The sequence below is a fragment of the Salmo salar genome, chromosome 06 (genome assembly GCF_965601325.2).
Source record: "Salmo salar chromosome 06, fSalSal1, whole genome shotgun sequence".
NCBI lineage: Eukaryota > Metazoa > Chordata > Actinopteri > Salmoniformes > Salmonidae > Salmo > Salmo salar.
In genome coordinates, this window is record NC_138296.1 from 38,692,134 (window position 1) to 38,801,582 (window position 109,449).

A 109,449-nucleotide genomic window follows, 5' to 3' on the forward strand; every position below is an offset into this window, starting at 1 on the left:
TAAAAATAAGGGGCTAGAAGCGTCTTATATGGTGAGCTACCGAGTGCTAGGACAGGCAAACCCCATACTATTGTGGACGACTTAATTCTTCCTTCTGCCGTGTATATGGCTGAAGGAAGAACAGATGTTTTGAAACAATTACTGCTTCGCATACAAGCTAGTGAATTCTTTGTGTTACAGCTGGATGAGTCAACAGTCGTGGCGGGCCTGGCACAGCTCCTGGTATATGTCCATTACGTTTATGGTGGGTCAATTAAGGAAGACATCCTCTTCTGCAAACCACTGGAAACCAGGACAACAGGAGAGGATATTTTTAAAGTACTGGACAGCTTTGTGACAGCAAATGGACTTTGGTGGTCAAGATGTGTTGGTATCTGTACTGATGGCACAAAAGCCATGACAGGGATACATAGTGGTGTGGTAACGCGCATGCAAGCTGTTGCTCCTGACGCCACTTGGGTACACTGCAGCATCCACCGAGAGGCTCTTGCTGCCAAGGGAATGCCTGACAGCTTGAAAGACGTTTTGGACACTACAGTGAAAATCGTTCACTTTGTTAAAGCAAGGCCTCTGAACTCCCGTGTATTTTCTGCATTATGCAATGATATGGGCAGCGACCATGTAACGCTTTTACAACATACAGAAGTGCGCTGGTTATCAAGGAGCAAAGAATTGACACGTTTTTTTTTTTTAATTGAGAGACGAGCTTAAAGTGTTCTTTACTGACCATCATTTTCACTTGTCGGACCGCTTGCATGATGACGAGTTTCTCACACGACTGGCCTATCTGGGTGATGTTTTTTCTCACCTAAATGATCTGAATCTAGGATTACAGAGACTCTCCGCAACTATATTCAATGTGCGGGACAAAATTGAGGCTATGATTAATAAGTTGGAGCTCTTCTCTGTCTGCATTAACAAGGACAACACACAGGTCTTTCAATCATTGTATGATTTATTTGTGTGCAAATGAACTCAAGCTTACGGACAATGTCAAATGTGATATAGCGAAGCACCTGAGTGAGCTGGGTGCGCAATTACACAGGTACTTTCCTGAAAGCCGCGCTGCTTCTTGACACACTGCTCGCTTAACCCGGAAGCCAGCCACACCAATGTGTCGGAGGAAACACCGTACAGTTGGCAACCGAAGTCAGCGTGCATGTGTCCAGCCTGCCACAAGGAGTCACTAGAACGCAATGGAAAAAGGACATCCCGGCCGGCCAAACCCTCCCCTAACCTGGACGATACTGGCCATTTGTGCACCGCCTCATGGGTCTCCTGGTCGCGGCCCAGCTGCAACACAGCCTGGGATTGAACCCGTGTCTGTAGTGACGCCTTAGACCACTGCGCCACTCGGGAGGCCCAAAACAAACTTAGCGATACCAAAAACAATTTAGTCCAATCAATATTGCAAAATATCATGTGGCTGTCCATGGTACTGATTTCTGTCTCTGTGAGTGTGCGCACGGCAAAGTAAAACAAAAAATGTTGACTAGTTGAATGCCAATACCATCCTCCTCTCTTTCTGTTAAAGGAATTTTATTTCTTGATAATAATAATCAATAATCAATTCGCCTTGACTAATGCCCAAGGTTTGTAAGACAATGGGTTAAATAATTAGGCAAGGACTCAGCTTTCTGCAAAAGGTTTCTGTAGCTTTATTCATGAGAACGTTCTGAGGTCAGGATAACAAAACAGTCATTATATAGTTCTTGCTTACTTACGCACATGCATTTACACACAAACTGTTGGTGACCTGCATCCCCCATTCCCACACTTTATCACTACCTAGCTCAGCCTGTTCCTTTCCCTCAAGGTTAGGAACCCTTTGAAGTTTTACTCCCTTTACCATCTGTCCCCTGCTCTCTATACTAATTGCAAACACACATTTCTTTCCCTCTCCAGTGGTTCCTGGACTTTCTGGAACTAATCAGACCAATCGATCACTACATTGATCATTACATTGATTATTCATTAACAATGCTGTATGACTAATAATAGATCATGCTTTATTGATTCATTTACCTTTATTAGATAATTCTCTTATCACTTTCATGTTGGCAAAAACGCTCTATGGCTTTGTCATACATTACACAATTGCTGCACCAGGACAACCCACAGTTGAGCTCAGCTCAAGCTGATTGGCTAATTATTATTTATTCTTTTATCAAGGGAGGCCAAATGTTGCTGGCATCAATCAATCAAATGCTATGGCGGCAACACGTTATACTCTTTTGGTGCAGACAGCATCAGATACATGGGCTACACATACTGAGACAGGGGCGCTGTTTCCCTCGCTTGGATGCTTTTTCCGGTGAGATTCAGACACTTGTGAATTGACGGAAATGTATGAAAACACAGAGAGACGAAAGATAAAATATTTTATAATTGCTATTTTTTTATTGGTCAGATATTTGGGGAAGCCTGGTTTTCCTTTGGCATCCATGAATACACAGCACTGGCCACTCTACAACAACCAGAAGGAAGGACACAGTGATGAGCCAAGGCTGTGTCTGTAAAAACCACTCATAGTGGTCCTTCACAGACATGCTACGTGGATGTAAGGAACATAATATATTTTATTTTTTTAGAAGACACAGGTAGGATTTCCATCATAATGGCACACTACTTCTGTGAAAAAGGAAATAAAACATGAATATCTGCTAAATAATTTGTATCAGTACAGTATGTTGTTACTAAAGGGACAATACATTTTGTTTGATTTAACTTCTTTCCACTTGACCTATTCCCATACATATTTAGGAACAACGTGGATTTTCTATGGAGTTCTATGTTCACAGCATTTATTATCGGATAACACAAAGCCATGTTCATCAGTTTCCAGATGGCTTTAGTCTCATCAATTAACTGACATCAATTAATGTATATTCTGTTGTCGGTTTTTCATCAAGTTATTGTGGATCTCATCGTGAGCATGGTTGAAGTTATTCTCACTCAATCTGGAATGATTTAAGAGTTTGCACTGCATACTGAGGGTGAAATGAAGGGCCTTTGTGATATGATTAAAACTCATGTTGGATACATGGCTCAATAATCCTTTAGAACTATAGTTTACAGTGATGGTTATTGTGTTCAAATATGTTTTTTATAAGTATTATGTTCATACATTTATTTATTTGTATTTATTTCACCTTTATTTAACCAGGTAGGCCAGTTGAGAACAAGTTCTCATTTACAACTGCGACCTGGCCAAGATAAAGCAAAGCAGTGCGACAAAAACAACAGAGTTACAAACACACGTACAGTCAATAATACAATAGAAAAATCTATGTACAGTGTGTACAAATGTAGAAGATTAGGGAGGTAAGGCAATAAATAGGCCATAGAGGCGAAATAATTACAATGTAGCATTTACACTGGAGTGATAGATGTGCAGATGATGATGTGCAACTAGATATACTGGGGTGCAAAAGAGCAAAAACATAAATAACAATATGGGGATGAGGTAGTTGGGTGTGCTATTTACAGATTGGCTGTGTGTAACGTTTGTCGTCAACATGAGACCAAAATGCAAGCGGGATGTGGATACTCATCTTTAATGATCAAGAATAACGGTTCCGGCCTACTGCCCTCCAGACTGTAGGCAGACTCATTGGGTTCCAGGTCGTAGACAGACTCACTCCGTTTTGGATCGTGGGCAGACTCTTTCAGTTCCAGGTCGTAGGCATACTACTTCCAGTCAATGCTGTAGGCAGACTCATTTAGTTCATAGTTAATTATATTCAATTCTGGATCGTAAACAGTCTTACTCCGTTGTGGATCATGGGCAGACTCCCTCGGTTCCGGGTCGCAGGCAGACTCCCTCGGTTCCGGGTCGCAGGCAGACTCCCTCGGTTCCGGGTCGCAGGCAGACTCCCTCGGTTCCGGGTCGCAGGCAGACTCCCTCGGTTCCGGGTCGCAGGCAGACTCCCTCGGTTCCGGACTAGACACTGGTGCCGGATACTCTGGACTAGACACTGGTGCCGGATACTCTGGACTGCACACTGGATGCATGGGGCTGGTAGAGGAGGTACCAGGCTGGATACACGCACCCCAGGACTAGTGCGAGGAGTGGGAACAGGCTGAATAGGACTAGGCTGACTAATGGGAAGCTTGGTCCCGGTTGCTGGTACTGGTCGTGCCAGACTGGAGGTACTCACTTCCGGGTTAGCACTCAAGGCGGGAACCGGAAAGACTGGGCCATGGAGGCGCACAGGTGGCCTTGACCGCACCGCCTGCACAACCCGTCCTGGCTGGATGGAACTAGCAGCCCTGTACGAGCGGGATGCTGGTACAGGGCGAACTGGGCTGTGCAGGGGCCTGATGGTTGCCGTACGTAGAGCGGGAGTAGGGTAGCCTGGTCCTAGGAGGCGTACCGGCGACCAGACGCGCTGCGCAGGCATCCTCCTACCAGGCTGGATGCCCACTCTAGCACAGCATCTGCGAGGGGCTGGAATAGCGCGCAGCAGACTGTGCGTGCGTATGGGCGAGATAGTGCGCACCTCAGCAAAACACGGCGCCCTCCACTCCATACGCTCCTCCATATACTCACGGGTAGCTGGCTTATGGCTCTTCCTTGGCCTAGCCAAACTACCCGTGTGCCCCCCAAAAAAACATTCTTGGGGGTGCCTCTCCGGCTTCCTCGCCAGTCGTGTACCCCGGTAGCGTTCTCGGTCCTCCCCAGCCTTCTTCCACGGGCCCTCTCTGGCCAGAATCTGTTCCCAAGTCCACTTCTCGCGATTGTCCATGTCAAAATCCATTTTCTCAGCATAGTCCATATACTCAGCGTTCCTCTTCTCCTTCTTCCGCTGCTTGGTCTTGTTTTGGTGGGTTGTTCTGTAACGTTTGTCGTCAACATGAGACCAAAATGCAAGCGGGATGTGGATACTCATCTTTAATGATCAAGAATAACGCAAACACAGAAAACAATAAACAAGAACGACTCACGACAGGCTATACATACAAAATAATAGCAGTGATAGCACAACAACCCACAAACCCAAGTGAAAAACACACACCTAATATATGACTCCCAATCAGAAACAACAATAACCAGCTGTCCCTGATCGGGAGCCACACAGACCAACATAGAAACATACAACCCAGAACAAACATACAGACATCTTCTGCCACTTCCTGACCAAAATACTACACAACTACACCCTCTGCTGGTCAGGACGTGACACTGTGTACAGGTACAGTGATCTGTACAGGTACAGTAAGCTTCTCTGACAGCAGATGCTTAAAGTTAGAGGGAGATATAAGTCTCCAGCTTCAGTGATTTTTGCAATTCGTTCCAGTCATTGGCAGCAGAGAACTGGAAGGAAAGTCGGCCAAAGGAAGTGTTGGCTTTGGGGATGACCAGTGAAATATACCTGCTGGAGCGCGTGCTATGGGGTGGGTGTTGCTATGGTGACCAGTGAGCTGAGATAAGACGGGGCTTTACCTAGCAAAGACTTATAGATGACCTGGAGCCAGTGAGTTTGGCGACGAATAAGTAACGAGGGCCAGCCAACGAGAGCATGCAGGTCGCAGTGGTGGGTAGTATATGGGGCTTTTGTGACAAAACGGATGGCACTGTGATAGACTACATCCAGTTTGCTGAGGAGTGTTGGAGGCTATTTTGTAAATTACATCGCCGAAGTCAAGGATCGGCAGGATAGTCATTGTATACATGTGAGTATACATACATTTTTAAACAAGGAAATGTGATGACCCTCCCACTCTGTCTGCCAAATGTTCTCTTTGCTCTTGTTTTCCTTAATAGGATGTCGGTGGGCGGAGCCGGGAGGGTCACCAGCGAAATGGGACACGCCTGGGCTCGGGTGTGTCCCAGGATAAATGCACCTCTTCCCCGTTCATTGAGGATACTCTCAATGCAGACTGATAGATTTTGGTTGTGGCATTTTTGTGGCTGTTTTTGTTTGTTTGCGTTGGCACCTTTCAACACCCCTCATTATCACATGTATGCACGCAACCACTCAGTTACACTACTGATTACTGACTACACACACACACACACACACACCATTGCTAATTGTATTTAGTTTACTTTACTTTAGTTAATAAATGTATTTTGTTATTCCTTATCTCCACGTCGTCTCCCTTTTTGTTACGGGCTTTGAGCCAGTTCGTATTAAGTGGGGGCTAGTCCAGGATCATAAGGTTGGTTCCTAGACATTTTGGCGTATAGTGTAACAGTGTAGGTTCCGTCCCTTTCTTCGCCCCAACCTGGGCTCGAACCAGGGACCCTTGCACACAACAACTGACACCCCACGAAGCATCGTTACCCATCGCGCCACAAAAGCCACGGCCCTTGCAACGCAAGGGGAAACCCTACTTCAAGTCTCAGAGCGAGTGACGTCACTGATTGAAACGCTATTAGCGCGCACCACCGCTAACTAACTAGCCATCTCACATCGGTTACACTAGCACTTTGTTTCATTTTGAAGGACTAATACTAGTGTCATTTGGCTTACTAGTATGTGTGTTGTGTTTGGGAGAAAACATGGAGTTAACGTTAAACTCTGTAGGTGCTTTGTTTGCATCTTTTGTTATAACTTGTTTGAGTTGTAATGTTTGGTGCCCAGTACTGGTTGCCTTTGTTTGTTTTGGTTGGTAAACTTGCCACTGCGGTGGATAGTTCGTTGTGTGCTGCGTTGGAGAAAGTACGTTGGTTAGTTTCCAGGCCCCTGCCCAGTCTGGAGACTCTTGCTCTACTTGCTGTTGGGACATCGGTCTGAGGAGGTGAGTACAATTGGCTGTGTTCCTCAGTGGGAGATTTGGGTAGGGTAGTGACACTAGCTACCTGGAGCTATAGTCTTTTTTACTCTGTTAGGCTTAGCGACGTGTTTCACATAGGAATACGTTGGGCATGGTTATTTTGTTATTTTTGTGTGGTGTCTGTGGACTGAGCAGTTGTCTCCGGGGCACATCTGTGGCTTGGGGGAATCTGCCAGCGTGCTGGGTGGTTTATTTCCTTGCCAGCGGGCTACAGTGCGTGATTACCCACTGCAAATCCGCATGAAGACTAGGGTTGAGTTACTGTAGATTTTGGGGAAGCTCCATATATCTAATTTCTCTTCTGTGGTGCCCAGTGTGGTTGTCATTTCTCTGGTTGTGGTCTGGTGTGCTCAGCAGAGGGGAAGAGCGAGATTTTGTTTTTGTATTTTCTTGTGAATATGGCATCTTAGACAAGTTCATTCGCTTTCCATCGGAGGAACTGTTAGAATTATGTACTAAAAAACAGCTGTTGAATGTCGTGCCCCGGACACATTTGATATTGTTGGGAACTTACGGTTGTTGCCTCAGTTTAAGGAAAAGGACCCTGAGACATTATTTTCGTTGTTTGAGCGTGTTGCTGACGCTAGGAGTTGGCCTGATTCTGACCGCACTTTAATGTTGCAGTGTGCGCTGACTGGTAAAGCGCAGGAAGCATATTCAGCTCTTAGTGTAGCCGACAGTGTCAGTTATGATAAGGTTAAAACGGCTGTTACAGATTTACGAATTGGTTCCTGAGGCTTACCGCCAACGATTTAGAACTTTAAAAAGGGATGATAAGCAGACTCATGTTGAGTTTGCACGAGAATTATCTTCACAGTTTAATCGCTGGTGTTTCGCCTCTGCAGTTATGACTTTCCAATGGCTGTGTCATCTGATTATGTTAGGGCAATTTAAGGACACAATCCCAGATCGTATAGCCATGTACATTAACGAACGAGAAGTAAAGACTGTCGCTGAAGCTGCGGTTTTGGCGGACGAGTATGTTTTGACTCACAAGTGTCTTTGCAGAGCCCCGTATTCGGAGTGAGTGGGGGCGTTCGGGGAGATTTGGGCCTCGTTCACCGAGTTACTTTGGTTCACGGGAAGAGTTTTATTCAACTAGGGTTGAGCCTGACTCCCGTGGTAAAGCTGACTTTGGTCAAAAGTGTCACTACTGTCAAGGTTCAGGTCATTGGAAAAACGAATGTCCGGTTCTCAGGGCTAGGGGTAAATTCAGTACGTGTGCTTACGTTGAATCTAAGCCTACGGTGTTAGCTGTGCCTGTTCCACATCAGTTCACTCCAGACACATTTTCTCATGCCCAGGGGCATGTGAAAGTCCATATTGACCCAGACTATTTACCTTTCATTACGGAGGGTTTTGTGTCTGTTAGGAAGTAAGAACCTAGTGCCAGTGAAGATCCTGAGACACAGGTGCCTCTGAATCGTTTGTGTTGGAGTCTGTTACCCTTCTCTGCTGAGACTGATTTGGGGAATAGTGTTCTAATTAGGGGAACAGGTTTGAACACTGTCAGTTCCATTGCATAAATTGATGTTGGATTGTGGACTGGTGAAAGGTGAGGTTGTTGTGGGGGTGCGTCCTTCGTTGCCTATTGAGGGTATCGATGTTATCCTTGGGAATAACTTGGCTGGTGAGCGTGTATGGCCTGTCGTGTTTCCATCTCTAGTGGTTTCCACTAAGCCGTCATTTGTAGGGATTCCTGATGAGTGCGCAGAGTTCCCCTGAGGTGTTCTCTGCGTGTGCAGTGACGCGTTCTATGAGCCATGGCGACCTGGTCACTGCGGCGGCTAACGAGAATACCACAAAGTCGTCTGTCACTACTTTCCCTGTTATCCCATTATCTGTATCCCGCTCCGATCTAATCATTGCGCAACGGACTGACCCCACATTAGAAGAGTTGCGTGACCAAATTGTGCCTGTGGAACAGTTGGGAGATGTCACCCATGGCTATTTTCTCCAAGAGGATGTCCTGATGAGAAAGTGGGTGTCTCATGGTAGTTGTTTTCTGAGCGAGGCGATTAGTCAGGTTGTTTTACCAGTTAATAATCCAAGATGGCGTAGCAGTGCAGACGTGGTTTGTTGTCTTCTCGTTTACTTTTTGTATTTTTCATATTTTTTGTATATATTCCAATTTATTTTTCAATCTTTTTCCATTTTTAAATTAAATATACCTTCCGGTAACCCGCCTCACTCAATGTGACACGGATCCACTATTCTTTTAGACCCTATAGCCAAAACTTTCATCAGAAGGTGGCCAGCTAATTAGCTAAGTTACTAGCCATTTAGTCATTGTTAGCCACTGCTAGTTTTTTTTAGCCTGGATAATACCTGCCAGCCTCTGACTTTTTTTCTCCACTACAACGCCAGATTCCTGCTGACTATTGACCATCACAGCTAGCTAGCTATCTTCAACTGAGTGACCCAGCCCTGAAGCTAGCACTGAGCCAGGCGCATCTCCCGGCTAGCAAACAAAATTCCCACAACTACAATACCTCTTTCGCCATCTGGCCCGGTCAATTCGTCGATATGGCGCCCCGCCGTACCACCACGACTGGTCCGTAGACCTAATTCCATCAGCTGTGCCTTCAAATCAAACCAAATCAACTGTATTTATAGAGCCCTTCTTACATCAGCTGATATCTCAAAGTGCTGTACAGAAACCCAGTCTAAACCCCCAAACAGCAAGCAATGCAGGTGTAGAAGCACGGTGGCTATGAAAAACTCCCTAGAAAGGCCAAAACCTAGGAAGAAACCTAGAGAGGAACCAGGCTACGAGGGGTGGCCAGTCCTCTTCTGGCTGTGCCGGGTGGAGATTATAACAGAACATGGGCAAGATGTTCAAATGTTCATAAATGACCAGCATGGTCAAATAATAATAATCACAGTAGTTGTCGAGGGTGCAACAAGTCAGCACCTCAAGAGTAAATGTCAGTTGGCTTTTCATAGCCGATCATTGAGAGTATCTCTACCGCTCCTGCTGTCTCTAGAGAGTTGAAACCAGTAGGTCTGGGACAGGTAGCACGTCTGGTGAACAGGTCATTGTTCCATAGCCGCAGGCAGAACAGTTGAAACTGGAGCAGCAGCGTTGCCAGGTGGTCTGGGGACAGCAAGGAGTCATCATGCCAGGTAGTCCTGAGGCATGGTCCTAGGGCTCAGGTCCTCCGAGAGAGAATTAGAGAGAGCATACTTAAATTCACACAGGACACCGGATAAGACTGGAGAAATACTCCAGATACAACAAACTGACCCTAGCCCCCCGACACATAAACTACTGCAGCATAAATACTGGAGGCTGAGACAGGAGGGGTCAGGAGACACTGTGGCCCCATCCGATGATGCCCCCGGACAGGGCCAAACAGGCAGGATATAACCCCACCCACTTTGCCAAAGCACAGCCTCCACACCACTAGAGGGATATCTTCAACCACCAACTTACCATCCTGAGACAAGGCCGAGTATAGCCCACAAAGATCTCCGCCACGGCACAACCCAAGGGGGGGGCGCCAACCCAGACAGGAAGACCAGGTTAGTGACTCAACCCACTCAAATGAAGCACCCCTCCTAGGGACGGCATGGAAGAACACCAATAAGCGAGTGACTCAGCCCCTGTAATAGGGTTAGAGGCAGAGAATCCCAGTGGAGAGAGGGGAACCGGCCAGGCAGAGACAGCAAGGGCGGTTTGTTGCTCCAGAGCCTTTCCGTTCACCTTCACTCCTGGGCCAGACTACACTCAATCATAGGACCTACTGAAGAGATGAGTCTTCAGTAAAGACTTAAAGGTTGAGACCGAGTCGGCGTCTCTCACATGGGTAGGCAGACCATTCCATAAAAATGGAGCTCTATAGGAGAAGGCCCTGCCTCCAGCTGTTTGCTTAGGAATTCTAGGGACAATTAGGAGGCCTGCGTCTTGTGACCGTAGCGTACGTGTAGGTATGTACGGCAGGACCAAATCAGAAAGATGGGTAGGAGCAAGCCCATGTAATGCTTTGTAGTTTAGCAGTAAAACCTTGAAATCAGCCCTTGCCTTAACAGGAAGCTAATGTAGGGAGGCTAGCACTGGAGTAATATGATACATTTTTTTGGTTCTAGTCAGGATTCTAGCAGCCGTATTTAGCACTAACTGAAGTTTATTTAGTGCTTTATCCGGGTAGCCAGAAAGTAGAGCATTGCAGTAGTCCAACATAGAAGTAACAAAAACATGGATTAATCTTTCTGCATCATTTTTGGCCGTGTCTCCCGCATGCTAGAGTAGTAACGACTATCTAGCTGCTTCCCTGTTTCATCTATTGCTGTACACTGGACCCTATGATCACTTGGCTACATAGCTGATGCCTGCTGGACTGTTCATTTATCACGGTACTCCACTTTGTTTACCTTTGTTTATCTGTCGGCCCTAGCCCTGAACTCAGGCTCTGTGTGTAGTTAACCGACCCTCTCTGCCCATTCATCGCCATTTTACCTGTTGTTGACTTAGCTGATAAGCTGTTGTCTTACCCGTTGCTCCTCGCGTGGATTTGTCATTTACCTTGCAGGTGGATGCTAGTCATGTGGGGGCAGGTGCAGTTTTGCTGCAAGCAGATGTCTGGGGTTGAGAGGCCTGTTAGTTTATTTTCCAGAAAGTTTAACCATTATCAGTTGAACTACTCAGTCATGTAAAAAGAAGCGCTAGCACTCATATGGGCGCTACAACACTTTGAGGTCTATGTCGGGTCGGGAGTAGATAACCCTCTCACCTTTGAGGTCCATGATGTGTCCTAATCAGAGGATAATGAGATGGTGATTATTTTTACAAGCATTCCATCTCGATGTGCGGCACATCCGGGGGACTGATAATGTCATTGTTGACCCGCACTCTCGTGCGCCCTGTTCCTGAATGTCCACGTGACTGACCACTGTTATTTTGTCTGGTATTGTCCTGTCGCTCCTGTCTGTTCCCTTCTGGTCTCGTTTTCTTTCCTCTTAAAGGTTGCTTCCTGTTCGCAAAGGTTGCTGAGGTCTGGGGAGGACGAGGTTGGTTGGGGCAAGTGGACGCCAAGGCTGGATCAATTTGTTGTGTGACTGATATGGTGTTCCGGGGTCTTTGTTGGTCCCCGGATTTATGGGGGAGGGGGAAGGAGTGACGACCCTCCCACTCTGTCTGCCGAATTCTCTCTCTTTGCTCTTGTTTTCCTTAATAGGATGTCGGTGGGCGGAGCCGGGAGGGGTCGTCAGCGAAATGGGACACACCTGGGCTCGGGCTCCATTTGGCATGTATTTTAGTTTTGATTTTAAGTTTGTTTGGTAAATTCGCTAAGAAGAGATATGACTATTTACACAGACAAGCACATAGGCATTTAAAACCATAAAATCTTAAATAAGACACTTGACAGAGAATTGTTACAGGGTAACTAAGGATGAATGCCCCAGGGAGAATTGGACATGTGGAAAATGAAAGGGGGCAATCCTACAAGAGAAGAGCTGACATAAGGATAATTTGTTTAGATATGCAGCAATATTGATACATGGCTTGAGCCATGTATAAATAGGGGGAGTATGGTAGAGCAGGCGATAGAACAGGTTAGGATAATTACTTAAACAAAACAAAAAAAATCGTACAATATCCATTCCAACATTTGGAAATGGACTTAGTGAACTATTCCGAATTGAGGGGAAGAAGGGGTGTTTAACAATAAGTATAGCAAATGGGTAGAAGCGTTCCCAACATACTTGGTGGACATGATTATGGTAGCTAGAATATTAGGTCAAGATATTATCCCTAGAGTTGGTTTACTAGGATCTATCTCTTTAAAGGATGGATGACATTTTAGCTAATCAGGTAGAGCCTATAGAATGCCAGAGTTAGAGATACCAGAACAGGTAGACATAGAAGTTGAAGTAATACTAACAGAACACATGAGAAGACTGTTAACCAAACCCGTATGTCCAAGAATGTGTCCAACAGGTGAATTACAGGAGAAGGTGATTCACTCAATCCAACCAGGAGACTGGGTGTGGATCCAGTCCCTGAGGAGAAAAGACGGGAAGCAGCCCCGTTGGGAAGGCCCATACCAGGTTCTGTTAAACCATTGCCTTTGCCATAAGAAAAGCTGAGAGAGTCACTTGGGTCCACGTTATCCACTGCAAGAAGGTATGTACACATATGAGCACTGCTGATCACACAGAGTTAGGAGAAGAACCGAGTACCAACAGGGTCCGGGGGTTACCTCCTTAACCTCTATGGGCTAGGTGGGACGCTAGCGTGCCACCCGTGGTGCACTCCATCAACAGCAGGTGCATTTCAAGAGCGGCAAATTTGAATCCAAATAAATGTCAAAATTCAAATTTTTCAAACATACAACTATTTTACACCCTTTGAAAGATAAACATCTCCTTAATCTAACCACGTTTTACGATTTCAAAAAGGTTTTACGGCGAAAGCATAAATTTAGAGTATGTTAGGACAGTACATTTACAAGAGTTGTGTGTAATGTTTTGTCAAGTCAAAGACAGGGTCACCAAAACCATAAAACCAGCTAAAATGATGCACTAACCTTTTACAATCTCCATCAGATGACACTCCTAGGACATTATGTTAGAACTAAAAATGCATGCATTGTCTATCAAGTTCATATTTATATCCTAAAACAGCGTTTTACTATGGCATTGATGTTGAGGAAATCGTTTCCCTCCAATAACCGGCAGTCAAGTCAGCGTCACAAATTAAATAATTAAAATTAGAAAACATTGGTAAAATATTATATTGTCATTTAAAGAATTATAGATTTACATCTCTTGAACGCAATCAACTTGCCAGATTTAAAAATAACCTTACTGGGAAATCACACTTTGCAATAATCTGAGCACTGCGCCCAGAAAAATACGCGTTGCGATACAGACTAGACGTCATGTTGGGGAGATCTAAAATACTATGTAAATAATCCATTACCTTTGATTCTCTTCATCAGATGTCACTTCCAGGTATCACAGGTCCATAACGAATGTAGTTTTGTTCAAAAAAGCTCATCATTTATGTCCAAAAATCTCCGTCTTGTTAGCACATGATCTAAGCCAGCCGGACTTCTCGTCATGAACGAGGGGAAAAAATATATTTACGTTCGTTCAAACATGTCAAACGTTGTATAGCATAAATCATTAGGGCCTTTTTTAACCAGAACATGAATAATATTCAAGGTGGACGAATGCATACTCTTTTATAACGTATTGGAACGAGGGTACCCAACATGAACTCGCGCGCCAGGTGTCTAATGGGACATCATCGTTCCATGGCTCTTGTTCGGTCAGATCTCCCTCCAGAAGACTCAAAACACTTTGTAAAGGCTGGTGACATCTAGTGGAAGCAATAGGAAGTGCCAAAATATTCCTCAGCCCCTGTGTTTTTCAATGGGATAGGTTTAAAGGTAATACAACACATCAGGTATCCACTTCCTGTCAGAAAATGTCTCAGGGTTTTGCCTGCCAAATGAGTTCTGTTATACACAGACACCATTCAAACAGTTTTAGAAACTTTAGAGTGTTTTCTATCCATATATAATAAGTATATGCATATTCTAGTTACTGGGTAGGATTAGTAACCAGATTAAATCGGGTACATTTTTTTTGTCCAGAATTGCAAATGCTGCCCCCTAGCCCTAACAGGTTAACGAAGATTCCCTATCCTGACCGTTCATCACTGTGTGTGCTCCTAGAGGTGTGAGTATGGGGTGGTACCTAGCAGATCGACTAAGGGCAGGAGAGGGTTGGCGGTTTTTTGGAAGAGTAGAGACTCTGAGCTGCATCATAGTCTAATCTTTCTGATACATTCAGATCCACCACCTTCCGGTTCTAATCATACGACACCATTGTCATTTATAAGAATGAAAAGTATATAATACACTGATGAGTGACGTACAGAATGAGGAATCAAAAAAGATCAGGATGTAGGTTTAAGGTAAACATTAAACAATTTCCTGGGGAAGCAGACAACTGTACAGGAATTGGGGTTGGCCAGATTGAAGTACTCAGCCAACCCACCTCGGTTCACCTTAACTCCTGATGAGTACCAGTGTTATAGATACAAGAATGGCACCGAGAACTTAGATGATTTTAATGGCTGCAAGTAATCGTTAATGTGACTGACTTAGGTTTGAAAGATGAATAGAAATGTTTTAACCTCACAGCACCTATAACTGATGAAGGGTGGGCTAGTACCAGCAAAGGACGCATACGACAGAAATTACCACAAAGGGTGGTTAGGAACTTGCGCCCTGGGGTTATAGGTCCAACTAGTTCGAATTAGTCATCAGAGGCCAGTTATAGGAGGCTAAAGTAGGCACAGGAGGAGTGTTGAGACTTCTAGCTCACTCAGGAAAAAACAATATATATATATATAAGAGAAGCAAATGGGTCTGATGTGTTCAATTAAATGGGGAACGAGTGATTTCTTTAAGTTTCTTAGATGCTCAGATATGTTACGTTATGTGCGCATGCGCAGCTTCACTAGAGACTTAAATTACAGCACCTGGTAATCACTTGACCGCAGACAATCATCAGGAGCACACAGCCCGTTGGTATGTAACTGCAAACTACTCAGTCTAGCATTAATGTTTAAGTCACATATGTTTGTGCACTGAACGTTTACCTCACTGTGTTGGTGTTAGTTGGCCGGGAGTAACTTGTAGCTCGCTGGGTGCGGTAGCTCAGCGACCCAGATGCTATATAGCATTAGGCTATTATTATCAGCCATTTGCATTGTGCTGATTGTTCAGAGCACTCTGCTGGTTTCTGGTGGCGGTGGTGATAGGGGTGGTTTGGTTCGGTGATCCATGGTGGAGTGCCGCATTATGTTGCGTTTGTGCATGTGTAAATCCTTTGGACGAGGCATGTGGTGGCATGGGTTCTGTGTCCTGTGACAGCGTCCATAACAACCTGTGACGGCAGAGTCACTGTGCGCATGCTCCTCTGGCGCTGGGCATTCTGAGTGATGTAGTCGGTGCTGTTTTAAGCCAGATTTGCCACATCTTTGATGGTGTTGCAGGCTTATTTGATTTTCATTATTTACATTATTATATTACTTGAATAATATACTATATCTTAATAATATATTGTCATTATTTATTTGTTGTATTTCAGGTTTATGACCTGTGGTCATTTGATTTAAAATAAAATGAAGGACAAAACACGAGTCATGACATTGTGTGCTTCCTGGTGAGCCTTTTCGAAGGGCTAAATAACGAAAAATCCGAACAGTCATAAACCACGGTTCTCCTTTACATGGATAATGCAAGGGCTAGAACATTCGTCACGAGACTAACTTCTGATAAGCAAACAGTCCACCCATAACGCTGTCTGCTCATCTGTTGACTTACTAGGCAAATCATTAATGAGTGAAAGCCAAGAAGAGGATATAGTCTACAGTTAAAGGACTACTTAAAACCCAGTTGGAAGAAAACACTTGAGCTTGAGTTAGACGCTAGAAAACTTTGCAAGATGGCAGCATCAGAGGAGGAGCTGGAGAGGCTAAAACATAAGCGGTCAGCAGCCCAGACTGCGTTCACTAGAAGAGCAAATTACCTCACCTCCAGAGCTAGTGCACTGGGGGAAAGTGAAATGAGAAGTGAGTGGAGGAACTTTAAAGTGGATCACTCCAGAGTCAGAGATGCAGGGTTTGAGTATGCCACGGTCCTGAGAGAAGTGGACGATGATGAAGCCAAAAATAAGGCGGAGAACATTGACGGAAAAACAGCAGAATGTGACTGTAAGTTTGATGAAACTGAACAAATCATCCTGATCAGCTTCTGGACAAGGTTCGCTGAGGCGGAAATTACCACCCTCACTGAAGAGGCTGGATCAGCCATGGACCAGGCCGAGGACACCGATCACCACCATATGACCAGGAGGGAATGTGAATTGATTCATAGGAACCTGGAACGGGAGGTCAACAACTTTGAACGAGGATTGGATGAGTGGAAAGATTTGATCCCTCGGTCCAAGGCAGAGTCAAAGGACCAGATCCGGAAGTTGAAGAAAAGGTGTGAAAAACTGTGGGATGAGTGGGCATGGAAAGGCGGTTCTCAATCCGACGAAGAGAAACTGGGAAAAGTGAAAATTGTGGAGCAGGAGGAGCCAGTTGGGACTTACTACAGGCCCCAGATCAGCCTAGAACGTGCACGCTTGCTGGTAATATGAGGGATTACTACTGCCGGAAAGCTGAATGGGAGGACTTGCAACGTCTGGGAAACCCTCATGGATTGGAAAATGTGAGAAAATTCCATCTCTTGTGAAGCCTAGATGAAAAAGTCAAGAGGGACCTCGTATTGTCCAGCTGTGGATCCGCCAACGACGCACATGTGGAGACAACGAGCACGGAGGTAGGCTGTTCGCCTGCAAGGTCTTCAAGAAGCTCAATCTGACAGGCAAGAAGGCTCAGCTTAGGCGAGCAGGAGCATGCTTTAACCTGTTAGGGCTAGGGGGCAGTATTGACACGCCCGGATAAAAAACGTACCCGATTTAATCTGGTTACTACTCCTGCCCAGTAACTAGAATATGCATATAATTATTGGCTTTGGATAGAAAACACCCTAAAGTTTCTAAAACTGTTTGAATGGTGTCTGTGAGTATAACAGAACTCATATGGCAGGCAAAAACCTGAGAGGATTCTATATGGGAAGTGGCCTGTCTGACAAGTTGTTGTTCATCTGGGCTCTTTTTATTGAAGACTGAGGATCTTTGCTCTAACGTGACACTTCCTACGGCTCCCATAGGCTCCCAGAGCCCGGGAAAAAGCTGAACAATATCGAGGCAGCCTCTGGCTGAAACACATTATCGCTTTTGGCAAGTGGCCGATCAGAGTACTATGGGCTTAGGCGCGTGCACGAGACGACCCCGTGCTTTATTTTCTTTCGTCTGTTTACCTAAAACGCAGATTCCCGGTCGGAATATTATCGCTTTTTTACGAGAATAATGGCATAAAAATGGATTTTACACAGCGGTTGACATGCTTCGAAGTACGGTAATGGAATATTTCGAATTTTTTTGTCACGAAGTGCGCCATGCTCGTAACCCTTATTTACCCTTTCGGATAGTGTCTTGAACGCACGAACAAAACGCCGCTATTTGGATATAACTATGGATTATTTTGAACCAAACCAACATTCGTTATTGAAGTAGAAGTCCTGGGAGTGCATTCTGACGAAGAACACCAAAGGTAATAACATTTTTCTTATAGTAAATCTGACTTTAGTGAGTGCTAAACTTGCTGGGTGTCTAAATAGCTAGCTCTGTGATGGCGGGCTATCTACTCAGAATATTGCAAAATGTGCTTTCACCGAAAAGCTATTTTAAAATCGGACATATCGAGTGCATAGAGGAGTTCTGTATCTATAATTCTTAAAATAATTATGCTTTTTGTGAACGTTTATTGTGAGTAATTTAGTAAATTCACCGGAAGTTTGCTAGTTCTGAACGTCACATGCTAATGTAAAAAGCTGGTTTTTGATATAAATATGAACTTGATTGAACAAAACATGCATGTATTGTATAACATAATGTCCTAGGTGTGTCATCTGATGAAGATCAAAGGTTAGTGCTGCATTTAGCTGTCTTCTGGGTTTTTGTGACATATGCTAGCTTGAAAAATGGGTGTCTGATTATTTCTGGCTGGGTACTCTGCTGACATAATCTAATGTTTTGCTTTCGTTGTAAAGCCTTTTTGAAATCGGACAGTGTGGTTAGATTAACGAGAGTCTTGTCTTTAAAATGGTGTAAAATAGTCATATGTTTGAGAAATTGAAGTAATAGCATTTCTAAGGTATTTGAATAACGCGCCACAGGATTCCACTGGCTGTTACGTAGGTGGGACGATTTCGTCCTGCCGGCCCTAGAGAGGTTAAGTGCTTGCGCCTTCATGGTGACGATGGCGGCTGCACACAAAAGTATCTATGCTCAAAGGATGACTGTCAGAAAGAGGGCTCTTCAGACCACAATTACTTGCTCTGTCCAAAGTCACAGATCAAGAAGAAAGAGGAAAAGAGCGGAGAGCAGAGCGATGCAAAATTGGGGGAAAGGGGGCTTGGACTAACCAACAAACAGGAGGAGCTCCTTGCCAAACTTTCTCCAGAGCTGCAAGCAGAGTTCAAAGAAGCCTTTTCAAATAAGATCACGACAGAAGTGTGTGCTAGCATTGGTTGTGAGCCAAAAGAGTGCCCTGTCATAATGATGCTGTTGGATGTGATGACAAACTCTGGCCAGCTAGTCGGTACGTTGATTGATCTCGCTTCAGATACTAATTATATCTCAAATAAAGCAGCAGAGCGTCTCAAGCTAAATGGTGAGAACATTAAGTTGATTGTCCAAGGTGTTGGAGGGATGGAGAAAACCATTACTACCATGAAGTATACCCTGAGGCTGAGAGTAAAAACTCCCAGAGGTACAATAGCAGAGCACAAACTCCTCTGTTACGGCTTGGAAGATGTTGCAAAGGTGAACCAAGCTGTCACGCCACAGCAACTGCAGAAGTTCTTTCCAAATGTTCAACTCAAGGACTTGGTCCGGCCCGAAAAGATCGACCTGTTGATTAGCCACAGGGAGGGTCGCCTGGTCCCACAGCCAGTCAGAGTAGTTGAGACCTCGTCCTCTGGGATGGTCCCCTTGGGAAGACTGTTGGTGACCTCTTTGAAGTGATAGACCTAGCAGTGCACAGGTCTGAAACACATTTCGCTAGGTCAATGAGAACAGCTTCAAGGGCGTACAAAGAGATTCTCGTGAAGACGGGAGGACCCAGTGGAGTTTCGGTGGAAGAAGACGCAATCCTCCGAAACACTGCAACTACCAACAAAGAAGTTTTTGAATGGTTCAAGTGGGACAGTATTAGCACCGCCTGTGATCCTCAGTGTGGTGGCTGCAGATGCGGTAGGTGCCCCCCTGGAGGCAAGGAAATGACCCTAGGAGAGGAAAAAGATTGAGAACATAAAGGAATGTCTCACCTACGTGCAAGCTGACAAGCACAGCGAATCCCCTCACTGGAACGCAGCTTACCCGTGGAAAGGAGACCCCACAACGCTGCCTGACTATCGACGTGCAGTAGAAGCGACCTTTTTAAACACTGAGAAACGACTGGAGAGGGAGCCGGAATGGAAGGCTGCGTACAGAGAGCAAATCCATGATATGGTCTCAAGAGGGGCTGCCGTTAAAGGCACCCAGGAGGAAATCGATAGCGGGAAGGGACCTAAGTGGTATATCAGTCATTTAGTTGCTCCTAATCCTCACTCAACCACTACCCCTGTAAGAATTGTCTGGAACAGTAGCCAAGAATTCATGGGAATAAGTTTAAATGACCTACTGTACAAGGGTCCTCATGTCCTAAATCAGATAAGGGGCGTGCTTCTGAGATTCAGGACTGGGTTGTACGCCGCCCTGGGCGATGTGAAAAAAAATGTACAACTCTGTCTGGCTAGAAAACAAAGAAGTACACCTCCATGGTTTCCTCTGGAGAGACAATCCTGAGGAGGTGATCGAAGTCTTTGCTGTCGTCAGGGTCAACATTGGCGATAAACCTGCTGGTTGTATTGCCCAGGTGGCAATGAGAGAAACAGCCAACCTGCCCCAGTTTGCAGCCATGGTTGAGGAGCGCAGAGTTGTGGTAGAAGATAGTTATGTGGATGACATCTTGACGTCCCACAATGACTTGCAGATACTGGAGAAAATCACCAAAGGAGTGGAAAAGATCTTAAAGGCTGGAGGCTTCTCCCTTAAGCCATGGGTCTTATCAGGCCAAAGTGGGAGGTCCGCAACCACAAATGATGCCAGTATCAGTAAGACAACTGTGAGTGTGCCCAAAACGCTGGTGTTACCCAACCAGATGCGGGACGAAGAGAGCAAAGCACTTGGAGTCGGCTATGAACCAGAGACCGACAAACTTTGTGTGATGACCTCTGTAAATTTCTCAAAGAAGAGAGGAAAGATGAGAACAGGAGTCAATTTGCGCGAAGAGGAAGTCAGAGGTAAAACTCCAAACCCATTGACCCGTCGGATGCTGCTAAGCCAGATCACTGGATTCTATGACCCCATTGGTCTTGCCACACCCGCAAAGCAGAAAGGGGTTATGCTTGTGAGAGAAGCTTACCAAGAAGCGAGTATAAGCAGTCCAGTTAAGGACACTTGGGATGACCCACTCACCAAAACTACGGGAGGCTTCCATAAGACTCCTCGAAGAATGTGAGACTTGCCCAGATCACGTTCGAAAGAAGCCTCACACCAACTGGAGCCATAGGCCATCCAATGGGAGTCACGTTTTCAGATGGGAGTGAGGCTTCCTACGGCGTGGTGCTCTATCTCCGTTGGGAGATGCAGAATGGGGTCGTAGTGAGGCTGGTTGAGTCAAAAGCAAAGCTTACCCCTCTCAACCAGAAAGGAGACGTGATTAAGGCAGAGGTATGTGGTGCTGTCTTTTCGATCCGCCTGAGAAAATACCTTGTAAAGCACTGTCACATCAAGGTCGCACGCTGGGTCCACTTCGTGGATAGCCAAACAATCCTGGGAGCAATTCACAAGGATAGCTATGGCTACCAAACTTTCTTTGCTAACCGCATCGGAGAGATCCAGAAGGCTGGACCAGTGGAGGTGGATTGAGGGCAACCTGAACATAGCAGACATTGTCACAAGGGGAGCAACTCCTGAGGAACTCGATGAAGGGTCAGAGTGGCAACAAGGCCCAGAGTTCCTGAGTTGGCCTGAGGCTGAGTGGCCTGTGAAGACGGCGAGTGCGATAGTGACCAGCGTGGCTGATGACGTTAAAAGGTTGCAGAGAAGAGCGTTCTCAGCTGTAGTCACCAGGCAGAAACATTCTCAGGCCGCAGCAATACTGATGTTGGGGCAGACTTGCAAGACTCCGCACCGCGACCGCAGATGAAAGACCAAGGTCCAACTCCAGCAGTAGAGAGGCCAAGGAGGAAGCCCTGGGGTGTAGCTCTAGTGCGCCTTGTCGGGCCCGAACGATTCAGTAGCTTGTCTAAATTGTGTGGAACAATCGCCTGGGTTCGAAGAGCGGCAGAATCCTGGCTGAGGACAAGCTACCAAGCCTCGAGCTCAGCAAACTTCGAGGTGAGGGGGCCCAGGCTGTCTGTGGGAGAGAGAACAGCAACTTTCCAAGACCTAGCCCTTGCAGCCCAAGACGGCGTGAACTTTCAGGATACGACCTTAAACAGCCTTGTTGTGATGAAAGATAACAACAATGGACTCTTACTTTGTGGTGGTAGAGTCCAGTCTTGGAATGAAGACGGAACCGCTGTACCTTTAATCCCGTTCCGGTCGTGGCTGGGGGCCTTGCTTGCGAGGGAAGCTCACGAAGCGAATCATGAAGGGGTGGCTGCCACACTGCTGCACACTAAAAGAAAGGCCTGGGTCGTGCAAGGTCGGAGGACAGTGAAGAAGGTGGTCAACAGGTGCATCACTTGCAAGAAGCAAAGAGCCCGGCTGTGCCAGCAAGTGATGAGCGCTCTTCCACAGGAACGTACCAGTAGAGCGAACCCATTCGAGTATACTACACTAGACCTCTTTGGACCCTTTGAAGTGAGGGACGCTGTTAAGAAAAGAACCAAGAAAAAGTTCTGGGGAGTCGTGTATTGCTGCATGACTTCCAGAGCCGTCCATGCTGATCTCATCGACGACCAGTCTTCTGAGAACTTTCTTCAGGCCTACTCCCGGTTCACTGCTCTGAGGGGGCATCCAATAAAGCTATGGTCAGACGGAGGCACAAACTTCTTGGGAGCCAGGCCTGCTCTGAGAGAGCTACACAGTCACCTGGCCTGTTTGCAGAAGGCATCCGTTGAAGACAAGGCTGCCAGAAATAGCACAGAGTGGCAATGGGACTTTCATCCTGCAGACTCGCCACACTGGAATGGAGCAGCAGAGGCAGCTGTCAAGCTCCTTAAAAGAGCTCAACCTCTTACATCTAGACGTTCCGCTAGCGGAACACCTGCTCCGATATCCAATGATGGGCGTGGCGCGAAATACAAACTCCTCTAAAATCCGAAAACTTCAATTTTTCAAACATATGACTATTTTACAGCATTTTAAAGACTCTCGTTAATCTAACCACACTGTCTGATTTCAAAAAGGCTTTACAGCGAAAGCAAAACATTAGATTATGTCAGCAGAGTACCCAGCCAGAAATAATCAGACACCCATTTTTCAAGCTAGCATATAATGTCACAAAAAAACAAAACCACAGCTAAATGCAGCACTAACCTTTGATGATCTTCATCAGATGACAACCCTAGGACATTATGTTATACAATGCATGCATGTTTTGTTCAATCAAGTTCATATTTATATCAAAAACCAGCTTTTTTACATTAGCATGTGACGTTCAGAACTAGCATACCCCCCGCAAACATCCGGTGAATTTACTAAATTACTCACGATAAACGTTCACAAAAACATAACAATTATTTTAAGAATTATAGATACAGAACTCCTCTATGCACTCGATATGTCCGATTTTAATAGCTTTTCGGTGAAAGCACATTTTGCAATATTCTCAGTAGATAGCCCAGCCATCACGGCTAGCCATTTAGACACCGACCAAGTTTAGCCCTGACCAAACTCCGATTTACTATTACAAAAGTTTGATTCACTTTGTTGTCTTTGTCAGAATGCACTCCCAGGACTGCTACTTCATTAACAAATGTTGGTTTGGTCCAAAATAATCCATCGTTATATCCAAATAGCGGCGTTTTGGTCGTGCGTTCAAGACACTATCCGAAGTGTAAATAAGGGTCACGAGCATGGCGCAATTCGTGACAAAAGTTATCTAAATATTCCATTACCGTACTTCAAAGCATGTCAACCGCTGTTTAAAATCAATTTTTATGCCATTTTTCTCATAAAAAAGCGATAATATTCCGACCGGGAATCTGCGTTTAGGTAAACAGACGAAAGAAAACAAAGCATTCTGTCGACGCGGGCACGAGCCTGAGTCTCACAGTACTGTAACCAGCCACTACCCAAACGCGCTACTTTTTTTCAACCAGAGCCTGCAAAGCCACGATTCTGAGAGCCCATGGGAGCCGTAGGAAGTGTCACGTAACAGCAGAGATCCTCTGTAATGGATAGAGATAATCAAGAAGGGCAAGAAATTGTCAGACAGGCCACTTCCTGCATGGAATCTTCTCAGGTTTTGGCCTGCCAAATGAGTTCTGTTATACTCACAGACACCATTCAAACAGTTTTAGAACCTTTGGAGTGTTTTCTATCCAAAGCTAATAATTATATGCATATTCTAGTTACTGGGCAGGAGTAGTAACCAGATTAAATCGGGTACGTTTTTTATCCGGGCGTGTCAATACTGCCCCCTAGCCCTAACAGGTTAAGGACAAAACACGAGTCATGACATTGTGTGCTTCCTGGTGAGCCTTTTCGGAGGGCTAAATAACGAAAAATCCGAACAAGGAGTTTTGACCAGGATGGGAGTAGCTTTGTCTAGATGGATGCTATTGGCATCCTCAGGGAAGTTCCAGATGAATACAAAGCTATGAATGAAATATGTGAAGGCTTTAACACTAGATTATTTTGGTAGTTGACAATAAATAAAAATGTGGCTTGGATTAATGACATATTTTATAATCAACAGAGATTCATGAATGAAACCGGGGATGCAGTAAAGAGGTTCTCTGACCAATTATCTGCCAACTCCCTCATGACCTGGTAAAATAGATTGACTCTCGATATGTTATTGGCAGAAGAGGGCGGTGTAGGTAGAATGATTGGGTTCATTGCTGTACATACATTCCTGATAACACAGCTCCAGGTGGATCAGTGACCAAGGCCGGTCTAAACAATTTAGCTCAAGAGTTAGCAGAAAACTCCGGGGTGGACACTGCACTCACGGGGTGGTTCAATAGTACCTTTGGAAAATGGAAAAATGTTGTAATCATTGTGGTGTGGGCTGCTTTCACCTGTATGAGTGTGTTTGTGTTGTGTGGTTGTTGTTAGGTCCCTTGTGCGAGAGGTCTCATTTTTGTGCGAGAGGTCTCAGGGTTCTGGAGAGATCGATAACGGAGCAGATGGTGAGATACGGACCGAGTCCAAGTTCAGACCAGTGGGACGACAAATACCTACCGCCGAGCCTGGTGGAGGATTCATTCAATTATGAGGAGCCCATGTTAGATGAGACCATCTTAAGAGTTCCTGAATTAGTTAGATTTTGTGTGAAATTTCTGAATCCAATAAAAATAGGTGTTATAATGTATGTGAAATATTTAGCCAATCGGGTGGATGTAATGAAAGGTTTGACTAAATGATTTCACTCAGAAACCTTATCACCTGTTGAAATGTATTCAAAATAAGGCTATAATAATGGGTTAAAAACTATTCCAATACTGTGTGAGTAAGACACTGTTACCAGAATGAGCAGGGCAGAGTTGATAAGACGACCTTGGGAAAGGAACAGGAGAAGAAGCCTCCTTAAGTTAGGGAGCGAAACTACGGCCTGGGAACGGCTTAGTGGGCAGGAGATTAGAAGACAGGTGGCAAGGTTGATAAGGAATGTATGTGTACTGTGGAAGAATACAGCCGCCTAAAGCTGGGTTGAGTTCTCTACTGATGTGTGTGTGTGTGTTAATATAGAAGGATATATTATAACCAACAGAGATTTGTTAACTATACTTGTACTGCACTGACAGGTATGGCTGAGCAACTAGAGGCTACCACTAGAACCGCTAGACGAAATAGATTGGAGTTGGATATGATATTGGCTAATAATAGGGGGTGTATAAAATGTTTGGTGAACAATGCTGTACTTTTATCCCTAATAACACCAGCCCTGATGGCAGCATTACCAAAGCCCTATTGGGACTTGACAAGCTATCTGCTGAAATGAAGGGTGTAGTGGGGGTAGACGAGTGGAATTGGCTGAATACCTTTTTTGGCAAGTACACATCTATGGTGGTTACTGGATTTCTGACCCTAGTGCTTGTGTTCCCATTATTGATGTGTTGTGCTGCCTGTATAATCCATTGCTTAAGAAAGTCTCTTACAGATGTTGTCAGGGCAACCGGAATGATGCTTTTGATGGAAGTGACCCTGGAGGACACTGAATCCAGCTCTGGGCAAAAGAAGGGTCTGTCTGAGGATGATCCTTGGTTTGCTGTTGAGGAAGTGGTTGAATAAAGCTTATCCAAAATGTTCTCATATGTATTGAATGTAGTGGCAGGTGGATGTGAAGGTTTAAAGTACTGGGACAAAGTGTCTGTCCCACACATGTTAGGTGTAGCCACTGCCGCAAGAAGGTCTTCTTTTTATACGTTTTTTGAATAATAATGTTCTGAATTTATCCTGTGTACTATTTGTCTTTCCTTATGTGAAGGTTTGAAGTTCCTGGGTGGCTGGTAGTCAACCTAGTACAAGTTAGGTGTAGCTGGAGGACTGAAGGTTTTTTGTTATCGTTATTGCCTATTAATAAAAGTGTTTGTATTGTATTTTAGTGAGTGACACCCTAGTGGGTGTCAAAAGGGGTAATCCTAAATTTCTCTGAAATTTCTTATTTGTGGAATGTTTTTTTACCATTTATTCTGCTTGACTAATTCTATTAATAAACAGCTGAAAATATATTCAGTAGCCTAGTGTTAAATTCTGTTCTGATACCAGATTGAATTGACGCAGCCCTAACACAATACAGTATGTCTGAAATTCTTGTTTAAATTATTCTGTTTGACATCCAAATTAAACGTGTTTTTAAGCTCTTAACTGAGATTCATGTTCACTGATTTAGTTTAGTTAGTTATTTACTCACTATTGCAAATCAGGTCACAGTATACAAGCTGTCATGTGATTTCAAGGAAACCCTGCAGTTACTGTTTTGAGGGAAATGTGACATCATACTAGCTATAGGTCTACTTTCAGTTTCGTTTTACTGGTTGACGTGATTTCAAGGAAATCATGCCTGAATATTTTCAATAAGTACCTATGGGACATCAGTTTGCCTGTGTCAAATTGCAAGGACGGCGAATGAACAACACTTCTTTAAGAGTGGGTGACATATCTTAAGTGAGTGATTATTTTGTTACTTTATAGTCAGAGATTGTTTGGAAATGTTCCCATAGTTGTGTGTATTTTTCTTAAGATCGTTACATTTACATCTGCCTGCTAGATGGATCTGAGAGTTTTTGTAAATGTTTATATTTGAGTTCCAAGGAATGTGACTCGTGTCAGTACTGTTTGTTCATCCCAGTTTAGATGACGAGATTATCTTAATTTAGAATATATTTTAGCTTATTCTGTGCACTGTTAGGTTCTTCATATTTTAGCAGAACGCAGGGTTTGACATTAGGATGGCAGAAAAGACAGACAATTCAGGGGTTCAATACATAGTAGCAAAGGTTAAAACCATGCAGTGCTGGTGTGTTTATTAATGTTCTGAAGGTTTAACATAAAGTAATAAAACTGCAACTAAAATACTTCCACTATGGGCACAGCTGCAAACTTCAAATCAAATTGTATTTGTCACATGCGCCGAATACATATGTTATAGCAATTTGGTGCCCGACGGCCAGGGTTGGGTAGGTTACTTTCTAATCCGTTACAGTTTCTAGTTACCTGAAATCAGTAACATCCCTTTTGGATTACCCAAACTCGGTAATCTGATTAGTTTGTTACTTTTAGATTACTTTCCCCTAAAGAGACAGAAGGTAAAACTGATCCATCAAATGCATTTGGTGCATCATCGTAGTGGTCTCTGACTTGTTGTCAGACTCACTCAGGTGGAACAAACTTAAACTTGCGCCTTTTTTCAATGCTGCGTTGAAAGTAATTCAGAAAACAGGTGTCAATGTATTTTTTTTTCGCAAACATCCTTACTGAATTTAAAAGTAATCTAAGAAGTAATCATCTAGTTTTTCAAAGTATCTGTAATCTGATTACAATATTTTAGTTGGTAAAGTAATTGATTAGGTAAAGTTCTTTTAACCAGTTAACGGTGGTGTTCCCCTGCTCAGATGTTACATGCATCAACCAATGGTTGTGTGCCAGCACTGCTGGCTGTGGCTTTGGCCTGGAACTGGGGCACTCCCCACCCACACCACTTGGGAGTGCAACAATATAATGCAATATCATTTCATGGGGTATTAAAAGACAAATGAATTACTGTATGCAGTATCTAATGTAGAAGAAACAGATCTTATCAAGATACAAAAAGTTTATGGCTGCAGCCAATTCGGCACCACTGAGGAGAAGCCTGTTGCAGGACTTAATAAGTTACATACGTTTGTGAGAGGGTTGAAATAATCCTGAAATCCTGCTGTAAATATTTGAATATCAAATATGTGCTTTGGTAACACAGGTTGGTCATTTTGTTCAGCACTGTTTAGCTGACAAAAAACTTATGTAATTGTATTCTGTCAACTATTCTGAATATCAGGATAGAGTCACAGAAAACATGACTGCATTGTCCCCATGTGGGAATTCAGTGGGCACGGGCTAGCCCACACCAAGCCCATACCAGCCCAACACTTATTAGAAACTTTCTCTAATTAAAAATATGTATGATAGAAACAACTCAGTTGTCTATCTGATACAATGTAACATATTTGCTAAATAGCTCATAAATTATCATAGATGATACTATTTATGCATTACTATGGCAGTACTTGATTAGACTTGTAGAAAATGTATTATAAATCAATAAATACCTATAGTTAATCATTCAAATTGATTAATTTGGCATAGGGTGGGCAATACACATAAGGCCAATTCCATGAGCTAATATTGGGGCCCAATAATGGCAGCCGATCTAAACGGTGGGCTTATTTCAGGTAAAGTGAGGGCTGACCTCACCAGATATGGGCTGCCCACACTGTGCCAATGCCTTGGGCCCAATGTGGAGCTGATAAGCAAAGTCGCATCGACCCCATGTGGGCAGCTCACCAGATATGGTGAGGTCAGCCCTCACTTTGCCTGAAATAAGCCCACCGTTTAGATTTTACCTGGGATTGGGCCCCATCGTGCCAATGTGGGCATGTTTGCTGGGGTGTTTATAAGCATACTTTTGCCTTGTCATGCTGAGAAGATAATGTTTCTTTGTTTTTCTCCAGTGGCTTGAACAATTTGCAGAGGAGAATGGAATCTGGACCCAGCATGGAGGGTGAGGAAGCCAAAGATGCAGGCAATATACCAGAAGTTTCTAACCCACTGTCAAAAGGAGAATTTGAGAGAGATAAACCGGTTTGCACTAAACACAGATCAGATGCTCAAGAAAATACAAGCAATAACACAGAAACACTTGATTCAGAAATGCAGCCTCATGTCCCTCAAAGTCGAGTGGAATCAGACAACAAAGATGGTGACCTGGAAGATCCAACTGACAGAAGCCTGGTGAGAATACCAACTTGTACCTACACCTCAATTCATCAAGATTCTCATGTAATGAAGAGTTTGAACATTGCATTTCAAACAAAGAACACAGAGGGGAGAATCAGTGAGGAATATTAACTGTAGCCCTGATTTGGTGTTTACTGTTCAAAGAATGTAGTCATAAAAAGGGTGTTGATACTCATAGTTTAGCCTACATGTTTTTTAACAGTCACTTCATAACTGCATACCTAGTTTACAGTTACTGACGAGAGAAAATACATTGCCAGATACATTTTTTCACCTCAGTAGGGAAAATATAAATACAGTTTGTAACTATATTAATCTATGAAAAGCAAAACACAATAGAACATCAGTTGCCGAGTACTGTATGTAGGCATTTCCATTAAAAAGACCCATGAGCACCAACATGTAAAGTTCATAGGATGTCAAATTGGGTTTCAAATGAAGCATGTATACATTCTTCAACCCTTTTCCATCCTAAAAATTGGGAATAAGCAAAGGCTTTGATTTCTGGTCAAACTGATGGAAAAGGTGTCTTAGAGAACATCTTCCAGAAAAACTCTTCAAAAGTATTAATAATACTGTACATCAAAACACAATATTGAAGTAAAATACCTTGCTAACATTAACACTCATATTTAGTTTGAGAAATGATTTCCCTCCTGTACGTTTAAGAAACAATGCCTTGTATTTCTGTTACCAAAAATCCACATACTGTATCTTTAAGATATTTTCTAATTTCTCTCCCTCATGAGGGAAGATAATAATAGTTCCCAGAAGTAACAAGTAAAGGTAGACCTACTGTAAGGGCTGTCTTCAGGAATGCACCAAAATGCAGCGGAGTTAGTATTCATCTTTCAATTTAATTAGAAAGAACACTATACAAAACAAAAACAAGGAAACTGACAGCCAATAGTCCTGTCAGGTGCAACCACACTAAACAAGAAACAATTACCCACAAACCCCAGTGACAAACAACTCCTACATATGTGACTCCCAATCAGGAACAACGATTCCCAGCTGTTCCTGATCAGGAGTCACAAGACACACACCAGACTGCCACGTCCTGACCCCCAAACTACTACACCAGCTCCATCTGCTGGTCAGGACGTGACACCTACCAATAATTTATAGTGTTTTTACTGATATAAGTTTATTTTCTGAATTTAGTGTTAAAAAACGAGTAACAGAATTACTGCAATTAAATTGGAATCATACTGCAATCATAGTAGTCACAAACCACAGTTGGGTCATCTGCTGCTGTCCTCCCTTCCACTGGCATACTGTTATGTTCAGCTCATTACTGTTTATTTTTCTCTTTCTGTTGTGTGGTAGTCAGAGCAAAACTGAAAACAGGCTGGACAGCCTCTCCCTCTCTGTTGATCTATTTTTCTCTTTCTTTTCTCTCTCTATCCAGTTAATGTCACAGTACAGTAGAACACAGTAGAGAACAATGCAGTACAGTAAAGAAAAGTACAGAACAGTACTGTGCAGTACAGAAACAGTAGAGTACAGTTTACGGGTAGTTTAGTTTATTAGGATCCCCATTAGCTACTGCACATGCAACAGCTACTCTTCCTGGGGTCCACATAAAATATGCAAATACATGACAAATGCAGATCAGTAATAGACAAGAACAACATAAGATATTACATTAAATTAAAATAAAATAAGAGTACGTATATATTGGAAAGACACGAAGAGACAAGACAGATCATATTTGCACACTATTCATATATACATATTAATATTCTTAAATACAGTACAGTTCAATTACACCTTTAGAAAGAGGAGAAGCGCTGTGATACAATATGTTTTGTTATCTGTTTTTTAAAGTTAAACTTGCTTTTGCCTGAGTAACCTCTGGTGGTAGAGCATTCCAAGATGACATGGCTCTATACATAACTGAGCAACGCATTAAATCTGTTTTTGGTTTGGGTACCATGAAGAAACCCATAGTGGCATGTCTGGTGGGGTATGTATGTATGTCTGTTTGAAGAGTTTGCAAATAGATTATACAAGTGGTTTAAGCATTTTCAATACACAAATGTTTCTTAAAAAGACTAGAAGATAAGGAGTCAATTTCTCCTCATGCCACAAACATGAAAGACTATCATGCATGTTGTTGATGTCATTGGCGGTCAGTGCCATTTAAGATGAGGGAGGACATTCAATGTAACAGCAATAGGTTTAGGCTACTACATGATACTCAAATTTTCTAGGGATTCACAATATATCCTTTGAACATATCATAATCGGCCGATATTAGCTAAAAATGCCAACATAGGTATCGGCCGATGTCAAGTTTAATGCCCGATGTACGAAACCGATGTCAAAGCTGACGTGTATACCTATATAATGAAGGTCCATGACATAATGACGCCACGTATAATGTTGCACTATACGTGCAACACAGAATTTCTAAACTAGCCCACAATCTCTGCTGTGTGGATGGAGCAGTCAACAAGTCAATTGAAAGAGTAAGAACATTTCAGCAAGACAATTCAAAGGAGAAACCCATCAAAGCCAAGATAATGGAATTCATTGCCCTTGACAATCAACCGTTCTCTGTCGTGGGTGATGTTGGCTTTCACCGACTGGTCGAGCACCAGTACACACTAACAAGTGTGCTATTTTTCAGATGTTGCCCTACCGGAGTCACACTGTAATAGCGTCACTGCTATTAGCTTCCCGACATACATTACTATGGAATGCCGTTTGGGTCTTTGCGTGTCAAAAAAGATACAGTAGCACTGTCAAAGCTGTACAAAAACGTCTACAAACAAGCGGCCACGAACGATATGTTTACAATACCGCGTTGGTAATAAAGCATAATTTGTTCGACCACAACTTCTGGGATAGCTAGCTTTAGCTTGGTTCCTAGCTAGCACCGTAACAACTAGCCTGAAAACTGCAGTCATTTTCATTACTCTTAGCAATGATTTAGGAATCCTTGTGAGTAAGTATTAACTAGGTTGCCACTTGTTGTTCGCCTATTGAAATTGAACTTCAGTTCATGAAAATAAATAGCTAGCCAGCTACTTAACCCTGTTGCCCAAAGCTAACGTTATAAGCAGCCAGCTAGCTTCATCTGGCTAGTGAGGCTCGACCTGACCTGGTTATGTGTTGTGAAGCTAGCCACAATAAGGATTAGGCACAATAGTGGAATTTGCGGTTTGCCTTAAAAAAAAGTGTCATTGACAGTGATGCAAATGAATACAAATAGTAGAATTATGCCATACTTTTACTTTTAAGTCCACTATTGTGGCTAATCCTTATTGTGGCTAGCTTCACATAGATGGGTCCAACCACCATTAATCAAATAAGAACTGTCTTATAAATTAGGGTTATTTTAGATGATGACACCTAGCTATATAGTTAGCTAGCTAACTATAGCTACTGAAACAGATTATGTTGTGTTATTTGACACGTCAAATAGTGTTATTTGACGTGTATCTTTTTTGACACGCAAAGAAATCCTGATTGAGAATGAAATGACTGAACATCAAATGAACAACAAAATCGCACAGCAAGTAAGTGAAAGAAATAGGTTTTGATTATGTTTTACTGGTAATGGGGACATATGTACAGTGAGGGAAAAAAGTATTTTGCTGATTTTGCACGTTTGCCCACTGACAAAGAAATGATCAGTCTATAATTTTAATGGTAGGTTTATTTGAACAGTGAGAGACAGAATAACAACAACAAAAAATAACGGAAAATCACATGTCAAAAATTTTAGAAATTGATTTGCATTTTAATGAGGGAAATAAGTATTTGACCCCTCTGCAAAACATGTCTTAGTACTTGGTGACAAAACCCTTGTTGGCAATCACAGAGGTCAGACGTTTCTTGTAGTTGGTCACCAGGTTTGCACACATCTCAGGAGGGATTTTGTCCCACTCCTCTTTGCAGATCTTCTCCAAGTCATTAAGGTTTCGAGGCTGACGTTTGGCAACTCTAACCTTCAGCTCCCTCCACAGATTTTCTATGGGATTATGGTCTGGAGACTGGCTAGGCCACTCCAGGACCTTAATGTGCTTCTTCTTGAGCCACTCCTTTGTTGCCTTGGCCGTGTGTTTTGGGTCATTGTCATGCTGGAATATCCATCCACGACCCATTTTCAATGCCCTGGCTGAGGGAAGGAGGTTCTCACCCAAGATTTGACGGTAAATGGCCCCGTCCATCGTCCCTTTGATGCGGTGAAGTTGTCCTGTGCCCTTAGCAGAAAAAAACCCCCAAAGCATAATGTTTCCACCTCCATGTTTGACGGTGGGGATGGTGTTCTTGGGGTCATAGGCAGCATTCCTCCTCCTCCAAATACGGTGAGTTGAGTTGATGCCAAAGAGCTCCATTTTGGTCTCATCTGACCACAACACTTTCACCCAGTTGTCCTCTGAATCATTCAGATGTTCATGGGCAAACTTCAGACGGGCATGTATATGTGCTTTTTTGAACAGGGGGACCTTGCGGGCGCTGCAGGATTTCAGTCCTTCACGGCGTAGTGTGTTACCAATTGTTTTCTTGGTGACTATGGTCCCAGCTGCCTTGAGATCATTGACAAGATCCTCCCGTGTAGTTCTGGGCTGATTCCTCTCCGTTCTCATGATCATTGCAACTCCACGAGGTGAGATCTTGCATGGAGCCCCAGGCCGAGGGAGATTGACAGTTCTTTTGTGTTTCTTAACTGTTGTCACCTTCTCACCAAACTGCTTGGCGATGATCTTGTAGCCCATTCCAGCCTTGTGTAGGTCTACAATCTTGTCCCTGACATCCTTGGAGAGCTCTTTGGTCTTGGCCATGGTGGAGAGTTTGGAATCTGATTGATTGCTTCTGTGGACAGGTGTCTTTTATACAGGTAACAAGCTGAGATTAGGAGCACTCCCTTTAAGAGTGTGCTCCTAATCTCAGCTCATTACCTGTATAAAAGACACCTGGGAGCCAGAAATCTTTCTGATTGAGAGGGGGTCAAATACTTATTTCCCTTATTAAAATGGAAATCAATTTATAACATTTTTGACATGCGTTTTTCTGGATATTTTTGTTGTTATTCTGTCTCTCACTGTTCAAATAAACCTACCATTAAAATGATAGACTGATCATTTCTTTGTCAGTGGGCAAATGTACAAAACCAGCAGGGGATCAAATACTTTTTTCCCTCACTGTAAATGCCAACAAAATACCTTTTTGGTCAGTGTGGTGTTTGTGTGTGTGTGTGTGTGTGTGTGTGTAACCTTTATTTATCTAGGCAAGTCAGTTAAGAACAAATTCTTATTTACAATGACGGCCCAGACGACGCTGGGCCAATAGTGCGCTGCCCTATGGGACTCGCAATCACGGCCAGATGTGATACAGCCTATATTCGAACCAGGGACTGTAGTGTCGCCTCTTTTTTAAATGTATTTTTTATTAAACCAGGTAGGCTAGTTGAGAACAAGTTCTCAATTACAACTGCGACCTGGCCAAAATAAAGCAAAGCAGTGCGAAACAAACAACAACACAGAGTTACACATGGAATAAATAAACATACAGTCAATAATTCAATAGAAAAAGTCTATAAAGTAGGATTAGGGAGGTAAGGCAATAAATAGGCCATAGAGGCGAATAATTACAATATAGCAATTAAACATTGGAGAGATAGATGTGCAGAAGATGAGTGTGCAAGTAGATATAGTGGGGTGCAAAGGAGCAAAATAAATAAAATAATTAACAGTATGGGGATGAGGTAGTTGGTTGGGCTATTTACAGATGAGCTATATACAGGTGCAGTGATCTGTGAGCTGCTCTGACAGCTGGTGCTTAAAGCTAGTGAGGGAGATATGAGTCTCCAGGTTCAGGGATTTTTGCAGTTCGTTCCAGTCATTGGCAGCAGACAACTGGAAGGAAAGGCGGCCGAAGGAGGAATTGGCTTTGGGGGTGACCAGTGAAATATACCTGCTGGAGCGCATGCTACGGGTAGGTGTTGCTATGCTGACCAGTGAGCTGAGATAAGGCGGGGCTTTACATAGCAAAGACTTATAGATGACCTGGAGCCAGTGGGTTTGGCGACGAATATGAAGCGAGGGCCAGCCAACAAGAGCATACAGGTTGCAGTGGTAGGTAGTATATGGGGCTTTGGTGACAAAACAGATGGCACTGTGATAGACTGCATCCAATTTGCTGAGTAGAGTGTTGGAGGCTATATTGTAAATTACATCGCCGAAGTCAAGAATCGTAGGATAGTCAGTTTTACGAGGGTATGTTTGGCAGCATGAGTGAAGGATGCTTTGTTGCGAAATAGGAAGCCGATTCTAGATTTAATTTTGTATTGGAGATGCTTAATGTGAGTCTGGAAGGAGAGTTTACAGTCTAACCAGACACCTATGTATTTGTAGTTGTCCACATATCCTAAGTCAGAACCGTCCAGAGTAGTGATGCTGGACGGGCGGGCAGGTGTGGGCAGTGATGGGTTGAAGAGCATGCATTTAGTTTGACTTGCATTTAAGAGCAGTTGGAGGCCACGGAAGGAGAGTTGTATGGCATTGAAGTTCGTCTGGAGGTTAGTTAACACAGTGTCCAAAGAAGGTTATGATATCATTTAGGACCTTGAGCGTGGCTGAGGTGCACCCACGACCAGCTCGGAAACTCGATTGCATAGTTTGTTAACTTGGCTTTCGAAGACCTTAGAAAGGCAGGGTAGGATAGATATAGGTCTGTAGCAGTTTGGGTCTAGAGTGTCTCCCCCTTTGAAGAGGGGGATGACCGCGGCAGCTTTCCAATCTTTTGGGATCTCAGACGATACGAAAGAGAGGTTGAACAGGCTAGTAATTTTTTGCAGCTCTTTCAGAACATCAGCTATCTTGATTTGGGTGAAGGAGAAATGGGGGAGGCTTGGGCAAGTTGCTGTGGGGGGTGCATGGCTGTTGACTGGGGTAGGTGCTAGCCAGGTGGAAAAATGCTTATTGAAATTCTCAATTATCGCGGATTTATTGGTGGTGACAGTGTTTCCTAGTGTCAGTGCAGTGGGCAGCTGGTAGGAGGTGCTCTTATTCTCCATGTACTTTACAGAACTTTTGGAGTTTGGGCTACAGGTAGCCTTTGCTTTCCTAACTGCCTGTGTATATTGGTTCTTAACTTCTCTGAAAAGTTGCATAACGCTGGAGCTATTCGATGCTAATGCAGTACGCCACAGGATATTTTTGTGCTGGTCAAGGGCAGTCAGGTCTGGAGTGAACCATGGGCTATATCTGTTCCTGGTTCTACATTTTTTGAATGGGGCATGCTTATTTAAGATGGTGAGGAAAGCACTTTTAAAGAATAAACAGGCATCCTCTACTGACGGAATGAGGTCAATATCCTTCCAGGATACCCGGGCCAGGTCGATTAGAAAGGCCTGCTTGCTGAAGTGTTTTAGGGAGCGTTTGACAGTGATGAGGGGTGGTCGTTTGACCGCAGACCCATTACGAACTCAGGCAATGAGGCAGTGATCGCTGAGATCCTGGTTGAAGACAGCAGAGGTGTATTTGGAGGGCAGGTTGGTTAGGATGATATCTATGAGGGTGCCTGTGTTTACGGATTTGGGGTTGTACCTGGTAGGTTCATTGATAATTTGTGTGAGATTGAGGGCATCAAGCTTAGATTGTAGGATGGCCGGGGTGTTAAGCATGTCCTAGTTTAGGTCACCTAACAGCACGAGCTCTGAAGATAGATGGGGGGCAATCAATTCACATATGGTGTCCAGGGCACAGCTGGGGGCAGAAGGTGGTCTATAGCAAGCGGCAACGGTGAGAGACTTGTTTCTGGAAAGGTGGATTTTTAAAAGTAGAAGCTCAAATTGTTTGGGCACAGACCTGGATAGTAAGACAGAACTCTGCAGGCTCTCTCTGCAGTAGATTGCAACTCCGCAGTTCTATCTTGTCGGAAAATGTTATAGCTAGGGATGGACATTTCAGGGTTTTTGGTGGTCTTCCTAAACCAGGATTTCGACACGATTAGGACATTCGGGTTTGCAGAGTGTGCTAAGGCAGTGAATAAACCAAAATTAGGGAGTAGGCTTCTAATGTTAACATGCATGAAACCAAGGCTTTTGCGGTTACAGAAGTCAACAAATGAGAGCGCCTGGGGAATGGGAGTGGAGCTAGGCACTGCAGGGCCTGGATTAACCTCTACATCACCAGAGGAACAGAGGAGGAGTAGGATAAGGGTACGGGTAAAGGCTATAAGAACTGGTTGTCTGGTACGTTCGGAACAGAGAGTAAAAGGAGCAGGTTTCTGGGCACTGTAGAATAGAGGCATAATGTACAGACAAAGGTATGGTAGGATGTGAATACAGTGGAGGTAAACCTATGCATCGAGTGACGATGAGAGATATTGTCTCTAGAAATATCATTTAAACCACGTGAGGTGACCGCATGTGTGGGAGGTGGAACTAAAGGGTTAACTAAGGCGTATTGAGCAGGGCTAGAGGCTCTACAGTGAAATAAGGCAATAATTACTAACTAAAACAGCAATGAACAAGGCATATTGACATATGGGAGAGGCATGCGTAGCCGAGTGATCATAGGGGTCCAGTGAGTGGTTCGGCAGGCTGGAGACACGACGATTCAGGCAGCTAGCGGGCCGGGACTAGTAAGCTAGCAGAAGGGCCTTAGAGGGATGTCGTGACGGAAGAAGTCTGTTGTAGCCCCCTCGTGCTGTTACATCGTCAGACCAGTCGTCATGGATCAGCAGGGCTCCGTGTGGTAAAAGGGGGCCAGGCCAATTGGCAAAATATGTATAGTGGCCAAAGAATTTGTCCGATGGGCCTCTTAAGCTAACAGTCCGATATGCTCTAGACAGCTAGCGGGCCGCGGCTAGCAGGTTAGCAGATGGGCATTCAGGGGATGTGGCGATGGAGGAGCCAGTTGAAAAAAACCCTCGGGCGAATTACGTTGGTAGTCCAGCCGTGATGGGTCGGCGGGGGTCCAGGCCAATTGGCAAAATAGGTATTGTAGCCCAAGGAGTGGCTGATGGACCTCTTCGGCTAGCCGGGAGATGGGCCTAGCAAGGCTAGCTCCAGGCTAATTGGTTCTTGCATCGGGACAGAGGCGTTAGCCAAGAGTTGCCACTCGGATAGCAGCTAGCTAGCTGCGATGATCCAGGTTTAAAGGTTCGGAGCTTGCGGTTGGAATCCGGAGATATGGAGAAAAATATGTCTGAGTTTGAGTCGCACTATGCAGACTGGCGAGAGTTGTCCGGGCTAAAGGTAGCTGATGACCGCTAGCAGTTGCTAGCTGACTACTAGCTAGTAGCTAGTTAGCTGGCTAGCTGCTGTTGGGGTTCCGGCTCAAAAGAAAAGAAAATAGCAGATCCAAACCACATTGGGTGAGGCGGATTGCAGGAGAGTATGTTGAAGTTGAGGTTAAGAAAAATATTTAAAAAATATATGCGAAGAAAAAAGATATAAAAAGACATATACATGGGACACGACAGGATGAGGACAAAAGACGTCTGACTGCTACACCATCTTGCACTGAGATGCAGTGCCTTACACCGCTGTGTCCATGTGTGTGTGTTAACTATTTAACTGTACTAGAACTCTTTTACAGGCCGCTTAAATGTTTAATATCGGTTATCGGTATCGGTATTGTTTTTTTTGGCAAGGAAAATATTGGATATCGGTATCGGCCAAAAATGTCATATCATGCATTATACATTTTTTCCCTATACCCATTATGATGTTGCTACAACCTAGCATATGAATGAAGTTTACAACGTAGGTGCACACAGGTCAAGAGACAAATTTGACACATGGACAGTGACATTCAATACCGCCTTGCAAACTCTTTCCTGCACCTTGCTGATATAGGATGTAATCGAGAGTTTCTATTGGACAAATTCATGTTTTTCCCCGTTTTTTTCTGTTTACGAAGTTTTTCAACAGAATAGGCGGAATAAATATACCCCTGATCATGCGTAATCACACAGCCCCGATGGATTCATTCTCGCATCTATGCGCTCTCCTCTCTCCTTTTCCCTTCACTTGTGGACTTCAATGCACAACACATCAGCTGTATGTGACCAGGCAAAAACCTTTCCAAGCCAAACCACTACACACAGCCTACATCATTGTCACCATAATAGCTAAAGTAACGTCAGAGTGAGCATAGCTAATAGAACTAACGCGTTACTAAATCCGCTACAATCATGCAGTAATGTTACAGTGTACAGTCAGTAAGAAGTTACATCGGCCGGGCCACGATGGCAATACATTTGTAAAATCAAAAGCTTACCTTGACTTGGAGGAAATACAGTGTTGTGTTGGATAGTCATCGTCAGCTAACATAGCATCCCGTAGTTAGAGCAGGGTGTTTCAAAAGGATAAACTAGCTAGCTGCATTTGCTAGGTAAGTAAAAAAAAAAAGGCAATCTCTCTATATATATATATTTCTCTCTTGCTTCTTCTTCATTGTGGAAAAAATTATTTGTTCAAAACTGTTAAACTTTTGTCTTTCTCTCTCTTTGAGTCAAGTAATCACCACATTTTATGCACTGCAGTGCTAGATAGCTGTAGCTTATGCTTTCAGTCCTAGATAAATTCTCTGATCCTTTGATTGGGTGGACAACATGTCTGCAAGAGCTCAGATAGGATGGAGGACGTCCTCCGGAAGTTGTCATAATTATTGTATAAGTCTATGGAAAGGGGTGAGAACCATGAGCCTCCTAGGTTTTGTATTGAAGTCAATGTACCCAGAGGAGGACGGAAACTAGCTGTCCTCCAGCTGCTACACGATGGTGCTACCCTACAGAGTGCTGTTGAGGCTACTACCCAGCTAGCATTGAGGAATCGGCCAAGAAGCGTCCCTCTTCCAAGAACCAGAACTGATTGAATCGGCCCGGAATCGGGTGTCGGACTCGGCCCGGAATTAAAATGAATAACTGTCCAGAATCGGCCCAAGTACATCAGGCCGTTTCAGTCTACCGGAATTCAGCCGACTTTGCCGGCATCTTACCAGAATCCCCCCAGAAGTAGCCCAATGCAAATGAAAATAAATGTATACAAAATTACCCAATGTAGTAATTTTTAATATTACTATTATAAATTTCATGCATACAAATTATACCCATCCACCGCAAAAAATGTAATGTTGGAGGAAACACCGTACACCTGGTGACCGTATTAGCGCGCATGCGCCTGGCCCGCCACAGGAGTCGCTACCTTAATTTTGAGCAGATATTTTGTTTTTGGAAAACGTGGTCACAAACTGATGGAGATTTTACTGTAATGCTGTTACCAAATTTTGCATCTGCACAGCTCTTCCAGTAAAGGTGTTTTTGTGAAATTTTCCGTGTAAATTGTTCAACGTAGTCCTTGTGCATATAGTTGTATGGTTTGTTAAAGTTTGAAATCAATGGTTTTTGTTTGGCATACATTTTAAAGTAAAAAATCTGAGTCTAAGTGTAATTCCGTTATCGTGGAATTGCCCATGTACAAATGGTTATTATTTGATTATTTGATTGTTACATAATATCTAATATGATAAAATGTCATACTTAATTTTGAAACATAGTAATACATCTAGATAATTCCACAGAATGAACCTGAAGTCTTTGAAATCAAAGGAAATGACAGCAAACAAAGCGACAAAAAAGAGAATACATCATCTAAAACGGACAGGGGTTTCCCACTGTGTAAAAAAGGTGAGAGAACTTCTGCAATCATCAACTTATCTATAAATGCTGTGAAAATGGAGTGTTGTTAACTTACAGTACATTAATTAATTCTATGTTCTTTACATTACTTTATTATGTTTCAGTTACAGCTGATCTGGCTATACATGTAGCATTGATTGGTGACCCCAATGCTGTGACGATTGAACCTGGAAATCTCCTTCTTGACAAGGACCTCTACTCAGAAGCAGATGAAGCCTCTCACATTGCACCAAGAATTTATGATTTATGTGGACGTTCCGTCTCTGTCACCAACATGCTGGGCTTGCAGAGTGCTGAGCCTACACAGATATCATTGGAAAATCACATAAGTCAGCTAGTGTGTAAAACAGGAATACATGCGTTCCTCTTAATTTCAGCATTAGGTAATGTTTATGAGCACAACATGGTTGAGGATTGGCTCCAAACAATGCTTGGGGAAAGATCCCTTGCCTTTGCAATGACCGTCTTTACCCATGAGAATGAGCCAGACACTGCGTTGGGTGATCTGAACGACAACAGTGATCTGAAGCATGTCACTGAAAAGTGTGGAGATAGGTATCACACCTGCAAAAAGAGTATGGATGATCCAGAAGAGATTATAACATTACTTGAAAAGATAGATCTTATGGTCTCTGAAAACCAGCCATGTTGTTACACTGGAGAAATGTATGGTGAAGAGATGAGGCAGAAACAGCAACTGAAAGATTTGGGCGACAGATCACAAAGGAAGAAGACAACTACTGTACCAGGTATGTTCCCTATGCGTGATGCAGCAGCAGCCTCAAGTACTGTACAGTTATTTTCATTCCCTGTAAAAGGTTATTAATTCCACCGAAATTTAGACTATAGGAGAATACTCTGATCATTCTCATATTAACTTTTTTTATTCTCTCCCTCTTACCTACAATGCCATCTATCTGGAAACACAGGCAACAATGCTGTTGGAAACAAGGATGAGGTAAATAACTGAAGTAAAGTCACAATTGCTTTAGTAGCCCACTCATATTACTTATACACTCCCCTCCATATTTATTTGGAAAGTGAAGCTACAACTTTTAATTGAATATTTTAGCTTCACTGTCCAAAGAAATACAGAGGGAAGTGTATGTGTAAAAAGTGATGCACAGTTTATTATGTACATAGTGTTTGGGGAATGTTAAGCAAATAAAATGTGTTTGGTTGACTAAATAGGGAGAAGAAATTAAACTGGAGGGGAGTTTAAATGAAAAGATCATTGTGGAAAAACAACAATCAGAGGTAGAAGAGCTCATGTGCAGACTTCACCTTCAAGGCAAATATCAAAATAAGATGAAAACTGCAGACTTTCTGAACATTGGCTCTTCCGCTCAACATCAACACGGACCCCAAACAGAGAACAAACTGGCTCATACTTTCCTACAAAGGTTGTTGATGCTGGACTACAGAGCCAGGTACATTCCTGTAAGAGATGAGAATAGTGAGATGCATGACACAACTGACAACAGAAATGATAACGCAGAAACAGAAGAAAGTGCCTTTGATGCCCTTTTCAACAAGAACACAGTCTCTGGTGATATAAAGAAGAACACGCAAGTTCACCCAATGGATGTCCAAATGGCAGTGTTTCACTGTTCAGACAGTTTCCTTCAGCAGTTCATGGTCACAAAGCTGTCCATGTGTCAGTATGCCTTGCCTTTGCTTGTGCCAAACCTCTTCACCGAAGAGATTGAATTCCCTTTGTGGACATTTCGACAAATCAGAAAAACCTGGAAGTCCACTAATGGCTCTAATATAGTCACCAGCCAAAGTATGCCTATTTACAAGGCAGAAACACCAATGGTGTCATTCTTTAGGTTTGGTTCTGTGTCCTCATCAAAATCCCAGCTGATGAACAACTTGATCAACCAACGTCACAGCACATTCTTCCACAGACACTGTCCAGGAAGCAATAAAACCTGCCTCCTAATGGATGGGGTGGTAGAGATTGCATGGTATTGTCCTGCTGGGAAGCCCAATGATATTTTCACTGACTGTGTTGCATTCTGTAATCTCCATGGTGACGCCATAGAGAATGCAATTCAACGTGACATACTGATTGAAAAAGCCTCTGTCAATGTTGTCCTTTTACCAAGTCTTGGAAAAGGAGACAAAAGTATGGCAATCGTGCAGGAGCTGTTCAAGTCTTCTAAACCTCTGATATGTCTGCTCACTGAAGAGGATTCTGTTGCGACTGAAATTAGAAAGGGAAAGTACAAAATGGGTTTGAGAGACAGAAATCAGTCAGATGTTTCCGAGGAACTAAAAGGGATCATTAGAAATAATTTGTCAACACCATGTTGCTACTTCAAACTTGAGGACATGGCAAAGTACTCAGGGGTTAGAGTAGATGAGGATGATGAAGATTGCCAAGTAGGGAAGACTAATGCTCTGCAGATAACGCATCTGCTTAAGGAAATGGAACTGTCCAAGATCAAAGAAACATTTCTTCCATGTCAAGGAAGGCTGTGGCATGATTGGTGTCAAAGAAATAAAGACCTTTATCGTCTCCAAGGGAATCTAGAGATGGAAAGAAGTAAAATACAACATGAAATGATGCAAATTCGACACCATCAACATAAAGTTGCCTTTACTGAACTCATGCAGATGTTTATCACAAGTCTACGATCTCTGGGAGAAAAAGAAAAATCATATTTCCTCAAGTGGGTAGGGATACTACTGGATGACCTGTCCTCGGATGAGCTCTCAGACCTTCATCACAAGTATGATGAAAAGTGGTCCGAGGTCCTGGCTTTGAAAAAGAAGCATGATAAATCAGAGCAACTGAAAATGAGACAAACGGAGCTGGAAAAAATATCAGGAAAGCTGCAAGCAGCAACCTTTGGATTTGAGCACATTCTGAGGGAAATGGGACAGATCTATGAAGCCCATGCATCTGTGGCCAGGGAAAGGAAAGGAGAAAGTGAGGTGACCGTGTCTTACCTTCCAGAGCTCGCGGCAGAACTTATGATATCGGGACACCCAATAGAACTAATGGATGGTGACGCAGCTCATGTGCCACTGACGTGGATTCATGGGGTTTTAGATGAAGTTATCAAGAAACTAGGAGATCAGAGAGTCTTTGTTTTGTCCATTTTGGGAATCCAGAGCACTGGGAAATCTACAATGCTGAATGCAATGTTTGGACTGCAATTCGCAGTAAGTGCTGGAAGGTGTACCAGAGGTGCTTTCATGCAGCTGTTGAAAGTGACCGAGGAGATGAAAGATGACTTTAGGTTTGATTATGTTCTTGTTGTTGACACTGAGGGACTTCGAGCTTTAGAGTTGGCAGGAAAGGAAACAGTGCACCATGACAATGAACTTGCAACTTTTGTCATTGGTCTTGGAAACATGACCTTGATCAACATATTTGGAGAGAATCCTGCTGAGATGCAAGACATCATTCAGATAGCTGTTCAGGCCTTCATGAGAATGAAGAAAGTTAGTCTGTCTCCAAGTTGTGTGTTTGTGCACCAGAATGTTGGAGACATCATGGCTGGAGAGAAAAACATGGAGGGAAAGAGGCGCTTACAGGACAAACTAGACGAGATAACCCAGTTAGCTGCCAAAGAAGAGGACAGTAATGCAGAATGTTTCAGTGATGTTATTGCATTTGACATACAAAGAGATGTGAAATACTTTTCCCAGCTGTGGGAGGGCAGCCCACCCATGGCCCCACCAAACCCATGCTACAGTGAGGATGTCCAGGAGCTAAGGAAAACAATCCTCTCTAAAACATCAAAGTCTTTTGGCATGACATTATCACAGCTCAAAAGCAGGATCCAAGACCTTTGGAATGCACTGCTGAACGAAAAGTTTGTGTTCAGCTTCAAAAACACACTAGAAATTGCAGTTTACAGAAAACTTGAGATTCAGTATGGAAAATGGATCTGGGCTCTCAGGAGTGCCATGCTATGCATTGAAAATCAACTGCACAATCGAATCGAAAATGGAAAACTTCACAGGGTTGAGAGACATTACCTTGTTGAAGAAATGAGAAAGACTCGTGAAGAAGTGGACAAATCAATGGAAAAGTACTTTGATGAACACAGAGATAAAGAAATGTTGATTCAGTGGCGAGGGAGATTTCAAACGAAAATGTGTGAGCTTCATGATGAACTTGTGAAGGGAGCAAAAAGAAAGTTAGAGGAGGTTATTCATCAAAGGGATGCGCGCAAAAAGCTGGATGACAAGAAGACACAGTATGAAAACAAGCTCTTCCAAAAGAGCAAAGAACTTGCCTCAAAACTGAAGGACAAGGCAAAGGATGATAAACAACTTGAGAATGAATTCAATACTCTTTGGGGAGCATGGGTTACTGAGTTGACGGAAGATACACCTCCCATAAAGGACATAAACATATCAGATGATGTGACTTGTATCCTTAAAGAGAGCGGTAATGAATTGTCTCTTATACATGACCGGAAAAGTTGTGGAATGTACCCACAGATTTGTACCATGGGGAATTATTCTGACTATGTAATTCGATCCAAGCACCAAGATCAACAATCAAAAGCTGGTAAAAGGAAGCCAAGCAAAGTCCAATTGCAGAAAAATATTGTGAGTGGTGCTTTTAATAGATTTTTGGGGGCCATTGTTCCAAGCAACATTCTAACATACACAGATCAGGAATTGATAAGATCATTCATCAATGATGTTGTCGAACAAAGCCAGAAGATAATTGAGACAGAGCCCATAGAAAAGATGGGATACAGTGACAGTTACTTGCAAGAAATAGTAACGCATGTCAAAGAAAGCGTGAAGGAATTTGAATCGAAGAAAAGAAAATATGCATTTAAAAGGGAGTTTACGGTGGATCTTTCACTTCATGTGTGTGAGCTAGCAGGAAGTAAGTTTGCAGATTCCCATAGCAAATTCAGATGCAACAATGATGCCCACACTTACCTGGAGCAGAAGAGACCACAGTACAACAAGATTTTCAAGAGCTACTGCAAAGGATCCACATCTGCAGCTGTGCTTGGTGAGTTAATTTGCAACACACTGAAAGAATCAATTGTACAGGCGGTCTATGACCAGACGGCCATTGACTTGGCTGGAGAAATGCGATTAAGTCACCCACCATTCAGTGGAAACAGGTCTAACATGGAGATACACATCCTGACATCACTGGCAGAGGAGGAAAACTTTGACAAGTGCATGACCTACATTCACAACCCAAGGAAACACTTTGAGAGATTTATTAGAGAGAATGTAGAGAAATATATCCTCATAGAAAATAGGTCCAAAATCCTCACCATGATTGAAGGGAACATAAAAGGTAAAGAGCAGCGTGTGAGCCATGCAGTGCATACAGCAACAAATACAGTCAAAAACAAGAATGGAGACACCAACATGTGGCTTAGAGAGCTTTCCAGTGCTCTAAAAGATGAGCTTAAATTTGCTGAAAAGCATTTCAGTGATTTCTGTGACATAACCAACTTTGACTTCCTCGAAGAAGAGGTAAGGGAAGGTCTTGCCAACAGAATCATGGAGATCAACAGAAGCCTCAGCAACGTGTCACTCCTGGACATGAAGCAGTTCAGGGAGAGGCCAGATGAGATTCTGATCAAACATTTTTGTGATTGCTGCTGGGTACAGTGTCCCTTCTGTAAAGCCATCTGTACAAACTCCATGGAGGGGCACAAACCGAAGGATCACAATGTCCCTTTTCATCGCCCTAAAGGAATCAATGGATGCCACTTCAAAAACACAGTAGAATTTTGGATAGATTTTTGTACAACTTCAGTAGCAAGTAATGGCCAGTTTTACCCCTCCCATGAATCAGAGGATATATATCTTTTGAAAGAATACAGAAAAGCTGGCCCAAGATTTGCTGATTGGAGCATCACACCAGACCTCTCTGAACTTCCGTACTGGAAGTGGTTTGTTTGTCGATTTCAAGAAGATCTGGAAAGGTATTATGACAAAAAATTCCAGGGCAGAGGTGAAATTCCAATTGAATGGAGGAAGTTCACAAAACAGCAAGCTATTGAAAGCTTAAAGAAAATCTAAGGGGAGCTCAAATAGTAAAAACATACAGACATGATGGCACAAGCATGATATTGTAAACATGTTGACATTGTAAACATGAACATAGTCAGAACCTGAAAAACCTCTTGGCAATGTGCCCTTGAGCAATGTACAATAAATCACCGCTTTTATTATTCTAATCAGCTAGGCCTATTACACGTCTTATTTTGATTCAATCATTTAACTCAATCTGATAGACTAACAGGAAAAAGCCTAGTTTTTGGCCTCATTTTGGGATCAAAAATGTATATGCAGATGTTTTGAGTGTGAACAATTTATCACATTTCCTGTCAAGTGATAAATCCTTGTACTATTGTATTGTATTACCGTAAGCAAATACTCAATAAACGCTACGAAATTATGACATATTGTTTGCTCTTTCTCACCAATATAATTCAATATTGACTCCAACATTTCACCTGGCCAAGATGTGGGTGCGACACTTTTTGTAGTAGTAGTAGTAAAGGAATCAAAATGATTGACAAATAGTACCATAACCTCATCCTCATATTACCCTTGTGTTTAGTGTACGTGCGATTGTGAATATTATTGCAACAAATATACTGTACTATGGGGAATACTATACTGTTCGCTGCTCTGGCACCCCAATGGTGGAACAAGCTCCCTCACGACGCCAGGACAGCGGAGTCAATCACCACCTTCCGGAGACACCTGAAACACCACCTCTTTAAGGAATACCTAGGATAGGATAAAGTAATCCTTCTAACCCCCCACCCCCCTTAAAATATTTAGATGCACTATTGTAAAGTGGTTGTTCCACTGGATATCATAAGGTGAATGCACCATTTTGTAAGTCGCTCTGGATAAGAGCGTCTGCTAAATGACTTAAATGTAAATGTAAATGTAAATGGGGAAAAAAAGATAAACAATGATAGACTGTGGTCAACCCAGATACATATTTAATATGTCCAACAGTTCACTAATACATATATTAGAACAATGATTTGATAAATGTCATTGCTCCTGTCCTAACCCATTGACCTAACTAAATCACCCCTCATATATTGGGGTCTAGTAGATTTTGAAAGAAGTAAGTTTGAGGTCTCCTTTGATACGAATGTAGGTAATGACGTCTAGGCCTTCACGATTGGGGAACTGGATCTCCTGTCCATCAGGCATCTCCACTTCAAACATGTCGCCCATCAGCTTCAGCACAATCTTGAGAGGGAGAAACCCCATTTGTTTACATCATTAGTGTTGTAGCACATTCACCCTTACACCCACATGGCCAATTGCAACGAACAAGGTGGACTAAGCACTGTGCAGTGTATTAGCGCTAGTTTCCTTCAAACGATACTAGCAGGAGATTACATGGACATAGGCCCTAATTGTTTCTGTTATATTGAACACCTGAAACACTATGCCCAAGATTCTCCATTTGTTTGGTCAGGACCAAACCCCCCTCCCTCCATATTTTCAACCTCCATTTTCACACCTTGAATGTAGAACCCCTTTGGAGTGGATTGTGGAGCTCTCTCTTCTCATCACCCCAGCAGCCGGCAATCTTTGAGTTGCACACGAGCACAGTACCATCAGTGTCATCATTGAAGCGTGGGTTAAAGTGCAGTGCCAGGTCGTCTTCATCACAGCCCAGGTCGATCTGGAACCTGGATATATAATACATATAATACATGTCTGTCTAACATGAATTGATTTCACACATACAGAATACCAAAACAAAACCATTCCCTGGTCTGTCCTCCTCTTTTGAACAATAATTTGTGAAACTGGTAGTTTATTATTTTTTTTATGCATAAATTAATCTTATGGGTCCCTCTGTGTGATATAAACACAAAAACAATTAAATGCAGCTCCCGAGTGGCACAGTGGTCTAAGACACTGCATCTCAGTGCAAGAGGCGTCACTGCATCACATCCGGCTGTGATTGGGAGTCCCATAGGGCGGCGCACAATTGGGCCGGGTTTGGCTGGGGTAGGCCGTCATTGTAAATAAGAATTTGTTCTTACTGACTTGCGTATTTTTTAATTTTTTTAAATGTACCTCTCAGCCGCATCCATAATCCTCCCCTGTACTTTGAACTGGTCTCCAGCTCTCAGCTCCACATGCTTCAGCTCAAGTTCCTATGAAGAACCATATAATTAAATTGAGTGCTTTTGAACATAAGGTAAAAGGGATTTTGTATTTTAATATGTCATGTTGGGTTATAAAATATTTAATGACTGACTTTTAATAATCATTGGAATCACTATGTACAGTGCATGTGTCGGGTTCACCTTGGGGTCATGATAGGGGCTGTACCAAATGTTTGATGTATTATAATAATTGATTATGCGTATGTTGTATTTATAGAAGGGGGGGTTATAAGACCCCTCCCTCCTTGCATTTATAGGGTCCTATACTATAGATTAACAATATATATATATTAATTATAATGTTTAATATTGTTCTACAGTCTTTTCTAAGTCTCTGCCTCTTATAAAGAAACGGTCTGAGAGATTTGTGACTGTGAGACAGAACTCTGCAGGGGAGTGAAAGAGATAAGAGACTAGTCAGACATTCCACTATAAATCAACTTGGGGAGTGGACATTTACTGCTGAGCCTTTAGATAACACTGAAACTCTTTGTTTATGTAGCTGTGTAGGCATGGGTTTGGTCTCATGAGTAGAAGGTAATGACGTAGGCAGTGACATCACTAAGATATATGACTGCAGGCATAATAAAACAACTCGAACCCTTTTCTATTTTGCAGAACTTACTCAGAAACATGTGTGCTATGTTCCTGTTGTCAACTTGCAAATAATAAAGGTTTTTGATTGATTTAATTAAAGATATTGTCTAATGCTAATTTCACCAATGAGCCAATGATTGACAAGGAACAAGGAACGAACCCCAACACATGCATAGATTACTTTTTCAACAATTACCATGTTGTCAAAACATAATCAAGACTCAAGGGCCTGACTGTTTAAATGAATTCACTCAGCAACACATATCTGAGTGCAGTAAGCATGTAGGCCACTATGGCTGCGTTTACACAGGCAGCCCAATTCTGATATTTTTCCACAAAAGATAAGATTTGGGCTGCCTGTATAAACATGGCCTCTTCAGTAAGTAACTGTGTGGAATAAAAGTATCACCACATGAAAGCATGAAAGTTAATGAGACTTACCATTGGCATTGCCATGTTGTCACTGGTGGTCAAAGCGGCCCTGAGTGTGGTTTGAGATGCAAGACGGACTGGGATCGGACAAGATAACCTTATTTCCTGAGATACAGAGAGTAAAATGTTAGTTGCAAGTTTGTACTATCCTTTTATGTGCGCAACCCTCCTCACACAGGTCACTCACTGATTAACATGATAATGAGGCATGCTTAATGATGACTCAATAAAAACAATAAAATTATTCTCTTACTCACACCCTGATACTAGGTTATGACAAGAAGCTTGGTGGCAGACTGGCAGGGAAGATAGTTGCCTACTAAACTGATGCTTTTACTCACATGGAAAAGCCTGATATTTGATGAAAGTCACTCTGATCAATAATCAACTGTGTAGTGCTGCACTGTATATTATAAACTGGGTGGTTTGAGCCCTGAATGCTGATTGGCTGACAGCCGCTAGTGGTGCTGTAATTACATTGTTTAAAGTAAATGACTGTCCAGTGAAAAATCTTACTTTTAAAAGCTCATCTTGTGTTAACTCATACCCAAATAATGTTATCAACTCATCTTTTACTCATATTTTGTGGTCAAAGCATACATTTCAGAAAAAAACCACACTTCAAACCCCACCTTAAAGTTGTATCTCAAACAGACGGTTTCAAAAATGCTTGCTATTTCCTCATATAACATGATGTCACGTTTTTGGCCGAGACGTCTCATTGGCTCATTGGCTGAGCTGGCCATTAAGTCGTTTCCTTGTCATTAATATTTTTAATTACTGGTATACGCCCACAGCATTCTGTTGTTGGGGTACCCTCACACCATTCAAACACAGAAAAGCTGCTTTTTAACATATATTTTTAAATTGAAGGAAATAACTATTTAACTAATATTGTAATTAATTATAGGTCATATTTAATAGAAATCTGGAAGCACTGGACAGTTAAAGTGCATGATCTGCCCTTAACAAATACAACAATGAATAGATTTTATGAATCAACAGTATATTCAGATATGGGAAAGTGTGGGAAAGCTGGGAAAGTGTGACGACTTCCCTAGCCTATCAACCTTTTTAGTCTTTCAATGGTCTTCCAAGTGCAAAGCATACAAAAACGCTATTGAAAATATTCTATAAAAGGCATCAGGTAGAATAAGTAGATGAATCCACAAATACAATTTTATACATATCTTAAATGACAGCGTTTTCATGAATTGTATTATATAATATTGAAATCCAGTCCAAAACAGTATGGTCCTTGCGATCTGGAATCCTCGGGACCTCCCTACCCCATTGAAGTAGAAATGTTAAATGGTTAAGGTAAGGGTTAAGGTTATGTAAGGATTATGGTTAGGGTAGGGGTTAGGGTAAGGGTGGGACGTCCCAAGGTCCAGGATAGCGCTGACCATCTCAATGGGGAGAAGGGAAAAATAATCAATGACGGTTTCCGCCAAATTCCCGGAAGTGACGAGACATGTAAACAGAATCTTCTTTTTGACAGATGAATAACCCGTGAAGTGGTCCGAAGAAATACAAAATAACCTAAAATACAATGTACATTTAAAGAAACATTCCCCAGGGGCATGAGATAAACGTTTGTGTTAAGATAACAACGCGCGTGTCATCAACTGTGTCGGAGGTAAATAGCTGGCCAGTGGCCACCTTTCTTTTTTTATCATGCTCATTTGCCATACACATACTGCTGACAGCTGCCAACATTAGGTAGCCTAGCTAGCAAGTAAGCTAAACATTATTTAGGGAGGTAGCTTGCTACTAAAGTTGCCAGTTTTTGTTGTTGTTGCTTTCATTACAAAAGTACATGTTTGACTTTTGCGACAACATAACCTCCCGAGTGGCGCAGCGGACCAAGGCACTGCATCGCAGTGCTAGAGGCGTCACTACAGACCCTGGTTCGATTCCAGTCTGTATCACAACCGGCCGTGATTGGGAGTCCCATAGGGCGGCGTACAATTGTCCCAGCGTTGTCCGGGTTAGGGTTTGGACGGGGTAGGCCGTCATTGTAAATAAGAACTTGTTCTTAACTGACTTGCCTGGTTAAATAAAAGCCTAGCTAGGCTTGAACCAGGACTGACTAGCTGTGCTTGAGGAGACGAGGATCTCGTCATATTCATCGTCAACTAAAGCCCAGGTACTGGTTCAAGCTAGGCTCAGCTATCTACCAGCTGTGTTGGCTGACAGCAGCCAGTGAATTCCCATTTCTTTCCAGCAAATAAAGGAAAGCTTTCAAGTTATTTGTTGCCCACATGTTCAGTTACTGTGTCAGCATTGGCAACCTTAACCAGTGATGGAATTTTGTGTGAGGTAACTAGTTAACTTATTTTTTTTAATGTCTTTATAGACATAGCTACTGCTTGACTAAGATTAATCAATGCCATTCTTGTTTTCCTCTTAGCCAGATTATACAGGATAAACAGTCCTGGAATGTTCACAGACATGGACTATGAGTTGGATGAGGACAAACTGTAAGTAAATATGATTTGCATCCTTTTCATGTTCTACATGTAAAAAAAAAGTGAAAACAGGTTTTTAGAAATGTTTGCAAATGTATTTATATAAAAAAAAAAAAAAAAAATACCTTATTTACATAAGTATTCAGACCCTTTGCCATGAGACTCGAAATTGAGATCAGATACATCTTGTTTCCAGTGATCATCCTTGAGATGTTTCTACAACTTGATTGGAGTCCACCTGTGGTAAATCCAATTGATTGGACATAATTTGGAAAGGCACACACTTGTCTATATAAGGTCCCACAGTTGACAGTGCATGGCTGAGCAAAAACCAAGCCATGAGGTTGAAGGAATTGTCCGTAGAGCTTCGAGACAGGATTGTGTCAAGACAGAGATCTGGAGAAGGGTACCATAAATATTCTGCAGCATTGAAGGTCCCCAAGAACAGTAGCCTCCATCATGCTTATATGGAAGAAGTTTGGAACCACCAAGACTCTCCCTAGAGCTGGCTGCCTGGCCAAACTGACCAAGAACCCGACGGTCACTCTGACAGAGCTCCAGAGTTCCTCTGTGGAGATGGGAGAACCTTCCAGAAGGACAACCATCTCTGCAGCACTTCACCAATCAGGCTTTTATGCTAGAGTGGCTTGACTGAAGCCATTCCTCCAGTAAAAGGCACATGACAGTCCACTTGGAGTTTGCCAAAAGGCACCTAAAGGACTCTCACCATGAGAAACAAGATTCTCTAGTCTGATGAAACCAATATTGAACTCTTTGGCCTGAATGCCAAGCATCACATCTGGGGGGAACCAGGGACCGCTCATCACCTGGCCAATACCATCCCTACGGTGAAGCATGGTGGTGTCAGCATCATGCTTTGGGGATGTTGTTCAGTAGCAGGGACTGGGAGACTCGTCAGGATCAAGGGAAAGATGAACGGAGCAAAGTACAGAGAGATCCTTGATGAAAACCTGATCTAGAGCGCTCAGGACCACCGACTCGAGCAAAGGTTCACATTGACAACAATGACCCAAAGCACACAGCCAAGACAACGCTTGAGTGGCTGCGGGACAAGTCTCTGAATGTCCTTGAGTGGCCCAGCCAGAGCCCGGACTTGAACCTGATCAAACATCTCTGGAGAGACCTGAAAATAGCTGTGCAGCGACACTCCCCATCCAACCTGATAGAGCTTGAGGGGATCTACAGACTAGAATGGGAGAAACTCCACAAATACAGGTGTGCCAAGCTAGTAGCATCATGCCCAAGAAGACTTGAGGCTGTAATCACTGCTAAAGGTGCTTCATCAAAGTACTGAGTAAAAGGTCTGAATACTTATGTAAATGTAATATTTTCAGGGGGGGGTTTATTATACATTTGCCAAAATTTCTAATAACCTGTTTTTGCTTTGCCATTATGGGGGTATTGTGTGCAGATTGATGAAGGTAAAAAACTATTTAATCAATTTTAGAATAAGGCTGTAAAGTAACAAAATGTGGAAAAAGTGAAAATTGCACTGTACATCTCATCTAATTGGCTTTGACAGCGCTTGCTTTCCCAAATCATATTGTAGACACTAGACAGACAATGTATTGAAAGAATCTCCAATTATCCTTCAACAGGGGGATCCCTACAGTCCCTGGGACTATATCCCTGAAGAAGGATGCTCAGAACCTGATAGGGATCAGCATCGGGGGAGGGGCGCAGTACTGTCCCTGTCTTTACATTGTACAGGTATTATGTACCTCTATACTGTACCTCAGTCCATTAGAGCGGTTGTGTTTGGTTCAGAAGCTATGTATCCAGAGTGTTAACAAAATCAGAAAAATTAGATTATAGATGCATTGTATAAACCATTTTCTTGAACTTTCTTAAAGCAGTTTGTTTTAAGGCTCTGAGCTCTTATGGCTTTGTTTTTGTCAGTGTTGGATATATTCTTTACCTGTAACTGGGATCTCTGTCAGGTCTTTGACAACACCCCTGCTGCTCTGGAGGGGACTCTGGCGGCTGGCGACGAGATCACAGGAGTGAACGGCAAACCTGTGAAGGGCAAGACAAAGGTGGAGGTGGCAAAGATGATTCAGGCTGTCCAGGTACAATAAGAGGGCTTGGAATTAGCTTTTCAATCAATTTTGGTTTGATACTACAAAAGGCTACAAACCAGTTAGTGTATTTCCTATAGTTATTTTTTGATAGCCACACAACCCAAACCATGTATCAACACTGAAAAGACTAACAAGACTTACCAGTAGATAAAAATAGAAAGTCCAAAGCCACAGTATTTAATTCTGGATTCTGTGTTTTTTGGCAGTAAATTACCAGTCAGTCTGAAAAGGGCTGCGGTCACTATTAGACGTTAAATAATAGGGTCACCTCAGATCGCTCAGCGGAGCTAGTGAGAACAGGACAATAGCCAGGAGTTTGGGCCCTCACATCACCAGTGTGGAGTGGCAATGTTGTTTTTAAATCTATTGTGACGACACAGGAAGCTATGCGAGTTCAATGACTACCCCACCATGGTCTGTGCTCAGGATTAGAGAGATGGGGAGAGATGCTCCACTGTCTGTATAAAGGATTATAATGTGCCATTGTTGCCCTTAGGCTTCGCTGACTCTTTCATTTTTTTGCATGCTATGCCCACTGAGTTGGAATTGTCACAGTGGTATTTATTGATATTACTTGCAAACTTTGTGCAGAGGATCAGAGGATCTGTAGTTCGTATGTTTCTACACTTGCAGAAGCACCTTTGTTTGGCTTAAATACTGCTATATTGTCCTTCATGATTTTCTGTTTAAATTAGTTACAGACACACTTTGTACAATGTTTGGCAATACCTGGTTCACTATGACCTGCCTGTAACGCTAATCCTCAGACTAACCAGGGGAGAAAGCCAATGTCAGGTTAGGTAGATCTATCAATACTGTATTGCCTGGGGGAAGCCCATAGGCTATATATACTGCTCAAAAAAATAAAGGGAACACTAAAATAACACATCCTAGATCTGAATGAATGAAATAATCTTATTAAATACTTTTTTCTTTACATAGTTGAATGTGCTGACAACAAAATCACACAAAAATAATCAATGGAAATCCAATGTATCAACCCATGGAGGTCTGGATTTGGAGTCACACTCAAAATTAAAGTGGAAAACCACACTACAGGCTGATCCAACTTTGATGTAATGTCCTTAAAACAAGTCAAAATGAGGCTCAGTAGTGTGTGTGGCCTCCACGTGCCTGTATGACCTCCCTACAACGCCTGGGCATGCTCCTGATGAGGTGGCGGATGGTCTCATTTACATTACATTTACATTTAAGTCCTTTAGCAGTTTTGACTGGGCTGAGCGGGAACTGTGCTTCCTCAGAGGTAGGGGGGCCAGCAGGCCAGAGGTGGATGAACGCAGTGCCCTTGTTTGGGTGTAGGGCCTGATCAGAGCCTGAAGGTATGGAGGTGCCGTTCCCTTCACAGCTCCGTAGGCAATCACCATGGTCTTGTAGCGGATGCGAGCTTCAACTGGAAGCCAGTGGAGAGAGAGCGGAGGAGCGGGGTGATGTGAGAGAACTTGGGAAGGTTGAACACCAGACGGGCTGCGGCGTTCTGGATGAGTTGTAGGGGTTTAATGGCACAGGCAGGGAGCCCAGCCAACAGCGAGTTGCAGTAATCCAGACGGGAGATGACAAGTGCCTGGATTAGGACCTGCGCCGCTTCCTGTGTGAGGCAGGGTCGTACTCTGCGAATGTTGTAGAGCATGAACCTACAGGATCGGGTCACCGCCTTGATGTTAGTGGAGAACGACAGGGTGTTGTCCAGGATCACGCCAAGGTTCTTAGCACTCTGGGAGGAGGGGACAAGGGAGTTGTCAACCGTGATGGCGAGATCATGGAACGGGCAGTCCTTCCCCGGGAGGAAGAGCAGCTCCGTCTTGCCGAGGTTCAGCTTGAGCTGGTGATCCGTCATCCACACTGATATGTCTGACAGACATGCAGAGATGCGATTCGCCGCCTGGTTATCAGAAGGGGGAAAGGAGAAGATTAATTGTGTGTCGTCTGCATAGCAATGATAGGAGAGACCATGTGAGGATATGACAGAGCCAAGTGACTTGGTGTATAGCGAGAATAGGAGAGGGCCTAGAACAGAGCCCTGGGGGACACCAGTGGTGAGAGCGCATGGTGCGGAGACAGATTCTCGCCACGCCACCTGGTAGGAGCGACCTGTCAGGTAGGACGCAATCCAAGCGTGGGCCGCGCCGGAGATGCCCAACTCGGAGAGGAGGATCTGATGGTTCACAGTATCAAAGGCAGCAGAAAGGTCTAGAAGGATGAGAGCAGAGGAGAGAGAGTTAGCTTTAGCAGTGCGGAGAGCCTCCGTGACACAGAGAAGAGCAGTCTCAGTTGAATGCCCAGTCTTGAAACCTGACTGATTAGGATCAAGAAGGTCATTCTGAGAGAGATAGCAGGAGAGCTGGCCAAGGACGGCACGTTCAAGAGTTTTGGAGAGAAAAGAAAGAAGGGATACTGGTCTGTAGTTGTTGACATCGGAGGGATCGAGTGTAGGTTTTTTCAGAAGGGGTGCAACTCTCGCTCTCTTGAAGACGGAAGGGACGTAGCCAGCGGTCAAGGATGAGTTGATGAGCGAGGTGAGGAAGGGGAGAAGGTCTCCGGAAATGGTCTGGAGAAGAGAGGAGGGGATAGGGTCAAGTGGGCAGGTTGTTGGGCGGCCGGCCGTCACAAGATGCGAGATTTCATCTGGAGAGAGAGGGGAGAAAGAGGTCAAAGCACAGGGTAGGGCAGTGTGAGCAGGACCAGCGATGTCGTTTGACTTAGCAAACGAGGATCGGATATCGTCAACCTTCTTTTCAAAATGGTTGACGAAGTCATCTGCAGAGAGGGAGGAGGGGGGGGGGGGGGGGGGGAGGATTCAGGAGGGAGGAGAAGGTAGCAAAGAGCTTCCTAGGGTTAGAGGCAGATGCTTGGAATTTAGAGTGGTAGAAAGTGGCTTTAGCAGCAGAGACAGAAGAGGAGAATGTAGAGAGGAGGGAGTGAAAGGACGCCAGGTCCGCAGGGAGGCGAGTTTTCCTCCATTTCCGCTCGGCTGCCCGGAGCCCTGTTCTGTGAGCTCGTAGTGAGTCGTCGAGCCACGGAGCAGGAGGGGAGGACCGAGCCGGCCTGGAGGATAGGGGACAGAGAAAATCAAAGGATGCAGAAAGGGAGGAGAGGAGGGTTGAGGAGGCAGAATCAGGAGATAGGTTGGAGAAGGTTTGAGCAGAGGGAAGAGATGATAGGATGGAAGAGGAGAGAGTAGCGGGAGAGAGAGAGCGAAGGTTGGGACGGCGCAATACCATCCGAGTAGGGGCAGAGTGAGAAGTGTTGGATGAGAGCGAGAGGGAAAAGGATACAAGGTAGTGGTCGGAGATTTGGAGGGGAGTTGCAATGAGATTAGTGGAAGAACAGCATCTAGTAAAAATGAGGTCAAGCGTATTGCCTGCCTTGTGAGTAGGGGGGGAAGGTGAGAGGGTGAGGTCAAAAGAGGAGAGGAGTGGAAAGAAGGAGGCAGAGAGGAATGAGTCGAAGGTAGACGTGGGGAGGTTAAAGTCACCCAGAACTGTGAGAGGTGAACCATCCTCAGGAAAGGAACTTATCAAGGCGTCAAGCTCATTGATGAATTCTCCAAGGGAACCTGGAGGGCGATAAATGATAAGGATGTTAAGCTTGAAAGGGCTGGTAACTGTGACAGCATGGAATTCAAATGAGGAGATAGACAGATGGGTCAGGGGAGAAAGAGAGAATGTCCACTTGGGAGAGATGAGGATTCCAGTGCCACCACCCCGTTGGCTCGATGCTCTAGGGGTATGCGAGAACACGTGGGCAGACGAAGAGAGAGCAGTAGGAGTAGCAGTGTTATCTGTGGTAATCCATGTTTCCGTCAGCGCCAGGAAGTCTAGGGACTGGAGGGTAGCATAGGCTGAGATGAACTCAGCCTTGTTGGCTGCAGACCGGCAGTTCCAGAGGCTGCCGGAGACCTGGAACTCCACGTGGGTCGTGCGCGCTGAGACCACCAGGTTAGAGTGGCAGCGGCCACGCGGTGTGAAGCGTTTGTATGGCCTGTGCAGAGAGGAGAGAACAGGGATAGACAGATACATAGTTGACAAGCTACAGAAGTGTTGTTTCTTGTATTATTGTCTCGTGTCTTTAGAGAACTGTTTCTCTTTGATATCCTTTTTCTTCTGTCCTGATTTTCTCTTTCTTTTCTTCTGTTAACTAGATATTCTTTGTTGTTCTTCGTTAGCTAGCTAGCTTCTTCCAAAAGAGTCCCTAGCAACTGCTTAGCAACTGGTAAACAATTCAGTTAGCTAAGATAACTACAATTTTATGAAAAATAGTTATTTTTCAAAAGCCTATCTTCTTTGTTTGTTGCTTGTTTTTTCTCCTATTCAGTCTTGCAGTTTTCTTTTGCTTTTTTCCGATGTACTTCACTCTAAAAAACATGTAAATTTCAATATTTGTAGGAGCTCATTTTTCAGCTGCTGCTGCTCAAATTGGAGTTCCGGAATGAATGTCTCCTGAGGGATCTCCTCCCAGACCTGGACTAAAGCATCCGCCAACTCCTGGACAGTCTGTGGTGCAACGTGGCGTTGGTGGATGGAGCGAGACATGATGTCCCAGATGTGCTCAATTGGATTCAGGTCTGGGGAACGGGCGGGCCAGTCCATAGCATCAATGCCTTCCTCTTGCAGGAACTGCTGACACACTCCAGCCACATGAGGTCTAGCATTGTCTTGCATTAGGAGGAACCCAGGGCCAACCGCACCAGCATATGGTCTCACAAGGGGTCTGAGGATCTCATCTCGGTACCTAATGGCAGTCAGGCTACATCTGGCGAGCACATGGAGGGCTGGGCGGCCCCCCAAAGAAATGCCACCTCACACCATAACTGACCCACCGCCAAACCGGTCATGCTGGGGGATGTTGCAGGCAGCAGAACGTTCTCCACGGCGTCTCCAGACTCTGTCACGTCTGTCACATGTGCTCAGTGTGAACCTGCTTTCATCTGTGAAGAGCACAGGGCGCCAGTGGCGAATTTGCCAATCTTGGTGTTCTCTGGCAAATGCCAAACGTCCTGCACAGTGTTGGGCTGTAAGCACAACCCACACCTGTGGACGTCGGGCCCTCATACCACCCTCATGGAGTCTGTTTCTAACCTTTTGAGCAGACACATGCACATTTGTGGCCTGCTGGAGGTCATTTTGCAGGGCTCTGGCAGTGCTCCTCCTGCTCCTCCTTGCACAAAGGCGGAGGTAGCGGTCCTGCTGCTGGGTTGTTGCCCTCCTACAGCCTCCTCCACGTCTCCTGACGTACTGGCCTGTCTCCTGGTAGCGCCTCCATGCTCTAAGTGGACAGTTTGATTTCACAAAAGTGTGATTGACTTGGAGTTACATTGTGTTGTTATAGTGTTCCCTTTATTTTTTTGAGCAGTGTATTTTAGTTTGAGTAATATGACCCCTGGGGGAAGTGTCGATGTGGATTTGCATCATGGTTTTTATTATACTGTGGTGGTGTTTGAGTTACTGTCTTCCTTATCTCTTCCATGCATTCCTCTTGTCTTTGCAGGGAGAAGCAACGATCCACTACAACAAGCTGCAGGCTGACCCCAAACAGGGGAAGTCACTGGACATAGGTAACAGACGCAGAATACATCTGTAAAATATACAGGTAATGGACAAAATAAAGGAAACACCAACATAGTGTCTTAACAGGGCGTTGGTCCATCACGAGCCGCAAAAACAGATTCAATTCTCCTTGGCATAGATTCTACAAGTGTCTGGAACACTATTGGAGGGATGCGACACCATTCTTCCACAAGAAATTCCATAATTTGGTGTTTTGTTGATGGTGGTGGAAAAGGCTGTCTCAGGCGCCACTCTAGAATCTCCCATAAGTGTTCAATGGGGTTGAGATCGGGTGACTGGCACGGCCGTAGCATATTGTGAAATATCAGCAAATTGTGCAGTCTTTGTCACTGAAGCTCTTGTCAAACTTGCCCCAACAATCATCCCTCTTGCAAAGTCACTAAGATCTCTTCTTCTAGCCATGGTAGCCAAAATATTGGGCAACTGGGCCTGCCCAGCATTTTTATACATTATTAAGCATGATGGGATGTTTATTCCACAACTGTGTGGAAGCACCTGCTTTCAATATACAGTACATTGTATCCCTCATTTACTCAAGTGTTTCCTTTATGTTGGCAGTTTCCTATATTTTGGTAGAGTACCATTTTTACTCACCAGACAGACAGATGCTACCATCATAGTATGTTTTTATGTTGTGTTATCTGGTGTGTTTTAGTGCTGAAGAAGGTGAAGCACCGCCTGGTGGAGAACATGAGCTCCGGTACAGCCGACGCTCTGGGGCTCAGCAGAGCCATACTCTGCAATGGTGAGACTGGGACAAAACACGCTGTCCATCCGTCTGGCCATGTTATAGATTTCTATTATTTCTTACTTTACTTTCCTCATTGCATACACTTGAAGCCAATTACAGTCAATTGAAGCCAATTTATTTAGTATCATACCTATGAGACTGGCCCTGTCCGAATAACCATACTAGCGTACTACATACTTAAACTGCATACTCATTTTGGCATTTGATCTCGTAGAATTCACTTGTTTTCTGACTCACGTGTTTGACAAAAGCTGATAATCAGATAAATTGACGCGCAGTACCAAAATGAACGAATGGTGGGAGTCAACGCAATCACGCATTAGATGACTCATTCGGAGTACTATTTCAAAAATGTCACTTAACTTTTTTTCAGATACTATCTAGTATGCTAGTATGGGTATTCGGACACGGCCACTGCATAAGCTCTGTGCCATCTCATGATGGCTGATATCATCTGGACTGGAGAGGGGCACTATGCTACTACTGTAAGTGTCCTCATACTAGGCCCTTTTCTTTTTCAGATGGTCTGGTGAAGAGACTGGAGGAGTTGGAGAAAACAGCTGAGCTGTACAAAGGTATTTTTTTTAATTATTGTAATGTTATTATGTATGACATTCTCTATACGTTCTCCCCTCTTCATGCACCACTGTCCTTGTTTGTCTCTTTACAGGCCTGATGGAGCACACGAAAAGACTGCTCAGAGCCTTCTTTGAACTCTCTCAGACACACAGAGGTGAGTTACCACGCCCTGAAACTACACAAACGTTATGTTAAACTACAAATCTAGACACAAGATAACCATGTACTATGGTCATACTCAAGCTCCCTCACACTGGAAGTGAACAGGTTTGTATTTACAGTAATGTGTTGCATGCCATGAGACTGGATGATGTCTGATTGTTCCACTCTCTCCCTCTGCCTGGACGACCCTCAGCGTTTGGAGATGTGTTCTCTGTGATCGGGGTACGGGAGCCTCAGGCTGCAGCCAGTGAGGCCTTTGTGAAGTTTGCTGAGGCTCATCGCAACATGGAGAAGTACGGTATCCAGCTGCTAAAGACTATCAAGCCAGTGAGTAGTAGAAGACATTAACAAACAGTCAAATCAATACACAAACCATTAACAGGATTCATATACCAACACCACAACAAGCTTGCATTCACTCCTGCATGTACCTAGATTAGGTAACGTACATCCCCACACATCTATATATATTGGGAATCAATTAATCATGTTCCTCTCTCTGTCTCCTGTTTTGTAGATGCTCCATGACCTGAACACCTACCTTCATAAGGCAATACCAGACACCAAGCTCACCATCCGCAAATACCTGGATGTCAAATTTGAGTACTTGGTGAGAGCAGACCCCTTATTCAAAATGTCAACATTGATCAACTAAAAACAGGGTCTAAACTGTACCAAAGCGTTTATTTCTAATGTGTTAGTCATTGGCGTAAAAGTTAATCCATTTTGTGTTCCAGTCTTACTGTCTGAAAGTGAAGGAGATGGACGATGAAGAGTACAGCTGCATTGTCAGTACCTTACCTTACTTCCTATGCCTGTAGTCCATACAGAAACACTGATATCATTGAGTAACAAAGTGGATCTCTGTAACGTGTTTGTGATTTAGTTTTTCTTATATACCTGTGTGTTTCCTTAGGCGATAGGAGAGCCTATGTATCGCGTAGGCACAGGGAACTACGAGTACCGGCTTGTGCTGCGGTGTCGACAGGAGGCCCGTGCTCGGTTCGCCAAGATGAGAAAGGATGTGCTGGAGAAGATTGAGCTACTGGACCAGAAACATGGTTTGTTCTCTCTCTGTGTCTGTCTACCTAGGAGAATCATCCTCTCCATTAACGCTCTGTCCAGCTACCTGTAATAAGTGGACAGAGTATCTGTCCAAACAGTCTCTCTCTGTTTGCCCATTACTAATGGATATAAAAGCCTTCCCACTGGGCAAAAACTGGGTATGTCAACATTGTTTCCACGTGGAAAACTGATTTGGATTTGCAAAATCATCAACGCAAGGGAATTTTGTATTATTTTTCACCCAACTTTTTATAATAATTATTTTAGATTTTATGTTGAATTCAAGTTAGTTTAAACCTCAATCAAATGTAAATTAAAACTAGACGTTGAACTGACATCTGTGCTCAGCGGGTAAATTTATCCAATGTATGATCAGTCCCTCTCTCCCTGCTTCACGATATACTAATGTATCAGACTGAGCGTTTCTCGGCACAGATGGCCTACTAATTGTAAACAACTCTTTCTTTGACCTCTGCACTGCTAGGAAATACCAGATATGTCTAAAGTGTGGTATTAAGGTAGGGTGTGTGTTTACATCCTTCTCCCTTCCTGCTTCCATTCAGTCCAGGACATCGTGTTCCAGCTGCAGCGTTTTGTGTCAGGCATGTCGCGCTACTACGACGAGTGCTACGCCGTGCTGAAGGAGGCTGACGTCTTCCCCATCGAGGTGGACCTCTCCCGCACAATGATCAACTACGGCAGCCAGTCACGCTCCTTCACAGAGGAAGAGGAGGAGGAGGAGGAGGGAGGAGGAAGTGAAGAACAGGATGGGGGTGCTGGCAAGCAGGCTGCGAACGGTGCTGAAAAACTGATTGATGATTATTGAGAGTTTATATGATTGTTTTCTGGAGCAAAATTCCACCTACGTCTATCAACTGCCACTCACTCTGCATTTATTTAGCAATGATTAGTTAAATATGTGGAAATGGTCAGCAAAGTCATCACACTGGAAATACTACTGTGAATTGCTGCTATTCCACTGTACTGGAACTAACTATTGCAACCTACTGTAACCAATACCATTTCCACAACTGACAGCCATCACTGTAACCAACTTTGTGGAGCTTGAATCGATTTCTCAACGGGTTTTTTCTGGATCAGTTTATTCTGCAAGTTTATTTCAAGTCCCTACCAAACACATATCAGATTGGTGGATGATATTTCCCTAAAGAAAATCTATATTGTTGCTAAATGAGTGCAGCATAGTATGTTACAGAATGAATGGACAAAGTGTATTTTTATCTACAGGTTGTAGGAGGTGCTGATGATTCAGTTTAGAGAAGTGTATATATGTTTGGGGGTCCTTCAGTCTCATTTGATTCATATGTGGACAGACGAGTCTATTCTCAACAAGTGGCCAGTCCTGGGTCTTGATGAGATGACAGCGGTTAAATGCTGTTCCCGATAAAATGATGGAACAATTTGGGGAGAGCACGTGGTTAAGAGAGATCATTAACCAGGGCTGGCCACAGACCAAAATAGGACTCATTTTCCATTGACACAAGCCCTGATGTTACAAGTTTAACAGTCCCACTCAATATTTTGAATTCTATCTGCACTAAACCACATGACATTTGAATGGGGTAGCTGAACATAGTAGTGAGGTACAAATCACTTGTAAAGGATGAGTGTGTAATGGCAAGGTTTGGCCCTAACAGCATTTTAAACTGTATGAAGGAACCTCGGTCAAATTACATTTTATAATTCCACTGTTTTTTTTTGTTACTTGTCTTTTTCTGTCTCGCTGCTGCACCTGATGCTAGATTCTCAGCCCCACTACAGTATAATAATCATAAAACAAGTGCAGTAGAGGGCTGTGTTCTCTCAAATTGGAATGTATTTAATCAAAGGGACCTTTGTCTTATGTTTTGATTTGTCAACTACTGAACTGTATTGATTTTGTGCTGAAGCTTTAATCTGGTTACATTGCTACTCTTGCTCAGTTCCACAAACAAAGTGAACCCTGAACATTTATACCAATTTGATATGTGCAAATTGTGTTTTTATTTTGCTCTATGCTTCATGTATTATTAAAATACAGTATGTATCCATTGTGAAAACCATGGGCTCATAAGGGATTTACAATATAAGGAACATTGCTGGAGCTTCCAGAATGTCTTATTTTATGAAGATATTGAATATTTTTATTTCCTGTGTGTTTTAATCTTGTGTTGAGCTCTTCTGTGTTTGTCTTTATGTTACATGTTGTGTAGGTAAAAGAAAGATTCATTAATTATTCAGATTTAATTAAAGTTTCTGCAAAAAAAGATTTGGTAACCATTCTTTGTGTTATTAAGATAGAAAATATAACTGGATTTTTTGGATCACATGTTTACATGTGACATTCTTTGCACGCTTTGAGGATAACACAGTGCCACCGACACAGCCCGCTACCAAGGACTGTGGGCTCTCCTTCTCCGTGGCCGACGTGAGTAAAACATTTACAGTGACTTGTGAAAGTATTCACCCCCTTGGCATTTTTCCTATTTCGTTGTCTTTCAACCTGGAATTAAAATAGATTTTTTGGGGGGGAGTTGTATCATTTGACTTACGCTACATGCCTGCCACTTTGAAGATGCTAAATATTTTTTACTGTGAAACAAACAACACAAAAAAACAGAATTTGAGCATGTATAACTATTCACCCCCCCAAAGTCAATACTTTGTAGAGCCACCTTTTGCAGCATTTACAGCTGCAAGTTTCTTGGGGTATGTCTTTATAAGCTTGGCACATCTAGCCACTGGGATTTTTGCCCATTCTTCAAGGCAAAACTGCTCCAGCTCCTTCAAGTTGGATGGATTCCGCTGGTGTACAGCAATCTTTAAGTCATACTACAGATTCTCAATTGGATTGAGTTCTGGGCTTTGACTAGGCCATTCAAGACATGTAAATGTTTGCCCTTAAACCACTCAAATGTTGCTTTAGCAGTATGCTTAGGGTCATTTCCCTGCTGGAAGGTGAACCTCTGTCCCAGTCTCAAATCTCTGGAAGACTGAAACAGGTCTCCCACAAGAGTTTCCTGTATTTAGCGCCATCCATCATTCCTTCAATTCTGACCAGTTTCCCAGTCCCTGCCGATGAAAAACATCCCCACAGCACGATGCTGCCAACACGCTTCACTGTGGGGATGTTGTTCTCGGGGTGATGAGAGGTGTTGGGTTTGCGCCAGACATAGTGTTTTCCTTGATGGCCAAAAAGCTCAATTTTTGTCAAATCTGACCAGAGTACCTTCTTCCATATGTTTGGAGAGTCTCCTACATGCCTTTTGGCAAACACCAAACATTGTTGTATATTTTTTTATTTAAGCAATGGCTTTTTTCTGGCCACTCTTCCACAAAGCCCAGCTCTGTGGAGTGTGCGGCTTAAAGTGGTCCTATGGACAGATACTCCAATCTCCACTGTGGAGCTTTGCAGCTCCTTCAGGGTTATCTTAGGTCTCTTTGTTGCCTCTGATTAATGCCCTCCTTGCCTGGTCCATGAGTTTTGGTGAGCAGCCCTCTCTTGGCTGTTGTGATGTCATATTCTTTACATTTTTTAATAATGGATTTAATGGATGGATTTAATGTTGCTCCGTGGAATGTTCAACCCTGATCTGTACTTCTCCACAACGTTGTCCCTGACCTGTTTGGAGAGCTCCTTGGTCTTCATGGTGCCACTTGCTTGGTGGTGCCCCTTGCTTAGTGGTGTTGCAGACTCTGGGGCCTTTCAGAACAGATGTATATATACTTAGATCATGTGACAGATCATGTGACACTTAGATTGCACACAGGTGTACTTTATTTAACTAATTCTGTGACTTCTGAAGGTAATTGGTTGCACCAGATCTTATTTAGGGGCTTCATAGCAAGGGGGTGAATACATATGCACGCACCAATTTTCTGTTTATTTTTTATTTTTATTTTTTTTAAACAAGTAATTTTTTTCATTTCACTTCACCAATTTGGACTATTTTGTGTATGTCGATTACATGAAATCCAAATAAAAATCTATTTAAATTACAGGTTGTAATGCAACAAAATAGGGAAAAGGCCAAGGGGGATGAATACTTTTGAAAGGCACTGTAAACGTGTTAACCCTCGCAAGGCTGCCGGCCCAGACGGCATCCCTAACCGCATCCTCAGAGCATGTGCAGACCAGCTGGCTGGTGTGTTTAAGGGCATATTCAATCTCCCTATCCCAGTCTGTTGTCCCCAAATGCTTCAAGATGGCCACCATTGTCCCTATACCCAAGAAGGCAAAGGTAACTGAACTAAATGACTATAGCCCCGTAGCATTCACCTCTGTCATCATGAACTGCTTTGAGACTAGTCACTGATCATATCACCTCTACCTTACCTGCCACCCTAGACCCACTTCAATTTGCTTACCGCCCCAATAGATCCACAGTTGATGCAATCACCATCACTCTGTACACTGCCCTATCCCATCTGGACAAGGGGAATACCTATGTAAGAATGCTGTTTATTGACTACAGCTCAGCATTCAACACCATAGTACCCTCCAAGCTCATCATTAAGCTCGAGGCCCTGGGTCTGGACTTCCTGACGGGCCGCCCCCAGGTGGTGAAGGTAGGAAACATCACCTCCACTCCGCTGATCCTCAACACTGGGGCCCCAAAGAGTGTGTGCTCAGCCCCCTCTGTTCACCCATGACTGCGTGGCCAAGCACCCCTCGAACTCAATCATCAAGTTTGCAGACAACACAACAGTAGTAGGCTTGATTACCAACGATGACGAGACAGCCTACAGGGAGGAGGTGAGGGCTCTGGGAGTGTGGTGCCTAGAAAACAACCTCTCACTCAACGTCAACAAAACAAAGGAGATGATCGTGGACTTCAGGAAACAGCAGAGGGTGCACCCCCTGTCTACATCGATGGGACCGTAGTGGAGAAGGTGGAAAGCTTCAATTTCCTTGGTGTACACATCACTGACGAACTGAAATGGACCGCCCACACAGACAGTGTGGTAAAGGTGGCACAACAGAGCCTCTTCAACCCCAGGAGGCTAAAGAAATCTGGCTTGTCACCTAAAACCCTCACAAACTTTTACAGATGCACAATTGAAAGCATCCTGTTGGGCTGTATCACCGCCTGGTACAGCAACTGCACCGCCCGCAACCGCAAGGCTCTCCAGGGGGTGGTGCGGTCTGCCCAACGCATTACCGGGGGTAATCTACACGCCCTCCAGGACACCTACAGCACCCGATGTCACAGGAAGGCCAAAAAGATCATCAAGGACAACAACTACCCAAGCCACTGCCTGTTCACCCTGCTATCATCCAGAAGGCGAGGTCAGTACAGGTGCATCAAAGCTGGGACCGAGAGACTGAAAAACAGCTCCTATTTGAAGGCCAGCCGACTGTTAAACAGCCATCCACTAGCACACTAGAGGCTGATGCCTATAGGCATAGACTAGAAATCACTGGCCACTAAGGAATGGAACACTAGTCACTTTAATAATGTTTACATGTCTGGTATTACTCATCTCATAATTACTGTATTCTATACTATTCTACAGTATCTTAGTCACTTAATAATGTCTGGCATTACTCATCTCATATGTATATACTGTTTTCTATCCTTCTACGGTATCATAGTCACTTAATAATGTTTACATATCTTGCATTACTCATGTTATATGTATGTACTATATTCTATACTGTTCTACTGTATCTTAGTCCATTCTGCTCTGACATCGCTCGGCCATCTATGTATATAGTCTAAATTCATTCCTACTTAGATTTGGGTGTATTGGATATATGTTATGTAATTTGTTAGATATTACTTGTTAGATATTACTGCACTGTTGGAGCTAGAAGCGCAAACATGTCGCTGCACCCGCAATAACATCTGCTTATCACGTGTATGTGAACAAAACATTTTGATTTGATTCTATGTTGTGCAAATTTAAAATGATACCTCCCCGCCTGTTGGTTCGCGTGCGCCCCAGTGGCCTAATGGATAAGGCACTGGCCTCCTAAGCCAGGGATTGTGGGTTCGAGTCCCATCTGGGGTGGTCTGTTTTTGCGTCAAATTTCCTTTTGATTCATTGGAGTTATGTTTTTTTTATTTATTTCACCTTTATTTAACCAGGTAGGCCAGTTGAGAACAACTGCGACCTGGCCAAGATTTACAACTGCGACCTGGCCAAGATAAAGCAAAGCAGTGCGACAAAAACAACAACAGAGCTACACATAAACAAACGTACAGTCAATAACACAATAATAAAGTTATGATTCGATCATTAATCGTATTCTGGATGATGTATTTGGTAACGTATGTACATATATTGTAATGACTTCGTAGAGTATACTTGTTTCACTTTGTAGGCTGATACAATGGGATCTTGCATCTGGTGAGAAATCCAAGACGGAGGGTAACCAATCGAGATAAATTCACTTGTGTGTCATGAACAACATTCCCGAGAGCAACAATAGTGGAATCGGCAGGTTCGTCTTTGAAATAAAAGTCCGTCATTGTAACGGATGCAAACGGATAAAAATACTGAAAACATGCCACAATTGGACTAGATAATGCTACACACAGTTGGAATGTTGTTATATAAATTCAACAAAACAATTATTTGTTCATTTGAAGAAGAAAAACAATAAATAGTGGATATATTTGAATTTAGAATTGCATTGAAGGCATAAATACAGTTTATCCACTGTACAGCCTAACCTATGGATTGTGCACCCAGACATGGGGTAGCAGCCTACTCAGTGAAACTCACAGAACACAACTGTGAAGAGTTTACACACCAAAAATATACAGTAGGCTGAATAGCGTGGTGAATTCCCACAGTCAAAGTCTTGCAATAAGAGCTAAGACGCTAATATTTGTGTAAACTCAAAACAAACAAATAATAATAATAATAATATATATATATATATTTGTTGCTTTTATTTAACCTTTATTTAACTATAGTTGTGTTCTGTGAGTGTCACTGAGTAGGCTGATACCCCATTTCATGGGTGCACAATCCATAGGTTAGGCTGTACAGCAGTGGTGGAAAAAGTACCCAATTGTCATATTTGAGTAAAAGTACAGATACCTTAATAGAAAATTACTCAAGTGAAAGTCACCCAGTAAAATACTACTTGAGTAAAAGTCTAAAAGTATTTGGTTCTAAATATACTTAAGTATCAAAAGTAAAAGTAGAATTAATTTGAAATTCCTTATATTATGCAAAGCAGACAGCACCATTCTCTTGTTTAAAGAATGTTCGGATAGCCAGGGGCACCTCCAACACTCAGACATAATTTATAAATTATGCATTTGTGTTTAGTGAGTCTGCCAGATCAGAGAAAGTACAGATGGCCATGTGTTGTCTTCATAAGTGTGTGAATTAGAAAATGTTCTGTCCTGCTAAGCATTCAAAATGTAACTAGTACTTTTGGGTGTCAGGGAAAATGTATGGAGTAAAAAGTACATTATTTTCTTTAGGAATGTAGTGAAGTAAAAGTTGTAAAAAATATGAATAGTGAAGTAAAGTACAGATACCCCAAAAACTACTTAAAGTAGTACTTTAAAGTATTTCTCCTTAAGTACTTTACACCACTGCTGTACAGTGCATATAAGTATGCCCCAATGCAATTCTGAATTCAAATACATATGCAGTGCAATTTCAACTAACTTTTTTGTCAAATGAACGAATAATTGTCTTTTGTTGAATTTATATAACAACATTCCAAACTTGTTTAGCACTATCTAATCCAATTGTGGTATGATTCCACTATTTTGATCCGTTTGCATCTTTTATTTTGAAGGCAAATAACTGATTCCACTATTGTTGCTCATGCTAATGTTGCTCAAAACACGTTTGTGATAAATTCCCCACTGGCTCCACCAATAAGGAAACTATAAACTTGAACCAGACTTTCAGTTCCCTACTGTTTTTATTTTGTGAATAGTGTGATTTGTTCAGGTAACATTCATATCTGTAAATCACGCATTTAAGATCTGTATTTACTTCGAACAGAAATGAAGAGGCTGTGTCTTTTGTTTTTTTTCTATGTTGCAGCGTCTTTCGCCAGTGCTGATGGTAGGTGATACATTCATTGTAGCTGAAGTTATTTTGTGAACTGTATTTGGATACACACAGCGAATTCGCTAATCAAAACAGCAAATTAATGTGATGGGTCACAATTTGTTTACCGACATAGAAGAAAGAGATTACATGTGGGCTAGACGAAATAGGCTGACATCTCAGATAGTGAAACTAACAGTGAAACGTACAGGGTTGTACTGAGGTCGAGACAATTGTTCCATTAAATGCAGAAATGAATCCATTTAAATCAACGATAAACCCAGGACATTCCAAAGCTCACATCGTGTTTTTGTTCTGATTAATTTCATATTTTTTTGTAACTTTTTGGCTATACTGCACAAATGGAGCTAGAAACATAAGCATTTTGCTGCACTTGCGATAACATCTGTAAATCTGTGTACATGACCAATACATTTTTATTTGATAATGTCAATAGAAAAAAATACTCTGTAATGTTTCTGTTGAAAGTTGACATGTGTAATTGCCTGCTTTACAGAGATGAAAGCAGCCACAGTGTACTGGGATGCTACACATAAGACTGTACAACTGAAAGAAGGAGTGATAGAAAAAGAGGGGGATGCATATGGATACCTCAATGACACCCTCTCTCAAACGGGATGGAGTGTACTGGAGATCCGTGCAGGGTATGGGGAGACCCTTGAGCATGATGAGGTCACCTATTTCCTTGCGGGATACCTAGAGGGCTTCCTCACTGCACCGTAAGTGCCTTGGGCATTGTTGCATGTCAATTCAATTTCTGATCGACATTGTCATGTTTAATCTTATTTTGTTTTTCATCAGGCAAATGATTAGTCACTACGCCAACATGTATCCCCAGCTGATCAAGGACCCCAAAGTTTTAGGTCCAGTGGAGCGCTTCATGGTGTGAGTGTTTTTTTAAACATTTTTATCCTCAGGGATGAAATCCAATAACCATAGTGAAAAGCCAGGTCAGATCCACATCCTGTCCTTTGAGAATTTTGAGATGTGCTCTGCTCTGTGGCTCTATCAGGAAGCAGGACTCGTGGACCAGGGAGCAGGTGAAACTGAACAGGAGCACTGATCCTCTATGGCACCACACCGGCTTCATAGTTGCCCAGATGGACGGACTTCAGGCGGGGGTCGCACACTGGGCCAAGAAACAAGGGAAAGAGGTGCGCTGAAATCTAGAAATGGATCAATAGATTCATGGATCTTTATTCAGTGGCACAATGTGATCTCTAACCTCTTTCTGACTGGTGTCTCCCCCACTTTAGCCTCTGTCCCTGTTTGCTGTCCAGTTCCTGAATGCGGTGGGAGATCTGCTGGACCTGATACCAGCCCTGGTCCCTGGCACTGAGCCACCTCTCGGACATTTCAAATTACCCGGAATGGGCCACTGCTCTGCCCTCATTAAGGTTAGAGGTCATTCTGCTCTTGCTGTTGAGAGATTTATTCTGGACAGATCATTAGTGATATCAAGTAGTGTGGATCTGTTCTTGACTTACATCAGTCTTGTGTAGAACTCAATATGGTTTTCCCTCTATCCAGTACAATCAATGTTTCTATAGCACTCAAAACCAGTCTCTCTCTCCCCTTCTAGATGCTCCCTGGGTTTGAGAACCTGCTGTTTTCCCACTCTAGCTGGTATACATACGCTGCCACCATGCGCATATACAAGCACTGGGACTTCCACCTCAGTGAGCCCCACACTGCCACGGGCAAGCTGTCCTTCAGCAGCTACCCAGGTAGGTACAGCAGCTTCCCAGGTAGGTACAGCACTGTATAATGGCCGCTGTGACAGTATAAACACTACTCGTGGCTGAAGAGATACTTCAATATTTTGGAAGCGCTAGGTGTAGCCCCTCTACATTTTCATATAAATGTGTATATTTTTGATTAATGAAAACGGTCAATGTTCAGAATTCATCAGTACAGAAACAGATACTGTGAGACCACCCTCTACACAGGCTTCCTGGTGTCTCTGGATGACTTCTACCTCCTGGGCAGTGGCCTGATGATGACCCAGACCACCAACAATGTCTTCAACACGTCCCTCTTCTCCCAGGTCACGCCCCACAGCCTGCTGGCCTGGCAGAGGGTGCGTCTGGCCCACACCCTGTCACACACTGGGGAGCAGTGGGCCAATACCTTCTCCAGATACAACTCTGGTGAGGGAAGGAGGGAGGTGGATGACACATGAAAGCTTGTCCTGGTTTATCCCTCTGATAATGGTCTACAGTACAGAATGCATTTTTTTCACACATTTCTTCACTCTCCCTCCCTCTCTAGGGACCTATAACAACCAGTACATGATAGTGGACATGGGAAAAGTGACCCTGGGCCATAGTATAGAGGATGGGGCTCTGACCGTGGTGGAGCAGATTCCTGGCCTGGTAGAGTTCTCTGACCAAACTCGGGCCCTGCGCAGGGGTGAGGAACACGGATATGGATATAGTACTGCCAATAGATACACATCTTAATCATAAACTTAGCGGAGATAAAATCCCTGGAGGAGATAGTAATTGAGCAAGATCTTCCTTTCCCAGGTTACTGGCCCTCCTATAACGTGCCTTTCCACCCAAAGATCTACACCCTGAGTGGCTATGGGAAGATGTGGGAGGAGTACGGGGAGGACTTCTCCTATGACCTCTGCCCCCGGGCCAAGATATTTCGTCGGGACCAGGCTGAGGTTAAGGACCTAGACTCCCTCAAACACATCATGAGATACAACGGTGCGCCTACGTTCCTTGCCTTTACCTTGGCCATTTCTTTTTACTCTGGTTAGCTTTTTGTTACTTCCTTTAGTTCATTTCCTCCCGACATTCTCTCAGCTCTCGCTTTGAGTAGCTGTTAACCGTGTTCCTTTCTCTTTCAGACTACAAAAATGACCCCTACTCCAAGGGTGACCCATGCAAGTCCATCTGTTGCCGTAATGACCTGAGGGAGAAAGACCCCAGCCCAGGAGGATGCTATGACACCAAGGCAGAACTTTTACTAGCGTTCATTCAGTTCGATCTCTAAATCTTTTAAGATCATGTAATAAACATCTCTCTCTGTAGGTGACTGATTTCCACATGGCGCAAGAGTTCAGAGCGGAGGCGGTGAACGGTCCCACGACGCAGGGTGACCTCCCTCCCTTCTCCTGGGAGGACTTCAATAGCACGGCTCACCAGGGTCTGCCAGACCACTACGACTTCCCCTTCATCAGCATGCAGCCTGCACTCTTCATGCCCTGAGAGAGGTGCCATGGGGGAGGAGGGAAAAGGTTGGAAGAGTTGCCTATGGGGTTAGGGTAATGGAGGAGGGAGGTTAATGCAGATAGACTTTAATACTATCACCTTTATTTACAGTCCAATATAGTAAATCAGCCTCGGGGACAAATGCTGCAATAATGATCAAGCTTCAAGGAATTCTTATTTTATCTGTGTTTTGTCAATAGCCTACCAACTTTTCTATTCATGCACTCAGTTGACCTATGTCTTGGACATTGACTAAGAGTTGCTGCTGTACTGCTGTCATTTAGACATATTTTGAAAGATGCTGAATCAATGTAGAAAATGATTGAAGCCTGGCTTGTTCGGTGCCAAATACAATTTTTTTTAAATTCAGGTCAATGACCTAAACCTAGATTAAAATTCAGTACCCTTTCTGTTATAATCAAATCCTGACCTTGAAACTAATTACAATCATGTTGTCATATGTTGAATTCACTATATGATAATATCAATGCAATTCTCAGGGCTCTTAATCTCATGTTTGTTGCATGGCCTGCTGCTACGGTGTGTGTTTCTATTTTTATACATGGAAGAATATCTTTGAACTTTGTACTTGTTTGATGTCTTGGAAAGCTGCACTTCAGAAATGTATTTTCTATGATCATTGTTAATAAATTTCAACAATTCCCATAACTTTCATATGTTTATTCACTTTTATGTGCACCCTCAGCTGAACACATCTTATCCAGTCAAATATGACTTTTTCTGGTTTAAGTTTGATCTCTCTCTCTCTTGGGACACATTGGTGATTCATCCTTTCCTACAAAAGGAAGAACTGAAACGTCTGTTGAGAGACTCCTCACCTCCGTTGGCCTTTCTTTCCCCTCGTCTCTCAAATGGTTTCACTGTATGTTATTCTCTGGCTCACACACACAGCTCCATGAGGACAGAGTGAGGCAGCAGGTTTCTCTAGTGCATTAATTATATGACCAGACATCGACATGGCAAAGAAGACCTGTAATCCGGGCACAACGTGGGACAAACTGCTCATCACCTGTGTCCCCTTGAGAAGGCCTCAGCCAAAGACAACCACAGGTGAGTTTCACTGCTCTGGTTTGTCTAAGGGCTCTATTCAATCCATATCGCTGAAATTCAACATTACAGCGTGACTGGAATTTAAAGACAATGTTCCCACGTTAGCAGAGACTGCATTCACGGTAAACGCTGCAGATGTCGGCGCAGTAGGAAATGACCTTTACATTTCTACAGCGATACAGATGGTCCTTACTTATTGTCTGCAAGTTCTTATTTTAAGGAAAAATATTTATTTCACTGGCTTCTCTATAGTATGGCATTGATACGGAGCTATATATCCTCCCCATTGGCTTAGCGATGGATACAGCATCGTCATTGATACAGTATTATGGGGACTTTGTCATCCTTTTCCACCAGAATCCCCACCTGTAAAATGGAGTAGCGATGTTCCTCCCCAGTACAACCCAGCAGTGAGTCCGGCTGTGTGGATATCAGTGGTAGTCGTAGTGAACGGCTCCATCCTGGCAATGTTTCTATGGTTCATCATATACAAAATGCAGGCAAGGCGCAATCACACTGCAGGTAAGGAATGACATTGAGGTTAATGGACAATGTGTATTTCTATCTTTCACAGCAAGTGTCTTGTTCAGTGCTTTCATTTGAGTGAAGTGGGGTTGAAGACAGATGAAGCATGAAGCTCCTCTAGTTTCTGTTCCCCTCTGCTAGGCTCTCTGGGGACTGCCCTACTGTCTATTTTACTCTTAACACGCATCCGTTGGTTTTTGAGGACCAAAAAAGTATTCTTCACACCCAATGACCTTACACACACACACACACACACACACACAAATAAACACCCAAATGGCAACAGTTGCTACTACATGTGAGTACACCACTGAATGGTAATGAGATTACTAGGTTAGCTCCATTACATACAGGGATACATGCCCTGAATACCAGCCCTCATTTACATCCCTCCTGCTCACAGTTCGCTCTGTGTTGAGCTGGATAGAAGACATAGAACAACCATTTAACTTAACAATGTTTGGAATTGAGTGACTGGTAGAGGGCTGGCATTGTTGTATATATTTCTTAATTTTGCTTTTCCGAGAGAACATTCTTAACTCTATCCAATTGCTGCCAATTATTCAATGATTCAGATTAGAAGTATAGGTCTTCTTTATCATGTTGATGTAGATTTCTCTTTAGGAAGAATAATGCTGGGTAATGCTTGTTTCTGCTCCAGGTGAACCAGAGGCAGGACTTAACCCTCCAGCTAAAGCCTTGCCACCTGTCGAGGGAGACTGTACAGCAGCTGTGGTACAGAGAGAGGAGGAGGCCCCTCCAGCCTGTCCTCAGCTGAATGGTGGGCCCCAAACATGCTTCAGGCAGGAGGTATCCACCTACAGCGGGGCCTCGGTGTGTGGCTCTCTTGGGGAGGTAGGCAGCATGTTCATGTGCAATGGTCTGAGGGAGCATTGGATCCCACTTCCTGCCACTGAGCTGGGGGATGCTGCTTTGGTGACCACCAAGACTGTGCAATGCTCCGACTGAGAGGACATCATTTTGACATATAAAACCACATGGCCATTGTTAAGCAAACGGACTTGTTCTTTGCAGTATTGTTGGTACAGTATAATCATTTAGATGTACGTTTTTACATTTGTGATGGTGTAGGAGTAAAGACAAACCTGTAAGAGAATACTATGGGAAACATCTATGAACTTGTGTTTCTATACTTAAATATTGTCAAGACAATAAGACAAATCTGAGTAGATTGGGTTAACTCCAATAATAACACGTCTGTTATAGGATATTTCTATTTTAACTCTTATTCTGTAGTTTTAGAATGAAGGTATTATCTGGCCAATTATATGGCTATATGTCGTGCTGTATATTTGTGTATGATGTGGAAAAACAATAACATGGAATTAATCAAATGCAGTGAAATGATGCAATTTGGCGATATATGTCAATGTAAAACCAGTTGTAAATATTACTTTAAAATGAGCAAAAATTTGGAATAACATTTACATGGACTTTATAATTCACTTTTAGATCATGTAGAAGTAAAGGTGACAACTGCTATTAACTTGGATATATTTGACACATCCCAATCAACAAAACACAAACTTATTATGTCGAAATTTTACCCCGACTCATATACAATACAGTACATTTTGATAAGAAAGAGGTTCTCTAACCTCAGAGATGTAGAGGCAAGGTTTTTGGTTAAACAAAAGTATACTGATCTTTTTACAGAAAGTTATTTTGTTTCAATTCAGTGGACACACTTTACTAATAAAGGTTGGAAACCCTATTAAAAAATGGCGGGCCTTTAAAAGGACAGCATGTATTAGCATTTCAGACTACTCTATCAAATTTGAGGATAAAAACACATTTTGTACTATGACCCAATAAAATGCCCTGAGATTATAATGAGAAACTATGAACCAATAAAATGCACTGAGATTACAATGAGAAACTATGAACCAATAAAATGCACTGAGAAACTATGAACCAATAAAATGCACTGAGATTACAATGAGAATCTATGAACCAATAAAATGCACTGAGATTACAATGAGAATCTATGAACCAAAAAAATGCACTGAGATTGCAATGAGAAACTATGAACCAACACTGTGTGTATACATCATTTATAAGATGTAATCATCATGTTATTGATGACAATATTAAGCTTTAGTATTATTATTATGCTTCGGTGATAATCAGTGATATTGTTTTGAACAATTGTTCATTGTTGATCGCTGAGAAAATGCAGAAATACTCATATTTGTCTTTTCTTCAGGGGCTTCTTAAAATAGACGAGTACCACCCTGTTCCTTGGTTTACTGGTTCAGGTTTTTCCTACAGCATCTCCATTACAGACTATTTATGGAAAGTCCCCACACATTTTGCCTATGTGACCCAAAATAACCTTTATCTCTAACCAGAAAACCATGTCTTTTACCCAGAAATTCATTAGAAAATAGTCAGGTTTCCTATGTGTAAGGCATTACTGTAGCTATTGTATCAGGTGAATATAAGACTACTTGACTCCACTGTCACCTTTTGACAGAGTGTAGTAGCCCTGTATCTCCACAGGAGGCAGTCTGGTCCTGGGTGGCTACAGGTAGGTGCTGGGAATGTCTGTGATGGCCAGGTGCAGGTACTCTGGCAGGCCGTCCTCCTGGCTCCCGTTGGTTTCCCTCCTCCTGACTCTGGTGGAGAGGGTCTTCCTCTTCTCCATGCCGTTGGTCCCCGGCCCTCTGTTCTCCAGGCTGGACACGATCATCTCAGACAGATCCTGCTTTAGCCTCTGGAAGTTCTCCCTGAGAAGACAACCAGGGACAAGATGTTTGGATTATTTGACATACATAATGCTCCATATAGATATGGGTGATAGATACAGTGTAAGTTCAGGATGGATGGTTTCTACTCACGCTGTCGGGGGCGTTGGCAGGTTGTATTCTGTCCCTGTCACCCCTGTTAACCAGTATGTCATCTCATTGCCTTTACCCTATAATACATACACAAACATAATCATGGCATAATCTGAACTCTATACTCACAAAACCATCTCATAGCTTTATGAACCCAGCTTACCTTCAGAAAGGTCTCTCCTCTCTGCTCATACTCAAACTTGCAGTCTGTCCGTTGGAGGATGTTTATGGTGGGCTGGCTGACATGGATTCTTAGTGCTGGAGAGGAAGCATGAGAGGTGTCATCCTATGGTGAACTATGGTGAATATACGCTGCTAGAATGGAGCTGTGCTTGTGATAGCTGAGGAGAATGTATGTAAGTGTTCATCCCAGTGGTTATGTTTGATGTGTCGTTGTCTGTGTGTGCTGTCTCTTACGCAGGCCTGTGGACTCCATGCGTGAGGCAGTGTTGACCGTGTCTCCAAACAGACAGTAACGTGGCATCTTGTTCCCCACCACACCAGCCGCACACGGCCCTATAAATACACCAGACACAGTGAAAGCTAAACACACAGCAGGCAGTGAAAGTGTTGCTAACAGGACTGTATTGGCCCAATGTTATGAACTTAAAATAAAACTAAATTGTGAGAAAAGTTAAGATCTATACAAACTACTGTATGGGCCAGTTATATTGTGCTGAGACGGGGTACCTGAGTGCACCCCGATGCGGATCCACAGGGGTATGCCCGGTAGGTGTTGGAGCTGGAAGGTCCCTACGAAAGCTAGGATGTCCAGGGCCATGTGGGCGATGTCCACTGCGTGCCGGTTGCCATTGCGCCGCGGCAACCCTGACGCCACCATGTACGCATCACCGATCGTCTCCACCTGGCAGAGAGAGAGGAAGAGACGATAACCCTCTGAAATGTCATCTGAATACAATAATAGCATTCATATTTCATATGAAAACTGTTGTCCCCACTCAACTATTCCATCTGAAATGGTATGAATGCTTTCAATTCCATAATACTACAGTAACAACAGTACTGTAGATTCTTCTTTAGTACAATGGCTTGCACATTTTTTGACATTTTTTATTTTTTTCATTTCTTTTCACCAATTTGGACTAATTTGTGTATGTCCATTACATGAAATCCAAATAAAAATCAATTTAAATTACAGGTTGTAATGCAACAAAATAGGAAAAACGCCAAGGGGTTGAGTACTTTTACAAGGCACTGTATGTGAACATGTCAAGCCTCAGTCCCAACTACCTTGTATACATCATGGTGGTCCAGGATCCTGTCAAAGTTCTTGTAGATGTCATTGAGCATGTCCACCACCTCCATGGGCGTGCTGTACTGGCACAGGGTGGTGAAGCCCACGATGTCGCTGAAGTAGACCGTCACCTCATCAAACAGCTCTGGCTCCACACTGCCCGTCTCCTTCAGGGAACGCACCACTGGGCTGAGGAGGGAAGCAGGGGGACGGGTTAAGCGTTAAGAGGATTAGGGTTGTTAGGCTTGAACCACGATGTGGACATAAAGCTCAGGTTAGGGTTAAGGTTAGGATGATAGCAAGGGTGAGGGTTGAACCAGGATGTAGACATAAAGCTCAGGTTAGGGTTAAGGTTAGGATGATAGCTAGGGTTAGGGTTGAGCCAGGATGTAGACATAAAGCTCAGGTTAGGGTTAAGGTTAGGATGATAGCTAGGGTTAGGCTTGAACCACGATGTGGACATAAAGCTCAGGTTAGGGTTAAGGTTAGGATGATAGCTAGGGTTAGGGTTGAACCAGGATGTAGACATAAAGCTCAGGTTAGGGTTAAGGTTAGGATGATAGCTAGGGTTAGGGTTGAACCAGGATGTAGACATAAAGCTCAGGTTAGGGTTAATGTTAGGGTGATAGCTAGGGTTAGGGTTGAACCAGGATGTAGACATAAAGCTCAGGTTAGGGTTAAGGTTAGGGTGATAGCTAGGGTTAGGGTTGAACCAGGATGTAGACATAAAGCTCAGGTTAGGGTTAAGGTTAGGATGATAGCTAGGGTTAGGGTTGAACCAGGATGTAGACATAAAGCTCAGGTTAGGGTTAAGGTTAGGGTGATAGCTAGGGTTAGGGTTGAACCAGGATGTAGACATAAAGCTCAGGTTAGGGTTAAGGTTAGGATGATAGCTAGGGTTAGGCTTGAACCACGATGTGGACATAAAGCTCAGGTTAGGGTTAAGGTTAGGATGATAGCTAGGGTTAGGGTTGAACCAGGATGTAGACATAAAGCTCAGGTTAGGGTTAAGGTTAGGGTGATAGCTAGGGTTAGGGTTGAACCAGGATGTAGACATAAAGCTCAGGTTAGGGTTAAGGTTAGGATGATAGCTAGGGTTAGGGTTGAACCAGGATGTAGACATAAAGCTCAGGTTAGGGTTAAGGTTAGGATGATAGCTAGGGTTAGGGTTGAACCAGGATGTAGACATAAAGCTCAGGTTAGGGTTAAGGTTAGGGTGATAGCTAGGGTTAGGGTTGAGCCAAGATGTGGACATGAAGCTAGTGTTAGAGTTAGGGGTAAGGGTTAAGGTTGAGCTGGGATGCATGACATACGCTGGCAGGAGCAGGAAGTTGAGCTTGTCAGCCCTGTCCCTCTCAGCCTTGTACAGAGAGGTTCTCTCCTCCACCAGGTGCTCCAGGTTCCTGGAGTACATCTGCAGCCGACGGATCAGGTTGTCCATGTAGCTCTCATTAGCCTGGTTGTGCAGGTTGCTGAATGATTGTGGAACATGGAAAAAAATGACCAAATCTCTATAATGATAAAAGCCCAATAGCTCAGAAAATCTTTAACAAGAGAAAAATCCAAATTGGAGATTGACAATCACTCCAACTTTTGCATGAATAACGGATTGATAGAACTCTAAATTTCTAAGACGTCTGTATGTTAAACACAAAGCAGCTGTCGATATGCAATGGCTTTTGGTTTGTAAAAAGGGTTTTGATTGACTAAATGTACTGAGTGTACAAAACATTAATAACACCTGCCTTTTCCATGACATAGCCTGACCAGGTGAATCCAGGTGAGAGCTATGTTCCCTTATTGATGTCACTTGTTAAATCGACTTCAGTCAGTGTAGATGAAGGGGCAGAGACACGTTAAAAAATGATTTTTAAGCCTTGAGACAACTGAGACATGGATTGTGTATGTGTTCCATTCAGAGGGTGACAAGTGTTTTGAATGGGGTATGGTAATACCCACTGGTTTGTGTCAAGAACTGCAACACTGCTGGGTTTTTCACAGTCAACAGTTTCCTGTCTGTATCAAGAATGGTCCACCACCCAAAGGACATCCAGCCAACTTGACACAACTGTGGGAAGCATTGGAGTCAACATGGGCCAGCGTCCCTGTGGAACGCTTTCGACACCTTGTAGAGTCCATGTGGGGTGCAACTCAATATTAGGATTGTGTTTTGTACACTCAGTGTAGATATGGATTATCAGGCATTATGTACGTACACACACACACACAAACTCACACATCATGCACACACACTCACACTCTCACTCTCATAAAGCACTGGGCTTACCTGAATATCTTACCCAGAGATCCCTCTATCTTCTTGAAGTCTGGCCTCCTCTCCGGGTCCTCTTCCCAGCAGTTCTTTATCAGCATGTAAAGCTGCAGGAGACAAGTACAATGACAACCATACATACAAACTAACACGGATATGCATGCGTACGTGAGGAATGCTATGAGGGACCTTGTACCTCCGCCTCGTTTTCTGCTGCTGTCTCAAAGTTTAGATCTGGCCTGAAGAAGCCAGTTTGACTTGGGTACTGCACCATGTACAGCTTCTCTGGGGGAGGAAGGAAAGGGGAATTCAGTTGACAGCCATGCCCTCATTTACAGTAAAATAATACGAATCCCTAGAATAGTAATTGATAACAGTGATCCCTAGTGAGAAAAAGTTGTATTTACATGTAATGGCCAACAGGAGCCACTGTTAAATTACCAGTGTGAGGTGCATAGACATAAAAAACTTGATAACTTTTGCTATTGCTGAAAACTGTTCTGCATGAATCTCTGACTCTAGCCGCCAGACCGTTGTTACCTGCGATGTCGGAGCAGGCCTGGGTGAAGAAGGGCTTCTTCCTCAGTATGATCTCCTGAGCGATGATGGCAAAGCTGTAGACGTCCCCCTTCTGGGAGATCCCCTGCTTCCGGAGGTGTTCTGGAGCCGTCCACAAGTCTGACAGAAAGGAGAGGGACCAGAATGGGATATCAAATCACTCTCCTGCTTGAGTTTTTTACTAACTTCATGGCATAATACTTTCAGGTTGAATCATTTACTTGTAAGGGAAAAAGTGGGCAGAGGGCTTCACCTTTGCAGGGGTTGAGGATGGTGTTGCAGCCAAAGTCTGTGATTTTGACCACCATGCGGTTGTCCACCACACAGTTTGAGGACTTCAGTCGGCCATGGACCTCAATGTTGCTGGAGTGGAGGTAGGACATGCCCTGAAACCGTCACCAGGGTGAGCCCCACACAGCTACAGCACGCAACACCAGTGGTTCCCAACCAGGGGTACTAGGACAACTGGGGGTACTTGAGAAGACTCATGAGACCATAGGGTTACTGGTAAAATGCACATACTTAAAGGGGTACTGCGGCCAGATCAAAATTCAGTTGGTGGTACAGTAAGCAAAAAAGGTTGGGGGCACTGGATTACACCATATTAAAATGTCTGTGCATTTACCCACAGTAAACACATAGTACAACCAAACTACATAAGCATACCTTAGCTATGTCATACATGACTGATATCTTGAATTCCAAGTCCATGAAGGTCTTTTCAGGATAGGAGATTGTGTCATTAAGGACATACTGTAAAGACAGTGAATTACAGAGTTTACTGCAGTTCAGTTTATGCTTGAGTGTTTTTGTTTCTGCCTGGTAGGGTATTTGAAAACTGAGTGAATGTAACTGTGATTGTGACCCAGGCGCTGTCGGTAAAGGAGTCCTGTAATCAACATGTGTGTAAATGTCATTTGCTTATCATTGCACAATGAAGATATATGGGTGGAAAGTAGGCCACTGATTCCCACCATAAAGTCATGTTCTCTGCCAATCCTCTTACCCTCAGGGATCCCCTCTCACAGAATTCAAACACTCCAAACAGGCCATACTCAAACTTCACCGTCCCATAGAACTTGGTCAGGTTGTAGTAGTCAATACGCAGGAGCTGGGAGAGGCAGAAAGAGAGAGAGGAAGCAGGAGAGAGAGAGAGAGAGAGAGAGAGAGAGAGAGAGAGAGAGAGAGAGAGAGAGAGAGAGAGAGAGAGAGAGAGAGAGAGAGAGAGTCAGTGTGAAAGACATCCTCTCATGGCTGGTCTTGACTTCCTCACACTCATTTACACACTCTACTTTTATCACCTAGTTGCTCACATAAGGTCACATTGGCTATCTCCTCTGATTGACAAGGAGATAAAAGATTCCTCCATAGGGCCACAAAGCCACAAAACACACACACACAAATCCGCAAACCTCTGTTGTTCACACCACATCAAGATAAGCAAATATGTGGTTGACCTTGAGCTCGGAGAACATAGACATTCAAAATGGACACTAGATCATTAGATAGCTGACTGGACTACTGTTTGAATCAGCAGGTTAGGAGAACCACGATAGAGGCGGAGAGGAAATGACATCATTAGCAAGAACCTTACAGTGTTGAGCTCAATCCTCTGGATCTCACTGAAGTTGCCGTCTGTGTGTTGCAGCTCCTTCAGGATCACGGGCTGAAAATAATAGATCCATAATAATAGACTAGAAGTTATGCCCATTTCAGCCTTTGAGAGTAGTTACTGGTGGGTCGTTCCACCAATTCAGTACCTTTCAAGAAGTGTAACTGTCACAAAGAGCACATATTCAACTTCATGAAAACCACTTTTCCCCCATCTCAAGAGGTTAAATAAAAATATTACTATAGTAAGTGCCTATTAAGTGTCAAACAAAGTAACAGGGTTGACGATTTCATCTTAAATCAGCCATAATCCCCTTGTGACAGGGGAAATGGAAGCTTGTTGTGTGCAACAGGGGGTTGCAATTAAATTCAAGCTTCACCATTTTTTTTTAATTGTTCAAACATTTCTAGCCTGTCTATCTATGGGTAACAGGGTTGACAAAGACTAGAACCAGCTCACCTGCTTTTACACTATGCTTTGACTATTAAGGGAAAGGGAATATCTAGTCAGTTGCACAACTGAATGGATTCAACTGAAAATTGTCTTCCGCATTTAACCCAACCCCTCTGAATCAAAGATGTTCATTTTTAAAAACCTATTTAAAAATGAATAGTTATACCATCTTAACGAGAGTTCAGTTCAAGTAACAGGGTTGACCTTAAAATGAGGAACAAACGTAAATGAATCACTAATCACATTAAATAAATAATAACCTTCAGAAATGACTTCGTCAAAGCAACAAAATAACTAGGGCTTTACAATGATGGTGAAATGTGTGGGTTAAGTCGGTTAAAATCTTCCTAGAAGTCAGAGAGGGTGCACAGAGGGACATGTCAAAATGCTGAATTTTTGCACTTTAGCAAGTCTTTATTCATTTATTGAATTCTCCATGTGGTCTACATTAAATGGCACATCATTTAATATAACAGGCTTTTAAAATGTTATATTGGTGCACAATTTGTCCTTAAAATATAAAATGGACGCAAAATGATTTTCTTTCACGGAAAGACCCTGGTATGACAACTCACACCACGTGTTTAAGTCAGTTTATGGACCAAAGAGTGTAATGGCACCTTTTTGTCATAGCGAGCCCTGTGAATCTGGTAACAGCTGTCCTTCCTGTTGTCTTCATCGATCTGATATATAGAAAGAAAAAGGGATAAATAATTCGGAATAAATCCCTGGGTATTAGAGAACACAGGGAGTATCAGCATGTAAATGAAAGAATTTAAACCAACATCAGTGTAACACCAGCTTGTGTTGGCCATGCATTATGGGAGTTTGAGAGATGACATACTATAAATAGAAACAGACAGGCAAAAACATCATGACAAGGAGGAGGTGAGGGAGCTCACCTTCAGTGAGACCAGGCTTAACTCTTTCCCATCCAGCGGACCAATCAGGTCTTGGCTGATGTGGGACCACCTCTTTTGGTTTTGACGTTCCTTCATGTTCTGCCTATTGGCCATAAATCAAATCAAATCAGAGTTTATTTGTGACGTGCACAGGATACAGCAAGTGTAAACAGTGCAGGGAAATACTTGCTTGCAAGCTCTTCCTCAACAATGCAGTAATACTAAGTAATATAAAAGAGAAATACACACAGGAATATATACTATATACAAGGTCAATATCAGTACCAATCAATGAAACGGATTCTGGTGACAGTTGTGTAATCAGGTTTAAAGTGACTGAGAAGAAGGGTAAATATAATAATAATGTTAATAATAATAAATAGACAAACACAGAGGTGAGTGAGACATTTCATCAAGTAACAATGTGATTGGACAGAAGTGAGAACACAGAGGTTGTTGTGGTGCATATTTGACCTGTAGAAGATCAGAGCGATGGCAGTCACCACCATAACACTGGCACTCAGGACGATCACAATGATATCCTCTGTCTTCAGATCTGAAATCACAAACATAGAATAAGTATTCCCCCCACTAATACCTTATCTTCGTACCAAGACGTAACAGAAACCTCAAAAGAGCTTGTGTACTAGAATAAACTTTGTACTGTTACTAGTAGCACTAGTGTTTATATATAAAATCAAATAAAATTGTATTTGTGACATGTGCCGAATACAGCAGATGCAGACCTTGCCATGAAACGCTTACTTACAAGCCCTTAACCAACAATGCAGAGTTTAAAAAAAGTAAATAAACTAAGGAGAAAATAGTAACACAACAAAAAAACTATAACGAGGCTATGTACAAGGGGTAACGGTACCGAATAAATGTGAAGGGGTAATAGAGGTAATATGTAGATAAGGCTAAAGTGACTATGCATAGATAATAAACAGAGAGTAGCAGCAGTGTATGTGAAGAGTGTGAATGAATGTGAATGTGTGTGTGTGTGTGTGTGTGTGTGTGTGTGTGTGTGTGTGTGTGTGTGTGTGTGTGTGTGTGTGTGTGTGTGTGTGTGTGTGTGTGTGTGTGTTTGTGTGTGTGTGTGTGTGTGTGTGTGTGTGTGTGTGTGTGTGTGTGTGTGTGTGTGTGTGTGTGTGTGTGTGTCGTCAATATGCATGTGTGTGTGGGTGTGTTGGAGTGTCAGTGTAGTATGTGTGAGTGTGTGGTTAGAGTCCAGTGAGTGTACATTGAAATAAATGTATGCACTCACTACTGTAAGTCGCTTTGGATAAGAGTGTCTGCTAAATGCCAATAATTGAAATAAAATAATGGGGTCAATGCAAATAGTCCGGGTAGCCATTTGATGAACTGTTCAGCAGTCTTATCACTATGGGGTAGAAACTGCTACTGACCTGTTACTAGAGCGTATACAGTGCATTCGGGAAAGTATTCAGACCCCTTGACTTTTTACACATTCCACAGCCTTATTCTAAAATGTATTAAATTGTTTTCATTTTCCTCATCAATCTACATACAATACCCCATAATGACAAAGCAAAAACAGGTTTTAAGAAATATTTGGAAATGTATTAAAAAGCCACTCCTGCACTCCCGAAGCCACTCCTGCATTGTCTTGGCTGTGTGCTTAGGGTCGTTGTCCTGTTGGAAGGTGAACCTTCACCCCAGTCTGAGGTCATGGGCGCTCTGAAGCAGGTTTTCATCAAGGATCTCTCTGTGCTTTGCTCTGTTCCTCTTTCCCTCGATCCTGACTAGTCTCCCAGTCCCGGCTGCTGAAAAACATCCCCACAGCATGATGCTGCCACCACCATGCTTCACCGTAGGGATGGTGCCAGGTTTCCTCCAGACATGATGCTTGGCATTCAGGCCAAAGAGTTCAATCTTGGTTTCATCAGACCAGAGAATCTTTTTCTCATGGTCTGAGAGTCTTTAGGTGCCTTTTGGCAAACTCCAAGTGGGCTGCTATCTTGTGCCTTTTACTGAGGAGTGGCTTCCGTCTGGCCACTCCACCATAAAGGCCTGATTGGTGGAGTGCTGCAGAGATGGTTGTCCTTCTGGAAGGTTCTCCCATCTCCACAGAGGAACTCTGGAGCTCTGTCAGAGTGATCATCAGGTTCCTGGTAACCTCCCTGACCAAGGCCCTTCTCCCCCAATTGCTCAGTTTAGCCAGGCGGCCAGCTCTAGGAAGAGTCTCGGTCGATCCAAACTTCTTTAATTTAAGAACAATGAAGGCCACTGTGTTCTTGGGGACCTTCAATGCTGCAGACATTTTTTGGTACCCTTCCCCAGATCTGTGCATCGACACAATCCTGTCTCGGAGCTCTACGGACAATTCCGTCGACCTCATGGCTTGGTTTTTCTCTGACATGCACTGTCAACTGTGGGACCCTATATAGACAGGTGTGTGCCTTTCCAAATCATGTCCAATCAATTGAATATACCACAGGTGGACTCCAATCAAGTTGTAGGAACATCTCAAGGATGATCATGGGAAATAGGATGCACCTGAGCTCAATTTCGAATCTCATAGCAAAGGGTCTGAATACTTATGTAAATAAGGTATTTCTGTTTTTATTTAGTTTTATAAATTTGCTAAAATTTAGAAAAACTTTGCTTTGTCACTATGGGGTATTGTGTGTAGATTGATTAGGATTTTTTTTTTTTTAATTCATTTTAGAATAAGGCTGTAACGTAACAAAATGTGGAAAAAGTCAAGGGGTCTGAATAATTTCCAAATGCACTGTATGTCATTACCGTTAGGATTGATTGGCTTGTCATCTGGCAGTTGCGACCCGGGCCAGGGCAGTGAGGGGGTGCTGTCCTCCACTCTGGTCTCATTTATGGACGTATCAAACACAAACAGGGTTTTGTACTGTAGGGGAGGTGCAATGACAGCGTTATTAAGTGATCATTAAATTATGTCCTGCTGCTGTTTAACAGGGGACGGAGATGGTGACCATTCCAACAGTTACATTGGATGAAGCCTACCTGTTTATCGATGGTGGATGTGTAAATCACAGAGAAGTTCACGTCCCTGTCCCCATTCTCATCTAGCACGTAGTGTCCCCCCATACCTGCACACAGATACTATTATGTCTAACCATTTAAGAGTATCATCATTTATCCTCCTGAGCAGAAAACGGTTGACCGAAACACCTGCCCTTAACAACCAGTTGCTCCCTTATTATAGCACCAATAATCACACCACTGTGAGCAACAATTCCAAAGAAATTGAGGCTACGACCTAGTGCCATTATCAAGGTTCGGGTTGGGAAATGTTGTCTAATACAAGAGGTTGCGGAAGACATATAACCAGCTGAACTACTATGGTCCTCAGCTATAAATGGACAAAATGTGAAACATTGCCCATAAAAGTCAGCCAAGAGAGAACACTCTAATTAGCCATGTACTGCACTGTAAAAAAAATCTAAGTGAATGGGATTCTGCATAATGTGTGGCCTTACGTTCCTGTGTGGAGAATGACGGTGGTGTGACAAAAATGAAACATTTACTCTTCTGGTTTGCACAAGTTCCCGTTGGACGAGAGTCAAAGATCAGATGCTAAAGGTTGCCCCCGAGCAGCTTTGCCAAGTCCAACAAGTATAGGTTCTCACCATTGCCTGACTTAAAATGTTATGGTGTTTAAATGGAGGACTGAGGACAGTATGGACCATGGCTCTGGCCATTAGGCCCTCCTATACCTTGAAAAGAGACATTCCTGAAGGGGTTTACATCAGAGAGCTCCGTGGCGGTTGGCTGTGTTGCTCTGCCTCTCAGCTCACGGATCAACCTCTGCCTCAGCACATGGCCAAAGAGCAACACGCCGTCATGGTACCCCGCCACATAGTCATTTAACTCCTGCAACAGGAGAGGAGAAGCAGTCAGGAAGACAGAGAGACAGAGACACAGAGAGACAGAGAGAGAGAGAGAGAGAGAGAGAGAGAGAGAGAGAGAGAGAGAGAGAGAGAGAGAGAGAGAGAGAGAGAGATGGTATCTCTGTTCAGACATTAGGAGGTCAGAAGAATTGAGGAATGAAGATAGATGAGTGGAGCAGAGACTAACCGTGTTGTTGTAAAATACTGTGTTGTTGTATTGTCTCTCAGGCAAGGTGAGTACCAGAACATTGTCCATGCTTGGGTTGGCAGTCATGTTAGTGTGATACCCATGGCTAGAAGATAGAAAAGTTACATGGTTTCAACTTTCAATCAGTGTCCCCCCAAAAAATGTGTAATGCAGCATAACAAACTGCCAAAACCAGTCTCACTTATAGATATCGATGAGGATGAAGACAATTTCTGGGGGAATCGTTGTTTCGTTCTTTATAGTGGTGATGTCATCTGGGGTTCCACAGAGAATGAATACTGAAAAACATTGTGCAGGGGTGATAAAACTGTGTGATGAAATAACACCTTAAAGCATGTAGCTAGATTACAAAAGTTTTGTTTTTAGTAACCATTGATTTACTTCCTATTCGGGGTGGAAAAAGTGGCTGGTGTGTAAGGCATGGATAAGACTTGAGAATGTATTGTAGAAGACAGAGGGAGGCACACACCGTTACTGTGTCTGTCTTCAGACTGAATAGCTTTCTTTAGCTCTTTGTTGCTGCGTAGCATCTCTCTTGAGATTGACATAGCAAACTGGACTGAAGGTGCCTCCAGAGCATTGATGTACCTATGACGATGGCAAAAGGGAAGGGAAAAAAAGGGAAATTTGAAATTTGATTTGATTTGATGTAACAGTGCACCATGGAGCACCCAACAATAAACGCTTCTCTCCCTGGCATCAAACTTACATATGTATGTTCTAGTGTTACAGTCTACCACACACATGCTATGACCATCTCTGTACTGTCTGTATGTGTGTACATGGCGGAAATCCCCTTTCAAATGCACAGGTGTTCCATCTCACCAAAAACAGTCTTCAGTTTGGTCTGCCTTTTTGTAGACATAAGCCCTCCCCCAGTGCATCTTCAGACCATGTCTGGTGAAGTTCCAGAAGTGGACAAAGAAGTTGGAGATCTTGCGTGCCGGGGGCAGCAGGCGGGTCAGGTTGGCCTTGTAGTCACAGGACAGACCGAAGCTCCCGGCGGAGATGATGGGGATAGTCAGGGTCAGGCCTATCTCCACGCTGAGACACACAGACCGGGGGTCACAATCTGTCCTTATCTTACAGGACAGCATATTATAAACCAGCATAACAATAAACGCTATTATCATAATCACCTAGTGGGTCATTTACCACACGTACACATCATCAACTACTAATAATCAGGCAAAACAAATGCTTGTTCAATGGGGATGACAGAGACAGGGATCATTAACATGCGTGTGTGCATGCAAGACAGAGAGAGTACTTACTCCACCATAAAGAAAGTGGCAAATGTACAGGAGGGTCCCAGCATGGCACATCCCACCTCACCTTTAGTCTGGAGCACAAACAAATGCCTACGTAAACATAGGCACTCATATTGTTGAGTAATGGGGAAGGGCTTGTCCCTGTCTCTTACTCTTTCTGAAATAATGTCATCTTTACTAATCTTATAGGCCCTCTTCATCAGCCCAAATTTAATCTGACTGAAATTGCTGTTTAGGTTCAGTATAGTCATTGCGGTAGAACTTCGCCACCTGATGTCTTAGAACAGTTTCAGTAGCCAAGCGGATCCAAATGATATGCCTACAGTGAATGGTTGAAATTACACTTCAATGGCAATTCATCTTCTCATCTAAATCAGTCTGTCAGTCAACATATAATATCTTCAAGTCGCAATGGTCTCCTGGAAGAGATGGTATCAAGATGAGAATGGACATTACTGTCTAAAAAAGACTGGCTCACATGCAGGGACTTGAGGATCTCCACTCCCTCACAGGTGCTGCTCCCACAGCCTCTTCGTTTGTACAGCGTGGTGTTGAACCCATTGAAATTAGCCGTTAATTTGGTGTTCAAACCTTGGCAAGGGAGAGAGTGTTGTAGGAGGATGAGATAATAACGGTTATCAAGCATAATGAAATGTCCAATAGGTTTGTGTGATAGGTTACAGCTGAATTTTGTTTATCACTGACATATTAATTTAATGTTGACATTAAAGTAAATTCAAATTAAAAATAAATACATGTTTCCGTACCTGCTGCAATGTTCAGTTGCCAGTCCGCTTCAATTGCTTGCAATACTGCAACCTTTACAAACCTAAGGCTCCAGTCTGAAGTTTGATCCTCCAAAAGTACAATGTTCATGGTGTATTTGGGTTTTGATTTCATGCATTTGTCCAGCATTCGGCTCTCAACAAGTGCCACAAATAAGACTCCAATGCACAGAAAAAAATGTGAATTCGGCATTTTGATGCTGTACAGAACAGGACTTAATTTTTTAAAAGACTGTAAAAAAGACTCCACTATCTAAATCCAGATGTAGACACCCCCTTAAGGGCTGAAGGCCACTCCAAACCAAAAAGGTATAAAAGTTAGAACTAGTAAAAAGTAAAAAGGTTGTCCATTTGAGTAACCTACTTCAATTCTTAGATATAAATATACAATTAAATGAAAAACAATGGTTAGAACTTTAACAAATTAACACTCTAAGTTATTTGCAACCACAGGAGACACACCTACCAGAGCTAAGGTAAAACAAGAAAAAATGGGATAGAAAGAACGAGAGGTGAAGTTGTTTATGTCAGCTCAACCAACTCTCTGGATAAAGTAATGGTAAATTAACAAAAAGTAGACAGCCCTTTGATGTTAAAAGTAAAAAGGTTTGAAGGAGTAGCGAAGGCAATAGACCCACCTGAGATAGCACCTGTCAGCCACTCTGTCCCACGCGTTAATGAACAACCAACAGGTGACAGATTGTGCACACAGACGAGGGAGGGCAGCTATGCCTGACACCTACAGTTAATTTATCTATATATCTCAATATGAAATTGAATGATTTAATCATGTTTATAAACATGCTATTTGTTGACCCCGTCAACTTATTGGAAGAATCCTGTAGTATGCAGAACACCCTATAGAAACATTGTAATTGCCCTAATTAACTTATTGTAGGCCCTGCAATAATCTACTTGCCTCTGAGAGGGTATCTCTTTAAACATGGCCTTTATTGAGTCTCTATTGTTTCCTTGTATAGGATACAGGTGAGTAGGCCTAAATCCAATGTTCAACTGACTAGTAGAAGGAATTGGAGGAAACAATGTGTTCCTCCTAATGAGAATTAGGAGGAACAAAAATACAAGAGATGAAAACAAAGACAAAGGAATGTTGACAAGGAGGCATGTGAAAATCAAACAGGTAGATGTGAAATCGTATTGAGGACAATGGAAATTACATAATTATGAATTATATATAGCAACACAGTCTAGAATGTCCCAGAAACTCCATGTTCAGTAGAAGGGAGAGTTCTTCCTGGGAGAGGGGCGAAGGTCACAAAAGGCCATAAAATGGATGCCTTGTGTGTTGCAGATAAATGTGTTGGTTATAAAGCAAGTAGATTGCAAGCCTATAAAACGGTTCGCTAGCCCTTTAAATGGGCAATCCGCAGTTGAAACAATAACAAAGTGTACTCCCCGCCACAGTTTAGGTAAAAAGCTGAGTAATGGGGCTGGAGAAATGTAACCACTCTCAAATTCATAGATACAGCTATGGATACAAGGTCTGACCATACATGATATCAAACGATCGCTTTAACCATGTTTTGAAGCTATGCAATTTTTGTTTACATTTACACTGTTTTCAAACATTTGAGTAAAACAAGCATATATTTGATGGTTCTGACAGTTGAACTAAGCTCATGAGATATTTATGACTTATTTTCCTCAAGAATCAATGGGTACATATCACTAATATATGTCCAAAAATTGACAACTGCGGATTGCCCCTTTAAAGCATACACACCACAACATTTTGTGAAATATACACATTTTGTAGATACATATCGACTAAACATTTTCATATATTCATAGACTATTACAGTTTTATTTTCAGTTATCCAAAACATGTATAGTTCACATAAAATCATGAGAACGGGTTGCAGAAATACATAGTCCTTCTCTGTGACAGAACCTGTGTGAAGTCTAGGCTATAAAACATTTTCCAGGCTTGCTTGTGTGTTTGAGTTGCTATATTCCTCTCTTCCCTCCTCCTAAGACTGTGCCCAATCTCTATGTGTATCATTCATTATCACGCTCATTATTGCTCACGTTTTCACATTACTGTTGTTTTGCTCCTCACTGAACAGGAAATCATGACTGAAGCTCTTGCAGTGTGTGTTTATTGTTTGGGTTGCCTTCGTGTATTTACTCTGAGTGTGCATCTCTTTCTGGCATAAAAACATCTTCACCCCCAATACCTTGATCTCTGACAGTAACTCCATCTTGTTCTGAGGCAATGGGCTGTTAGTTCTGTTTACTCAAGTCATGTACTCTGCACACACTCTTACATGTACACCGATGTGTTCAGGAAGGAGAACTGGGCACCGGTGCTGTAAAAACGGATGTAAACATTACATTGAATGTGTCTGAGTGTAATGACTGGGTTGGTTTGGGAAACCCAGTCATTCTGCCACATGAACACACACAGAGAGAGAGAGAGAGCTGAGAATGCTTCCATCTTCAAACACCCCAGTTGATTAGCAAATGGAGTAATAATGTGTTAAAGGAACAAGAGATTGTTTTTATAGTGACTGTAAAGCTCTCTGATTGCCACTGGACTGAGTGGCATGACGCGTGCCTGTTATGAATGTTTTTGTTTCCCTCAGAAATATGGACTTTGCTGAACACTTCAGTGAATCTCTAAAAAGATAGGAAGGCTGTCTATGTAAATGCTTCCTCACATACACACACACGAACAAAACCTGTAGGCATACCATAAATAAGAAATAAGTCATTTTGAATATAAGTACTACTACTTAAAACATGAACACATTTTCAAATATAAATCATAAAGACAATTGTGTAATAAGTTAAATCTTGCCTACTGCATAGAGTGATTTGTTTTGCATCACAAAGTGTTTATGAGCAATAAACGCCCACACGTCCAAGCAGAGTATTTCCTGTTCGCTGAAGGGTCTCTCAGTGTTTTTCTCAGTGACTGAGGCTCATAATGAGATACCTATGGCCTGAGCGACCATCTGTCTCCTTTAGCCAACCCTATTTATCTCTGTCCGTCCTGTAAATAAAATATTGAGCAAAAACACAGATAATACAAAGCTCTGGATACTGCAGAAGCAGGCTGTCACCCCGACTAGGACCCTGACACATTTTTAATGAAGGGGAAAGTGAGAGTTGAGTAATGGTAAACTCACTAAGGCATGTTGTAAGTTGTATGTTGTGACTTGTGACTGTGAGTAATCCTATCTCTGTTTCACAGTATCTCCTCTGCTATTCCCGTTCCTGATAGGGCTGCCTCTTATCTATTCATGGTGTTGGAATTAATGGGGCCTTTTAAAATACAGACTTAGTGACTGGCCTCAATATTCATCACGTCATTGATGATATGTTACTAAGGCCAAATGAAGCATGTCTTTAAAGTCAAACATAGATGGCTTTTTCTTTAACATCATTCTTATATTCCCTATACATATACATATGCACAGAATTGATATCTTGTTACAAATTAAAGATACAAATAGATTCCAGGCCAACTCAACGACGTGATTTGTTGCTGTTGTGAAATGTGAGAGGTACACTACCGTTCAAAAGTTTGGGGTCACTTAGAAATGTCCTTGTTTTTGAAAGAGAAGCACATTTTTTGTCCATTAAAATAACACCACATTGATCAGAACTACATTGTAGACATTGTTAATGTTGTAAATGACTATTGTAGCTGGAAACGGCAGTTTTTTTATGGAATATCTGCATAGGCTTACAGAGGCCCATTATCAACAACCATCACTCCTGTGTTCCAGTGGCACGTTGTGTTAGCTAATCCAAGTTTATCATTTTAAAAGGCTAATTGATCATTAGAAAACCCTTTTGCAATTATGTTAGCACAGCTGAAAACTGTTGTCCTGATTAAAGAAGCAATAGAACTGGCTTTCTTTAGACTAGTTGAGTATCTGGAGCATCAGTATTTGTGGGTTCAATTACAGGCTCAAAATGGCCAGAAACAAAGACCTTTCTTCTGAAACTCGTCAGTCTATTCTTGTTCTGAGAATTGAAGGCTGTTCCATGCGAGAAATTGCCAAGAAACTGAAGATCTCGTACAACGCTGTGTACTACTCTCTCCACAGAACAGGACAAACTGGCCCTAACCAGAATAGAAGGAGGAGTGGGAGGCCACGGTGCACAACTGAGCAAGAGGACAAGTACATTAGAGTGTCTAGTTTGAGAAACAGACGCCTCACAAGTCCTCAACTGGCAGTTTCATGAAATAGTACCCGCAAAACACCAGTCTCAACGTCAACAGTGAAGAGGCGACTCTGGGATGCTGGCCTTCTAGGCAGAGTTCCTCTGTTCAGTGTCTGTGTTCTTTTGCCCATCTTAAACTTTTCTTTTTATTGGCCAGTCTGAGATATGGCTTTTTCTTTGCAACTCTGCCTAGAAGGCCAGCATCCCGGAGTCGCCTCTTCACTGTTGATGTTGAGACTGGTGTTTTGTGGGTACTATTTCATGAAGCTGCCAGTTGAGGACTTGTGAGACAACATTAATGTCTACACTGTATTTCTGATGAAGTTGATGTTATTTTAATGGACAAAAGAAAAGCTTTTCTTTCAAAAACAAGGACATTTCTAAGTGACCCCAAACTTTTGAAAGGAAGTGTATATTGGTCATTAATGGTGCCTATTCAAAGCCATTAATCACCTGCTGCAATTCGGCCTTGTATGATCTCCATTTCTGCCCTCAGTTTATTGCCCATTATTCATATTACAACAATCTTATTGACAATAAAAAACAACAGAAGTTCAAAGTCTACCTAACCTAGTCTTAAATGTTGCTCAATGGACAACCCTTTGTGAATTGATCAGATGACCCTTTTACCTGGTATCTCCTTAGCATAGTCTAGTGATAGGCGTATTGATAAAAAACAATCCCAACAGATGCTGTTAGTCTTATTGTGTTCATGACTATGTAGCCATTCTCCTGAAAGTGGTGAATGAGGTTATATAAAACCATTGAATTCAATAACATGTGCTGATATCTATTCCTAGATGAAGGTGCATATCAGCTAAATATAGAGCAAGGGTATACCAAGATAACTGGTAGATAACTGGTAGATAACTGGTAGATAACTGGTAGATAACTGGTAGATAACTGGTAGATAACTGGTAGATAACTGGTAGATAACTGGTAGATAACTGGTAGATAACTGCTAACAGGATAAAAGACACACAACAGGAGTTTTAATTCATTTAGTTTCAAGTTGTATTAGTCGTATGTACAGGATACACATGGTCCAACTAAATGCTTACTTCCAGGTTCCTTCTCAACAATGCAACAATAAGAAATATTTTTGAAATCTATTTGAAATGCGTAGTTTTCATGTCCATTCAGAATATCATTTACAATTTCAAAATATGGACTGTTTATTAAGGAGTGACACAGAACAAATGGCCATCTGTGCCAATAGGGACCAGGACTATAATCATGTCTTTATGTAAACATGATTTTTCCTTTGATGCTGATAGACCTTTCATCTTTATTTGAGTTTCTCACCACCCACAAGACATGTTAGGATTGCAGATACCCTTAACAGACAAATCCATCTAACAGCCCTCAGAACCTCCGGAATACAGCTGTTCTGCCATTTGGCTTCCATAGGGCACAAGCATGCATATTGTTTTAGCCTGCCCTCTAGTGGACAACTAACTTACTGATAATAAAAGCGATAACACAAACGTCCTGGTAATCCTGCACAACAACTCTATCCAGACAGAGCCAAGTGTGAGTGTGTATCTTGGAAGTTGGATCTATCACCATTTTATATAGGTAATTAAAGCAACACTTGATGGAGCTATCAACTAAACGTTATTCATCATACATTTCTCATTGCCCTGGCTGGCCTGATTAATGCCCTGGCTGGCCTGACATGCAGTAAGGAATCATTCCATTGCTTGGGCTGTGAACTTATTATATGATAGCCTACATTGTACAGATCTAGGCACAGCCTGAGCACTGTCCTCCCCTCTAGGTGAACGTTCGAATGACTGTTGAGATGGGTCTTAATCAGTCTTGATTTGACATGGGAGAGGGCATTGGACTTCTATGCCTGCATCCGTAATGGGTCTGCGATCAAACGACCACCCCTCATCACTGTCAAACGCTCCCTAAAACACTTCTGCGAGCAGGCCTTTCTAATCGACCTGGCCGGGGTATCCTGGAATGACATCAACCTCATCCCGACAGTAGAGGATGCCTGGTTGTTCTTTAAAAGTGCCTTCCTCACCATCTTAAATAAGAATGCTCCATTCAAACAATGTAGAACCAGGAATAGATATAGCCCTTGGTTCACTCCAGACCTGTCTGCCCTTGACCAGCACAAAAACATCCTGTGGCATTCTGCATTAGCATCGAATAGCCCCCATGATATGCAACTTTTCAGGAAAGTTAGGAACAAATATACACAGGCAGTTAGGAAAGCTAAGGCTAGCTTTTTTAAACAGAAATTTGCATCCTGCAGTACAAACTCAAAAAAGTTCTGGGACACTGTAAAGTCCATGGAGAATAAGAGCACCTCCTCCCAGCTACCCACTGCTCTGAGGCTAGGAAACACTGTTACAACCGATAAATCCACTATAATTAAGAATTTCAATAAGCATTTCTCTACGGCTGGCCATGCTTTCCACCTGGCTACCCCTACCCCGGTCAACTGCCCGGCACCGTCCACAGCAACCCGCCCAAGCCCCCACCATTTCGCCTTCACCCATATCCAGATAGCTGATGTTCTGAAAGAGCTGCAAAATCTGGACCCCTACGAATCAGCCGGGCTAGACAATCTGGACCCTCTCTTTCTAAAATTATCTGCCGAAATTGTTGTAACCCCTATTACTAGCCTGTTCAACCTCTCTTTCGTATCGTCTGAGATTCCCAAAGATTGGAAAGCTGCCGCGGTCATCCCCCTCTTCAAAGGGGGAGACACTCCAGACCCAAACTGCTACAGACCTATATCTATCCTACCCTGCATCTCTTAGGTCTTTGAAAGCCAAGTTAACAAACAGATTACCAACCATTTTGAATCACACCGTACCTTCTCCGCTATGCAATCTGGTTTCAGAGCCGGTCATGGGTGCACCTCAGCCACACTCAAGGTCCTTAACAATATCATAACGCCATCGATAAGAGACATTACTGTGCAGCTGTATTCATCGACCTGGCCAAGGCTTTCGACTCTGTCAATCACCACATTCTTATTGGCAGACTCAACAGCCTTGGTTTCTCAAAAGATTGCCTCGCCTGGTTCACCAACTACTTCTCTGATAGAGTTCAGTGTGTCAAATCGGAGGCCCTGTTGTCCGGACCTCTGGCAGTCTCTATGGGGGTGCCACAGGGTTCAATTCTTGGGCCGACTCTCTTCTCTGTATACATCAATGATGTCGCTCTTGCTGCTGGTGATTCTCTGATCCACCTCTACGCAGACAACACCATTCTGTATACTTCTGGCCCTTCTTTGGACACTGTGTTAACTAACCTCCAGACGAGCTTCAATGCCATACAACTCTCCTTCCGTGGCCTCCAACTGCTCTTAAACGCAAATAAAACTAAATGCTATTCAACCGATCATTGCCCGCACCTGCCCGCCCATCCAGCATCACTACTCTGGACGGCTCTGACTTAGAATACGTGGATAACTACAAATACCTGGGTGTCTGGCTAGACTGTAAACTCTCCTTCCAGACTCATATTAAGCATCTCCAATCCAAAATTAAATCTAGAATCGGCTTCCTATTTCGCAACAAAGCATCCTTCACTCATGCTGCCAAACATATCCTCGTGAAACTGACCATCCTACCGATCCTCGACTTCGGCGATGTCATCTATAAAATAGCCTCCAACACTCTACTCAACAAACTGGATGCAGTATATCACAGTGCCATCCGTTTTGTCACCAAAGCCCCATACACTACCCACCATTGCGACCTATACGCTCTCGTTGGCTGGCCCTCACTTCATACTCGCCGCCAAACCCACTGGCTACAGGTTATCTACAAGTCTCTGCTAGGTAAAGCCCCGCCTTATCTCAGCTCGCTGGTCACCATAGCAGCACCCACTCGTAGCACGCGCTCCAGCAGGTATATCTCACTGGTCACCCCCAAAGCCAATTCCTCCTTTGGTTGCCTTTCCTTACAGTTCTCTGCTGCCAATGACTGGAACGAACTGCAAAAATCTCTGAAGCTGGAGATTCCCATCTCCCTCACTAGCTTTAAGCACCAGCTGTCAGAGCAGCTCACAGATCACTGCACCTGTCCATAGCCCATCTGTAAACAGCCTATCTATCTACCTCATCCCCATACTGTATTTATTTATTTATCTTGCTCCTTTGCACCCCAGTATCTCTACTTGCACATTCATCTTTTGCACATCTACCATTCCAGTGTTTAATTGCCATATTGTAATTACTTTGCCACCATGGCCTATTTATTGCCTTAATTCCCTTATTTTACCAAATTTGCACTCACTGTATATAGACTTTTTGTTTTCTTTTTTTTCTACTGTATTATTGACTGTATGTTTTGTTCATTCCATGTGTAACTTTGTGTTGTATGTGTCTAACTGCTATGCTTTATCTTGGCCAGGTCGCAGTTGCAAATGAGAACTTGTTCTCAACTAGCATACCTGGTTAAATAAAGGTGAAATAAAAAAAATATATTTTTTTTAACATATCTTGCCAACACCCACTTCGCGTCATCAAACATAAAAGCTGCGATTGGCTGTTTGCATGTAGCCTACGAGAGTCGAGACATTGTTGCAAAATAAACCTGAGACGTGTCGAGCTGCCTGTGATGATTAACTGAATTCGATCGAAAACGGTGGCAGAACTATTCTTATGTCTGAGGATAAGCTACAGTTCAACAACTACTGGATATGGTTTGTCGTTATCTACTAGACCGCATGGCATAAATGATTCATCCAACTAGTGGTAGGCAATACATTTTACAGTGTACCGTATTGTAGCCTAGACAGTAGTCTTTGTTTTGCATTAGAGGCAAGATCAGAAAATTGTCACTCTTTCCCAGAATATTTCTTACACATTAGTAACATTATCATTACTTACACAATAGTAACACTATCATTACTTACACATTAGTAACACTATCATTGCAAAATAAGAAATGGATGAATCAAATGGTTCTTCAAAAAGGACTATTCTGTGTTTATTTGACGTGGACGGCACTCTAACCCCACCGAGAGAGGTAGGCTAAATAACATGTTTTATTATCCCGTTGTATTAATTGTGTTTTGTTTGTCATTTTCTTTCTTCTGATGTTGCTGTCCAACTTGTCAAACCTTTCTATTTTTTTAAGGAATTATAGGGCGTTTTGCCAATTGCCATGCCATCTTGATAGCACAAAACTGTTGCAATAATGTCAATGTCTTATCTACAGCCAGGTCTGGAATGTTCCTGCATGTTATGTAATGATTTACTATTTTCTGTCGATATACTTCCTGATAATGTTGGCAAACACCATCATTTTCTGTCCTTCCAAGTTCTTGTTTTCATATATTATTTAATCCCGTGGTTGTAGCCTACAAATGCTGTCGTCCGTCAACTCTTTTGAATGAAAACTGAAATGTCTACGTTTGCATCTGAAGTTTGTATTTTACTAAAAGTAGCGCGCGCCCCATGGAGCAGAGATATAATTCATTTGGAAGAACGTTATGTCCGTACGAGAACACGACAGTAGGCTACTGTTGCCTACTTGCACAACACTTATGAAGTCAAGTTTCCTAAAGCATCCTGGTGCTGGTCAACCCTAGACCACTGGGACACTGCTTACGCCCATTCAAAATACCCTATAACTGCTGTATCCTGAAAGTTTCATGTCCGTCCATGTGAAGTATCAATTACCTTGCAACTGTTCGCGCCAATCCTTAAAGGCCAGTGTTTTATATATATTGCCACACTATTAGGTTGGATACTGTGAAAGTATGAAAATTGTAATAATGCCCTTTTAGTGTAAGAGCTGTTTGAAAAGAAAGCTGTTGAATTTCAGCCAGTTTTAGTGGGATGGAGTTTTGTAATGCCTGGTGATATCGTTAGTTAATAAACCAATGAGAAAGAGAGTTCCAAACCTCTCTGCCAATAACAGCTCATTTTTTGTTTCCCCCTCCCCACTCAGACCACTCTCAGACAGTCCTAGCAAAGTTCTTGCTTGAGAAATTGCTCTTTGCTCTGAAGCTATTTTTTGTTTCTTTTTGACAATTAAGGTACTTCATTGTTACCCAGAAATTATTTGATTTTGAGATAAGAACAGCTGCATTGGAACTTTAACGGACAGATAACTAATAGTAAACAACTTACATGGGAAGAAGAGTCACATGGAGTTCCTACCCTAAAAACGGACTACTTTGATCAAGGATGTTGACATTCATAATGGGGTATCCTATTAGTTATGTCCTCAGCCTCTTTTTTCCCCCCAGATTTGAAATGCAAGATAATCAATGAATAATCAGTGAAACGGCTCTCTAGTGTTTTTCATAATGATTTCAGTAGTTTAACAAAAAATTACTCATTCATATGATGATAAATGGTTAACTCTCTGTTACACAACGCTGCATCAATGGATGTCTTTGCAATTGTCATGTGAAAACAGGCAGTTCTCCATGTCTTCAAATAATTCAATTAAACAGGAGGATAAAAATGTTGATTATCCCTCTTATCTCTGCCCATCATGACAAGATGATGTCTTTGTTGTAATATAGACATAAAAATATCATATTTTGTTTATCTGCATTATTGTCTCATTGTCTGGACCGGTGATGTAAAGAAACGGTCAGTGATCGTCGTGTAGGCAGTGTCCGATTCAGCAGCCGTTGGTCGGTCACAGTGACATAAGTATGCTGAATAAACCCACTGCCCTTATGTTATGTAATGTAATGCAGTTTCCTCATGTGAGGATGAAGCGGTCCCTGCCTGATCCGTCTGCCCAAGTCTCTCTGGCAAGATGGAAAGCTGGTTTAATAGGATTATTTCTGCAGAGGATCAATAGACTACTATCAAAGTTGCTCCGCCTTCAGAGACAGATGCCAATCTCACTCTGTCTATGCTACCTAACCTCACAAACAAACGCATTCTCCTGCTTTGTGGTCAGACAACAAAAGCTGTTTTCAGGACTGTAAATGCCTGTCTTGTCACAGTTTATATTATGAGTCCCTAAAACCGTGTTTTCAATGATAGACAACACAAACAGGAACAGACTGTGTGTGTGTGGTTGTGTGTGTGTGTGTGTCTGTGTGTGTACACTCATTGTGTTTACGTGTCATGCGTGTGTGCTTACACCCTGCAGAAAATTGACCCTAAGCTGGATGAGTTTTTCCAATCTCTGCGCAGGAAAGTGAAGATCGGCATAGTGGGCGGATCAGACTACTCAAAGATCGCAGAACAGCTGGGGGAGGGAGATGAAGGTGAGCGCTCCTCATTCTCACTTTGGTCTCATTTCTGTCTCACATATTCACCCTCAAACCCACATTATTGCCTTTCTCTCACAGGGCTTTGCAAACCCCAAAAGGCTGTCGCTTTCATGGTCATGAAATGATTTAAAGGAAATTCACCAGAGAGACAGTTTAGGGGCTTTCATGTTGGCAGCCCACTCTCATTTGACATCAGTCCATAAATAACAGACATAGACGAAAGCAGCTACGTCATAACTGAAGTCTCCGCTCCGGGTCGCACATGGACCCAGATGGAGTTACACGTTTGCTCATGTACCTGTGTTACCTTGACACACTGACCCTGTGGTGGAGTTTACACACAGCAGTGGAGACTGGCCACCAACACACTGACAGCTGACAGTTATCACTCAGAGCAGCAACAAAAGTAAAGCAACGAACGATAGAGTAAATATAAGTGGGAGTGCTACTAGTGCATTCAAGGTTTTGTTTTCAGTGCATTTTTGCATCAACAGTTCTCTATCCTGATCATTATGCAAGACTGATTGAGATGCTCAGTACTTTGATACTCTAGCTATGTGAGATATGTGTACAGTGAATGGACAGAACAGAGATTAAATTGGACTGTTCCAGGTAGTGTTACATAGGTGGTAATCTGCAAAGACCAATAATCCCGCTGCACCAGGTACAACATGCCTGTGTTCCAGTTGGGGGAGTTTTTTTAAGGCTATGTGCTGGTAGCTTGTGTTGTCTATTTACTATGAATGTTTTCACACTAACACACTTTTACCTAATTTGCCCCCTTTTTCTCTTACAGTGATACAGAAGTTTGACTATGTGTTTGCTGAGAATGGCACGGTGCAGTACAAAGATGGGAAGCTCCTTTCCAAACAGGTGGGTGTGTAGTGAGGTGAGGGAAGGAATAACATATATTTTGGCTCACTAACAAGCTATTTAAACCTGATTCCACGTAAACAACATGCAGGGACAACCTTTTTTCTTATACACTGCTCTCAGCTAAGAAGACTGGAAGGGAAAGTTATGATCATGTCTTTAAGAGAACTGCACTGTGTTAATAAGAAAAGACAGTTCAAATATTTGAACTATGTCCTCTGTCCAACAGGCCATCCAGAACCAGATAGGAGAGGAACTACTACAGGACCTCATTAACTTCTGTCTCAGCTACATGGGGCTGATCAAGCTGCCCAAGAAAAGGTGAGACTCCCTCCCTCTGACCTACTTTCAGCTCCTTTTCTATGTGTCTAGTCATTCAGAGGCCCCATGGCCACAGCAACCTGTCCATCACAGCTGTAGGCATTGGAGAAAGGAATGGTGGCTCGGTCAGCATTCCTAAGGGAGAGACTAAGACAGAAGGATTGATCTGTATCTGGGTGGAAATACTTATTTCCTTGAGAAACAAAGCAATTCTGAATATAACACTAGAATCTCTAGAGATTTTTGGATGATGGTTGGTAACAAAGCCACACTAAAGTCTCTTCTTACAGATTAATGCCTTATTCTGCCCTCAGGGGCACCTTTATCGAATTCCGCAACGGAATGCTGAACATCTCCCCCATTGGCCGGAGCTGCACACTTGAGGAGCGAATCGAATTCTCTGAAATTGACAAGGTATTACACAGTATAAGAGTGCCTAAATAATGATCCAAACAACAGTCATTATCTTCTAAGGAAAACGCCTAAACATATAAACTTTTAAAACTAATAGTAAACAAACAAAGCATGTGTTATTGATTGAGTCATGTTTTCAACCTCTAATAACCTCAAATCACTGCACAGTGCAAGCAGGCATGATTTTCTCTTATATTCTGTTACGTTGGCTCCTATTAAAAGGGGAAGAGAGTAAACAAGTCGAAACAATGCTGAGCTTTCAAGATGGTTGAACAGACAGCCCATTGATGTTTCACAGCCACACATTATGGAGGGTCTAGTGGTCTGATGGGAGATGTGGAGAGGCTTAACCCTTAGTGGCCTGAAGCCTGACCCTTTTGCTTAACCTCTTCAAAGAGAGAGAAAATCCGGGAGAAGTTTGTTGCGGCCCTGCAGGAGGAGTTTGCTGGGAAGGGTCTACGATTTACTAGAGGTAAGCCAACTGCCACAGGATGCGAGCTGGGAATTAATATCAGTGTAACTATTAGCACCTCTGGTCTTGTATTTCAGTATTCTTTTGTATGCCATCTGTGCATGGTGTGATATCTACATTTATCTCTCAGATAGAACCCTGTTATGACTTGAATGTACTAGCTCCTTTGCTGTTGTTTCCTATCTGCCAGTTCACAAAGACGATCTGCCATGCGTAGTCAATCTCCTGGACACATTGTGCCCAACTTCATTAAACATTACTCTCCCCTGCTCCACTCTCTGAGGTTCAGAGATGTTTTTCTCTGGTTAATCAGACTAGGTGTTTTGGTGACTGTAAAGAGGTGTGGGACTTACTTAATGGCCTGTGAAACTGTACACAATTCAGGCAGCTGCACAAACAGCTGGAGATAAGGCTGTTGTCTTCATAAGGCACTCTGTTAAAGCCTTGGGCCAGTAGCAGCAGTAGTTACAAACACACACATTCATCCTTACTTCATCCTAACGGCCTTACTTCACCCTAACTGAGTGACTGCCCTGGGAATCCCTCTGATTGGTTGCTGATGTGGAAGCTGATGCTCATACCACTGGCAGCAGAGCCAGTTGGAGGGCTGTTTGCACTGCAGCCACAGAGCCTGCTAAAACGAGCCAATGAGAAGGCTAGTGGATAAGATTTATGTGTTTGCTCATTGCAATCTGTATCTGCAAGTCTACCCTGCCTTGGTTTGTTCACATTTCACATATGCAATGCTGTTTATGTCAATGCGGCACTGTCTGTTCTTACGCTATACATTTTTGCTCATGTCACTCAGCTCAAAAGGCGACATTGCAGTGTCACTTCAAGTACAGGCACCTTTGTCCTGGCTATGTTTTCTTTTACCTTTATGGTGCATGGCCAGGGGTGGGGAAGGAACTGTGTGGGGGATGGGCTGAGGATGTGGGTGTTTGTGGCCAATACACCCTCTGATTGGCTGAAACCTCCCTAGCTGTTGCGTTTGTGAGCTTTCCCTTCGGGTCAAGCAGCAGTTGCTACATCCATGTTTGGACTAATACATTAATGATATGTATCCATTGATTCTTGAAGAATATAACTTAGAAATGCCATATGATCTTGAACTGTCGTGCCCCATCAGAACACAAAATATAAGCTAGTTTTACTCCATTGTTTGTAAACAAAGTTAATGTAAACAAACACTGTATAGCCTAAAAACATGGTCAAAGTTATAATTTTGATATCATGGATGGTCAGTCCTTGCATTTGAGAGTGCTTACATTTCTCCAGTCCCATCGCCACACCTTTTACTGAAGTGGTGGTGAGGAGGGCGCTTTGTTATTGCTTCAACTGCTGATTGCCGCTTTAAACACTGGGAGGTAATGAAGTAGAATCTGAAGGCAGGGGGGATGGGCGAGAAGCAGAATTTAAACATACTTTTCTGAGGGCTTTTCGTGCACATTCACCGCTCATTGACCTGAATATGTGGCAGAACTTAAAGACTAACTGCTCTGGTTGTAGAATGAAAAGGAAAGAGCGATTTAAAAGAAAGGAGTCAGCCACAGGCTGTGTTTGTGGAACTGAATCCACGTCATGGGGCAGCCTGATGTCTGTCACATACTGTTAGTGACCTCATGGAGGTCAGCCAAGTAGTGAATAATCACCAATAATAAGACTGTCTTCCTGGACACAGACTGTATGTCAAAGCCATCACCACACAGTCGATGCACAGGGCATAAATAAGTCTGTTCTGCTGAACTGAGCACAGTGATTGGAGCTTTTAATAACCTTTCATGCTTTTCGAGGGGAGAAGGTGTTGGGCTCCAAGTCTGTTGCAGAGAAATGTGCAGCATTAACCGGTTGAAGTTGCAGTCTTAAAAAATATCTCAAAGCTGCTGTTCCTATAATGGGGGAAATATCACACCTATTTTACATACATTGGGCATCCTCACTCATCAGTGCATTGACCAACCAAAACAAATATCCCTGACATGGCATGAGAGAGCTGGTTTTAATGCGTTAATAATCATCACTAAAATCATCATTATTTTATGGGAAGGACTAATATTCTGTTCAGTAACATGATGTTAAATTGTAATGTTTCAATTGAAATTGACAGAATTATTCCCCCTCGTGTGCCTCTATTCAGGCGGTCTCATCAGTTTTGACGTATTCCCTGAAGGCTGGGACAAGAGGCTCTGTCTGGACGTGCTGGAGGGGGAGGGCCTGGACACTATCTACTTCTTTGGCAACGAGACGTCGTCTGTAAGTGAAGGGGAGGACCTTGTGGACGTGTCAGTGGTGGGGAATGCTCTGAGGCTAAAGAAAGCAATGAGAGTAGGATTGTGCTGTGGCTTGAATGTTAAAGGTTAAAGTTCAGAGATCATTGTTGTTGTCGATCTAAGTAGAGTTGACCCCTGCCTGAAAGAATGTTACATGAGCTTTGTGATGGTTGTGTGTTTATTTAACCTCTTTTACTGAGACATAGAGAGAGATAAAGAGTGAGTGAGGAAACAAGGAAAGAGGTCGAGAAGGGTGAAAAGGATAGTTGGTGCAAACATATTTGTGAACAAGCGGATTCTAAAGCCGTATCTACATTCCTCTCTGTTCAGGGGGGAAACGACTATGAGATCTTCAACGACCCGCGCACCATTGGTTTCACAGTATACTCACCAGAGGACACAGCCAGGCACTGTCGAGAGATTTTCTTCAAAGCTCCCGCCAATGAGTCGTGATAAATCGTGCAGCAGGCACTCTCACAGTCAGCTTCCCCTGGGCTCCCCCTGTTGTTCAGGGCAGGTACTAAGAGCACCTGAAGGAGAAGAGGTGGAAATGGGACGTAAACCACTACAGATTTGTTAAGTAATCAATGCATTGTTGTTGTATAATATTATTCTAACTAGCACTGGACACATAAAGGGATCATCAGTAATTCACATTAGATGGACTCCCATTGAAATTACTATGAGATGTGGACAGATCTGCTTTTTTACAGGGATGGTAGCTCAAACAATGTGAGGAAGTGTACTTATGTTTTCAGTTTTTTTATCATGACTAAGTGTTTCTCTAAGGTTTTAATGTAATATCTGACTGTTTAACATCTATCAACCCAATGTTATTTGTAGTGTGTCCCTGTATTTGTATGTAACATAAAATTAACCAAAATGTCTTATAGGACCTCCTGTAAGACAATCCTCTTTTGTGAATATCATGTGAAGATTTATGTACATTTTGAGTATATAATGTAATAATTCACTTGTCTTTTGCACTAATATTGATACAGTTATCTGACAAACTGGGTTTTGGATCATTTGTTTTCTTTGTGGATGTAGAAAGTGACTAGTGTTGTCTTTGAACAAAATGGAGCGAGACAGAAGAGAGAAAAATCGTTTTTTCCCTCTGTGCCAGTCCACTTTCAGATTAAGTGCCTATAGAAAGTCTGCACCCCCTTGAATTCGTTTCACATTTTGTTGTGTTACAAAATGGGATTGAAATAGATTTATTGTAATTGTTTATCAAGTTTTTTACAAATGGAGAAGAAAAAAATGTATACTAAAATATAATAATTCCTTAAGTATTCACCCCCTTTGTTTAGGCAAGCCTAAATTAGTTCAGAAGTCAAATGTGGCTTAACAAATCACATAATAATTTATATGGACTCCCTGTACTCTGTGTGAAATAATAAGGGTTGACATTATATTTTTTTATGACCACGTCTTCCTCTGTCCTCCCAGGGCTTTTTCGAAAGCTTCAAAAATAAAGGGCAGTGATTGGTAGATGGGTAACAATAACATATCAGACATTGAATATATCTTTAAGCATGGTCAAGCTAAGAATTAAGTTGTGGGTGAAGCATTAAACCACCCAGACACATCAGTCGTCCTTCTGAACTGAGCTGCAGGACAGGAAGGAAACTGATCAGGGACGTCACCATGAGGCCATTGGGGATTTTAAAACAGCTACAGAGTTCAATGGCTGTAATGGGAGAGAACTGAGGATGGATCAGCAACATTGTAGAGTCTCCACAATAATGACCTAAGTGACAGAGTGATACAAATAATACAAATATACAGAATAAAAATATTACAAAACATGCAACAAGGCACTAAAGTAATACTGCAAAAAAACACGGCAAAGTCTTATGTTTGGGGCAAATCCAACACAACACAATACTGAGTAATTGCCTTCATGGTATGGGTATGCTTGACGGCGGCAAAGACTGGGGAGTTTTTCAGGATGAAAACAAATGGGATGGAGCTAAGCACAGGCAAAAACCTATAGGAAAACCTGCTTCAGTCTGCTTTACACCAGACACCGGGAGAGGAATTCACCTTTC

General features: G+C 42.9%; 7 protein-coding genes and 1 non-coding gene across 11 annotated transcripts; 6 read left to right on the forward strand and 2 right to left on the reverse strand.

Annotated features, from left to right (window-relative positions):
• Positions 1 to 26,612: 26,612 nt before the first annotated feature.
• Positions 26,613 to 47,203, forward strand: LOC106607153 (interferon-induced very large GTPase 1). Of its 2 annotated transcripts, none has more exons than XM_014203788.3 (6): positions 26,613 to 26,802; positions 28,845 to 29,124; positions 40,677 to 40,782; positions 40,899 to 41,543; positions 41,724 to 41,752; positions 41,986 to 47,203. In XM_014203788.3, exons 2-6 carry the CDS (start codon positions 28,870 to 28,872, stop codon positions 46,819 to 46,821), a joined length of 5,871 nt encoding a protein of 1,956 aa, XP_014059263.3. In that variant the 5' UTR covers positions 26,613 to 26,802; positions 28,845 to 28,869; the 3' UTR covers positions 46,822 to 47,203. The 2 variants fall into 2 exon arrangements, with proteins under 2 accessions (XP_014059263.3, XP_014059265.3); XM_014203790.3 differs by having other exon boundaries at positions 26,662 to 26,784.
• Positions 47,204 to 47,734: 531 nt separating this feature from the next.
• LOC106607155 (galectin-2) lies at positions 47,735 to 54,835 on the reverse strand. The gene is made up of 6 exons (XM_014203793.3): positions 54,697 to 54,835; positions 54,393 to 54,490; positions 49,992 to 50,087; positions 48,862 to 48,941; positions 48,296 to 48,467; positions 47,735 to 48,018 (listed from the first exon to the last, which is right to left on the reverse strand). Exons 3-6 carry the CDS (start codon positions 50,004 to 50,006, stop codon positions 47,872 to 47,874), a joined length of 414 nt encoding a protein of 137 aa, XP_014059268.3. The 5' UTR covers positions 50,007 to 50,087; positions 54,393 to 54,490; positions 54,697 to 54,835; the 3' UTR covers positions 47,735 to 47,871.
• On the forward strand, positions 51,433 to 64,966 carry LOC106607154 (PRKCA-binding protein). 2 transcript variants are annotated; one of them, XM_014203791.2, is made up of 13 exons: positions 51,433 to 51,621; positions 52,396 to 52,465; positions 54,073 to 54,184; positions 54,415 to 54,543; positions 60,061 to 60,127; positions 60,796 to 60,885; positions 61,413 to 61,466; positions 61,562 to 61,624; positions 61,826 to 61,959; positions 62,150 to 62,242; positions 62,370 to 62,420; positions 62,549 to 62,693; positions 63,261 to 64,966. In XM_014203791.2, the coding sequence occupies exons 2-13, from the start codon at positions 52,425 to 52,427 to the stop codon at positions 63,521 to 63,523; spliced, it is 1,242 nt and encodes a 413-aa protein (XP_014059266.1). In that variant the 5' UTR covers positions 51,433 to 51,621; positions 52,396 to 52,424; the 3' UTR covers positions 63,524 to 64,966. The 2 variants fall into 2 exon arrangements, with proteins under 2 accessions (XP_014059266.1, XP_014059267.1); XM_014203792.3 differs by having other exon boundaries at positions 52,400 to 52,465.
• Positions 64,967 to 68,639: 3,673 nt separating this feature from the next.
• On the forward strand, positions 68,640 to 68,712 carry trnar-ccu (transfer RNA arginine (anticodon CCU)). The gene has a single exon. It is a non-coding gene; the product is annotated as a tRNA-Arg (tRNA).
• Positions 68,713 to 70,501: 1,789 nt separating this feature from the next.
• plbd1a (phospholipase B domain containing 1a) lies at positions 70,502 to 74,636 on the forward strand. Of its 2 annotated transcripts, none has more exons than XM_045719446.2 (11): positions 70,502 to 70,740; positions 71,243 to 71,465; positions 71,548 to 71,631; positions 71,759 to 71,900; positions 72,003 to 72,143; positions 72,329 to 72,473; positions 72,696 to 72,896; positions 73,018 to 73,158; positions 73,275 to 73,508; positions 73,604 to 73,710; positions 73,788 to 74,636. In XM_045719446.2, the coding sequence occupies exons 1-11, from the start codon at positions 70,680 to 70,682 to the stop codon at positions 73,962 to 73,964; spliced, it is 1,656 nt and encodes a 551-aa protein (XP_045575402.2). In that variant the 5' UTR covers positions 70,502 to 70,679; the 3' UTR covers positions 73,965 to 74,636.
• A 50-nt stretch (positions 74,637 to 74,686) lies between these two features.
• On the forward strand, positions 74,687 to 77,456 carry LOC106607157 (uncharacterized). The gene is made up of 3 exons (XM_014203795.3): positions 74,687 to 75,038; positions 75,396 to 75,560; positions 76,225 to 77,456. Exons 1-3 carry the CDS (start codon positions 74,945 to 74,947, stop codon positions 76,530 to 76,532), a joined length of 567 nt encoding a protein of 188 aa, XP_014059270.1. The 5' UTR covers positions 74,687 to 74,944; the 3' UTR covers positions 76,533 to 77,456.
• LOC106607156 (guanylyl cyclase C) lies at positions 76,951 to 92,344 on the reverse strand. The gene is made up of 27 exons (XM_014203794.3): positions 91,613 to 92,344; positions 91,324 to 91,436; positions 90,849 to 90,916; positions 90,400 to 90,618; positions 90,044 to 90,162; positions 89,756 to 89,852; positions 89,554 to 89,659; positions 89,193 to 89,349; positions 88,480 to 88,565; positions 88,246 to 88,363; positions 85,951 to 86,032; positions 85,477 to 85,579; positions 85,195 to 85,257; positions 84,104 to 84,175; positions 83,516 to 83,620; positions 83,176 to 83,262; positions 82,763 to 82,895; positions 82,492 to 82,629; positions 82,148 to 82,236; positions 81,967 to 82,058; positions 80,993 to 81,151; positions 79,676 to 79,868; positions 79,115 to 79,289; positions 78,842 to 78,940; positions 78,588 to 78,682; positions 78,425 to 78,501; positions 76,951 to 78,313 (listed from the first exon to the last, which is right to left on the reverse strand). The coding sequence occupies exons 1-27, from the start codon at positions 91,821 to 91,823 to the stop codon at positions 78,109 to 78,111; spliced, it is 3,261 nt and encodes a 1,086-aa protein (XP_014059269.1). The 5' UTR covers positions 91,824 to 92,344; the 3' UTR covers positions 76,951 to 78,108.
• Positions 92,345 to 100,375: 8,031 nt separating this feature from the next.
• On the forward strand, positions 100,376 to 108,413 carry LOC106607158 (phosphomannomutase 1). Its single transcript, XM_014203796.3, has 8 exons — positions 100,376 to 100,827; positions 102,922 to 103,039; positions 103,842 to 103,918; positions 104,148 to 104,239; positions 104,554 to 104,653; positions 105,050 to 105,125; positions 107,263 to 107,378; positions 107,726 to 108,413. The coding sequence occupies exons 1-8, from the start codon at positions 100,747 to 100,749 to the stop codon at positions 107,846 to 107,848; spliced, it is 783 nt and encodes a 260-aa protein (XP_014059271.1). The 5' UTR covers positions 100,376 to 100,746; the 3' UTR covers positions 107,849 to 108,413.
• The last annotated feature ends 1,036 nt before the right edge of the window (positions 108,414 to 109,449 follow it).

What these genes read in the sequence shown, in the direction of transcription:
- LOC106607153 (XM_014203788.3), top strand. Translation starts at nt 28,870, where the DNA reads ATGGAATCTGGACCCAGCATGGAGGGTGAGGAAGCCAAAGATGCAGGC. An exon ending in GAAGACAACTACTGTACCAG is followed by an intron (nt 41,544 to 41,723) that starts GTATGTTCCCTA and finishes CTGGAAACACAG; the next exon opens with GCAACAATGCTGTTGGAAAC. An exon ending in CTGTTGGAAACAAGGATGAG is followed by an intron (nt 41,753 to 41,985) that starts GTAAATAACTGA and finishes TTGACTAAATAG; the next exon opens with GGAGAAGAAATTAAACTGGA.
- LOC106607155 (XM_014203793.3), bottom strand. An exon ending in ATTATGGATGCGGCTGAGAG is followed by an intron (nt 48,468 to 48,861) that starts GTACATTTAAAA and finishes TTATATATCCAG; the next exon opens with GTTCCAGATCGACCTGGGCT. An exon ending in AAAGGGGTTCTACATTCAAG is followed by an intron (nt 48,019 to 48,295) that starts GTGTGAAAATGG and finishes CTCCCTCTCAAG; the next exon opens with ATTGTGCTGAAGCTGATGGG.
- LOC106607154 (XM_014203791.2), top strand. Translation starts at nt 52,425, where the DNA reads ATGTTCACAGACATGGACTATGAGTTGGATGAGGACAAACT. An exon ending in GAGTTGGATGAGGACAAACT is followed by an intron (nt 52,466 to 54,072) that starts GTAAGTAAATAT and finishes ATCCTTCAACAG; the next exon opens with GGGGATCCCTACAGTCCCTG. An exon ending in ATGTCAAATTTGAGTACTTG is followed by an intron (nt 62,243 to 62,369) that starts GTGAGAGCAGAC and finishes TTTGTGTTCCAG; the next exon opens with TCTTACTGTCTGAAAGTGAA.
- plbd1a (XM_045719446.2), top strand. Translation starts at nt 70,680, where the DNA reads ATGAAGAGGCTGTGTCTTTTGTTTTTTTTCTATGTTGCAGCGTCTTTC. An exon ending in CCAGTGGAGCGCTTCATGGT is followed by an intron (nt 71,632 to 71,758) that starts GTGAGTGTTTTT and finishes TGGCTCTATCAG; the next exon opens with GAAGCAGGACTCGTGGACCA. An exon ending in CCAAGAAACAAGGGAAAGAG is followed by an intron (nt 71,901 to 72,002) that starts GTGCGCTGAAAT and finishes CCCCCACTTTAG; the next exon opens with CCTCTGTCCCTGTTTGCTGT.
- LOC106607157 (XM_014203795.3), top strand. Translation starts at nt 74,945, where the DNA reads ATGGCAAAGAAGACCTGTAATCCGGGCACAACGTGGGACAAACTGCTC. An exon ending in TCAGCCAAAGACAACCACAG is followed by an intron (nt 75,039 to 75,395) that starts GTGAGTTTCACT and finishes CTTTTCCACCAG; the next exon opens with AATCCCCACCTGTAAAATGG. An exon ending in AAGGCGCAATCACACTGCAG is followed by an intron (nt 75,561 to 76,224) that starts GTAAGGAATGAC and finishes TTTCTGCTCCAG; the next exon opens with GTGAACCAGAGGCAGGACTT.
- LOC106607156 (XM_014203794.3), bottom strand. Translation starts at nt 91,823, where the DNA reads ATGCCGAATTCACATTTTTTTCTGTGCATTGGAGTCTTATTTGTGGCA. An exon ending in TGAAGACAGACACAGTAACG is followed by an intron (nt 89,853 to 90,043) that starts GTGTGTGCCTCC and finishes AATGTTTTTCAG; the next exon opens with TATTCATTCTCTGTGGAACC. An exon ending in TCATGTATGACATAGCTAAG is followed by an intron (nt 82,896 to 83,175) that starts GTATGCTTATGT and finishes TGACGGTTTCAG; the next exon opens with GGCATGTCCTACCTCCACTC.
- LOC106607158 (XM_014203796.3), top strand. Translation starts at nt 100,747, where the DNA reads ATGGATGAATCAAATGGTTCTTCAAAAAGGACTATTCTGTGTTTATTT. An exon ending in GCTGGGGGAGGGAGATGAAG is followed by an intron (nt 103,040 to 103,841) that starts GTGAGCGCTCCT and finishes TTTCTCTTACAG; the next exon opens with TGATACAGAAGTTTGACTAT. An exon ending in TTGGCAACGAGACGTCGTCT is followed by an intron (nt 107,379 to 107,725) that starts GTAAGTGAAGGG and finishes CTCTCTGTTCAG; the next exon opens with GGGGGAAACGACTATGAGAT.